General features: G+C 42.8%; 1 protein-coding gene across 2 annotated transcripts; it reads left to right on the top strand.

Annotated features, from left to right (window-relative positions):
- The first annotated feature begins 48,614 nt into the window (after positions 1 to 48,614).
- On the top strand, positions 48,615 to 142,312 carry fut8b (fucosyltransferase 8b (alpha (1,6) fucosyltransferase)). Of its 2 annotated transcripts, XM_084377285.1 has the most exons (11): positions 48,615 to 49,056; positions 96,770 to 97,373; positions 104,243 to 104,329; positions 106,141 to 106,259; positions 107,363 to 107,525; positions 114,779 to 114,893; positions 120,930 to 121,167; positions 128,352 to 128,598; positions 138,562 to 138,738; positions 138,875 to 139,025; positions 140,524 to 142,312. In XM_084377285.1, the coding sequence occupies exons 2-11, from the start codon at positions 97,171 to 97,173 to the stop codon at positions 140,860 to 140,862; spliced, it is 1,839 nt and encodes a 612-aa protein (XP_084233411.1). In that variant the 5' UTR covers positions 48,615 to 49,056; positions 96,770 to 97,170; the 3' UTR covers positions 140,863 to 142,312. The 2 variants fall into 2 exon arrangements, with proteins under 2 accessions (XP_084233411.1, XP_084233412.1); XM_084377286.1 differs by lacking the exon at positions 104,243 to 104,329 and having other exon boundaries at positions 48,617 to 49,056.
- Positions 142,313 to 144,179: the final 1,867 nt, after the last annotated feature.

The raw sequence follows: 144,179 nt of genomic DNA, 5'->3' as shown, positions 1-144,179 counted from the left end.
CTGACTCAAGTGACATCACTTGAGGCAACGGCGGCTGTTCAACAGATCAAACCCCTAAGCCCCTAACCCTAACTTAGGGAAGTGGTAAAATGATAACAGTTTGTCAGATTCCCCACGTTTGTATGACTTGCAGCCTGGAACAAAGCAGCATATATAAGGCACTTCACACTTAGTCTTCACCATTACAACTAGTCCTCCAAAAGAAGAGATTTAGATTGGAATTAGATACGAGTTTGTACAAATTGAAGGACCTTTACTCACCTTAACTAGGCAAACAAATGTTCCTTCAGCCCAAAAAGTACAAATAGAGGCCAAATGGTGTGATACCCTTAACACATTTATCAGACTCCGTGCAGCTTCCTCTGGAGCGACAAAAGGCTTTACAAACTTTTTCACAAATGCAGTATTACTCCCGCAGACCTGTTAAATTGATGAGTAAACTCCCTGTAAGGTCTATCTGTTGCTGGTGCAAGTTGTTTTCATTCTGTTCAAGGTAAACGCCCACCTGTGAGAGTTATCACAACATGACTGTCTGTAGTTTTCAAGGTGTTTCTGAAAGCTTTTAACCAGGATGTACGTCATAGCTGAGCTTTTAGTCATCAGTAACCTTCAGTTAATGGCAAAAACATTAGTTTTCTCGTTCTGTCCAGTGCTGCAGCGCTGTATTCCCCGTCTGTCTGAAACACTCTGTTTTAGCTCCCGTCTCTTAAAGGTCCCCCTCGTGAATACCCAGTCTGCTCTGATTGGTCAGCTCACACACACCCGACCCAGCACTGCTAACACCAACAGAGCAGCTGTGCTAAATTAAGTCTTAAGTGCCAAACTGGCTGCTAGGCATAATGTATGCAAATGTGTGACATGGTGATGTAATGTGATGTCACAAAGTCACGGAATTTAAAGGCAGGGCCACAGACGAGGCGTTTCAGGAGCAGTGTTTTCCTCGGGAGAGAGGAGCTTCTATTAATGTCGCCTTTAAAAGACACAAACTGACAGATTAGTCTGATTATCAGGCTACAAACAAAGGACAGTTGACTACCACAAGTGAAGGGTATGGCTGAACCACAACACTGTGATAGTGCTGTTGTATTGTACTGGAAAGTAAAAACAGTTTTTTGTTTTTCAAGGCTGTCCATCATATTATTATTGACACTCCAAGTGCTACTTGCTGATGCTGCTCAGGAATTATTTTTCTGTCAGCAAAGCACTCTCTTTCTACAGATACCTCACCAACACCGCCTGAAATGTATTTGTTAAATTTTCGAAGCTTGTGGAACTCATTCCCGTAGCTTGTGCATAAATGTAAAGGTTGACTTCAGCTCACCTTCAATAACGTCAATGTGCGGAAACTCTCCAAAATAAGCATGAAAAGAAAAACAGAAAGCTGCTACCTTTTAGAAAGATGTGTGTGTGTGTGTGCAGTCTGAGTACTACTGACTTTGACCACGAACACGCACAAAATACACACTCGTATAAAATCTGCCAGATTAATTCAGCACTGCATCAGCGAGTTGGTGACTTTCAGCTGCATAATCGCGATGGTTTAGCAGCCTGTGAGAGAATGTGATTGAAAGCTTACCTTTGCCCGTGTTTACTTACATTATTGTACACTTCATGTTTTTATCATCACGCTGTGCTCTGGGGCTCTGCTTTTGCTTTTAGCGCTTTGAGTGCACAGAACAATAAGGCTGCTTAGAACTTAATTTATGTGTGTGTTAATGGTGCTGTAACAGGTACTGGGGTTGTGAAATCGCTTTGTACTTCTTCATGTCCTAAAACCATGTTTTTGATGTATTATTCAACAGTGAATTCAAGTAAAGCATTTAAAATCCATGTGGGTGTGTGAAGAATGCTTCTGTGTGTGCATGTCGGGATCTATTATCCAACAATGAGTTCAAATAAAGCCAGTGTTTCCCCGCATGGACGTGTGTGTGAGTCTTACGCTATTTTATATAGAGTCGGCCTTGAGTTCATCAATCGTGGACCGTGGCCACAAGGGCGCCGTTAATAAACCGGGAACTTCGCTGCTATTACTGAAATTAAAAATGCAGCGTGATTTACATGGTAATGGAAGTGTTATCTGGTCTTTGGGACGGCTCCAAAGGGATGGAAAACAAATATCAATTAGCTTCTTTCATCGTTTGATGTGGCTCATTTTCTGATGCAGTCGGGACGGTTGAAGGGGCATGGTCCACTCCAGCCCGGCAAATTGACAGTAAATTGCAATAATAGTGAAGCATTAATGGATAATTGAAGGGCCTTTCATAATAGCTGACAAGTGATGATAGATATACAGTACATACATTTTTATTGATGATACTGTGTTTATGCACTTAAAAGAGTACCAATTATTATGGAAAAGATTTCCAGACTCAGTGTGATGAATCATATCTCTTTAATACATGCAGAATGGAGAGAAGACCCAAGGAGAATGTTCTCTCCTTTCAGATTGTCTTGACTTATATACTGTCAGGTAACAACAGGACATTAGACGTAGACTTGATGACAGTGTGTTAACCAGGCCGTCCCCAGAGCAATGACCCATTGGTGTTTTTCAAGACAATAACTCCCCACACCTCAGGTGAAGAGAATCGCTTGTAACTTTGGTGTTTTAACGTATTAATACATCTTAACTGACTGGACTAGACTGAAGCCCCTGGTCAAGCACCTCAGATGAACCAAGCGAATGCATCCTCTCTTTGCCGGTCAGTGCTGCAGGACGGCCCTAGAGACCCCCGCGGCCCGCTGGTAGCTCTGCACACTGGTTGTTTTTCCTGCCAGTCCCTATCCTGCTTGGTCTGAGTATAATTTCAGAGGGCGTTCAATGTGAGCAAATTTGTATATCTGAGCACACTATCGTAAATTTAAGTAAAATCCATTTTCCTGTCATGCATTCGTCAAGCACCAGGTGTGTAAAGGCCATACCCTTTATTTTGCTGTATGTGTTGAATGTCACAGTAAGAAGAGGACAGACGGAGCTTTTCCCCCCCAAATTTACGAGCCGTCAGATGTTCAGCTGTAGAAACCATCTCACCCTGGGCCCGTGTCCACCTAACTTTCCGTCAGAAAAGCACTGGCAGCGCCCTAGGATTGAGCGCTTGTGTAATCAGAGAGAAAAAACGTCATGTTGGTTTTGATTGACTTAAGCTTACAATGCGAATGATGATAAAAGCACACCGCTCACCAGCTACATGTGTCTGGCCGATCTTATCCAGCAAATGTTGCTACATGTGCTTTTCTGTCTCTGTTATGATCAGTGTTGGGGGTAATGCATCACAAAAGCAACGTGTTACAGTAAATGATTTATTTTAGTGTTAATGGAGTAAAATGTATGTCCAGTACTGCGTTACAATCTGTGTTACCATCTGAAGTGAAGCGGTTACTGTTGCTTTTTTAAGAATCCATCCACACAACCTTCTGTCAGCGAAAAGAAAATCACCTCAATAATTCCCTTTTGGCGAAATTCCCCGTTGGTTGCACACTGGCATGGCTGTAGAGTCCAGCTGTAGAGTTTAGAAAAGAAAAGGACAAGAACATAATAGTCAAGTGTAAACTATGTGAGGGAGGGAAGCCAAAGGGACTCTCTACAGAGAGACATAGCACAGGTAACCTGAGGAAACAACTGGACAGGCTTCACCCAAATACTGAACTAACTGAGAGAGACGACATTAGCGAGCAGCAAAGAAAAGCAGAGGATGAGACCATGAACAAGCTTAACGTTAAGCACCCAAAATTTGATTTCTCTGGATCTGGTCTTTTAGACATCTTGGATGTCCTTAAATGACGTCTAAAAGACATGATCTTGACCATGCTTTGCTCACTGGGAATATATCAGACTTTATCCTGTTCATCCCTGTGTCCATTTGTTTATTTAAAAAGATCTAGGCTATTTATTTCTTCTATAAAGGTTATCTGGGCATTTTGTTGAAAGTAACTAAAAAGTAGTAGAATAAGTAATTTATTACTTTACGCAGACAGTAACATTGTAATGTAATATATTACTTTAAAATGAAGGTAACTAGTAATATGTGATGTATTGCATTTTGAAAGTAACTTGCCCAACACTGGTTATGATAGTCTCTGTCTTACAAAGGTCAGCCAAGACAAGCTTCTCCTCCTTCCTAACCCATTTTCTTGGTTACCAGGGTGACGGATGATGAGTCCCATCCCATCTAATATATGATTGGCTGCCTGAAAAAGATTGACGCCGCCGACAACATTGTCTTTCTGAAAACTTCAGTGATTTTCGACTGGAAGCAGCAGCACAAAAAAGTTGGAGCGCTCTGAAAAAAGACAGCGGGTGCTGAACTTTTATCTCTAGCTGTCCACATTCTGCCGCATACACTCTCCCCTCAGTGGGAACAACTGAAGAAAGACGCTGGCGCTGAGTGAAGAATATTATTTGGACACGGGGCCTTAGACTTCCACAGGCTACTTTGTGTAAATTTCAATTTTAATCCAACTTCGGATTGAATTCTTTCAAACACCACAATGCATCGGGCATAAATATCTCTCTGTCTTTCTCCACCCAATCTGCTGCTCGCTCAGTCTTTACCCGTGTCTGCGGCCGAGATATCAGCGTTCTCCAGGAGCGGAAATCAGATTGCTCTAATCCTCTACCCTGATTGCAGAGACAAGGATTCTTGTTTACATGGTGTCGAAAGAAATCAGCCTACTGGAGGACGCTCCAACCAGTGTAAACATAGTGACTGACGAAACTGCGTGGTTGTTCTTTTAACAGGATACTGACTGAATCAGAATCAGATTATCGCAGGAAGAGGAGGAGGAGGTTTTCAGAACCAGTGTGAGACTCTTAGAAAGCAAAGAATCAAATGGAAAATCCCTTTAGGCTTGAAAATGCCAGCGCAATATGTGGGGGTGTCCGAGTTTCTTTTTAATTTTTGTTTAAGTTTTCTCAAATCTTCCCAAACATGAACCCCCTTAAAGTGATGAAAAAAAACATCTGTGTATGCCCACGTCTTCCTATAAGGGCCTGTGTTCGTGTGTGCTCTGTGGAGGTTAACTCCAGCTTCTTTTCAGCTCGCCCTGCAGTCTTTGACAAACCCTGGCTGAGCTTTGATCCCATTTACTCCCCTCTCCCGGCTCTCCACCACCCTCTCTTTCTTTTCTTTTCCTGATCTCTGTCTCCATCTCCATCCTGCCTTCTTTTCTTTCTCTCCCTCACTCCCTTGAACCCGTTTCACCTTCACTTTTCTCTAAGACGGGGAGAGAGAGAGAGAGAGAGAGAGAGAGAATGAGACATCCGTCTAGAAATCAAAAGTGCGGGGCGGTGCATCTCCACATGAATTCCTACACACCTTGTAATTGCTGTCAGCGAGCCCTCCGACAACTCACTTAATTGCCTGCCATCCAATTTATGGTGAGATTGGGGAGTCGGAGCAAAAGAGAAAAAAAAAAGCAAAGAGAGATGACAAAGGGTGTAAAAAGGGCAGGGGAGGAGGTGGAGAACCAAACCCGAGAAGACGAGGTTGCTAAGCACTGAAAAGATGAACTATGGGTCCATTATGTTCAGTTGCAGATGAAGAGAAAGAGTGAATAATATTTAATAAAAGTGAGGATTTTCATAGCGTGAGGTACGGTTATTGGATTCAGAAAGGAGGATCTCAGAATGGACCTGCAATTAGATCCATTAGTGACTTGAGGTAATGATTCTAGGTGGGAGGATTGCACAGGAGCTGCTGAAGTATAATTGATATAAGTGCTACCATTAACTCTCCATTGAGGTATAGATACTGTTGTTTAATGCAAACGTGGCTTCAGGGACGTATGAAGAAAACTCCAGGTAGTCTGTGCTGGCATTCAGCTGCCGGGTCTGGTATCACGTCTGCAGGCCAGAGAGACGGAGACCTTTGGCAGAGCTCTGCCAGAGAGGAAGGAGAAGTTAAACAGACACCAGCGGTGATCACCAGTGCTCAACTCATAGACCAATCCACCCAGGGCACGTAGCGCCACAGAAACACAAGGAGAGCCGGGGCAGAGAGAAGGAGCTCTTACTCCCAGCCTTTACTGTCGGCTCCCGACCGTCACTTTCCAGATAACTGGTGAAAAATATCAAAACACATTGCTTTGATGTTCCGCCCTTTTATTCCCCGCCTGTCAAAGCCCAGTCGACTTCTTTTATTTTCTTTACAGATTTTGCCTTCCTCTGATGTCAACAGTCTTGAGAACTGAAGACTTTGCAATGCTAACAAGCGCCGAGACAGGCTGCTAGCAACAACGGTTAGAAAACAGCAACAAAAAGCAGATCCAGATGCACCTGTGGGATTACTCCGTCTGTAAAGGAACCTGTTGTAATTATTCTCTTTCGAAAAGACTCCTATTTGCCTCATCGCTTTAGATACAGCCTACACACATACGTCAAGTTGCATATTTTCCACCCACAGAAACTGAAAAAAAGACTTTTTTAACCCCAGCAGAGAGAAACTAGTCTTTATTCAAGTTCTCCGTGGTCTATTATTATTAAGCATGTAATTTTGTTTTGTAAAGTGTCTCTGTTTTCTTATTTTCTATTAGTTCACCATAAACTTCTGCATGTTTGCCTGTTGTCTTGATGTGAATGAGAACAGTTTTACTGCTAAAAAGACGAACTACTAACTGCAGACGATAAAGAGACAATCCGTCAATCCGATGGTGGGGCACAAAGCCCTCATCCTTAAATCACTGGAGATAATCCACAAGTATCATCCTTTGCATATATTTTACATGTATTACTGGAATATAATAGTCTACAGTGTCATATAAAAAAGCCTGTGCTCCGCTCCCTCCAGTGTATTTTTGGTATGAACATCTGACAGAGTGTTCCTCGAGCACCAGCTGTCATTCAGCGCTGTCTGCTGGCTCTACTCTTACAAACTGCCATGGAGTCACATTTTAGGAAAGGTGACAGCAAACCAGCCTGGTAAAAGATGATGCGTATCAGTCAGCTGTTAAAAATAAGCGCCATCTTGAGTTACTACAGCAGTAAAATGATGCTCACACATGAATACATAAGCAATCTGGGAAAACATCGGCTATGTTTCGGGATGTCAGGTGCAGCCAGCAGATATCTGGAGGACACACATCGAGGCCTAGACCTTCTCTTCTTTGCAGCAGGAGACATGTCATTGAGTGTCATTCCCAACATGTCAAATAAAGATGCTTTGGGATTGAAGGACGGGTCGGCCGTCGCACAATCCCAAAGCGTCATCATGAGTTTTTCCTAACCCTAACAAAGTGTTTTTGTGCCTAAACCTAACCAGAGCATAAGCACAGCGTTGAAGCCAAAGAAACATGAAGCTGATACATAAAGAAATGTTTCAGCACATCTGTGGTTTGCAGAAAAATGTACATTGCCAACATTTCTTTGCCAACTCGGTTGGTTTATCTGCCTGCAACCAAAGTCCAGTCAAGCATGATTAGTCAATACTACCTAGAGGGACCAGAATGCGTCTGATCTTGTCTTACAGGTAATAATAATCTGATAACAACATACTGTATATAAAAGTAGTATAACACTCACAGGGGCCATTTTATTTTATGTTGTAGACAAAGTACTTTTACAAAAGTTAAGGATCTGCCTTCTTCTTCTACAAGCTCGGCTTCTGATGCAAGAGTAACTTCCTATTTACATATTATTTGTCACATTTCATCAAAAAAGGAGCCAAACACAGACACAGAGGCAGGCCGGTTGAATAACAAAAAGCGATCTATGAGGATAAGCTGATGTATGCTGAAGTCCAAAACGGGAAACAACAAAAGGCAGGCGAGGAAAAGTCCAGAGAAAAAACTAAAGAGAAAAAATAAACTGAGGACAAACCACATGCCAGAGGGAACAAAGCGGGAACACACATGGAGCGAGGAGGGGGGGGCAGGCACAGGAACAGGAGAGACACAGGAGATGCCAAACAAACGAACAAAGAGTAAAAGAAAAACACAAACTTAAATACTATACATCAGCTGTAATGGTGATTACATGAGTTGGTCTTCTCTGCAGGTGTCCTGCTGTCCCTGAAGTTTGAACATCCTGCAGTGTTGTGTCATGTGATGGCTGACAGAAGTACACAAGGCTGTCAAGGCCAAAGCGGGGGCGCCAATAGAAGCAAATGGCTATTAGGAGAAACTGTGTTTTTTTCGACGCAGTATCTTTACACTGCTGGTCTGTGGACTATGATAGGTGAGGGTGACATACAACCATGACACTGCCATTGTGTTTTGCTTTTTAAGATACAAACCGTTTAACTTGCTAAGTCTCTTATTCGATTCCGTCAGGGACCTTTATTGCATGTCTTTATCCTTTAGCTCCAATCCAATTCCCTCACTGCTGTTAAATGTCAAACAAAGGCAGGATGTCATAAAAGTAATCTCACCTTGTGCAGCTTTAAACATCTGCTTCTAATAACGTACACCAGCATGATATTGATGCCTCTTTCCGTACCTGCTTTTTTCCCTGGACAGGGATTGATGTGTAAGCCCGGGAAGTATTATATTTACTACTGCAAAATCACACACAGCAGCTCTAGCACACATGTTTACATCTTATATCTGTGACCTGTGACCTCTGGGTTTATATGTCTGGCTGATCCATATGTCAACTGTCCCCACGGCACCAGCCTCTTCATCTATCTTTTGTCTCTAGTGTCCCACTCCCCAGAAAGAAAGAAATACAAACACACCCTTCCACAACCTTCCATCCGACTACCTTCGCATCCTGCTGCCATCTGATAAAGTAGCACCCTCCCTGCGACTCCTTGCTGGAGATAACTTTCCCTACCACCCCCTCATACCGGCGATGTACTCATGAATATTCATCAAAGCTGAAGCCTGTGCCCAGAGGGGACACTCATTTTAGGGAACGGCAGAGATTGGCCACTTCATCTCCAGGAACAACACTCGGTTTTATTTAGGTCTTGCTGGGGTTGTTTTCTTCCTCCCTCTACTCTGCCTCAGCCTGAACTTGCATTATGAGAAAGGATCACTGCAGTGTGTAATGTGTGTATTTGTTTTTGTCTCTAATATGTGCGTAGGGACTCTAACTATACATAGTGTCCTGTGTCTGTCCTCGTATATGCCTGTGGTCACACACATCAATGCACCGAACCCCAGCAGGCAGCCATGTTGCGGGCTGACCCATTGGCAAAACTAGAATCAGTAGAGCGCATACCTCTGCCAAGGCCCAACAGTCCTCATTTGCACTCACCAATAGCCACCTGAATATGCCTGATGTTTTTCATCAAAATTTATTTTCTGCGAAATTAACAGAAATATTGAAAAATGTTGAAAGACGACCTTGATCTCACGATGTTAAAGAGAGTCATTAAAATTCCTTTTATCCAGATCTTCACCGAAAGTTAATGGGGTCTATTCTGGGCCAAGACCCATCCTCAATCCAAATTTCATGGAAATCTATTCAGCAGTTTTTATGTAATCCTGCTGACAAACCAACCGACCAACAAACAAACAAACACGAGTGAAAAAATAACCTCCTTGGTTCAGGTAATAAAGTGCGCAACATGTGAAATAAAGCGCACCCCGCAATACTTTATTTTGATCTTATCCCCCATCGTACACTGACCTTCGACCTGTGTACGCCGTAGAGAGAGTACATATGTAAAATGGTGCTTACCAGCTAGCCACAGATGATCAATAACTGTCCAAAACAAAGAACAACATGGCTGAGACAAATACGCAGAAAGTTGACAAGGGAACCCCCAGATCAAATCTAATTAGACTGATCTGTTTTTATCTGGTCCTGTCCCAGTCCAAAGCTCCTGTGCTAGACACCAACACCCCCTAACTCCCTGTAACTGAGCTAACAAGCTAATGTTCGCTACAGTTAGCAGTAACTACGGGTTATCCTGTTGATATCCTTGTTTGTTGTGAGTATGAAGGTGACAGGACACTAGTTCTTACTTATTGCATCTTGATGCTGTGTCTCTTGTGTGTTCCTAGTATTTCGGGAGCGTACCTATGTTCCCCAGGTCCTTTGTTCCCCGATCGGGGAACCCTATCCCTAACCTAACCCTAACCCTAACCCTAACAGCGGGGAACATAGGACCCTTTTTCAAAAAAAAGGTCCTATGTTCCCCGGTCACATACACAGTGGGGAACATAGGCCCTGGGGAACATAGGGATGATCCCCCTGAGGAACAGTTCAGTGACAAGTTGATGAAGGTCCTCAGGTGGGAGGGGAGTTGTAGGCTTTTAACACAGAGTTTAAAAGCCTGCAACTCCCCTCCAGTTAGTTAGAACTGAAGAAGCCCCTTACATGAGAGGTGAATCATCATTATCATTATCATTAGAGGCTTTCAGTAACTCTGTAGCCTAGAGGATGCATGAGAACCCTCCTTCTTTAGCAGGTGTAGAGATGTGGAGACTGCAAGCTGTAGCAGGCTAGGCTGCAGGCTACAGGTTGACAAGAAGCACGTCACAGTCAATGAGGGCCTGTTGGGGATGTGGAGACACCTTACTGCATTCTGGGAGGAACTTGGTGGACTAGATGACATCACCACCAAAAACAAATTATTTTCTAGGTCTACGTGTCAGTGCTACATTACTACTTACAAGAAAAGCTTCAAGACATGTTTTGTTTGTAGTTGTTGTGAAACATAATTTCTAAGACTTAAAGTTGAAATGTAGTATAAAAAACGTATGCTAAGCTAAGATTTATAATTGTATAATGTGCTTTACCTACACTTCAAGTATATTTTTTCTCGTTCCTCCATATATTACTCAACAAGTTTAGCTCAATGTTAATCCAACTTTGTTTTTCTTCTCCAACACTGGGAGGAAGGGAGCAAGAGAGGCGAGGAACGGGATGAATGGAGTCAGCTTGAGGGATAGAAAGAAAAGAAGGTGGGTGGGGAAGAGAAAACGTGGCGGAGGGATCAATGGAGGAGGTAGAGTTTGGAGCGGAAAAGACGCTCAGAATTATGGTGGATCAAAGAATATTGTTCCAGGCAACACAGAGCATCAGACCATTGGGACTGAGACTGAGAAAAATCTAAAAAATCTCAACGTTGGGGAAACAAGCTTCAATGATTTATTCAGCAGAACAGCTATTAAATCACAGCAGAGGAAGGGCATTGTAAAAATATACTTTATTGCTAATAGTTAAAAGTGTGTGTGTATGTTGGCAAGGGAACAGGTGGAATATAACTACGGAGGTTTGAATGCAGATGCTACCAGCTGCAACGCAGGGACAGAGGCCCGTTTCCCCAGAAACCACCGAAGAGAGACTGAGCTTTAATAGGTTGGAGGTAAAAATAGTAATGGCACTGAAACAAAGACTGATCCGCACTGCCAATATCAGCTTGTTGTCCTGCGGAGGGAAACTGAAAACCAAATTGGCATAGCTGCCAATACTGCCTCACGTCCCGTGAGTCTATAGAACCTTTTCAGTTTTACAATCAACATGGAGAGGTTTTTCGATTTGTTTAGTCGATGCTTAAATTAAGTGTATTGTTCAGAAATGTGCCACTGAAGAATCCATCCATCCATCATGGATTTCAATGAAACTTTCTACCAGTCCAACTCATCTTCATACCTTAAGACTGAATAGGTCCATTGGCAGTGAGTCCCAAAACAACATGGCGTTTGCACTCACAGCTTGGTTGGGTTTAGGAACTAAAACTGATTAGTTAGGGTTAGACACTACAACAACTTAGTTAGGCTCAGTCACCAAAAATCACTTTGTTAGTTTTAGGCACTAAAACTACTCAGTTAAGTTTAGGCACAAACAGTACTTGGTTAGGGTTAGGAAAACATTGTTTGTCTTAAAACAAGACATTTCTTAAGTAACTTCAGTTACGAATGTATGTAACATACGTAACCTAGTGACACTGTATGTGATGTAACTTAACCACGTTAGTAACGCAAAGTGAAAAGAACTCACCATTGACTTTCGCTTTCACACTGGGCATGAACAGCGGTCTCCTATATCTAGTCCTATGCTTGTTTGACCTAACTATCTGTCTGTTACCTCCTCCCTTCGTGGACTTTCATGCTCTTTATACTACTTCGCCTGACTTCCTACACCCACTTGAGGTTGCTGCCGAAAAAAAAAAAAATTTAAGTGTGTGTATTATTAAGCTGTTTTCATGAAGACTTTTCCTCAAGTACCATCATGAAGTTGTCATTTTTTTGTGAAATTTAATTTTGTCCAGACGTGCATGTTCCCCAGAAGACAAATCCCGTAAATCTGTTGTGAATTCGTCCCGTGCACGAGTTCAGACATGCAGACTGCCTTTCATTCAGCAGCATCATCAGGTCAAAGCTGTTGTTCATCCAATAATTTTGTTTACAACCATTTAAAATTAATGACAATCCTGTCAACCCCAGCTGTGCTTTAACTGTGCTTTGTATTCATTAGCATTTTTTTTATCATGCTAACATGCCTAACTAAGATTGTGTCAGTGGTGGCAAATCTGATGTCTTAATTACACAGAAATAACAACCAGTAGCACACACATTGTGATTACTTCACTTCAAAAGCACTGTAATTCTGACATCTCTGTTGCTTTTTCTCACATCTGTGCACACCCAGCACCACTGAGATATCATACTGTCCCACGTGACTTAACATGTTGACCCTCCTGCTTACGCCATCTTCACAGAAACTATGTAACACTACCACGCACATATCTTATGTAACGCGGTCTTGTTTGTGTGTGTTTTTTATAATGAGCATTACAGCTTCACAGAGCCAATTGTTTGGCTGTCACTGGTTAATTACAGAGACGGCATGTGTGGATTTGTTACACGTAAACACTTTCACATGTGATAAATGTGTAATTAATTCAAGCCAATATTTCACATATTTTCATGCATTTTTAATAAGGGATGCAGTATCATATTAAATATTAAATAAATCAGGAAATACTTTTTAATTAATTTCGGTTTGTAATTAAACATGCGGCAGAATCTCAAGACAGACGCTCGTTGAAGTGGAAATGTCCGACCTCCAGAGGACCTGTCTGAATAAATAAAGGTTACAGTGTCTGAATAAAAACGAACTCCCACTGCGGATCTTCTTTTTGCTCTTTGTTCTAACCTGATGTCAGCGATGTGAAACATAAAAGGGACCGTCTTGAGCAGATTTTTTTTCTTTCTCATGGTGAGACAGTCGAGATGTCAAGGCGGTACATGCTGGTGCAGCTAACGAAGAAGTATGATCTTGTGCCTGTGGCTGCGAGCGACAGAGCTGAGGTCAGAGTGATATTGTCATAGCTCTGACTTCTTAGTTTGATTACCTCCAGCCTGACTGACTGGAGAGTGTATTGACTGAGAATGTGAATGGGGCTATCTTGGATATTTATGACCACCCTCTGCTCATGCATTCCTGATGCTGTGGGAAAGGCCAGAGACAGATTGAGATTGTTCCGTGAATTGTCTGGACTTTATGTGAATATATTTCTCCTAAATATGTGTAGTACATTTATGGGTGTACAGGCAAGAACGACCTACGGGTGATGTATTTGTTATGGATGAGGGACGGGTCAGGGGTTATTTTGCGAGTATATGTGAGTTTTGGATTTCCATCTGCGACAAAATATGTTTCTATACAACTAACCTGCCAATCAAAATAAGTTTTGGAGGACATATAATTTCTGCCTATAACAAGTGTCCTGGTTGTCTACTTCTCCACACTTGACAGTGTGATATTTTTAAGTGTTTTGGAGGATGTTTGTACGGCTGGAACAAGATGCTTGCCTCCCCAGTCCATAGTATCACGGTACATGGGTGCCATCTCGATATCAAAGCGATTCTTAAGTATTGCCATTGTACAAGTTTATTACAATTTATAACCATGAGAATGCCGTAAATATGAAGGGTTTTTCTGTTTCTACAGTAACTTCTCCAAAACGAAAGATTACCTTCGACAGTTTCAGCAAAGATTTAGTGTCATTGCACTTTCAGAGACTTCAGAGAGGCTCAGTGATGAGTGATGATAAATAACTGCAGGCTGGATAAGAGGGCTATGAAACCTTTTAGCAAAACAGGGCCAACAAAAGGGGAGGGGGTGTTGCCTTGTTTGTGACGTCTGCTCTGAAATGCAAGGTTATTGGTGATCATTAATTGTTAAGCCTGGCAGAATAACTGAGGATAGTGCTACATTGAGTCTGGTGACTTTCTCCACTTTCTTCTTTCTCCAAAGGAGAATTTCACATGATTACCGTCAGTATATTATATTCTTTAATCATTTTTGTTGCAAATGATGAAATCAGTTAAGACAGTGTGTTCAAACAGCTGCTGGGGGTTGAGACGCACTTCAGGAACGGAATCAGACAGGCTGCACTTTAAACGGGATACAGAGACAGCGATGCCACGACAAACTGACACTTTAACAAGGAAAGAAACATCCTAATGTATTGTATTTAACGCCGAATTTACAAGAAGGCACCAAAGTTTAAAAATTTGGCATGGCCTTCTCACAAAGTTTGTTAAGTTTCTCCTCATGATGCAACAACTCTTAAAATCACGCTATTTGTGAGGGAATCTGGGATATTGTCATTACTAGTGACACAGTTTCGCTGGAAAACATGTTTCTTTATTAACTGGCTGCTTCCATGGGATCTACGAGAGCTCAGCTCCCATTGGCTCCCACATAACTTGAACCCTGGATGTAAGTGATCTTTTGCCTGTGTTTACAGTGTTACAAATTAACAACAAGTTAACATTATGAACGAACAGGCAGACTCATAATTTGGTTAGAATAAAATCACCAGAAGGGATTAATTAACTCAAACATGTTGTAAACAAACATCATACTGTGATTCCTACCAAACAAATTAGTTGTAGCTCTACATAATTTTCAGGAGATGGAGCAGTGCTGAGCGTTTTGTGTGTATATTGATTAGTCATGTGTATCTATAGGGGGAAGAATGTTTGTCCCGAGGCGTCGTGCTTGTGTAAATGTGTGTGTGTGTGTGTGTGTGTGTGTGTGTTTGGCCACTATGCTATATTGGATAATATGTGTATGTTTGAACGAGGGACCCCGGTTTGTGCTACACTCCCTTTCCCAGCTGTTGCCATTCATAACTCATTGTCATGTTGCAAATGGCTTCAGAAAACAGAGTAGGGAAACACGCACCCCTGTTATTTTGTCAGTGTCAGTTGTGCGGCGCGGTGACAAGGATAGGTCGGGTGGCTTGAGGAGGAGGAGGCGGGTGGGTGGGTGGGTGGTTGGTTGGACCTTGAATTCATGCAAGCGGGAGACTGGACCCGACCGAGCAATGGGCTGGTAAGGCAGGAGAAAATAAACAGCGGGTCTGAAGAATCAATTCAGCGTGCCTGTCAGAGGACTGTCAAACTCCCCTCCATGATGGACAGTCTGGATGTTCACAGTCTATTTGCCGCCAGGCTGCGGAGCGGTGAGTAAGTGAACCGTGCCGGGCCGAGCACAGACAATATGAAGAGGGAGTGCAGAGCAATATCTGCTGTTGCCATGCTAGATCAGCATAAACGTCAAGGCCGCTCTGGCGTGGCCTGAGGGGTCTTCTGGGGAGTGTGTGTGTGTGTAAGTGTGTGTCGGTGTGTGCTCAGGGTGTCAATGTTTGTGTGTTTGCAGCGTGATACGTATTTATCAAAGTGCGGTTAGAAGTGCAAAGTGTTGACATAAATCAAGCTTGAAATCTTAATTAACTCAATACATTCACCTATAATTTGATGTGTTTTCACGGTATGTATATGTATACCCAAATGAACAGCTGAGATTAATGAAAGATACTGACAAAGTAAGTAATTAACAGCCGGTTTCTGTTCTCGAAATTAGGCAGAACAACCCAGAAAACAAACAGTATCATCTGTAATTATTCGTAATTATCACCCATGTGGTGGCCATGCTGTGCCACCCACATTATAACACGTTTTTTTGTTGTCTGCAGTTTCGTAATGGAGTTCATCCAAGAGCTGGTGCCAGCCACACAATATCATCCCTCAAGTTCTGTTTTCCAGTTTTTTATCCCTTGAGCTTGACTTGTCATCATTGCTCAGCAGTGAGTGGATTTCTGTTTCAACAGAATACTAGTTACCCTGTTAAAGATTCAACATCAGCCTCTCTCTGACGGCTGGACATTTTTTTTTTTTTTTTCTTTGCTTCAAAAATTGAAAGGCTTCATAACTGCTAAATTATGCCAGCATCCTGCCAATATGTCACCTATAATCATTATCAAAAATTACTGCAGGATATGTTTAACAAGACCTGCACTACCTGTTTGTATTTATAATTATGTAGATTGCATACAGTAGTTATTAAAGGATAAGTTCACGCAAAAATGAAAATTTAGTCATTATCTACTCATCCCCATGCTGATGGAAAGTCGGGTGAAGTTTCGTAGTCCACAAAACATTTCTGGAGCTTCAGAGCAAAACAGCAACAGCATTCCCCTAAACACCTGAAGTAGGACAGCTGAAAATGGTGTAGTCCAAACCTCCGGAAGCCCCGAGACCCCAAAATGATTTGAGAAGATGTTTACACACTTTTTTAAGCCGAAATCTTCACTGTAGCTGCTAAGCTAAAAGCGTTAGCATGCCCCCCGTCTCGAGCTAGACCACACTTTGAAGATGTAAATAAGGTATTTGCAAATACATTTGGGATCTCCGGGCTTCAAGAGTCTAAGATTAGATTATTTATGTTTCCTTTCAGTTGTTTTTGTTTTTTTTACCTTCTTAAACAAGTCCCCATCTACTTGAGTTGTTTAGGAGATTGCTGCAACGCTGTTTTGCTGTTAAGCTGTTTTGTGGACTACGAAACTTTAACTGACTTTCCATCAGCATGAGGGTGAAAAGATACTGACTGAATTATCATGTTTGGGTTAACTTATCCTTTAATGCAATTATTCTATTTATTTAAAAGGCGCAATATGTGGTTAGGGAAAATAAATTTAAACCCTGAAAGGCAATGTTAGGATATTTAAAAGGTAATAATACCAACTCAGAAATATTTATTGGATGGATCTTTCCATAACTGTATAAACAAGCTGTCCTCAAAGGAAATAACGTACACAGCTAGACAGGTGGCTTCTACAAATATAAACAACAAAAAAACAGTATGAAATTGTGTTTGTTCAGTTTATTGAGTCATGAAAATCAATCAATAGCGATTTTTTCTTTTCTGATTAAATTTCCTTCCCTAGAACTACATACTGCACCTTTACAAACAGCTGCATGCCTGCCATGACTTATCAATTACAATTTCCTTGCAACCCTGATCTTCGTCACTAAACAGCAGCTTCTCTTACTACTACACACATGGACATGAAAACTGAGTTTTCCTACGTGATAATGAAAACTGGAGTCACACTGACAAACCCTCAGTCCTAAAACATTATGAATCTGTGAATCACTCGCTCCTGCACAGACCTGCAGTTTCTAAGCAATGACATCATTCCTCAGAGGGGGATGTTTGGGAACCAGGATGACACATTTTCTTATGAACACGGAGTTTTATAAGTTAAATCCCAATTTAGAAAATCTTCACGTGCATTCAAAACAAAGCATTGTAGCCATTAATTTGGGTTCAAAATAAAATTCAAACAAACTAAATATTTTGAGCATCAGACTGAACTCTACCTGAGCATTCAATGTGATAGTCTCCGCCCTGATAAACTTCTCACAGCATGCTGTGTATTCCTTCAGCTTAACCTTCTCAAGTCTTTGCCTCGAGGCAACAGATACCCCACTGCCCGACATTCTGATTAATGCTACCAGTGTTCAGCACCCAGATTACTGATCTAATCACACATAATCCATAGCCCACCAGCCCTGCTGCACAACTATATATTTTACTGCCTTTAATACCCTGCTACATCCTGCAAAACACACATTTTTGTTCTTTTATTAAGAAAAGTGTCAGACCTGTGTTCAAAATAATTCTACACGCCTGATACTGGCCAATACTGAGTGGGATGGATAAACAATTTCTGTTTCACTTTCCCTCTGTGTGTATATATGTAGCTCTTTGTGCATGTAAAAGGTCTTAAAAGTTAAAAATCCCAGCCTGCACCAACAGAAGCTCCTCTCTCCCACAGAAAACACTACTCCTGAAATGCTCATCAGTAGTCCCTATAGACTATTCAGGAAGGGGGCCTTAAAGAGAGAGGAGCTAAAACAGAGCGTTTCACACAGAGGGGGAATACAATGCTGCAGCACTGGACAGTATGAGAAAACTGAGCATTAAAGCACGCAAACTTATTCTAGTCGTAAGCCAAAATAAAATTAAAGACTGTGTTAAGAGACAGAAAACAACAATCTTGATCAATTTGACATCCTCAGTTAACATTTTATGAAATGCACTCACAACTGCTTGATGTTGAAGATCCAAAATGGCTCCTCAACAACTTTTATGAAGCAGAAAAATTCAACCAATAGATCTATAAGATCTGCTCTGAGAGGGGACTGCGTCATCCCTTTCACGTCTGGCTCCTTTCAGCCAATCATGCTTTTCCTTTAGAGCTTCTCAACTCTGGAACATTCTGTCAACTGACATAAGAGACGTTATCGCCCGCCACACCTGCACACAGAGTCTCAAAGATGTGGCTTTTGAAAAGTCAGACATGCAAACTTTTCTCTATATAGTTCACTACTGACTGTATTTTATCATTATCGTTGTTGTAACTGGCTAACCTGCTTCTTACTTTCTGTATCCTGGTTACCATTTACCATTTTACTAACCTGTAACTGCATCTCGTATGTAACAGCTTATCGAGATCATCATGATGATTGTTGTTTTTTATTTACGTCTACGTTTATTGCTGCGCTGCACGTGTCAAAAGATGGCTGTGGTCAGTACTGCTCGGCTGCATGTTGTTCCTTCGTGTTGCGTACACGGCTACATGTGCTGAAATGCTGTTTGTTGTTTTTGTTGCTCTGCACGGCTCGTGTGCTGCATAGAGAAGTCTTGTTTTGTTGCTGTCTTTATGTTCTCTTCTCATCTCCGTTGTGTTTACTTTTCGACTTTATAGGTTTCAACAAATCTCGCCAAAGGACTGCAGTTGAAAATTAGCCAGCTGGCTAACACGGGTGCATTTTTAGAAATTTTAATGAATGTGGGTTTTCCCTGTAAATAAATGTATCAAATGAAAGTCTTTGATGGGATCAAAATAGCCAATAAAAGTTGTGATTAAAGGTATCCTGTTGATTTTTCTTGTCAGCAGACCAAGTTCTTTCTTTCATTCAGCAGGATTCAAAAACCAGCTTTTCTGTCTGAACCCGACCGAGTCCCAGAGGGCAGTAACCAACAAAGAGTTGAGGGAGAAACACAGGCTAATATACACAGGAACGATTAACTGATGGGACACAGGTGAGCAGGAAAAAGGGTGGGAAAACAGACAAAGACAGGAAGTAGAAAGTAACATTCGAGACATTAGGATACAATCTACAAAATAAAACAGGAAATGAGCAAACCAAAACCAAAACCAAAACCGTGACACCCCAGCACTTTAGGGGACATTATTTATGTTTACACTATATTTTTACTGAAAGAACTTGAAAGCACCGTGTCGACTGATGTGACTAAACCCAAACCCAGCCAGGAGTCATTCGAGGAACTGCTGTATTTGATACTTTCACAAAGGCCTCAATACAAAGAGAAACACATTGCTCAATAGCGCTACTAGTGGTCAAAAATGCCACAGGGAACCTGTAATTTAAGTAATTTTTACTTTATTAAATAGCCTTAGCTGTGGTGAGGTTGTTAGTAGGCTTGCTGGGTGATGAGATGGTTTGTATTCAGAAGAGTTCATATCCAAAACACCGAGGGAGACAGTGGTTGCAATCTAAAAATGTATTGCTGTACGCAGCATGGCACAACTCCTGCTGTTGGAGTGAAAGAATTACAAAAAAAAAGGATTGTCGATTGTCCTCTCTGTCCTCTGTGGACCCTCCTCCCTGTTTGTATCACAGCAGCTCTCTTTGCCGGGGCGTTCATGCTCCATTGCTCTGGTCTGAGCGCTCGGATTGCCTTGGGGTGTCTGGGTCCTGCAGCTCAAGACAGTAAATCCTCCCGAGTCCTGATGGCTATTGATTAGGTATTCACATCCTGCCTCCTGCCCAGAAGAAAACAGCCCTGGCCTCCACTCTCTCTCTGCCTCATCATCCCCCTCTCCCTATTCACAGTTGCACTTCTACCAGCTCTCATGCAGATGTAACAGCATACAGTATATTATGCAGGATACAGGCACAGCTTCTCGCTTTTTTTCCCCCTTCAGCTCAACAAACATCTCGCCTCCGCCTTTTGTTTATCTGGCGGTATGACTCTCGTCCCTTCTCCCTCTCCTCCTCTCTCTGCGTCCCCTTTCACTTCCTCTCATCTGTCATTTTCTCTCCGTCACTCTGCCTCGTTTCATCCCTCTCTCCCTGGTCTAACCTGTCACTCTTGTCCGGTCTCTCCGGGACGTAACGAGCGCTGTGGCTGTAATTACCACCCGCTGAGGGAGCGTGGAAGGATGCTCCGGCTGCGTGTCATCCCTGATCATGATAATGTATGCAGATGAGCCTGCATATCAAGCGTTTCCCCTCGGCGGAAGGCCTAAACTTAGCTGACCAGGCGTTCACCTTAGCCACTCCGTGACACCGGTTGCAAAGTGCTGAGCGAGCAGCGCCGCCGCCGAGCCCCCCCGACGGCTTAAAAACAAAACAAACAGGCAACCCTCGGCGGAGTCCGAGAGGAGCTGTAGTAACACGGGGAAACAGCGCAGACTTCAAACGCAGACAACAAAGGATGAGCGCGACATGATTAGTGCATTTCTCTGTAATGAAAAAAACTTATTGGCTTTGTGCTCATTCCGCCCAGAAACTCACTTCCTCAAACGCTAAAGCAGTGTCAAAGCGTGGCAGTAAAAAGGTAATTTAGGAGAGAGAAAAAACTGCAGCTTAGCTATTTATAGCCGGGGATGTGAGTAAACAGTACACAGGCGCGCAAGTTACAATCAAAACTTGCATACATCATATTTATTTGCTCGGTATATCTCCATGCTGCGGTTTACTGTGTGTATTTACAACCCCTCCCCGTGTCATATTTCAACGCACAGCTTTTACCTGGAAATACGAGCGTGATATAGTTTCCAGGTGAAGCTTGATTTTTTTTTATCTTTTACTGCGTTGACTCGACGAGGCAGGGTTTTGCGTGTGCGCGGGCGAGTCGGAGGGGAGTTTGTGTGGTGTTTACGATTGCGAGGAGACAAGGTGTGCATTCATGATTTCGTGTGGGTGAGCGTGTGTGTGTGCGTGACAGAGGGGAGGATAAAGAGAGAAAGGTTGTTTATTTATGGTTTTTAGTGGGGTTGCGAGAGCGTGGGTGTCAACGTGTGGGGGGAGAGACGTGCTTTCGAATTTTTTTGTTTTTCGGGGGTTGTCACTGTGGATGTCAGAGTGTGTGTGCGCGAGGGTGACAGAAAAGGCGGGATTACTGTATGTGTGTGTGGGTGTCATTTTTCCACCCTTGTGTGCAAAGGAAAGGTAGGCATTCTAGTTATGCAAGTGGGTGTGTGTTTACTTGAGAGATATGTGAAGAAATATGCGTGTGTGTGTGTGTGTGTGTGTGTGTGTGCGACGGAGGATCCATAAACTGCCGGTCCCTGAGCTAGAGGGCTGCCCAGGAGCCTCTGCTAACCCTCTCTTAGGTGATTTAGGAAGCTATCGATTTCATAGTCCTGCTTTGTTTTTCCGCTTTTTCATAAATAGCAGATCAAACTCGCTATCGCCCCTGTTTGTTTTGTTATCTTTCTCCTGCGGGCTATTTCGCTGACATTTCCACCACTATCCTTGTTACATGGTGCAGGAAAATCATTTCATTTTTCTGCTCCTCTGCAGACTGTCGGAGGCAATACCAATGACGATGAGGGTAATGATCGTGATGAAGGGCCCGAGGACAAAGAAATACAGAGGACGAAAAGTTTTTTACGAGCATGATGAAGCTAATAGAAATAATAACAATCATGCTGACAGCAGTGGGATTTAAGTCCTTGTTTGTCCAGATGTTAAAGCGTTAGTTCAACAGAATTACATGAAAACACATTTTCGCACTGTGGCGTCTAGCTCTGCAGAAGGTTCAGGGATTTGTCTTCCTTTTTCGACGTATCCGTGTCTGAGATTTCTACCTCCGGCTCAATACAATGGGTGTGAATAGGATTTTGTTGTGCTACTTACTGCATCCAGAAATGAAATCTCCAAACTAGTCTCTGCTACTGCTGGCAGATGTCTCCGGTTTCGTATATGACAGGAGTGACGTGAGAGTGATATCCAGAGTGACGCATCGCAGTGGACGGTGACATTGATGGCGATGTTGTTAGGTGGGGGTGTTGATGTGTGTTTCCGAATTTGAGGATTGTGTCCCTTCAGAGTTGCCGTTGTGTCTCGTTAGCACACCACCATAGTCACTGCTGTTCCCTGCTGTCACTCTGAAGGCAACCCAGTGTTATGTTCCTGCAGTAGATTCAGGACAGCTGTTTTGGGACTTTCACGATTTGACCAAAATACAACTTTCTGTCCAAGTACAACCTTTAGTTTTAAAGGTTAACATTACAAAGGTGTAAAAAATGATGATGATAATAGTTAACTATAGATAAGTAACAGTCAATGTGGGAATATAAGACTCTCTTGGTTAGGCTAACCAAACTCGTGCTGCAGTTTCATTAACACTAAACAAAAACTGGCTACATCTACATCGCTCTGTAGTCTCATTTATCCACTTGTCAGCAGGCACGTAAGCGGTTTATGATTAAATTGTGGGACATTTAATGACGTATTTCATGTCGTAGAACAAAACGTGCAGATATCTTAAGCCTGCTTTGACCACAGACCTTTTTCTGGGTGTTTAACCGAAAAACAGTTAAAAATACTCATTGACTTTGAGACGAGGGAACGGGATGTACAAAAAGTTTTAAGGACGACAAACTACACCACTCTATGCCGCCTTGTTGCACCAGCTAACAGTGCTATGGCTAGCTAGCAAACATCAACGTTGAACACTAACTCATGTTAACATTGCTCATGCTAGCTAGCTTACATTAAAGTGTCTAATGCCAGCTAACTTTAACATTGCTAACGCTAGCTAGCTAACGTGAGTGCTGAACCATACGCTGGGAGCATACTGTAGAACTGTTGATCGATGCTATTGGCTAACAAACCTCGCTAGAGGCTGGAAGCAACTGTCACAAAGCAAACAAAACAATCATTTTGGACTCCACAAAATGCACTTTTCTACAAGCTCTGTAGATTTGTCTACATAAAAATGCTATCAGTATGACCTTAAAGTACAGTACTTGAGTAAAGTACTCACATTCCACTGCTCTCATGTGCCTCCATCTCCACAACCTCCTCCTTAGATATTATTGTTGATTAAACTGATATCTAATCTTCATACGTGTGTTTATTAATGAGGCGTTTGCTCTCAACTGAATCCTCGTTGCCACTTGGATTCTTTGAGAGCTCCCTCAGCAAGCCGGGCCTTTTGATGATGAGCAAGAACTCCGCGACAGTGTAATAATACTAATGTTATAGCAGGGGCGATGACACTTATGATGATGATGATGATAATGATGACGGCCGTGATCATTATGAGGGTGATGAAGACGATGATACGCTGTCTGTAATAATGGAGACAAATAAGTTGAAGAAGACGGATGAGGGAGGTAATAAGGTTTTTAATAATAACGTGCCCGTGTGAGAGTTATTTTGAGGAGCCAAATGTTTGTCTGGCTCACGCAGGTCTATTTCTCCCTATTTTAGGGATTTGACACGAGTATGACGGCAGAGGAGGGGTTGTGTTTTCTTCCGTGCTATTTTTAAGGCTTTTAGTCGAAGCTTTATCAGATATATGCCATATGAGACTAAGTAATGTCTGGGACTATTAATATATCGTGGATTAAATTAAATGTCGGTGTTTTTCTGGCACATCACACAGCATGAAACACTTTTCTAACCTTATTAGAGTGCTAAGTGAATTCGACAGCATATATCACTGACTGTTTGACTACAGACTAATCTCCTGGCTGGTGTTTTGTGATGTAAAAACTGATCATGTTTTCAGTGATTACGGGCGGATTGATCACGGTTGGCAATCGCCCCCCCGAAAGATCAAGGCAACCTATTTGGATGTAAAAATATGAGTCTGAGGTATTTATATGAGGCTTTAGGAGGGAAAAATAACGTCAATGAACCACTTACGGCCTGCGATAGGAGGGATTTCAAATTGCTGTGCAGTAATTGAGACCTAGCTGGCATTACATGGAACTCGTACGCTCATGGTTATAAATCGATAAACTTGCAATCAATGGCCTCTTGCACTGTAATCAGATGAATCACCGTAATGAATACACAATTTGATAAACACCAGCTCATGAAATTGAAATTGTGGAGGAGAATTCTCCTCAAATATGATGTGTGTGTGCAGAGCGTGTGGTAATAGATGCAGCCTTAGCAGATTATTAAAAATTAAAATGTCTGGGTTTTTTCCCTTTCCCTTTTTTCTTTGTTACAAAGTTGAAGACATTGTTGAGCAGCAGATAAGAGCACAGCCATGAAACATTTGTTACAGCAGCCTCTCAGTGACAACTTTTCAACACATTCTGGGTTATAAAGGATCTCTTGTTGAAGCACCGAAGCACCATTCGTCTATCGAACCCCATTACTTGTGTCTCAGGATTTCTTTGTGCAAATATCTCCTGAAACAACAGAAGCACGAAGCACACAGGCCCTGAGACAAAGAACGAGTAAGCAGTGACAGACTGCCATTCAGTCGCTAACTGAGTAGCACAAAGCACAATTTCCATTGCCATAAAACAGAGCAGCTGTGGCAGCAACAGACTCCTTCAACGGCTATTGTTAACAGAAAGCGCACACCTACAGCAGTAACGAGTAGGCTAATTGTCCCGCTGGGTAGTCTTTCCAGACTGAGGTATGTTCATGGCGGCACTTTTGCTTGTGTTTATATGCCTTGGCATATTGGCATTTAACAAAGTTGTTTACTTATGTATTTTTAAACAAAAAAAAGCTAAGACAGCTTGTTGAATGTTGCAAACTAGCTGCTAACATTTCTCACAGCTGGCCACTTGTTGTCAGTCTAGTCTGGCAGTTGTCGTGCTTGTGTGTTTTGGTGGAGCGGCTCTGAAAGCTCTGGGGGGGGGGATTTTTCGGTCGGGTACTTTTGAAATGTAGCTTTTTCTTCCTTGCTACAAGCTCATTAACTCTTTATCATCATCGATACAGGACCTTTCAATTTAGCTATTTCCATTAACCGTTTCCAATGCGACACTTATAAATCCAAATATTTTGATGCAAACATTGCTAAAGAAGAGTGAGGATACCACCACTGCTGACATCTAAGTCAGAAGGAATATGTACTACTGGCAGGCTTAAACAAATGGAGGCAATTTTGTGTCTTGCAAGTCAGCAGTAACTCATCTCCATGTCAGGGCAACAGCACTACGAGACTGCTCCCTCGTAGATGAAATGAACAATATGGGAATGCTGTAAGGCAACCATAGCAACCATTTATCTCAGTGTAATATTACTGATGGTGGCATCAGTGCCAAATTAGTTACAAAGCCTCGATTCATACTTGTATTTAGCTAATTTCCCACTGAGTTATCATCCCAATTTATCCTACAAATGGCATTCCAATTTGTCTCTCTTTATAGGGGATTCACTAGGGTTTTGAAGCAGCCCTATTCGTTGCGGATATGCATCTCCAAGAACACAGATGCCACGTTGTTTGCCTCGCCGAGAGGCTCTAACCCCCCACAGATGTGCTCATTTCCCCAGGCAAGGAGAAATGACATGCTGCTGTGCAGAATTTGGACGTGCTCCCCACTAATGATATAGAAATACACAACGAAGCAATTCTGCTGGGGATAGGTCTTCTCTCCTTTGGCAAGAGTTTTGTTTATATGTATACAACTCTGTGACTCAAACTGTGTCCTTATGTCACTTTCAATTTCTGGTGTTAATTGGGCTGGAATCAGAGAAAAACCACGATGTCCATAGAATTAAGTCTCAGGGGTGTTGATGAATGAGAGCACACATGCTCATAAAGCACAGAACTGAGTCAAATTGAAAGAATAACCATGTCTAATGCACCTCGTCTGCCATTGATTGTGGTTTCTCCAATTGTGCGGTGTAATTATTTTGTTGGAGCGGCGCAGAGAGCGGCTGACCACAGCCTTGCCCTGGGACACACTGCCAGCAGAATAATAATAAAGCACAGGAAGAAAATTGAGGCCAGTGTCTCCAGTCTCAGGTCTTTCATTCAACATGAGTCAGACGGCAGAATGTGTTTGTATCATTTTGTGAAACCTAAATTAAATCTAAGTAGATGAGAGCAGGCCCCAGGTACTCAAAGGACTTTGTTTCAGTGCGAAAGAAGGAAGGAGGAGAATTTAATATGGCTGAAACCAGCGTTTGTGTCGGCAGTGTTGATTGTCTGTATGAGAGGGGTTTAGAAGAAGCTAGGCAAAACTGAACCGCAGGAGTGAGCTCTGGGGATAAGATGGAGGATTAAGGGGAAAAGGGGAGCACGGGGAAATGGGGAAGTTTTCGAAAGAGAGAGCGAGTCTACAGTGCACAGAGAAGGAGGCGAGCAAGAAATGAAGATGAAGTGAGGCAGAGAGAAAAAGGGAAACTGTCTTGAACGTGTTGAGACAGAGGATGAATGTTTGAGGCTATAGCTTTTAAAAACTCCAATAAAGCCAGCTGGCTCCCGGCCGCACTGGAAAATGGAAAAAGGAGGCTTTGAGTGGCGAGTCCAGGGGCCAGTGGAGCGAGGCGGGGCCCGGTGAGGCCAGGCAGCAGGGCAGCCTCCCTTTGTGAGCGAGAACTCATTTACAATGGTTAAGGCAGGGTGAGCCGCACTTAGCTGGGCCAAAACGGAACCGCCGCTTTCATCTACAGTGAGCGCCAGGACTCCAATCCATCATGTGTTTGTAATGAAACTCTGAGTGTTCACAACACACAATTATTCATAATATTCCAACAACACTCATATAGGCACGCTGCCTGTTGTGCCTTTCCCTTTCATCAGATCTATGCATGACTTATATACACCACAAAGCAGCGTGAGGTGAAGATGTCGAGAAAATGAGCCTGCTGGGCGGTGGTATGACTAAGATGGTGCTTCACTCACTGTAAACACAAATCCTGTCTGGCCGGGCAGCAGTAATGAATGAAGACTCTGGCTGTGGCTTCCCTGCCTGTTGCTCTCCTCCTTCAATATCAACATCTTTTCTCAAAGTCTGGCAGAGACAGGAAATGCTGGTGGTTGTGCCTTTCTGTTGCTGTTGCCTCAGAAACGAACATGTTGCCCCCTCAGGAAATATGTCACCATTTTTGTGAAATAAGCTTAAATTGCTTCTTTGCAAATTAGGTTTGCCTCTGAATGGCTTGTTTGGATTGTTTTTCCTTGATGAAGCATGACAGCTTCGATGTCTTTGTGGTCATGGTTCTCTATGATAAATGCACGCTTCGCATTTTTTGACAGGAGGAGGTGAGAAAAGCGGTGCAGCTCAACAGATAGGTGCCTTCTTCTCATCAAAGCTCCCTCCCAGGTCAGTAGAAGGTCCACGAGCCACGATGAATTTACTGTATAACACCGCAAATGAGACAACATATAGCTAGCAGCGCTGATAAAGCGGGTTATGATCTGTAGTTTCCCCGGTAAACACACAGAGCTCTTGGCTGTCGGAGCTGCAGTGTCTCTAGGCAGGGTAGAGGGGACAGGCCGGGCTGCTGCTGGCCTGTCCCCAGCAGCCTGCCTGGGGACAGGCAGTGAAGAGCAGCTTCGGAGGATTAGTGCCCCTGAGAGGAGCCGCAGCAAACCAGTAAGGAGGCCAATGGGGTCGGTGTGGTTACCAGGAAAACTACAGCTCAAAAGCGGCTGTATCAGAGGCGCAAGAAAAACAGACAACCAGAGCTACACATAGACGCGACTATGAGGTAACAGGTTGAGTTGACCAATGAATGCACCAGATGGTAACCATTCAAATGATGGCAACCAATCAAAGGCGGAGCAGGGCAAGTTGACTCAATTGCAAGAAGAGCAGTGGGGTCCATTATAATGTGGCGGTAGGGGGGATACACCTAGCGTGGGTCTAAAGGGATTTAAATATTTGTTTTTTTCACCTGCACACAACGGAAATGTACAACTGACAATTTGTGGCTCCAAGCAAGTTACATGCTCAAACAATTTTTTAGCAAACAACACTGAGGTGGATTATATTATTTTTGGTTTTTGGCTGTTTATTAAAGCCTGCTTGTTGTTCCCAGTCCTGCCTGTCTCCTGAGAGTCTGGCATTTGGGTCCTCACCATTTTGCCACACCTGACAGCCTGTCACTGAAAAGGATAACACCTCTAGTCCACCTTTTTTATGTTGTCTTAACTCTGAACAACCACATCAGCCTCATGTAGCCTACGGCATGGCTTCAGGGCCAACGCATGTAGCCGCTGTAGCTACACTGCACCCACTTATCGAAAAACCATCACTCAGAAAAAATTGCAGAAAAAACAGCAGAAATGTTGAACTCATGTCACATACGTCTATAGTTTATAACCACTTTTTTATTTGGATTTTTTTAGAGGTCAGAAGTTATTCAGTATTTTTTGTGTTGCATAAGTCTTGTTCCCATCCTGTTTATCATCATGCTCCATCTCAGATTTATCTTCCAATTCATGTAAACGGTCAGTTTTCAGGTATCTACTCTTAAATTATTTGCCAACAAAACCAATCCCAGGACAAAAAAATGTTTATTTTTGGGGTATAAACACAGCATTATCCAGGCAAAAAGCATCTCCCCGGGATAAGATCAGTGTTGCAAAATATGTATTCTTCCTCTCCTGCTTTTCTGATACCCGTGGAGTGTTAAAAAGTTTGCGAATGAAAACAATAGAGAGTTATTTTTTCTGACAGAGCCAGCCAAATATTTCTTCCACGGTCTTGTCTTCCTGGCAACGCTGCCTCCTCACTGTGATCTGCAAATATAAAGCAGGACAGGCTTCATCAGAGGAGCTGCCATTGGCGGTGCAGAGCGGTGCAGACAGATTGAAAAGGTGCTGTATGTATGACTGCTAACATCCACAGTGAGTCAGTGGATTTGGCCAGAATTAAAAGCCGATGCCCGCTGAGAGATGGGGCTCACCTCGCCGTTACCCATAAATCCCAAATGCTCTCATTATTAAGTGAATTCATTTTGTCAGAGGCCGGGACGTGGCTCAATTTAGGCTCCAGATTGCCATCATGCTTTATTGAGTGGTCTCTCTCCCTCAGTCGGGGGGGGGGGGGGGACGCCCTTGCCAAAGGAGGCTGGCGTGATGACGGCCCGCCATCGACATCTTTACAGCTTCATCCTCCACTGACTTTGCATACGCTTACACCACATACTCTCACTTTGTGCTGAGTCACTGTGATCGGTAACAGGGATTTGTTTTGCTTCGGGACGGAGGTGTTGGTGTAAATGTGTTTTACTTGAAGTGCGGTCATTTATAATGTGAGGTCACGCCTTTGTTTTCGGCGGTGGAATCACAATGAGATGACAGTCGGCCGGGGTGCTCTGATAATTTTAATACCAGACGGTTGTTTACCGTCCCCTGAAAATGCATCAAAAATCAAAGTCCAGACAAACAACACAAACCTCTCCGTCTTTGTTGTTCTGTGGGCGGTTTGTCATTATTCCGCTTTGTGTCCTCTTGAACATAGCTATCAGTGAGAGAGGAGGCCTGTCTCCAATCCTGCTGGTTAGCAGACTGAAGCCAGCATGGCCACCGTCGCCACCGTGCCTGTCACAATGGGTGTGTTATCATTAACGCAGGGCAGATAGCAGGGAGAAACAAGACACGTGGCAGCTCAGCCGTCGATTTAGCAGCTGTGTCTCTGTCTGAAGCTGTTAGGTGTGTTGCTCTGCAACGTCGTTGGGTTCGGCGTGTTTTAAGGTTGCTGACTGGTCTGTGCGATAAGCAAGTGGGTTTGTCCTCGGGACTGTTTTCTCTGCTAGAAGAAAATCAAACGCAGTTTTAGTTAATTTTCTGTTCGCTCGGGCTCAGCTGGCCATTGGCAAACTAGAGAAAATATGATGAGTGGGTTTGGTACAATGAATGCTCCGGCCAGTTTTAAAGGAATGGTTTCCACTCATCTGTGTATAATAGATGCTGAAGAATGAGTAAAAGCATTAGGTTTTGATAGCATTTTCCTCCTGTGGGAGCAGATGGTGCTTTTAAATGAACCCTGTGAAGTTTTCTTGTAAACAAACAGTGAAATGCATTCAGTGTCTCTCGTCAACATGCATTGTTTGGATCTCTGTGGCCTGAACAAGGATTGCGGTCAATGCATTTATTTTCATCATAAGACGTTTGCAAAGCTCATGTTTGTGAGTATTTTTTCAACCTGCACTGTGTATATCCATGTATACACCAAGAAACAAGTCTTTGTTTCTTCATTTGTGTATATTACTGCCTTTCTTCGCACTACAACAACACCAACTACTGAGGAGTGAAATGTGAAATGAAGTGAGATCATTTCATCCACGTTGATTTAAGTTTTAACATTCTGAAACATGATTGTCGAGGACTTTCTCTACACCTAGTGCTCATGTTTTTCAAATTACTACCTCGTTCATCCGTTTGTAAGTGTTACGCTGGAATTGGTTTCTTTTGTGTTTGAGTATGAACATTTGGCAAAAGGCAAATTCGTAATGTTGTTGCCTTTTTACAGCCCTATTTCCATACCAGAACATTTCCAGGGGCCCCACTAGGCTTTTGTTGGATGATAATTTTGCCAGAGAAAGAATTGCGTTCTTTTGTTCATTTGAACCACATAAACAGTACAATGATAATAGCATAAAAACGCATAACCTTCCACGGAGCAATGAACTTTTAATTCTAAGGAAATAAGTACAAACCAGGCACACATGCAGAAACAGGCAGCAAACGCAGACAAACTGACAAAGAGCGAGGGGAGGACGAGGACTTAAATACACAGGGTTGATTAACTGATAGAACACAGGTGAGGAGTGAAAAGGGCGGGAAAACTGTAAAAGGCAGAAAACACAACAGCAAGTCAAAAAACACAACAACAAGCTGGAAACCACGATTGCAAATTCCAAAAACACAACGACATTAAGCAATAATCACATCAAAATTTTGTCAGCCGGAAACGGCGGGACTTGTACTTGTTGAATCTGATTGGGCAGATCAGTGTCAATAACAGTGGGAAATGTGCGGAAGTCCACGCCGACCAGAAATAATACCGAAGAAGAAGCATACCGGAGTCTCGAAGGCGCGCATCCTCACCGGTAAGTGTGTGTTTGTTGCTGCTGTGTGTAAATTTACTTGATGGACAGGCATTGGGTGTAACGATATAGCTTTGTGTGAGAGAAGAATTGTCAAACTGCAGGATTTATTGACTTGATAACGTTGTCTAACTATGATTGACACTCGCTAGCTTGAGGCTAAGGCTAATACAACTACTCCACAGCTAGCGTTATACTTAACATTACTCTGATACTAAGACTGAATACTGACGCAGTTCCAGTGTGGGACTGTATACCAACATTTTCTGAGGGAGGACAAATTGGCAGTTTTTTGCTTTAACTTATCATGAAGTAAATGTTGGTTGCAAAGTGTAACGACCACAGAATAATGACACCATCTGCGTTCAGTTGGTCTGCTTTCACTGTGCTGGTCTGTCTGCCACAGGGGACGAAATCTCTGATCCAGTTAGCTTGGAAGCCTGGCACTATTTCTATCTGCTGTCACATCTCCATTAGGGACTAAATAAATGAGTAAACTCTTTTTGTCCTGTGTAATATTAACAGGGGGTGGGGAAGTTGTCGGTTTCTGCTTAAACTAACAAAGTACACAAGTGCAACAGACCCAGTTTTAACTGCTTTTGACTGTCTGATTGATCAGTGTAAATCCCTGCAGTCACATGCTGCGGGCATGTGTGTTACCATGGTTACCGAATGACTTTTCGATGGATGTACATGAATTGTTTCCACAGATCAGTTGTAAGACAGCAGGTGGCTTTATTAGTTTAGTTTTTTGAAATTATGCTCAAATCAGACGGAGAGCTTCAATTTCACGCCATCTAAAGTCCGACTGATTGCTTGACAGCTGTCACATCAGTCCAGACAAACTGTACTGAGCACTACTGGTTCCTTGGAAATATTTAGAAAAGTGCTCGTTTTAATCACAGCGTTTGTGCTGTCGAAGTGGTGAATACATTTTCTTCATGTGCAAAAATAGGGAGGATTTCGAACAACCAAAGTGGGGTTCTGGGGGGTCCTACCCCTGAAAAACTGTAGTAAAATGTATCAGTTTTCATTATTTTTTTGCCCCTGTCCCTTTTAAAGTCTAATCTGTCTTCTCTCCATTTATCATTTCTTCATGATGAGACTACATGCTGTACATTGCTAGAAACAGATTGTGATAACTAAAAATTGTCATAAATCAGGAGAAAAACGGGAGTCTCCTGGGAAATCGGGAGGATCGGCAAGTATGACTCTGCCACCATATTGGAAGTGGAATGATACTGTAAAGACGATTTAAAAGTCAGAGTTACTCTCCTTAATTCTTCCACACCATCTTTACCAAATACAGAGCTTTTGATGTTGGAAAATAAACACATACCGCACTCACTACTCCCTGTGTGCTTTGGATTTGCTCATACAGTCGACAGCCTCCACAGGCATGCAGCAGACGCCGATACCTGCCACACACACAGTGCACACAATATAAACGATATCTCTCCAAGCATTCACTGCCGCTGCACCTCCCATTTACAGCAAGAGATCTCCCAGATAACCCACTATCTCACAAATTAGAATAGTCACTCAGCCAGCTCCTCTTCAGCACATTCTTTAACAGCTGCAGATGTGTGACAGTCTCAACCACCAGGATTCAATTTAAATCTCCACTTGACATGCTGAGTATGAGATGGTGCTTTAGCGCAATCGTTCTTGCCGAGGTGACAAGGATTCTCCACCGGGGCGAGTCTGGGTGCTGAGTAGAGTACCTGATTTGGAAATGCCCTCATGTGCAGAGCTTGACCTTGTGTGCTTGTTTTACAATGCAGTCAAATTGGTGGCATTTTCAAACTCATTGTAGCCGCTGATGAGTTTCATAGTTGCGCAGCTTTACTCCCTCATTAAGTCTAAATGTCAGGCAGTACCACAGATGGAAAGAGCTGGAGTCATTTAACCTCGCTTGTGACAGTAAACACAGGTACAGCCATCAACCGTGAAGCGATACAGGTACGACGATTTGTGAGCAGATGTCAGCTTCGCTGCCGACGGAGAGCCGCTGGAATCACATATCATAAACCTTGAGATCTTTCAACTCGGCTCAAAATACTGAAGGTTGTTGACCTCGGGGTATTGAGCAGCAGTGTGTGCAGCACAGTCATTCACCGCGTTTACTCTGCCGAGCAAAGACTGCAATGTGACCCAGCAGCTTTTATGAGAAATAAAGGTGTGAATCACGACGGAGATGAAATTGGAAATGCCGGGAAGTGTGCACTGAAATTGAACTAATGCTGGGAACTCGCCACACGTCAGTAAAATTAATGAGGCCTTATGAGTGAGTGGTGAAATGTCTGACAGTCTAGACAGCCACTGTATACAGCTTTACCTAATACGGAGGGGTGAGAGAGTTGTGATTCTTTCCAATTAAAGCCGCAGCAAACATTATCAATGAATGTATTCCATCGATTCTTCTTTTTTGTTGAGTCAGCAAAATGTCAGAAAAATCTTTATAGAGGCCCAACGCAATCACTCTGAGCCAGAGGTGTCTTCTAATTGCTGTTTTCTTCCACCAATAGAAAATGATGAAAATTATAAAATGATACAAAACAGAGCAGAGTTCCTCAGACTTTTCACACCATGCACCACCTCCTGTTACCACCATTATGACTGTTTTCGCGCCATTTGCTGGTATTGCTGTGAACAGGTGAGCAGGTGCTGTGAACGCTTCAGCTGCTCTGCCTAAGTAGCCATTAGCATTCACTGGTGTCGAATTCAGTTTCAACAAGGCCGCTCTAAAATATTCTCCTCCAGCTCCACACTTCTCCTCGCTTGTTGTGTTTTTGAACCTTTCTTTTGACCTCCGTTCAGTATCTTGCCAATCGCGGTTTGAGTTTAGCTCGTAGTTAATCATGGATGACGTATGTGTGCGAGTAGCCTGCATCAATGTGACTTGCAATCTGATAAAACGAAAATTAATTCAAATTACGTTGCAATTTAAGTATTTTATCTTAAAGTTCTGATAGTATTATATGTTTTCAAAAATTAATTTATATAACGAGGGGGATCACGCATACCGCTATAGTCTGAGAATAGTGGAAAAAGAGAAAAGCATCATGTTTGAGACGCTGTAAGCAGCAAATTTAGGCATTTTTGTTTGACTTGTGGGCTTTTCAAACCACTGCGCGGTAACTTGCCACTTGCCAGTCATTTCAATACAGACTTTGAGCAGCGATGGTTGAGGGGCGGAGACAACGTCCAGAAAACATTCCAACAGGTTGCCGTAGCAGTGGAAACAAATACCACTGAGCAACATTTAACTCTTACAGCGGCCACTTCTACAACTACCTTCTAACACTTTTTGACGTACCCCAAACAGCAAACAAGGCATTCTCCCGTAGTAGCATGTTGTGCTACAACATCAGGAAATGTCGTGATAGAATCACACATTCGCAGCATGGAGCTTTATTTTTCTTGAACATCATAGCCGTCCCTTCAAGCGGTGCTGCTTAAAGTCCCTATTTAGTAAAGGGAGAAGGTGTCAACATGGCTGTTGGCTGTTGTGGGTCAGATGCAAACATGGAGGATATGGCTGATAATGTTGGTGTCTGATGTTGGGGTACCAACTGCGGAGCTGTATTTTTCCCATAACTTTATTGTACGAATACATGTTCATATACAGATTTGCAAGCTAGTATGTGTGTTGTGGACTGGTGGGTGGGTTGTACAAATGCTACGACGTCCACCAAAACACCTGCCAGTCATCGCAGCCTCGGACCGCAGCAGCGACAGCCACTTTGGAAAACGCTTTGCTTGCCGCTCAGTGGTGTGGTTCCTCAATTATCAAAATGATTGCCAATTAAGTTTTTGTCCATCAGCTCATCAATTAATGGACGTATTGTTTCAGCCATGCATCCAATGCAGTTTCATCCACTACTGTCAAGTCAATGTCTGCAATGTTCCCGAAACAGGTTTTGTTTATTAGTAACAAGTTATTTTACCTCAGTAACAAACATAACAGTTAGTCCAAGAATCAGAACTACATAGTGCACCTTTAAAATAACCATTTACAACGTATGATGAACATCATTTGCAACTTTACAACAAACAGTTGCTTAATAAGGGGTTTATGACTATTAAACTAAGATAAATTAACTATAATTTCACCATTTATGATGATGGTAATAATGATGGTTATTATAAAGTGTGGCTCTTTTCTAGAAATATCTTTTCTTTTGGGGCTGTTGGCTGGACAAAATAAGCAAATTGAAGCTGTCTCGTGGGATTGTGGGAGAAATGAGCGGTCATCAGTATTTTCTGACATTTAATGGGCAAAAATCTGAAAAAATAAAATGAATTCATCATGAAAATAATGGTTGGTTGCAGCGCAATACCCGTGGTCTGCACTTTACATGGTGTTGCGTGACCATTTTAAATATTGAGTGACATGCTAATAGCCACTCTTGCTATACAGTACAGTATGTCCTTTAACCTCTGTATAGCCATTTCCATATGGTATGCACTGTAAAGTACGCCACCGTAATCAAATCATATTATTCACATGATTAAAAGAAGGATGGTGATAATGGTGATGATTACGATGATGATGGTGTTGGGGGGGGGAGTCGTGAGAGTGGACAGGAGAGAAGGCATGGAGAGACTGCAGTGAGAGCTGTGTCGAGGCTCCAGTGACACCTGCTGGAGGCATGCCGAGCACAAGAGGGAGATTCCTGCAACTGCAACATTCATCTAATTAGAGTGTCTCTTTCTTTCCTCAGTCAGTTTAACCAGTAGCCACATTTCCATATCCCCAGCAGCAGCGGCAGCCCTGTGAGGTGATGCACACTTCATAAAAAAGCGAGGGAAACAGGGATTATAGAGTGCACATAATAAAAAAAGGATTTCAGAGTATAATCCATGCACTCAGTCCAGCACAACACATTTAAATGTACTCACCAGCATGTATGTATGCTGCTGTAGCCTGCTGGATTTACAGTGTTATACAGGATTGTGGGCAGACTGACACTGCGGGCACGATGCAACACCGCCATCTACTGTTTAAAAGCAATAATAAGTTTGAATGTCACTGAATATTTACTTTCCTGAAAGCATTCTGTTGTACATAAAATGCATTTGCTGCAGACCCTGATCCAGATTTTACGTGACAGATGTTCTACAGTTGTAATGAGAATAAATGTGGACCGCGACCTGATGTGATTTGATTGGATATGTGAGGTTGCTGTGTCGACATTTTGTGGGGAAAACTCTGAATGATTCATAGGGACAAGGTCAGGACAGAGAGTCCTGTAATATAAAAGGTAATAGATATTTATTATGCTAAGTTCACGTGTTAAGATGTACTCTCACTGAAACTGAATCCATTTGCTTGCAGGTACAGTGGGGTCCAAATGTCTGAGACCGTATTGAAAATCTTCAATATTTTTGTTTACTTATCAGAGCTTGGTCACTTGCAGCCACCGTTCACCTGTTTTTAATTAGGCTGTGACTCAGCAGAGCATTGCTTACTAAGTAGCATTGGCGCTAGTGGTAATGAGAACTAAGTCGAAGTGTCCAGAAGTCTAATCGTTATTCTCAGCAGAGGGAGTCTTTTTAAGCGTCAAATCCTGGCTCGACTCCAGCTTTCAGCGCATTGCATGGAACTCTAAAACAGCTCACAGAAATAGGAACAGATGGATCCAAAGCAATACATCAAGCTTATATGCCCAAGAGACACAAAAACAACTTCATCACAAGACACTAATCAGCATAAAGTACTGTCAAATACAAGTATGTTGACAGTATGTAATGGTATTAATAGTTATTCAGGATTCAGGACCTGCCTTCATTTTCAGCCCAGTCGCCAGGAGAAAGAAGCCAGGATAAAATGTTGGCAGTTATCGTTTCTGCAAACCACTCTGTTCACATTTGTGCGTCTCATAAGCTATGTACCACATTGACATTTATCATTGTCTTATCACATGTTATATACGTCTCACTCATAACATGTTTGAGACCTAACTTTCATATCCTGAGGTGTGGGGGATGATGATGGAGTAAAACGAGAGGGCTGCCAAGCCGGTCACCGCAGTCCAAGACTGTGTAATTGTAATTTCCGACCATGTTTGTGGCGATCAAAACAGGTTTTTTAAGCCAGGACATGATCTTTTCCTGACCCTAACCGAGTGGCTTTTGTGCCTGAACCTAACAAGACCATAAGCACAGCATTGTTACAACATACAGTTGAACCTAAAGAAACGCAAAGTTGCAACATGTCTATGGTTTGCAGAAACATGATATTTATTCTGGCGATTGGTTTGAATTACTTGCATCCAAAAGATAACAAAATCTACTCACTGCAAGCCTCATGACCTCATGACCTCCTCAGGTTAAGATCCAGAGGACAGCGGACTATTACCTTTCAGAAGGAGAAGACAAATGGTTTGAAAGGACAAGAGGAGGCCATCTGTGTCAATCTAGAACAACTGGCCCTGAACAGAATGACAAACTGTGACACCAGTTATTAGCTACTGGTGACACGATCTTCACGGACGTTTCATACCTCAATTCATTTGACTTCAATGACTCTCAAAGGACCACCCCCAGAGGAGAAAATGCCTGGAGCACCCGTCATGAAATAAAGCTTTTAAAAACGACCTTTTCACCAAACATCTTGTTATGACGTGTTGAATGCATATTGTTTATTTTGCACAGTTCATATTTTGCTTTAATATGAACATTAAACTAAAAAATCCATAAAAGCATGCAACAAAAAATGACACCGTTACATTGGATCATTCATAGTTGCAGTGCTGTCTCTGGTTAAAGGAAGAATTTGGTTCTAATTTTGCAGCACAATGAAAGATTTGATGATATTTGCTCCCAGTATTTCATCATGAAACATGAGACATCACTCGAGTAAACCGGCGAATGAATCAAATTCAAAGATTTCTGGGTAATTTTCAAATGAACATCTTGAAATTGATGTTGTGTTGTTTCTGTTCGCTGATTGTGTTCTTGTGAGTGTTTTGTTTATCTCTGGTCCCGATTGGAAAAGAGATCTTAATCGCAAAGAGACTTCCTGATTAAATAGGCTACGGATTAAATAAATAAGTAGTGTTTTACAGATAAACAGCTTTGTTTTTTATAGAAAACTGTGCATTTAGTGAATGCTCAACCTAGAGCCACAATTCAGCAAACAAGCCGTCCTACAAACTGCGTGTCCCTCAAGGACTCACATTTAAATGCAGCTATAGCATGAAATGTGGCATGAAGCTCTTAACATGCACTAAATGTACCTCTGGGTCTGAAGTGGCATGGAACACACAGAGAAAATAAAATGTCAAGAAGTAATTCAGCATAATTGGGGAATCAGCACCAGAGTTTGGTTGCGATCGTTGGGAAAATGCACGATTGAAACACTTGGAGTCGACTGTGTGTACAATGCTTTTGGTGGCAAAGAAAAACCCAGTGAATGTAGGTTCCTATTTTATAGTGTGTTGAGATGTATTCATTTTTATGCTAAATGAATTGGGAACATTTATGGATCAAATAATAATAGAGCAGGGAATCAAATAACTGACAAGCAGGGGTGTGACTTTGTGTTGAAAAGTGTGGGACAGAAGGGCTCAGACACTTTTTAAACGCTCTTAAACGTGCAGTTTTAGGCAGTGTGGTGAGGGATCATAAGAGGTCAGACTGGATATTTAAGGTGGAAAAAAGTTGCTTAATGGAACATCAATATTCATTTAATCTTGTTTGTTAGTTATTATTTCTTTCACAATGTTTGGATAGATAAAATAAACAGAAGACAGACAGAACCTGTGACGCCAACATCCCCAGTGTAAATGACATCTGTGCTGACAAGTCAACATTGATGTAGTCCTACTAACTACTACTAAGTACATTTACTTCAGTACTGTACTTAATGAATTACAATTTTGAGGTACTTGTACTTTACAGAGTATTTTCATTTTCGGCTACTTTATACTTCCACTCCACTACATTTTGGAGGAATTTAGTAATAGTTAATAATAATAATTATCAATTTACTTTATCGACAATCACATAAAAAAAATTAAAAAAACGTAGATTCTGATGATCAGAAAAACCCTGAATATCAGATCAGATGTTAAGTTATGTATAATTTACTTTTACATGTACTTTAGATACTTAAGTACATTTAATATCAGATACTTTAAGACTTTTACTCAAGAGCTATTTGTATGGGTGACTATTAAAGTATGACGACTGGGTACTTTTACAACACTGTCATTACACCAATGTGGCCAGTACGGCAAAGCTTTGATGATTGACAAATCAAGACTTTTTTCATGGTATATGTCATATTTCTCAAAACAAATGGCAGCTTAATGGCTTTAAATGCTCTTGTCTAAAAAAATGCGTTTAATAGTCCTCAGCATCACACTTCTCTGTATGTATCGCCTCCAAGAGTCTCCATGCACATTATCTGTGGTGTAACAAGTGCAGCTTGACAGGGCATCAGTTATGGTGTTCTCTCCCCTATCATATCTCCACTCCACATACATAACATTTCTTATCACTGCTTGAAATATGGGCACATTTCATGTTGGCCATACACAGAAATATCGTCCTGGCATTACTGGAAGGCACAGAGCTGTCTGTGTACTTCTTTTATTACACCTTCTCCATAGCTAAGAGGTTTACAAATGCAAGCATGACATGGAGAAGTGTATGCCAAATGATGTAGGCTTTATGAAATAATGTAAGGAACAGTGCCCCGCTGACAACAGTTATTTCTCCACACTAGATGGTTGATTGTGCACAGCAAATATTTAGAATTTAACAAGGGAAACAGTAAAGTAGAACCAGCCTCTCTCAGTGCACACCAGTGAATTAATCACCATTCCCCTGTTTATGATCAATCCCAACAAATGCTCTATTATCCATTAGTTTCACGTCTATATAAAACCTAACTGACACTACCTGGCAGCCGCAATTCACACACTTTAACTAAACACAGACTGCCGTTTGCTACCCGATTAGCTAAGCAGTGATGGTACAGAATCACAAACTGTTGCTCTGCTCATTAAACCAGCAGTAAACATTAAACAGGCGATAACAGAGCGAGTCGTCTCACCCTGCAGCAGGTGTTTGTTTTTCGCCTTCCTGCGCAGAAGAAGAGATCAGATTCTGAGGCACTGAGCAGATTTATCTCGGTATGAGTTCACTCTTTAGGCCAGATGTCCCGGCTTGAAAAGCTCTCACAGGGGTGCACCATGTGTAAGCTGGCGGGTTGCATATGGATGCAAATAAGTGGCATTATATTGTGAGCTTGTGTTGACAGCCTACACTTGTATATCACCTTTTGTGTGCATGTGAAAATAAATAAAACATATTCTCACACACTCAAGTTTGTGAGCATTAAAGTTGCAGCAGTAGCATTATTTTGTCCATATGTGAAAAAGTTTTGTGCACAGAGATTGTGAGATGTTACATAGTCTGAGAGACGGACACACACGTTTCTTAACTGTGTGTGCAAAACTTAAGTTACAAGTTATGAGTTACAAGCAAAAAATGCCATGTTTGTAAACATACGCATAAGCTGGCCGGCCAATCTGCATGTTGCGATGTCACCCCCTGATCATCCAATCAGAGGAAGTCAGGGCGAAATATGACAGAAGTTTAGTACACACTCACACATACCTGCATGCATTTTTTTTGCTTCTATAGATGCACAAGTTGGTTCATACTTTCTTTAAGGACTGCTGTCTCTACTAGACCTAGCATTAGCTGACACCAATATCACCCGCAATCACTAGAATAGAATAGAATATGCCTTTATTGTCACTATACACATGTACAATGAAATTGTGAATGGCTTTCCCTTCAGGCCAGTAGAAACAAATAGTGCAAAGTTAGAAAAGGAAACTATACCAAAGAAAATATATAGTAAAAATATATGCATATATACAGTAAAAAGAAAGTAAGAAAAACAGAATAAAAATATATAAATATATACTGTATACAGTAAAGACAGAGGTAGCAGCTTTAACAGTGTAATTGTGCAAAACAGTGGTGGTGCAAGATAGTGCAAGTATCTCAACCGCTGCTGCAGTTTCTGTGGTGGGATTGTTCATTATGGGGGGTCGATGGAGGTCACAGCTCTGGGGTAGAAGCTGTTGGTGGTGGATTTGATTGTCCTGAACTGTCTGCCTGAAGGCAGCGGTTCAGATAGGGAGTGTCCGGGGTGTGTACAGTCCTTACAGATGCTGTTGGCTTTCTTCTTCAGCCTGGCAGCATAAACAGTGTCCAGTGTAGGACGCTCCGTCTGGGCTGCTTTAACCACACGATGCACTATGTAACTTTCTCCCTTATTGGGGCACTATGTGGTTCTGGAGAAGAAGTTCAAACTCAGTAATATTTACAATATAAATGAGGTAATAATACAAACAAATTTTTTTCCATAACTAAATAAATAAGCTGTTCTCAGAGGAAAACAAGGTCCCCAGAACACTGTTTGAAGCTAGAAAGGTGGCAGGGTCTGCCAGATATAAGCAAAGTAAAACAGTATGAAATTGTGTTGTCCTTTAAGGTCAGTTTGTTTATTCAGTTTATTCAGTCATGAAAACAAAGAGAGTTTTTTTTTAATTTAGTTTAAATCCGTCAATGAAGATCTTTCTCTTCTAATTAAAATTTCTTCCCCAAAACTACACAGTGCACCTTTAACATCCATTTTTTCACCATGTTTTTTTCATGTTGCTTTATTTGCTTCCTTTGTCTTACAACAAGCTTTATGCTTATTACTCTCATTACTGTGTAGAGCATGGATACCCAACCCAAATCTGATGGGACTATTGGGACCTGACGGGCTGGCCGGAGTTCGGACATGAATTCAGAAATGATGCCCAGATTTGGATCGTGTTCGTTCACCTCAATTGATATGGTGCTTTTAAATTCTTTTAGTGAAAATGTAGTGTAAAGATTATTGAATAGAGTGTAAATAAATAAATAAATAAATACATTTAGTGTAAAAAATAAATTAAGTGTAACATTAAATAAATGAATATAGTGTAAAATTTGGTAAATAGATATAGTGTAAAAACAGTGCCCCTTGTGGCAGCAAGAGATAATTATAGACAAACATGGACTGTCCTTAGCCGTTAAATTAACTTCAGCCTATTATGCAAGTACATGTATGTTATGATTGACTGACCTGTTTTTTATTTATTTTCAATTCAATTCAATTAAAAAAACTTGATATGTCCCCGAGTGGCACGTAAAGGCACGTGGAGTAGTTTTACACAGACACAAACAAGTCAGCTGACTTGTGACATATAGACTCTATATGCTATACTGTGCACATTCCACACATTGCTTATGCAATGCCTTGTTATTAGCTTCAAGTGCAAGCATACACAAAGTTGCAGGAAGAACAGGTATTAGATTAAACAGGAGAAATGGACTGAGTGCAAACTGTCAAAATAAGCCCTCACCCTCGACTTGACAGCCTGGACAGAGGCTTCACATACCTTATTAGACCTCGCTATTATACCCTGAATGAAATTAACAGCAGATTTGACTTTTTATTATGCACATAATTATAACAAATTACAAATAATGCTTCTGCCGTAAATTAACAACTTGATCTGTGCCACACACTCACACTCGTCTCTTTAGAGGCCGAGGTGGTTTAAATGGCTCTGACCTCATTCCAAAATTCATTACAACTTCTAATTAGCAAATCAGTCCTCGTTATTTTCTCATTTCTTTTCATTTTGACTCACACAGTAAAACACTTCTGAGATGTTTATTCCACTGCAGTCCCAAGATTTCTGAGTTAGTATTATTACCTCATTAATATTGTAAATATTAAAATTCTGAGTTTGAATTTCTTCTCCAAAAGTAGCTAGTGCCCCATTAACCTTATTGTTATCTTCAGAAAATGTCTTTTCTATATTCATATTAAAGTTTTATGATGTAATTTTAGACATCTTTTCAACTTACAGACATCTCAAGAACTAATTGTGGTTCATTTAGAAGTTTCTATGACGGCCAAATTTTACTCCATGTAGCAAAAGTTACAGGACAGATTCAAACCTCTGGCCTCAACCTCAGTGATCTGCATGAGGTCATGCACTTTACCCTGTTGGCTATTAATCATCTTTATGGAGAATCACGTTTTGGTCATACCAACTTGGAATATTAGCCTACCCGATGACGGTTGGGTGACCAAAACATAAAAATGACTGATGCTGATAAATATCTCACCTGGTGAAGTGCATGCATCATGCAGGCTACTGAGGTTGAGGCAAGGGTTGTAATCCTCCCTGGAGCTTTTGCTGCATGACGTAAAATTTGGCCATCACAAAACTTTTTTAATTTTGAACCACATGAAGTTCTTTAGACATCTGTGACTGAAGTTGAAAAGATTTTTTTTGAAAAGATCCTTTTGAATCTTGTTTGGAGGTCTCTTGGTCAACAATGGTGAACATCCAACAAGACATTAAAAAAACTTTCATTCTGGCTCTCCACTGCACGCCAACATTGTCAAGGACGTTGAAAAGACGTATTTTGGCTATGTTTATGCTCAGTGGGATGACTAGATGCAAGTCTAACAATGGTTTATCCATCACTGCTGCAAAAACATCTAAATTAGAAATAGAATCAAATGGAGGACTTGAGGAATCGTGACACCTCTATCCTTTAATATTCCTATCTATTGCCATTCCTCCAATGATTCCCCAACTCATTCATTTTGTGTAGCGAATACAAGCTTTACCAACTATGTCTCTTGAATGCAGATGTTACAATCCCAAAATCACTCTTCAACCACAGAGCTCCCTGGCCCGGATTTAAGTAGGGGACTGTGCAGTTACACGTTATGAATCCTGAAGATCCTGGTCTGCATTTAATACATTTATCCATTAAAATGTATCACACATTTCATGAAATGTATTGTAGCGCAGTCAGAATACATTTTGACAAGTGCCACGATGACTCAGCCCAACATGAATATGGTAATGTTATTCTAATGACACTATAATGATATTTTAATTATTCTGTTCTGTTCCATTTTGTTTGGTTTCATAGCATGAGATGCATTTGTGCCAGCCTGCTTACAGAGCTTTGAATCGCTGCCCACATCTCTGATTTCTTTTTTTTTTTTTTAAACATCCGTTCCGTCGAATTATCAGGCTGCATTTGCATCAGGCACTTTGTGCTTCATATCCTCCATTATGGTTCACTCCACTCCAGCGTACCTTCGGGAGAAAAGAGTTCACATGTTCCCTTTCAGAAACTCTTCCACTGGGTCTCAATCTGAAAAGGTCAGCAGAGACAAAAAGGTCAGGAGTGATCGACTTGCCTCCGCCTGATGATCATATCGCTCTGGACTGACAAAATTTTGTGTGTGTGTGTGTGCGTAGCTGGGAGGGTGGGGGTGGGTGTTGTGAGGCAGGTGTTCATCAGTGCATGTAGAGTTATTTTTTTCCTTCTTTTTGCCTCCTTTGCGCCAGCAACAAATATCGAGGACTCTTTTCACCATGAGTCATTTTGCTGGGTATGAGCTCAGCCTGCTTCATGACACAAAGCTCAAAGGTCCTCTGAATCACATTTTCCTTGAACTGGCATCCGCACCACCAAGAGAATGCCTCACTCTGGTTTAAGCCCGCACTTTTACCTTTGCACCACATGATGGAGCTGCTGCATCAGCTTTAGGAGCCGAGGCAGCTTAGTAAGATGGAAAATATGTGAGTACCAGACGTGGGTGGGGGTTGTTATTGTGATTCAGCTCCTCGCCACCACTGGAGTGAGTCCTCTCAGGGGCACGCTGGTTGTTTTCTTTAGTTTTTTTTTTTTTTTTTTTTAAAGATGGATGGAAAAGCAACAACAAATAAAAAGCCTTTGGGTATTATGAATTTGTATTATGAATTCGATTTAGTGGCTTAATTCTCAAGTGAGAGCGAGAAAAAGGGGGAGGCAGGGAAACATTCAAATACAGCAGTTCAAAGAGAGTGGTACAGTAAATTACATCTTCAAGGCCAACCTGAAAGCCTGTTTACTGTTTCACAGCATTCACACACGCGTACACACACAGCCCTTTGGCATCTCCTTCCTTTACTCTTGCTTGGAAACATGCTCGAACCCAATTGGAGTCAATTTTATGAAAATGAAATGGATGTTTATCCATATTAAATGAATGCTATTGCACTAATGTATATTTAATGTTGTGGCAAGAAAAATATGTCTTTGTTGAGTCAATTAATGAACAAAAAAGTTTCAAATTAATGAAAGAAAAGTTGAAATTATTTTTTGTTGCCATGTTTGAAAAACAACATATAAACCACACATAAATCAACACCCCCGACTGAACTTAAAGGAGACATATGCTCATTTTCAGGTTCTTCATTTTCTGATTGGTGTTGCTGCTAGAAAAGGATTACATGCTTTAATGCTCGAAAAATACATCAGTTTTCTTATTCTGTTCATTGCTGCGTCCCTGTATTCCCTTTCTGTTTTAGCTCCTGTCTCTTTAAGGCCCCCCTTTCTGAAAGTCTCCTCTGATTGGTCAGCTCACACACACCTGAGCCAGCACCGCTAACAACAACAGAGCAGCTGTGTTAAAGTAATTCTTACGTGCATAACTAACTGCTAGGCATTCAATTATGCAAATGTGTGACGTGGTGACGTCACAAGAATCAGATTTAAAGGCAGGACTACTGACGAGACATTTCAGGAGCAGTGTTTTCTGTGGGAGAGAGGAGTGTCTGTTGGGCTTTTTGACTTTGAAGACCTTTCACATGCACAAGAACCAAATGAAACACTGAAGGAAAGGAAAAAACAGAAGTAACACAAAATGCCTCCTTTAAACATACACTCATTTGCAACTGCACACACAAACTCACAGATGCACATTCACATCCAGGAGAATACAAGTAACAGAGAGAAGTTCATCTTAGCCACATGTCAATGACACAAACACTGTTATTCTTAAATGTAACCATCGGGATTTGGTGCAAACAAGGAGAAAATAGGGAAAGAAACTACCTGCTAAATTTAAGAATACAAATGCAGTCAGTCTGAGTCCAAATGCTGCAACAAGGGAGCCCCGGCTTCTTCCCATTTATGTTGACATTTTGAATTATTAAATCGCAGTTTCGCAGTTTTCCAGCCTTTGAAAAAAGTTTTTTTTATTTAATACCAAGCCCACCATTAGAGCTGTTTGAATGTGTGAAGGAAGAATTAAAGTTCAGGAGTTCAAGTTCAAATGAAAATGAATGCTGATGTTGTAAGAACCTGTAAAACCTACTGTGTTTGAAGCTAGAACACATGCCTTAACCCCGAGACTCACCCAAAGCACAAACGAAAGTCTTCAAAACTAGTGCAAACCAACATGGTGATGGTTTGCTCAAGTTTTTTGTCCCTAAGTACCCATAATGTGACTACAATTTTGTGAATATAATTTTTGTCCAGTGTGATTTTATCAAATAAATGTAGTGAGTAAAAAGTACAATATTTGCTTCCAGAAGTAGTACTTCAAAGTACCTCAAAACTGTACTCAAGTAGAGTACTTGAGTTAATGTACTTAGTTACATTCCCTCACTGCACAGAGTAGGTCCTTCTCTGTGTGCCATGTAGATAATGAAACCACTCCTCTCCGACTGATGGAGCTGAGCAACTGAGCAATGACGCAGCCTAAAGTGTATCCAGAGTGTCCTCCACCTGGTGGAAAACTAAAGAAGAGTTTGCTTCCTCTCAGACATATTCCCACCTGCGCTGGGTTTATCAAGCATGATGATAATTGAATATTAAAGCAATTTGGTTTCTCTTATCACTCCAATGAGAAAGAATCGAACTGTGCTGATTATATTGAGGACAGAGAATATGCAGCAGTAATCTCAGAGCTGTGCTCTTGGGGAGCGATAAGTAACACGATCATTGTGGATATGAGTGAGGACTGAAGGCTAAGTGTCCGAGAGACTCTGCCCTGCACCGATAATGTGCCAGTATGAAGGTCAGCCAGAGTGTCACCCCTCGGCAGGGATGTACACAGACATTTTGGGGGGTGGGTGCAGAGAAAAAAAAAGGGGGCACTCACACCGCCCACTAATTCTCTGTTTCCACCCTGATGTTTGAAATATTAATAATGTGTCTGTGATCTGAGATCAAAAGGGCAGGATCTCAAGCCACTTTTAGGGATCTGTCTGTCAGCAGGGTTGCCAGGTCTGCGAATCTCCCTCAGAATTGGGCTACTTTTGAAGTGAATTTTCCGTCTACGGGTCAGATAGACATATTTTTCAATACGTTCAAGCACACACATATTGGATATGCCTATATACCTCGCCTCTCCTTCCCAACTCTGCTGGCCAGTTAGTGGAGCAAGCTTGCTAGCGACCGCTGGAAGAGCTATAGGCTATTGCCTGGAGAGTTTCTCTCTCTCTCCCTAATTTCAGGGCAGTTAACAGATAATAGGAGTAGCCGTTTACAGTAATCATGAGTAATAATTTTACCCCTTGCCACTCCTGCTACATAACTGAAAGAGGAACAACTGAGTGATGCAGCATTATGAGTCTTTTCAATTGTGATAAGGTGTGGCAGTAACTACAGGAACCTTAAATGGTAATTAGATTGTGTTCATGTTTGAAGTGAAGAGAAAGCAAAAGCATAAGCTTAGTTTACGTGTCAGTGTAATGGTCTACATGTTCACAAAGCTATAATTTATTTATGATAATATACTGCATCTTCTTACAGAAGGTCATTATAGGGTCATAGGGAAAACTAGTCCAACAGCAATACAGTTGTTTCAAAAGGGGCCTTTTTAGATTCCTGTATCTGGATGGTGTTACTGACCACGGGACTGGTTTAGCCAGACAGACCAGGCAAACCTGTCTGTCTGTCAGCCCGACTGCAGTACAACGAGTTGACACTGGTGTGCGCACTGTAGCTTCCACTCCATCCTTCTCCATCAGGGTCTGCATCAGCCAGAGTCAAGACATCCAGACAGAGCCAGACACAAACAGGAAATCACACCGCTGTGCCTTCAAAATAAATGACCCAGTGATAACCACTTGACAACAGTGGGTGATTATGTGCTGTCACTGTTTTTAAAATGAGACACACGTTTATTTGTATGGTAAGTCCTTAAGAGGCAAGTATTGCACATGAGGCTCAAGAAACAAAAATGGGTAGTACACATTTGGAGTTCAAACTCAAAGTCAATCATTCAAACTTTATTTGTACTTGTTTACAATGACATTAAGTCAAACAAAATAAAGAAGAGGAAGAACAATAACAAGGGAAAATACTGAAATGTAAAAGCAAAGGAAACATTTTAAAATAATGTAAAGTAACATTCATTTACATAAAATGTAAATGTGAAATTAAATGTTGCAGTTGTGCAAAAATGGAAATTTTTAATAAATGAAATAAACTAGTTGGAAGTAAAATAAAAATACAGTAATACAAAATGGTAAAGATAAAATGATGTGAATGGTAAACACAAAAGCAGTGCTGTTTGTGTTTATCTGCAGTGTTTTAATCATTATAATACCCTGGTAGTCACCTGCAGTAACATTACATTATCTTGGAAGTTACTGCCCTTAGCGACCACGCAGACTTTTAATTTGAAAAGCTGTCACCGGATATTGACTTCCCTCTCTCCCAGGTCTGCGCTGACACCGGCCATCCAGCACAGAGCAGCCTCGACTGCCGTATTCAGAGACCCCCGCTCTCCCAGTTCCTGTTTCCGCCGCAGCCTTTCTACTCAATTTTCTGGAGCAACAAATCTCGGCTGCCGCTGCGACAGACCCAGCCTCCGCAGCCCCGGTCGGATGCCGCTGGAAGCGGGTGTACCACGCCAAGGTAGGTGGCAATAAACCCTGCTGCATGGCGGAAACGTACACAGCTCAGCCCCGTAGATTCCCTCCCGCTACATCCCGGCCTGTTGACTGCGTCGCTGCTGAGATCACGGTGGCCAAATAGCGGTCACGGTAGGCATGAATTCCTGGTACCGTTATATGAACGCAGTCGCTCGGACATTTTGGCTCTGTTGTTCCCGCTCCGTTACATCCTTCCACCGGCCCGCCGCTTGTCTTTGTTGCTTATCGGCGTCTGGAGGAGAAGCAAGTGGGCATGTTCAAAACAATTCACAGCCTGTCCGCGTAAAGCCTAGCCCGAAACATCCTTTCATACAGCAGCAGTACCTGGTGACTGAGCTGTGTGAATTAAAGTGGTTAAATTCGGCTGCCATGTTGACGTTAACGGCTAAATGCATCAACAGAGCTAGAAGAAGCGTGTAGCCGACAAGCTAGCTGTCTGTCTGCGTGCGTTTGTTTTCTGTTTGTCGTGCTCGCCGTCACACGGGAGCGAGATCTAACAGTTGACGTGAAAATGAAGACACATGACCCAGGGATGGTTTGACACCTGCGTCCATCCTTCCGTCACTGTGTGTTATGTGTGTCGGCCAAGACAAAGCAGCAGCCTGTGTTTGAGCCTCAGCGCACCGCTGCCAGTGTCAGGGATTGCTTTGTAATAATCACCGGAGCCAGGCGTGCGTTTGTTTTCAGTATCAGGAGGTGGGGTCTGATATGCGATAATGAAATAAAGCGGCTCAACTCGGGACAATCGGCAGGTTGATTCCGGCCTCACATCCCCTCCTCACAGCATCAACACACACACAAAGTGTATGTGGTCCTGTGCTCAGTGTAGCATGCCTGATGGAGTCTGGCGTCAGTGCTGGTAAAGACTAGAGGTTCAACTCCCTGCAGGGCCACCCATTAGAAGATGCACGCCTTCATAGTGAATGGCTTGTGATGAATGCACAGCTCATTGAGTGAATGGGTGTGATGCTGGAAGTCAAAGCATGTAAGGAACAGTATACTCTGAGGCTCTTTTTAATCTCATTTAATATGGCAGGTTCAATAGCTTATTGCTTTGGCCATGAAATCGATTTGTGATACGGATGACGTATGGCTTTGTTTCCCCTTAACTGAAGTGTTTTATATCACTTAATGTCTGCAGCTGATATTGCAAGACATACTTCACCGTCACCACTGTGAAGCCCACTGTGATTTTTCTCCCTTTGACAGCATATTGTCTGACAATAAATGATTAGCTCATCATGTTGTATAGTGCTGCAATTATCCCCAAGTTTTTGATCCATTTGCAGCCAATATCCATTGTGTTCTCATTTGAATTGGAGCTGCTGACTGGGGAGAAACTCAACACCTATGGACAACTAATGCATCATTAATGTTATCTAATAAAGTGAGCCTTGGTAACGGGAAGCAGATTGATTGAGTTAGTAGCCTTAACCCATTCATGAATAAGTAAACAGCCATAAATATTGCGGGGACAGCAGTCTGTGCAGTGGCAGGGGGAGCTCTGTCTTGGAAACAGATACACGCCTGCTTTAAAGGTGCACTATGAAGGAGAAAATCTCCATTGATTGGTTTTCTTGCTTTAACAAACAAACTGTCTTCGTTTTAACGACTGAATATACTGAACATAACAGCTGACCTTAAAGGGGCACGATGTAGTTTTGGAGGATAAATTCAAACTCAGAACTTTAATATTTACAATATTAATGAGGTAATAACACAAACTGAGAAATATTTATTTTTTCCATAAACTGAATAAACAAGCTGTTCCCAGGGGAAATTAAGGTCCCCAGAACAATATTTGAAGCTTTGAAGGCTACTTTATTCAGTTATGGAAATAATGAATATTTCTGAGTTTGTATTATTGCCTCATCAATGTTGTTAATAGTACCTTTCAGAATTTATTTTCAGAAACTACACAGTACTGCACCTTCCACCTGTCAAGGGCCAGTTTTTTTATTTTAACATACGGCAAAGTGACTCATGCTTTGGCTACATGTTGCTGCGATCTGTGCTTTACCATTTTCAGAATGAAAAGGCAAAGAAATGCATGGACCCATCTATATCAGCCAAGTGCAAATAATTACATTAGAGCAGTCCATTCCAGCCTGTGTAATTTTTGATGAAGCACTTAAATGAAGTAGTAGTGATGACACTCACACTAACCCTTGAAATTTTCTTGGCAGATTTGAAGTGTTTCTTTTGCAGGATGCCTCCAAGCCAAGTTGTGTTGCCTGTGCTTTTTGAGTTGATTGCTTCGGACAAATGTTGCATTCGCTACCATGTAGCTACCGAAACACATGATAGTGTATCTATAATACAGGATGTGCTTTCTAGAGAAGTAACCCACTCCCCACCCTCCCTCACTTTAGCTTGTCTGTTTTCTCTCACCCCCCCCTTCCTTCCCTCTCTCTCTGCCCTTTGTGCTTCCACCTTCCATGCCTCATGCCACTGTCTGTCTTCATTTTTGACTAATGAGTTCATTAAACATATTAGTGTTGCTCTGCCAAAGAGGTTAGATGTGGTGCAGTGAGCAAAAATGGGCGGTGACTCATTTCATAGTTTTATCTGTATTTAACACTGTGCACATTTGTCACGTGGCGAGCTCCATTTCTCTGTTTGGTTTAGTGCAGCAAACCACTGCCAAGCGGAGTTTTATTTAAAATAGCATTTGGATTTGTTTTTCATTTCAATTCCAGTCTGCAATACCAGCCTGTCACCTGCACAGCAAGTGCCTCTGTTTGCATGAAAAGCCATTCTAATTTCAAGCATCACAGTGTTTTGGCGCACTGTACAGTGTGTGTATAATGCTTGATATTGGCTTCAATGTGCTGTTTATACATCCCCTTTTTTTGCACACGCTTGTCCCAGATATATTCTTTTTTTCCCTCCTGAAAACGTCAGACGAATATGAAGAGAAGGCTGAATTAAACTATGGAGGAAGCAAACAGCACATTATTGAAGACATGTTTTCAGTTTGGGGGGGCTTCATGCTACAAACACAAAGAACTGTGAAGTGAAGAGGCTAGGCAAGACACGGCAATGCTTGTAGCGAGCTGCAGTAACAATGCTACCAAAAGAGGAAGGCTCATCTGGAAGCATTGTTTTGTTTGTATTGTTAATCCATGTGCGGGGTATTTCTGCTCCCCGATTCCAGACAATGTACTGTAAATAGAGCAGAAGCTGTTGAAAAGAAGCTTTTGCCTTTGTTGTTCTTGCTTTGAGAAAGGGAAAGACTGACACTATAACATATGGATACATGGACACACACATCTGAGTTCTGAATCTCATTATAAAGACAAAAACAATGAAGACTAGCTGGTTGATGTATAGGGTTCAGTGAGTAATCACTCTATGTCCAGTGTTGGCATTTGGCTGACATTTCCCACGTGAGACTATAATGTTTGATGTCAATTTTCTGTCTTCCCTACCTTTCAGGCTGTTGAAGACACCAGTAAAGAGATTAAATCATAAAGTTGTTAAAGACTTTGTGACAGATAGGTTCAGGTTCAGTTCAGGTGCCGGTTTGGAGCCAGTGCCTACTCTGGAACCGGTTCTTTTTGGTGGTTTAGACAGCCAAATAACTAGTTCTAGAAGGAAAACTGGTTCCAGAACACTTTGAAAGAACCGCTTATGTGGCGGGGTTATCGTGAACCAACTTAAACCACTTATGACAGCCATTTTTAACACCAGTGCTAGTGTAGCGTGTTCTGACTTAACCAAGGGAGAATAAACAAAAGTTTCTCACGACGGATACCAAATTGGAGCATGTTTGGATGTAGGCATGCAAAGTCAGAGGCAACACTTGGAAAGAGTCACTGTAGACAACCATAGTTGTTTAGAAAATTAGAGACGTATACAGTGACTGAATGATGTGACTGTATGGTGTATGTGTGGCTCTCATGCCCGTGGAAAAGCAAAGTTGTTCTTAAAAGGTTCACAGGTTGTACCGACTCCAGACTTGCACTTGAACCAGCCAAGAGCCAGCACTTGTCTGACTTTGGTTGAAAGGGGATGTCTCTTGTGCAATAGAGCATTGGTTCTCAACCTGGTGAGTGGGGACCCCAAAGGCGGTTTCAAGTTAATTTCCAGGGGGTGCCTGATGGTTCTGGAGAAAAAAATGAAGTAACAGTTTTTAGACTTTAAAGAAGTGTTAACATTTCATTGGCTGTATCAGTGATAGAATTTCGCTTAGAAATAGATTTTGAGTGCCTGTGAGAGTCACAGTGGGGGGTCGTGAACATCAACCTGATTTTTCTGGGGGGTCGCGACTCGAAAAAGTTGAGAACCTCTGCATTAGAGTAGGGACTGTAGAGATAACAACTGCATGCCTTGTACAGGAACATATCTGTAGTCTTTAGTTCCTTGTAAGCTCGCTGGATGCAGTCTTTCTAAAGGGCAAAATCTGTAGGAAAAAAGGCCTCTCTACTATCACTCTTCTCCTGCTCTCATTCTACCGGAGGGCCATTATTATCTGTATTGTAAGACAGAGTGTCTGTCTAGTGATCATATGAGCCAATCACAGAGCGAGTGTGGGGCAGGTTTCCATGGAGAAAAGCGGGCTGGGCTGTGAGGCTGCCGAAGCTCAGCTTCAGCAGCCCAGCCTGATCCAGCCTGATAGCATTCTCCAGCAGCAGAAAAAGAAAAAGGCCCCAGCAGGCCTGCCCTCCTGTCTGCCTGTCTGAACGTCTCGATGCTGCTCGTCTACCTGTCTTACTCAGCTGAATATCTAAAGACAGGGTGGAAGAAGGGGAGTTTTGAATAGAAATGCAGTCAGACAGGCACAATAGGAGCTTGGCCCGATAGCCATGTGGCATCAGATTTGATTTGTGTCGGGAGTGGGTCTAGATCACATAATGCCTGTCTTGAGTGTGTTTGGAGTATGTGTGAATGTGTGTTGGCTTTATGTGGGGGGGCAGACCAGTCAGAGATCCTGACCTGGAATGCCCCTCGAAGAGTGTGTCGCTCCAGCTCTGTTTGGCCCTGCAGGGGAGGCTGCCCGGCCTGCAGTGCACTCAAATCAGAAAGGATGTGTATTTGTGTGTGTGTGTGTGCACATTCGCTTATGTGTGCTTGCTTTTGCTGTATCTTGGGGAGTTATTGCTGCTGCAGCCTGAGCTGGGAAGTGGGTCTTACGACATTTCTTCTCGGCTCATTGGAGCCGTCCAGAAATGGGCATGTACTCATCCACATGCAGCGCTTAAGTTCTCTCCTTCCCCTTTTTTCCCTTTTAAGTAGGAAGCTCTTGCACACCTCTTATTGCACAGTGCCTTTAGTGCATTTGCATTCATTTATGGCTATATATATACCTATATATGTATGTACTGTATATCTGCATGGCTGTGTATTAATTCTAGTTTTTGACCATATCTCTGAATGCTTAGCACTATGACAGGAAAGTACAGTGAAGTTTGTGGTGCCTCGTCTGCATGAGGAACTGAATTCACATGGGTATGACACATACTGAGAATTTTTAGCTCATCAGAAGTTGCTGAGGGACTCACTGTGGGACACAAACAGCCTCCCCCCTTCTCCCTGCCAACCACCCGCCCACCTACCCACAAAATCCCCTGATGCTCAGTGCCCATGGCCCATCAAACAGCCTTGTCAGCCCCTCTGAGTCCACAGCTCAGGCCAGGATCAGAGCAGGCATGGAGGGCTGTAGGGATTCAGGGATGCTGCTAAAAATTCTTAGCCGCCTGACAAGATAGTGCACTGTCTGGGTCTTATGCTCCCTGCAGCGTCGAACTTAAAACAGGATCCAAACCTACTTTGGCCGCTGAAGGGCTCTTTCTAGCATGGGAGCCTCCTGAAAGTACAAACACACACTAGTGGCATCTACGGATGGATGGGACAGAGATTTGGAGTGTGGAAGAGGCAGATGGGTACGGAGGGGAAATTAGGAGAAAAGAGAGAGGTAGTAATTGGGACAGCTGCTCAGCTTGAGGCGTAAGCAGTCGGATCACCCACCTCACTCCTACCCCTCCACCCCTCTTCCCTCACCCCCCCCACCCCGGAAAAATAAAAAAGAGTGCCAGAGAGCCAGATGCTGGCCATTAGGATCACAGTGACAATAGCCCAAATTCATTCTGCAGCCAGAATGCACAAGCTCACAAAGGCACACACATAGGAATAGAAAAGAAGAAGACTATGAGCTCATCTGACAGAATGGGTGCATTTCCCACACTTGGGTAGAAAGGTTGTGTGACAGGCCTGCCTCTGCACGGGGGTTTGTGGATATTATTCTGTTTTCAACAGGAAGCCAAAATTCCCAGCAGCCACTCCACCTTTACCCACACACACACGAGGACTATTGAATGGCCCCCATTTAGCCAGTGGTATCTGATCCAGTACTAGCCAGTATTGGGTGGCCCGCTTGTGACCTCAACTCAGGTCCAGAGAGGGTTCAACCCCAGGCCCCTGCGAAGTGGGACCTGGACCATGATGAAAGGCTGGCATTATCTTCCTCAGAGGCGGGGGGGCTATTTATGTCTCTGGTGCCAGTCCTGCTTCATAGAGGGTTTGTTTGCAGCGGTGTGGGGAGTGTTTGTGGATTTTTGCCTTTACACTATTGATCCCCGAGGGGTAAATTCATCTCTGTGACCTCCATTGAGAGGTCACCATGTAATGTCAGCTGCACTGCATAGTCGTCATAGCTGGAAGGGATTTAGTGTTTCGCTTAGCACCAAGCCCCTGAATGTCTGTGCCAAGTTCACATGAGGTGAGGTGGTTAATGTGCATGTGTCCGTCTCCATATCTATCAAAGAGTTCGTTGTAAGTGTGCGTGGCATGTGTGTTGCAGACGGTTTGCGTTGTGGGGCGGCGGCAGAGAGTATTGTGAGGGATCGTAGAGGATTGGCCTGATTGGATTTCCGTTGCAGGAGCCCTGTCACCTGGCCCAGCGTGGTGCTCTGGAAGACAGCGGGGTAGCAATCAGACAGCAGTCACACTGCGAATATACAGCAAAATCTGCATTTACGCACTGCAGACACAAACATCCACCGTGTTAGTACAGGGTATAGAGATGAACTTCCTGACAGTCAGGTAAATTATTAACAACCCAGTATCATAAAAATTGCTTTTATCGTAGGACTCTCGATACATATATGGAGGAAATGACCCAAAAACACAGAAAGAGCAACATAGTAACATTACCCGACTGACAATCGGGATGAAAATTATAGACAAACTGAAAACATATATGAAATGAATCAGGAAGACATTGAGAAACTCCCAGGTGCCGCCAACAGATAGGAATTGATCCTCACAATCTCCTCTTCACCATGGAGACGTGAAAAGAGGGCAGACTACACAAACACACAGAGAGAGAGAGAGAGAGGAGAGGCTGAATCCCCCGCAGGATGAAGATCCAGATCCGAAACATCTGGAATGAGGCGCTGGCAGCCAGGAGAGGGGGAGAGAGAAAGAGAGAGAGAGGTCTCAGGACAGCTGATGGTCCGGGCAGAGACGCCTGAGAGGAAATTGAGGACAAGGAGGAGAAACTAGGGAGAGAGGGACAGATAGGCACACAGATTGGATGCTGATTTGCTTGTAGGACGACAACAAACAGATTACAGAGATGCAGTGGTTTTCAGGTTTACAGTATTCTTGTCAGCAGGACAAACATGGACTGTGAGTACTAGGCTTAATAGATTCAGTGAGCCTGGGAGACACATGCAAGAAGGGTAAGAAGGTATCAGGTATAAAGGCCTGATGTGGTCAAAGAATAAGCAACTAACTGAAAGTTGAGGCAAAACGGGGAGTTTAAAGATGGATTTAAAGACTGTGTCATGTCATGTTTTTGACAGCCTCAACTGCATACGGTTTTCATAAAAACCCCTCACAATTAAAGAAAAAGACTTGACTTTTAACCCTATTAAATGACGAGTGGTGAATACACTGGCAGAAATCCATTGTTAACCAGGCTGTGGTGTTTTTTTTTGCCTCAAGAGGCCAGATTGCAATGCAGCAATGAGACATTTTGTGCTCTGATGCAAGCGCCCAACACTCTCGACTGAAATAAAAAAAGCTCCGATATGCTTACTATCTTTTTCCCCCTACATATACGTCTAAACCCCACAGCTGAATAAAACAGCTTGTTCCAGCTTGTCAGGCCTTTTCTCAGGGGGTTGTTGAAAAGCACTCTGGGAAATATAGGAAATCACTAACTGAAGTCAAATTAGAAGAGGAAGGCTGAAAGAAAGTGGGTACAACAAAAAAGTAATTATAAAAATCACAGAATAACTCCTGGAATGCATTGTTCATCACATATTGATGGCTCTCAACAGCGGAAGAGTATCTGAGGGTTGGGTTATTCTTTTTAGTTCTTTTCTCACAAATCTCCTTTAGGGCTGAGGTGGATTTAATTGAGGAAGTCAGGTTTTTTTTTTTTACAACGAAGGACTAGAATATTAACCAGATAACTGTTAATGTTATGTTAATTTGTTATCATTAACAAGCTGAATTGAATCCCAGAAACCTAACATGTTGGTGTTGTGTTTCTGATTTTAAATGTATTAATTTCATCAGGAATTTAGCATGTTTTATTTATTTTTTTAGTGTCACGACTGTGGAATGAATAACTTTGATAGAAAACCTTGAAAAATATTGACATTTGATACAATTTTTGATACCACAGGCTTACATTGACAGCATTGAGGGCATACAATGTAAGTGTTTAAGGCTAGACAGTATGAGAAAAATAATTGCAGCATGTAAACATTCCTTCCTAGTACACACCCCAAACAAAGTATGAACCTGAAAAGTAGCATGATATGGGACCTTCAAAGAGGTCATATTATTCTACTTTTCAGGTTCATACTTTTATTTTGGGGTCCTAGTAGAATAGGTTTACATACTTTTACTAGTCATTAATTTTCAAAAAAACACATTTGTTTTCTCATATGGTGCATTGCTGCAGCATTCCTTTTTTTACACAAGACTTGACTTCAAACCAGGCGTTTCAGTCAGTGCAGTGGAGAGAGTAACTCCCTTTGGCGTGGACTTTGGGCTTTTTCACTTTGCAGACCTTTTACATTCACAAAAATGCTACATCAATGCAACACAATAAAGGAAAGGCAAAATCCCCAAAAGGCATAATACGACCTCTTAAAGTGATCCTGGGTCGAAGTTGTTGCTATCTCCGTGGCTAAACCCCTTTGTGGGAAGCAAGGTGCAGCTTGGCTTGGGTCCTGAGATGTTTTAGCATTTATTCTCCGACAAACAGCCTGAACTGTACACACACTGCACTGCCACATTCATAGCTTTAACATCACTGTTAACGTCATATATTCACTGTTCCACACGCTTTCTCTTTCTCTCTCTTTCGGACAACCGCACCTGCTTACATTACACTTACAACTCTTGTACTGAGTTATTCCTCTTTAAAGAAATAGCTTAGTATTATTCCTTTAAAGAGTTTGGTACTTTATAGCAGTTTTTTTTTCAAAAACATCTTAATAATTCATTTTAGGGAAATTCCACTATACATAGTCCCTAGAAACCATGAATTGTGTATCAGTTTGCTAGAAAGAGCAAGAAATAACAGCTGGTACCTGTGTATGGATTACTGTAGAAAATGAGTATGGTAACTGTTTAAAAAGTTCAGCAGTGATATGTAATTATTTGATATTTTTTACAACGCTATTGAATACTACCATTGACTTTGGTGAGGATACACCTGCTCATAAAAGGCATACAGCAGTTTTGGACAATTCTGGTCTTTCCTGTTCTGTGGATGATCACCCCTCAAATAGACAGAAAATCTGAATGTTCATTGTACAAACGGAGGGATCACAGAAATGTTAAGGAGCAGATTACAGAGGGATTCTCGCAGTGATTTGACATTAATTCATACCTGTGCAATTTGCTCACCCAAAGGCAGAAGAGAGCCACATAGCTAGATCTGCAGTGTGGACAAAACATCAGCATTAATTTGACATATAGTACAGCTGCATGCATTTGAACAACAGATGTAAGGTTTTATTAACTTAATAGATGTGACTTGAAACATTTCCAGACGCTTCCCCGTTGGATGACTGCGGGAATATCTCCCACCGGACCTCTCGGTGATGTCCAATCTCTTGTTGCTTAATGATATTTCTGGGTATTAAGGAGTTCTGCGTGCCAAAAAAGTCTCATGCCCAATGTTTCAGCTATTGATTCGAGTTATAAAATGAATTTATAATGCTCGTGTTGCAGGCCTTGCATTATAGATAATGCATTCTTCTATACTGAAATGTCAATATGAATTTCCAGGCCCCGTACAGTGTAGATGGCAAGTGTTAGTCGGCTGTAGTTCATATACAGTAAGTAATGTGCATGTCCTGTGGAAAGTAACATGTATTACTCTTGTGACAGCACAGACCTCATTGGCTGCAAGGGGTTTTCCATCAGAAAGGGACAGATTGATTTTTCACTTTCACATCATTTCAAAAACAAATAAATGCAGAGATGAAAACAGCTGTGCATTCTTGTGTAAACCATAACCATTGAGGGCAAATTGAGCTGTATACTTGCTATAAAGCTGTCTGAAAGTTTGCCTCATTAGTTCAACGGTGCAGGACAATTGTTGTTTCACAGATAATATCTAAAAAAACAAAAAAAACAACTTTATCATGTGTTACATTTTGTTTTGACCCTGTCTATTAAAGTATTGCAACTTAAACCATCTGTCTACAGGATGTGATCTTTCTTGGTATCAGCCAGTGACTGATACAGAGGAGGGTTAAGTGTTCTCTGGTCTCTCTAAGGCATCAGCACGACATAGTGTGTCTATAGTTCAGCTGGTTGCATGTGGGGAGAAGTATGATTTTACCAGCATGAGCCTGAGCTTCAAGATTGTGTGAGTTCGAGGGGCAAGAGGATAGTGTGGTCTTTTATCAGTCTGGGATGCTGGAAGCACAGTTGCTGCTTTTCTTTGATGCTTTTTGAGGCTCCATGAAGCCCAGAAAGGGGAAAAGAACAAAAGACCCTCTAAAAGTTGATGTTTCTTTTCCCCTCCCTTCTCGATTGTCTTTGTACCTATTCTGGTCGCTTCTTGCTGTTTCATAATATCAGATTTCTTTTTTAGCTTGTGTTGTAGAGGAGTTCATTGGGCTAAAAACTACCATTTCACACCAAAATGATGGCTTATATGCAAATTTTTAAACACAGATAAACCTGCTAAAAAAAAGGCAGTTGACTCCTTTCTCATTGCAAGCAGACAAGTTTGCCTCTTTGTGTTTTTTTTCTGTCATGTTGGACTGAAAATAGGGAAGAGTAGAAAGCAGCATGAAGGCCACTGACAATTTTACAGTCGTCACTTTTTATCTTTTACTTCAGTTTCTCTTTCAAAATTAACTGATCGCGCTTGAACAAACACGGATAGGGAACCGTTTTCACGCTAACTTCCAGACCTTCAACGTGCATCAAAGCACTGCGCCGCAGAAGGAGCGAAAAACTGTGTCCACCCAGGTGTTGTGTTCCCATCATTGCTGGTCAGAGATGGAACCAATAAATACCCACGACAATGCAGAGTCATTTGACCCAGGAATCAATGCCAATGTCCCCTTTCCCAGTGAAGACAAAAGCCAGATGGTAGTGGGTGATTGTGGCTCTTTTGTCCAGGGTGAAAGGCTTTAAATATTGCGACTGTAATATCTTGCTCTGCTAGTTTGGCATGGTAAGACTGTGAAGCCTTGAGGGCCCTTTGTCCAAACTCAATGCCTGCACTCAGCTCCCAGTCAGATTCAGTATCCTACCTTTACTTTACCAGATCACTATTAGGGTTGGTGTTCTCCAAAAACAATTAGCAAATCTAAATATTTTTTAAATATTCAATTTGCTTTCATTGTTGGCAAGTACCTAAAGTTTTGAATAATTAAAACTCAAACATAGAAACTAGAAATACGTTTTTTAGTGCAACTTGCCAAATTAATCAACTTAACATTCATGAAGTTAAGCTAATTAAATTCACAAGCTGTTGCTACAACTTGAAAATGAGAAGAGATGAGCAAAACATTTGAAAAGCTGATCGTTGATTGATATTGAATGTTTTGACACACTGAAATAACAGATTTAACAATATTTTTCAAAATAAAAGATCTCCCGAATCAGAACTATGATGTATGACTATGACTCTCCTGTTTTTAACATGCCATGTAGAGCAGCAACGACTAATGAATTAGTCAAGAACCAAAAGAGTCGCCACTCAGATTAACTAAAAACTTGCTACGTCGTGACGAGCAGCACTTCTTCTATTTTGCGTCCTACTGCCCCTGCAAGCTTGTTGAGTCGTCCTTCAACATATGTAAGAGTGACAGCAGTGGCATTCACCTATGGCAAAGCCCATAGCAAACCAGCATGAGACCATTTGCATCTGACAAGCCCGTCATGTTGCCCCAGGGATGTTACATCACATGGTGTCACCTCCTACCCTTGCTGTCTTTTCATGTTTTCTTGGTACTACCCTCCACCACAGCTCCACTGCTCCTTATCGCCAGTGCCGTCAATGCAGATGGGGACTTTAAAGGGCTGTCTTGGCAGACCCATTCCTTAGTTTAAGCTGTGGTCTGGGAGAGCAATAACAACATGCCAGTCAGATATAAGAGCCCCTAATAGGACTCAATGAGATGACACAGCAGTCCAAGACCTATTATGCCGTTGGAGCTGTGGGGCAGATGGGGAGAGGAGAGGAGAGGAGAGGAGGGAGAGATCAAGAGCAAGACTGACCACATAACAAAAAGAAAAAAGATTTACGTTTCTCCTAGAAACGGAAGGAATGTGCGACAGAGGACTGTATGGAGGTAGTCTGAAGCGCTAGGATTTATGAACTTTCTGTCAGTGACCCAGAGCTAGTTTTGACGAGGATCGAGGAGACACTCGCACGATGCCAGCAACGCTACCAGCTTTTCAAATATGCGTCTGTAAAATAGCTGTGTGACAAGCCGCTCCAGAAACAGAAAACAGCCTCCCCTGGCCTGGTTTTTACTTCTCTTTGATCTTGTGACAACGGCAAAGAATCGAAGTTGGCACATCAACTCAGTGAGGAGCTTTAAACACTTGGTGAGTGCTTTGCCTCCTCACTTTGATTTGTGGAGTAAATGAAGGATTATTATAGATGAATCCAGTGTTATGGTTGTCCTCCAACTCTTGATGTTTCAACAAAAACTGTAACAGTGCAACCACCTGAACTGCTGTGCTGTCACATTAAAGGATGAATGAGGCAAGCTGCAACCCTGTATGCCATACTCACTCATCATTATTCCGCACGCACAGCATGGAGAACATATTATTGAGAGCCATAATGGTACCCTATAGTCGCTGCAGAATAACGTACCCTGTGCTGCTATGCTAATTACATGTTCACTGCTGAAGTACCTGTACAGTGAGTGGGGAAGTCTTTACAGCACGGAGAGGGTCAAGTCTGGGCGAGGTCAAGCTGTGAGGTTCAAGCTTCTTCTGTTAGTTTACCCCCCTGTTTTAAAGTTGACCCCATCCACTCAGGTGAAATAACGCAACGCCTTTCCGCACTCTCTTTTCGTTCAAAGCAGCATCATCGGCCTCACTCGGTCTTTGCTCTCTTCTGGCAATTGGCGCCCTAATTGAGGCACTCTTGAGCCATGTTTATCACCGTGGCAACGTTGCCCCGCAGATAATCATTGTCTTGTGGATTAGCATAACAACAGAGGAGAGGCTTTGCTTTAATCCCACTAACACTGGACCAAGCTCCTTTGTGTCGGCTCGCTGCCGGGCTTGTCTTAACTGGGATTAGAAGCACGGGCTGCTAGCGCCCACCAGGCCCGCACATTGCGCTCATGCCCCTGCCTTTGCACTTGAGTGAGCCATCTTCGTGCCCTTGGATGTTTCTTGCCGGCAAAGCCAGAAAATCATAATTTTCACCATTATATAATGAGCCTCACCTGAGTGTTAAACTTAAACACTCTGTTTCGAAAGTTTACTTGAAAAGAGAACTTCACCATTTACTACTATGCCCCAAGTGCCTTCTCTCAAGGACTGTAGTTAGGAATGCTATCCTTTTATAACTGAAATAAACGCAAAAACATCTGTCAAGTTTGTCCGAGCACAGAGTACAGCATGCTCTGTACCAAATAGTTTAACTTTGGATTATCTACCTGATTGTTACATTCACCAGAAAGTTATCTCATTCTTGTGTGCGTGAGCCTTGTCACCCTTCTGAAATAAATTCTGTGTGCAAGCACAGGGTTTAGCATTCTTGAAGCAATATAATTCACACACAGTGTCCTCCTAACTTGTCTTATGCCAAAAGTGTGTATAACTCCTCCAAAATGCCACAGTCAAAGGTGGGGTGAAGAGCTTGCTGTCAGAGAGAGGTACGTGGCCCAATGAGTAGTTCAAATAGAGGTAAGCACACACATTCAGTCTCTCTCCAAAGGCATTTATGGCGTCGCACTTGGTTGTATATACAAAATGTGACAGGAGTATGTGTGTGGAGAGCCCAAATCCTGCATGCTTTCTCCACTTTGCACTCCAGACCAATTGCTGCTTGAAGTGGGCGTGTTATTCAGATCGTCAGTTTCCAGAAGTTACAAAACTTGTCGGATGACGCATGATGATCCAACTCGTACTTGTATAAGGAACACTGTCTCTTTAATTTTGGAAATCTTAAACTATTAGACGCTTAACTGCAAGCGAAAAAACTTGAAAAATACTCCAGATTATTAATTAAAATCACGACACATTGGACTGGCATGCAGGACTGCTTGGCTGATTTTCACAGTTGGTAGCAAGTGGGTTTGGTTGGCGGCAAGCGCTGGAAGAGGAGGCAGGCATGTAGCAGTCGTGTCATGCTGTCCCATCCTGATCTGCCTGTGCAATGCAGTAGAGACTCGAATGGGTGTAACCACTTGTCTGTCCCTGCGAGCTGGAGCACACGGAGGCGGAGGAGTGAAGGGGAGAGGAAAGGCGTATGGTAGAGTGGGGGCAGCCGCTGACCCCGAAAAACACACAAAATTAACAGGAATAATAAAAAGGGGTCTTTGCAGTGGCTCACTAATATGCGTGGTAATTTAAAGACGCTCCGAAAAGAAATGTCAGCCATGTGTGGGTGGGCACAGTTAATGTGTGTGTGAGGGAGAAAGTTCCACACATCTCCATGGAGGATTCCTGTGGTAAAGCATTCTCGGCTTCTCGAGCAAACAAGTGGTGAGGCGTGCAAAAGGAATTTCAAGCCCTCTCAAAAAGATGACCATACCACTGTGAGGGAGCTCCTTTGAACGATTAGCAGAGTCTATATGCTCATGTCCACAGGCAAACACGTACACACACTCCTTTGTCTCAGCGTTGATTTATTTTGCGGGATGGTGGTTTCACACTTTTTCTTGTGGCTGACATTATCTAAGTATGTGCTCTTTTGCCAGGCTTCTCTCAGGACTAATTTGCTGTGTTTAAGGCTACCAGCCCACAGCCAGCAGTATTTAATTCAGTTGAACTTGCGGTGTCAGTACTTGGCAAGGCCATAGCAACATGACATAGCCAGTAGCTCTGGATAACATTTCTCTTTTTTTTTATCCAAGCGACTGTCGGGGACACGTGCGATCGCTCTGTGACCCATGCTGGAGTCTAATTTTTTTATTTTTTTAATTATTTACATTTCAAATAAGCAACAACAGTATGAGCTACTTGCATTGGCCTCCAGTGTTGTGCTGTTTACTAGCGGACGAGTGGTGGGGGAGGGCGAGTGGTGTGAGGCAGGCTGCTGGAGCAGGTGACATCTGTGACCCAGCACAACAGCGGTGGATGCCGGACACATGCTCCTTCCTCAAAGGCTACTGGCACCCTTTCTGCCTCATTGGGCTCATGCCCACATGCATGGCCACAAACACACACACATTTGGAATACTTCGTCTGAATGAATCTACTGTACAGAAGGTTATCTTGAAACCACCATGATTCAACATACCTTTAGGACAAAAAGGCTACAAAAATCATTTCCTCCCACATGGACTTTTTTGTCTATTACAGTGACTAGAGCGTTTTTTTTCCTCTTTTTTTTCTTTCATTTTAGACTGTTGACCCACACTCTACAAGCTGCTAACAGCTACTCTGCGAACAGGACAGACTGCCAAACATGAGGATCATCGGCTTACAGAAAATAACCTCCCGATATGTATTGCTAAGAGCTGATAGGAGGTCAGTTTTCAGTTTCATACAAAAATCTAGTGGAAAAACGCTTCTCAGGACTGGCTGCTGCTCTGTGCTCTTCACTCATATAACAGTGCAAACACACACACACACACACACACACACACACACAGTGCATACTGTACGTCCATGTGCATGCCTAAATCGGAACTTTCTTCGGCTTTTCACACAATGACAATCAGATGATTGATCTTGCTTGCTGGGTTATTAACCCATTATATTTACCAAGCCATTAGCTGCCTGATAATTGAACTGTTAATTAAAACAAAGGCCTTCGTTTCCCCCTATTGAGTCCCAGACTCCCCTCGCTGAGCTGAAGACAGTAAAGAGCAGAAATAGACTGTAAAAAGCAGAATATTAACACTCCGTTTTCCTAGGAACATCCATTATACCATATTTTGTGATACCCAAAAGGATCCACACACATTTTTCCACTACATTCTTGCAGTAAGTCAAAATGTATTATTGTGTAATTTTCATTTAATGCAGCTCTACATTATTTAAAATACAGTTTTACATCAGCTTTCCCCCTCCATATTGCCCATCCCTTCTCCTCCCCTCTCCCTGGAGGGAGTGCGTTTCTCCTGCTGGTCTCTCGTTGCATTCTGATAAAGCAGACTCTCCCTCTGATGTCTCTTATCTCCTCTCATCTCCCGCAGTAAAGACGCCCGTCTCTGTTTGTTTTATGCTTCCTGCCAGTTTTTCCTTTTTTTCTCTTCTTTTTCTTACCCCTCTTTGGTGACGCCCAGTGCTTCGTCCCAGCTTTGTGTGCAATGGATCAAAATTTTCAGAATAACTTAATGGTGTGCTGACCTGCCTCCTGACCCCTGCTGTTTATCAAATTCTACCCCACTCCACACCCTCCTATTCTGTGAGAGGTATAGATTTGTTGCTCCATATCTCTGGCAGTGCAGTACTCTGCTTGCTTACTGCCGTTGACAGAGTGTGTGTCCAGTGCAGGCTACGGTTGGATGCATCGGGGTAATGCTGTTGGCTAGCTTAGATCCAGCAAACAAACAACATATATTATATTGGAGGCAAGGAGTGTGGATGTATAGCCATGGGGCCCTCACTCTGTACGTGTTTGTATGCATGTCAGTGTGTTTTTGTACAGGACTGTGTCAGTGTACACACTGACCTACAATGTAGGCAACACTGCAAGAAGCAGTAAACCCAGACCGTGTCGGACCTGCTCCAACCATGCTTAAGGCAGCGGTGTAATAACAGCAAAGTCTAACTTGCCAGAAGTGGAAGCCGTCAGACACAGCAGCATACAGATTTGTGAACACTTACTGCAGCTCTGAATTGTTGGTTTATGTGCACTCCATAACAGTGTGTGCTGCAGGAATACAGACCCATTGAATACGCAACCCACGGAAACAAGGAAATATAGCTGAAATGATTCGACAAGTGACCAGTCAGCAGACAGAAGATGTAATATTTTAAAAGTTTTAAATGTTTAAATGTATTCTTAAAATGAAAACAGACACACTCTGGAGTTTACCCCTCCTAGCGTTTCCCTGTGGTATTACTGCTGCCGTTAGCAACATGGCTACAGCTAATGGCCTGTTTACTGCCCTAAGTAAAAAATACAATAGCAAGAATCCCGATACGATCTAGAATTCCCGATCTCAATGCAATGAAAAGGCAGATTAATACACCTGGTTGGACTGGAAGCTCAGGACCAGGAGAGTGTTGGAACGGGCCAGGGCTAGCTGGTTAGCATGCTAATTTCATCTCTGCAACTCAATACCAAGACATTAAAATGTCAACGCTGCTATTAATTCACATTCTGTTTGTAGTTTTAGTTGTTTTTTGAATGTTTTCCAACTAAAACTTGCAAATATTGCTCCTTTTAATATTTAAAAAATGTTGCAGAGATGAAATAAGCCATTTGAAGATGTTACCTTGGGCTCTAGAAAAAAATCATTTTTCACTATTTTGGAACATTTCATAGAAGAAACAAATTGATTGAATAACTGATCATGATAATAACTGTTGGCAACCATACCAGTAAAAGCTCCAGTTTCTCTCTTTTTCAGCCACATAATTACATAAAAACTTTAAGAAAAAGAGCAGCTGGTGAAATAGCAACAGGGGCATTTGAGGGAATGCCAGCGTGAAGAGATGGTGGGCCATAAAGGTGAAGATATTGTTTTAACAAGCTAAGCAAATAATGCCCCAGAATGATTAATTTTGAAAAAGCTGACTACAGGATGCTGGCAAAGAGAATGGAGAGGAAAAACTACTGAACCTGGACAAAGAAAATGGAAAGTGTCTATGCAAAGCAACAGTCTTTTAATATTTAATAGAGGTGCGTATAAACCATAACAATCTGAATAGTTAATTAAATGGTAAATGAAAAGTGTGCATCAAAGAAATAAATTCACAGAAGTAACTCGACTGTTAACCTCAAGTCTTTTAATTTATATCATTCTCCACATGGAGTATAAAGAATTTTCACTCCAGTCATTTTTCCTTATAAAGATAAAACCGAGGGGAAAGGAGGACATATCATAGAAAGTATCAGTTCTGGTATCTGAAACGGAATAATTAATTTTCAGATGCTGAGTATGAGAATGTCTCTTATCAGCACCAGTACTGATGTTACTGATAATGTCGGTGCACGTCTGATGTTTTAGCCCAGTGTCTCCTATCACTTCCACACAGTGGGGACTGGTTTTTAAAGGATCAGACTGGTCTGGCCAGCTGGCCTGACTGTCCACACTGTGGAGCCAATACAGGGCTTTGTCTTCCTTCACTAACCCCCACTCGGCGTCCGCCTGTCCACAATGAACCACTTAGATAAACTTTTACAGAATGTTTATCTTTTGTGTTAATAGGAGTAAACTCTGTCAGAGAGGCTCTGCATGTTTAGTGCAGAACATTTAATTCTTGGGAATTTTGCTCTTATGTTCTCATCCTGGAATTTTCCTATTCCTGCCACACTGTTGCATCATCTTCATCATTCATTTACTAAGGTTTCTGTGACTCAGGTGATGTGGTTTAATATCAAAGGAGCTGTAGTTCTGCTTGGAGACGCTGCTGTCAATGTGATCTGACACACTTATATGATATCTCATTTCATCATTTCATATCGCTCTCTCCATCTGTCACTGTTCCTTTCTTTATTTCTTAACCCATTTTCCTGTCACTTGGTCTGTTGTGTAAACGCAGGCGGCTGACGGATATGTAGAGTTCTATTAAGTGGCCGTACAAACACAGCATCTTGATTTTCATGATATTCCTTGTACTATATTCCTCTCCGTCAGTCTCTCAATCACTCACTCACACACACACACACACACACACACACACACACACACACACACACACACACACAAAGACACTGGCCTGAGATCAGGTGCATGTATGAGGTGGCAGTCTGCTCTCTCTGTTAGGTCCTCAGCTCCCACCGGCCCTCCAGATGGCCATGGTGTCAGCACCACACCTTCTGCACACATGAAAAACTCTCTACATCCTCCAACCCCCACCCACAGCCCCTGCTCCTTCTAACAAAGTGCGCCATTACAAATAAAGTGAAAGATGTCCTGTACAAAAGTCCTCATTAGCATTAATCTGGCAATAATTACAGTATAGGGATTTCTGGCACAGTTTCACTTATGTCCAAAGTGCCCGTGGAACGGGTCAAAACTCCATCATCACTTGAAAAATAAATAGATAAATACTACCAATGATTAGTTTGCTTTATATTTCAGATAACTGTCAGGGAATGGATACATTATCTTGAATGACAAGGTGTGTGTAAGGTGGGAGATAATGGGGTAGTCTGTAAAAACCTGGTGTATCCGACTCTTTTACTCATTTTGATAGTATAAAGGGGGCATTTCTGTATTCGTGTTTTACCAGAAAATAGGAGGAAACTGTAGAAAAAACTCTTTAACTAGCAAATTAACAATTTGCCAAAATGTCGGAGGCTGGCTGATGAATTTCAACCACATACATTGTTTGCATTTTTATGGCTCTGCTCCCGCAATAGAAGTATCACAATCATCCTTGTGGAAGTAATATCTCAAGAGTGCCTTCAGAGAATTTCTTCAAATTTGGCACAAATGTCCAGGAGGACTCAATGATGACCTGATTTAAATTGTGGTGGTCAAAGGTCAAGCTCACTGTGACCTCACAAAAACATATTTGGCCTTTACTGTACAATACAAATTACAAGATTACATTACAGATACACGTGATTAGCCCCACCTCGGGTGCAACCTAGTGTTTTTTCTGCAGCCAATCACCAGCACGATGAGATCTTGGCACAACTAGCATGCTGTGACTTTATGTGCATGGGTTTTGACACTATTAAATGCAATGATGGAGCTCCATTTTTCTCCATACCTTTTTATTGCTTCAAATACTGATTTTTACCTCGATTACCATGGCAACGGTTGAAGCTTTGAGGCAAAGCATTTTGGTCAGCCCTAGATTTTTTCACCTGAATTAAAAGCGTGGCAGGCCAGCATAAATTTGATCGAAGCAGGTTGTTATTTTCTATATGAATTATAGCCGCACAAAAGAGACAAAAATGGAAAGAATCTCCTGCAGTTTTGTGTACACGATTTTTCTGGTGATGGACCGGTGATTTGTTTTTATAGGGGAAAATGAAAAAGCTTTCACAAACTGCCCATAGATTGAATCGCCGTGGCGTCAGATTAGTCAGCAACAGAAAACAGAAAAACAGCCTTTTATGTCTTAAAACACAGCTCATTAAATTATTCAGTGAAAGTTTGCAGAGGATGTGCGCTCCTCTGTTCTGCAATGCCCTGTTTCACATTCATCCAGCAGCTCAAATTCACTTGGGGAGTTCTGCAGGAGAACCACACGTTTGTTTTCTTCTTGGTGTGCGGAGCAGCTACACTGGAGCAGATTGGACAGTATTCGCTCTGCTTTCGGGGTACATGTGAAGTGTTGAGGGGCGGGGAAAGGGGTGGCATGGTTATTTGTCCTCAACTGGGCTACTCGTGGTCACAATATCAGTTCTTTGACTTTTTTTTTTTCTGTTTCAACTTAGATTCGGTCCACTTGTTTGTCTTTGAATTTGGTTCTCGTCATCTGACTTTCGGTCATTATTGCCGCGAGGTTCATCCATTCAAAGCTATTCCCTTTCACTCTCGATGCTCAGCAGCACCCGTTTTCATTAACGTGCTTCATTCACTCCGTGCTGTTCTCTATTAATGCATTCCTCCTTTCACCTCCCTGGTGAATTCCTCAGTACTGTATATATAAACTCCCCATTTGTTGTCCCTATCATGATCATCTCTCCTCCTATTCCTCTCCCTTTCAGTCTTTCTTCTCTTGTGCCATGTGCTCTCTGTATTCTTCCTCCCCCTTCTCCTCGCATCTCTGTCTCTCCCCGCCTGCCTCCATCCTCACTGCAGGGTTGAATCATCCCCGTTTCTGCTTGCCTTGTCACGTTTGGCCCCCCTGCACGTCTGTCCAGGCCTCATCACACGGCGATGGCGCTAGCCGGGCTGACATCTCGCCACAGCGCTAAGGGCCTCTGATGTCCGTGACGCTTGCACTGACCTGTCCCTCACTCCTCAAAACACTGACATCATCAAAATGGGACACATTTCTGCCCCGAGGGCTTTTAATTGCCAAGTACGGTATAAGCCGCATTTTCCTCCATATGATTTCCAGATTAGAAGGGGAAAGGGAGTGTCACATCTTTGTCTTGTCTTTTTTTCTGATATCAAAGACATACTCTAGCTGGCTGCAGATTTTTAGGCCTTTTTCATGTAGTTTCGTATCCTGCCGTCTCCTCGCATGGTATTATCTGGCTGTTCTCGGAGAGAGGGACCACATCAGCACTATTCTCTTCAGAGCTTTCCCTCACTGGGGAGCGACTGCTTCCTCACATGCTCCGCTTCAAACGACACACCTCAGATCAGCATCGCATATGCTCGCATGCGCACATAGACTTCGAAACAGCAGAGCCGCCGTCCTCGATGCAAAAGTGCACACAAATGAAAGCCCCAGTATCCTCCTTGGTGGAAAATTGAGTCATGGTCCTTCTGCTCGCGTAAACTGACAGACAAGCCAAGCGAAAAATGGAATCAAAATGTCCCTATATTGGGGAGTGTGTGGGCATGAGCAGTGGCACTGTGTGATTCTATAACAAGCACATGCAAATCAAGTCAAACCAACCCCAGGCTCATTAAATAAAACATGGGAGTGAGGACAAAAGCCTGCTTCTACTATAACCTTGCATATTCATAATGAGTGCTCTTTCCTAATGCGGAGTGGAAGGATGTTATGCCGGTTGACATTATGTGTCTGGGGTCCCTCTTGAGTGTGTGCTGTTGATCTGCAGACTCCGAGCTGAGGTTTTGCTGAGTTCGACAATACTGAATCGAGCTTTCTTGACTGTTTCAGTAACTTTGTCTTTTCTGGCTCTGTACTCTAAAACTTGCGGTGTCCCGGAACAAAAATATATTGGTAACCAGGGACGCAAATCTCTTCTTTCTTTAATTGATAGTTGGCTGCCTTAACAAATGAGTATCAGATAACCCTTGGATAAATTAAATATGTTGGACATTTTTTCATTAGAAAACGGGTTTAACCACTGACTTGATCTATTTTTGATGCAAATTCAGAGTAGGCTATATAAGGCATTAAAAGAATAGATAAAATGAATAAGTTATTTGAATCAAACTAATAAATTACTAAAATGTAATAATATCAGTTTCTATAAAATGCCTAAGAAATACCAATGCTAAATTAGCATTTTGACAAATCACTTATATTTTAATTACATACATTTTCTCATACCAGTATCTGTATTTGCAAATAATAAGCTTTCCCCCAAATTTAAATCTGTTGAAGTGATGAACCCAGTGAAGTTCATACCCCATAAACATTTTCAGACTTCAAGTATTTGGTCGGGACAGTTAATGAGATTGTGGCCCTAGAAACAAAACAAGACTGGCAAAGAAACTGTAAATAATGTGAATCAGTCACATCCTATTTGCTCTGATAAGGTCCACAACGCTGCTGATAAAAGTCCAGTATATTGTTTTGGTGCATTCTTCCATTGGTTTCATCAATTTCGCTAAAAGAATAGAAAAGAAAAGAACATTTTTATGACCAGATCAGACATGTTGATATGTTTCCTGCCCCTACATTGACATTTGGTCAAAATCCTGGCTGGCAAATGGTCAAAAAATGCACATTATGTTATATTAGATCATTAAAGTACAAGTATGTGCATGTGGCCAGTGACATTTTCAAAAGTTGAAACTTGACTTAAACCCATACTGTTCTGAGTTGTATCCTCCCCATGAGACTGAGTTCACTTTGGTCCTGATTTTGACTCGAGCACCACAAAGGTAGCTGTAACAAACACTTGATGGAGGTGGGCAGAGAGGCCAGGATTAGATGCCTCCACTGATCTCTGTGATCCCCAGCCAGCAGGGGAGGCGAAAAAAAAGTAAAAGAGAGCCCATTTAGATCAGACCATGCCGATCCATCGCCCAGAGTGATGGGTGAGGGATCTGCAAAGAGGACTGGGACTGTGACAGGCAGTGTTCATTAATGCTCCAGCCTCTGCTGTAGAGTCCAATCAAGGGGCTCCACACACAAGCACCCTCCAACACTAAAGCTCTCTCTCTCACACGCACACACATGACTATCCAAGCAATGAGACAGGCGGGCTAAGCGTGGGCACTGATGGCTTCACTGCCTCAATTGATGGGTGCTTAGAGGGGAGTGAAAAAGGAGAGCTGGAGATACGGGGGCCAGCGAGACTGAGTGTGAGAGAGATGGAGCGGCGGGTCTGCTCCGTCGATGACTGTCTGATAGCCTGAGCTTAGCACCACTTCTGCTCAACATGCAAAGCCATTACATTAACCCACATGCTGCCCAGCTGTTTCCATTAAATGCTTCAGCCCTGAAAATCTCTTTAGCTGTCACCACATACACTACAACCCTAATAATGCTCCCTCACATGCAGGTGCTGAATTATGCTGGTAAAAAAGCAGTGTTATATTTTACAGATATTAGGCGCTTAGCCAACGCTTGCATCCAGAGTGAGTCACAGGGAGGGCAACCATAGAATTAGTTTATAGTCGTAAATTGCCAATATTAGAGGGAACCAATATTGCATAAATATCAGTCTCTACAAGGCGCTGGCATAGCTGCGTCGTGGCAGAATGTGATCATGAATCTACATTTGCTGGCGTGTGACAGACTTGGCGAGACACGGAGCAGTGTCACAGACAGTACTGTGTCTGTTTGTACTGTCATTCAAATGTTTACCTCCCAAACACCCATCTGAAATGTAATCAGCAGTGTGTGCATTGATTGTAAGCCTGTTTGGTGGTGTGATTGACTCAAACGCTGGACAAACAGGCAGAGTGCCTGCGAGCATTTCCCTTAGATAAAAAAGGACGAATGCTGACTGGAGGCGTGTCGCCCCTGATCTGTCCTTGACCCAGCTGGTAGGGAAGACGGTGAGAAAACGAGCAGAGATTGAGTGCAGAGCAGTCTGCTTCATTCAAGTAATAAAAGTAATACGGTTATTCTCTGCATTCTTATACGGTTTTAAGTCGGCGCAAATCATTTTCTTGCGGTTTGTATCGTTGAATGAGATGCCTGCTCCATACTTATGATGTGTAGCATCTAATTCTACATAAATATCACCGAGTCTCTTGATATAGTGTTCCGCTGTGGGTGGCTATTTTCAGCCACAATTATGCAAAAAATCAAGCATTACTCTCGCATTAGTCTCCTTGGCTTGTCTGTTGGCCTAAACAGGACAGCCTCCATAAATAACCACAAGAAGTTCTCTTTAAACCAAAGAAACAGAAAGAGGAAGAAAGAAACTTCCTCCTGTCTCATTGCAGTTGGTGCTTTGTTCTCAAATTTGCTGGCGCTTCTCTCAAAATGTGCAAGTTTACAGCCTGATGCAGTTCTGCAAAATGGATTACTAAAATTGAAAGTCTCAGGAGTTGTTTTCTTTAATGTTTGGGATTATATTGCAGTGAAGAGATGTGGTTAAACTGATTTGAAAGTATCTTTCAGTTTAAAATTAATTTTACATTGACAGGAAATATGAAATATGAGCAAACCTTCATATAATGCTCAAAATGCCCTTTTAGGCAGGAGTGATAGTCCCCATAGAGTGCTTAACTGCCTCAAAAATAGTTCCCATGGCAGTCAAATGGCTGCCTTCCCTCCATTTAATGAAAAATAAAATACTTTCAGTTGTCTAATTTGTGACATTGATATTAACAGCCTTCATCAAGTCCTGTTTTTTAGTTTCAAACTGTCATGCCCTCACAGTCTTTCAAAGGGGAATGTGAAATGTACCAGTTAAGACTGTCCCGCACCCCCTTCCTCTGATTTGTACAGATCACGCTGTTCCTTGAAGAGTCTCTGTGCGATCACATGAGACAGTAGGAAGCAGGGACAAGACGGATCAGTCTCATTAGATGAGCTGATACATGCGTGTCTACTGTATGTATGTGAGAAGTCTCGAGTGGCTGCTGGACATGTCACAACCAACGCGTCTGTTTGATTCAGAGCTCCCCTCAGACTGCGTCCCTTTGAGCAGCTGGGAATGAAAACAGATCAGGTTTTGCTCCATCAGGAGTGCGGCGTCGAGCTGGGTAATGAATTCCAGGAGGCTGAGCATGCTAACAAGTTCATTATTCCAGCCTGGTTCAGGAGTAATTACCATTTTGCATCCAAAGCCATTCAAGACTGGGTTGCACTTGTCACATTAAGCCAAGTGTGAATTCAGATAAATATTTGCATAAGCGTGAATGCACGAGTTGGACCTCTGACAGCCTGAGATTGGTGTGGCCATGTTGGATTTTTGTCCACACCCTCGGTAGTGGCTTGCTGATATGCACGTATATAGTGATGAAGGAGCGGATGGCATGTCTCCGGTGGGCGGATATCTTCCAGGTTCAGGATCGGATGATGAGAACATCACTGAGAGGCGTGATGTGAACTTGTGACACCCTTCCTTTCATGCTTGTCAGCTTTCAAGCCCCAAACCTGCTCTCTCACAGGTCATTTTCATATTTTTGCATGAGATTGATAGGGCATGGTCCTAATAAGCAGCCAAGCATAGAGCCTACATCAGATAAGCAGACTCATTTTGGTCTCAGAAGAATGTCATTAATTATAAAAAAAGAAAACAAAAGGAGCAGGCCCCTGTAGTTGTCTGCTTTGGAACACTTACTCCCTGAGTGCATGGTCACACTGGTGGGACTCTTCTATGCATCATAAATCCCTTTACAGAAAATGTTCAATCAATTTTACTGAAAAGTTGCAAGTAGCGAGAGATGAGTTCTCCAAAATGTCAGTAATTTACCACCTTTCTCTTAAAAAATGTATATAGCTAAAACTGGCACATTTTGGTCTGTTTGCCCTGTCAGGGCTTCAACAGCTGCACATTTTATATCACCATCTTAAAAGACTGTTTCTACTTGTTTTATTACTTTCCTTTACTCACTTAGTCTTTATATCCACATTACTGATGATTATTTGTCAAAAATCTCATTGTGTTAATATCTTGTGAAAGTGCTAACAATCATCCCAACAAAATCGTTGCAATAACGATATCAATGGAGGAACTATTTGGTCAAAAATATTGTGGTATTTGATTTTGTCGCCCAATCCTAACATTTATGAAGTGCTTGTGAGAAGATTTCAAAATATCAAGGTATATATCTTATATCGCGATATGGTCTAAAAATACTGTGATTTTATTTTAAGGCCGTACCGCCTCAGCCTCGTCACCGACATACCATCTTCATTTTACAGAACTCAGCAGGTTTTGCTAAAATTATTTATAGTTAGAAGTTGCATCCCAAAAAGGGCTGCAGGATATTGTAAGAAAAATAATATTGTGATTATTCTAACAGATAATGTATATAATATATCCATTGTGCATCACAGCATTCATTTAAAGAAAAAAAGTTGTGACAATGTGACATTTGTTGGGGTTTGTACTACAAACAGGCTTTCTTACATCTGGGGAACACGATTAGTAGACATGGGCATCTGTGCAGCACTACAGTGCTTCATTGTAATGCTGTTTTGTCACAGATTTTGATATTTCAAATTATTTCGAGTTATTGTGCAACCCTATTCTAAATTTACAATTCATAACCTCAGATCAAAGGTGCACTATGTAGTTTTGGGGAAGACATTTTTAATCAGAAGAGAAATTGGCTGATTGTTTTTTATTTGTTATGCCTCAACAAACTAAATAAACCTTTCTTTGTTTTCATGACTGAATAAACTGAATAAACAAACTGACCTCAAAGGACAACACGATTTCATACCGTTTTACTGTTTGTATTTGGCGGACCCTGCCACCTTTCTTTCCTGTGTATAAACCAGTAATTAAGGTCCTCAAATCTGTGTTTCCTTATATTTGTACCTTTTTAAACGTGTATTATTTCAAGAAAATCTTTCATCACAGGAAGCTAAAATACATGAGAACTATGATTATGCTTCATTATCTCTGACAGTACATTATGTGTACAATAGTTTGTAACCACTTTGTGCGAAGCCGTATTACTGTTGTGCCCATGACTAAAGTAAATACTGCCCCTCCAGTGGTTATTAACGGATACACATTGTAGCCACGAAGAAACATGCTGTTCTGAAGAGTAAAAAATGAGCCGTCAAATTATTGTTATTTTTCTAAAAAAAAACACTATGCGTCACTCTATGAGTTAACTATCAGCATTCACAACAAATTCTCACTATTGAATTGGTAGTGCAGCTGTCTCTGGCGTGAGGCTCATCTCATCCTGCAGTGGTCAGACACACATTCAAAGTACACTACCACAATGTTGACTGTGTGCATTGCAAGTCCCCACCCTATGGTGTTTATCACAGAAGGCTTTTGTTGTCTTGAATAAATAGACATATTACTGAGAGTCCAGAGTTCAGCCCACACTGCCGGCTAGCCACAGGCACACGCTCAGTCTTCAAGGGAACAATACTATATATTCACTGCTTGAGCGCTTGTACAGAAACATACAACTCTCACCTGGAAATGACCTTGATTGGAGCTACTGTAAAAACCTGTGCAGTGTTTGAAAATATTAATGAAAACATGCCTGGATGCATTCTGGCTTGTGCATCTCAAAAGTCCCTAAAAACATCCTGCAAGTTCAAATCCTCTTTTGAATTCACATGCACAGCAGATCATCTGTAACGTGTTGTTTACACCCAGTACGTTTGGTTGGTTTCCGTAGTTATTAAATCTGTTCATACATCTGCCCCGAAATACCCGTAGTGTCTCTGTCCCGGTTTCCCTCTGTAGACGTGACGGAGGGTTGTGCATTTCATTTGAAAAGCATACCACTGCTTGTGCACCACTGGGATTTGTAAACTTGAAATCACAAAGATATCTTTTTTTTTTTCCTCTCTCTCAGATATGTGAAACTTGGAAAGAAATAATAATCTAGCGGATTTCTTCAGGGTGAATATTTAGTTGCTAGGCAACAGTTGTTGGCATTCGACAGGAAAACCTCAAGTAAAGGAAATGGTGAAAAAAGGCGACTGGGTTGGGGTGCGTTTGTGGCAAAACGGAAAAACATGAGTGGCTCGAAATAGGTTGTATGAACAAAATGGCAATTTCCCCAGGCCTGAAGTGGATATGTTGTTTTGACAAATTGGCCCACATGCAGGACAGTTGTTTACCAAACCAAGGCCATTTGAACAGCATGGCCCAACATTATTGCAGCCATTTTAGAGAGCACTTATTTGAAGCTCTAAACTTTAAAACCTTTTCTTTTTCTTCGACTTCTAACAGTGCTAACAGTGAGCTGTTGAAGTAATGCAAAGCTGTTCTACATTGAGCTATTTTGATAATCTATTGTGTGTCTGCTCAACAGAAAGCTGTAACTTTTCGTATTCATATCAGGGGTCTTTAACGCGGCTTCCTCACAGCCACTGTAGCTGTCCGTGTAAACCCAACACTGTTTTTCTTTGCTCCTTCATCTTTGTAGTAGCCATTACCCTCCTAACTCTGCCCTCTGGCAACCAGTGAAGAAGTCTGTGACATTGATGCAGGATTTTCGTAACACGGTTCCCCCTCGAAGCCCGTTTTCTTCGTCAGATTGGAAGTTTGGATATTTATAATCTTGGGGCACCAGCTAATGGTATTTGCAGAGCAAAATCAGTTTAGCGCGTGTTTTCTGTAATGGCCTTGACTGCGTGGCATTGCCGGCGGCCCTGTCTTGAATGGTGGAAGGATGGCTCTAATTTGGGCTAATGGGTGACTCAGCCGTCATCATCATGTGTCCCTCAGTGGGCTGCAGATGGCTGGTGAGCCATGGGTGCAGCGGAGAGCCACCGTTATACACACACATAGCACAACACAATGCATCAAGTCAGTGACACATGCAGCCAACACTGACATTTGTAGAGCCACATCCACTGAGGGAGGATGGGGAGGGGTGTGTGTGTGTGTGTGTGTGTGTGTGTGTGGCTATGAAATGAGACTTGCTCAGCTATATGCGCACAAAACGCAGAGGAAGAGGTTAATCAGTGGCCAAGCTAATCGAATCATTTGTCATCAGATTAGATTAAAGCACTGAACCTTCCCTTGGGCAATCATCTAGGGAGATGGCTGTGGCTGTGCGCGGCGCAGGTATCAAATAGCTGTGAAACGATAATGCATGGTAAGAGACTGCTTGCTTTTGTTCAAACTCTACTTATCTGCACATGCTTGAAAATAGAGACAAGGCGGGCAAATCACTGTGGCAACTGGAACGCAAGGTGGATGCTAGGCAGGCAGTTTTTTATACAGGGATAGCAATGCGTGTGCTGAGGGGGGAAAGGTGGGGGGGGATTCGAACGGCACGCCGGATCCCTGTTGGGGCAGCGTCTGACGGAGGCCGGGCAGGAGTGCTGCAGTGGCTAGTTTACATTCCACAGAGTCGGCTAAGCTTCACCAACCTCTGCTCTGCTTAGACACACACACAGACACACACACCCACCCACACACATATATATGCGGATATATATGCGGATGTATTTGCAATTTCTCAGAAACATACATAATAGCTCTTCCTGTTTGCCCCCATCAGTCCAAAATTCCTATACCTCCATCAGCCCATCTCTACCTATTCCACCAGGACACAATCATATTTCGTCTCACATCAGCCATGTAGGCAGATAACAAACCACCTCATCTGTACCTCCTCACCCCGCCCCCGCCCTTCCCCAAGTAACCTTGGCAACAGCGTCACTTTGCTTCATTGCAGTGGAGGGTGAAGGAGGGAGAGAAGGTGATGAGAGGTTGCAACGTGGGGGAGTCGGTCCCAGGGGAGGAGTGAGCCGGTTTACAACTGTACAGAGCAGAATAGGTTTGGCTCCCCCCACGCACCCCAGAGACCCATTACTAGGGGTCAGAGCTCTGGTCTCGGAGCGTCTCTGCGCAGACCTCTGTGTGCAACCTGTCAAAGATCAGCCGCGTGACCTGGGTACATATGGGATGCATGCCTGGATTGGGAGGAGGTAACTGGTGTCTACTGTGTGTCACTGGTTTATGAGCTACTGAAGGAATGAAGAGTGTAACAACAGCTGTTTGGCAGCTTGTCCGGGTAAATTATGGTTTTATATTTAAAGGGACACTATGTAGTTTTGGAGAATAAAGTAAAACCCAGAATTCTAGTGTTGTAAATCTTTTTTTCCATAACTGACAAAATAAGCTGTTCTCAGAGGAAAATAAGATCCCCCAGAACACAACTGAAAGGTGGCAGGGTCCGCCAAATATAAACAAAGTTAACAGTATGAAATTGTGTTGTCCTTTAAGGTCAGTTTGTTTATTCAGTTTATTCAGTCATGAAAACAAAGACTTTGTTTATTTAGTTTGTTTAGGCATATAAAAATCAGTCAGTGAAGATGTTTCTCTTCTGATTAAAATGTATCCCCCAAAACTACATAGTGTTCCTTTAATAGTGGGTACTTTGCGAACAGTTATTTCATGCTATATTTGGCAACTTTGTACATTGATGGCTCCGTGGCAGAGAAAACACTGAACGTTGCAAATTTATAATGAACACAAGGAAGATACTTCTCAGCCTTTGTCTTGTTGGTTAGTGTAGGCAGAAGTGCTGCGGTGGTTTAAAAACAGTTTTGACCTGCCACTGTGTAACAGTATGATTTGTATATTTGTACATTTTCAATCATCACTTCTTTTTCCGCAAAACATCAAAATCTAATGCATTTCACGTAGAGCCGAACTACAGTAATCACAATACATTGCACTTATGATGCAAGATGCAGGGGGTGGACACACTTACAGTACTTTAACATTTGTAAACTGTAATGCAATTCAACGCAACAGCCTTGCAATTAATGCTACTGTACCTTTTTGTTGTGAGGCTTACAGTGTTTAGCGATTATTTTTCAGTCTATGTCAGAGAGACGTTGATCCAACTCTGCAGTCGGTTTTGAGGTCAGAGGGTGTTTTACTGTGTGGTACTTCTGTTATTTTGTCCAATGGAATAAAATAACACCTAACAGGGTGTTTCAATACAATACTAAGGTTCTGTTATATCGAAAAATAATGAAAACACTGACAACGTAGTGTAATGCAGTACAACACCTCCACAAAATACAGCTTAAAAAATACTATTGAGTTGAGTCAGAACGTCTCTGACACACTGTCAGCAGAAACATGTAATTGTAACCTGCACAAAAGAAGATACATTGCAGGGCTATTGCAGTGGGTTGCAGGTTTTGCCCACCTACTGTAAGGAGACAGCTGCCAGTGGGCCATATATGAACGAGATGCTATTGAGATACTTGACTGAATATTTGTTTCACAAAACTGGTGATGAATGGTTGAGAGTATAATCCAGTAAATAAACATAAGCAAGTTAGGTAACGCTAGTGTCATTAGTTTATAATGGACTGAGAGTCTTTCGTGCCTGAGCATAGATGAGATATTGAGCTGTCTAAATGAAATGTCAACAAAAATACTGCCAAAAAACAGCCCACTTCAATATGGACACCGAACTGAAAATTGATGAAAACAACTGTTAAACAAGTGGTGGGCCGAGGATTTAAGAGTCTTTTACGAGTCATTAATAAACATAACCCTCGCTTCCATCCCCCCCATCACCGATATTGACTTCCAGCTATTGGGAAACGCTGCACATCCCCACAAGTGGTTTTTAAAGATAGCAGAGTGTGCCTCTGTGTGTGTCTGTCTTTGGGATGATATATATTTTTGTGAGCATGTGCGCCTGTGCTTTGATTTGTACGATGTACGCTTGAGTATGCATGTGGTCTGTGAGTCCTGCCCTCCCCCCTGTGTCGCCCTAGGCTCTGATGGAGCCACCGGAATCAAATCAAATCAAGTCAAATTCATTTCATAACCCCCCCACCCCCCACACCACACACACCCCCCCTCCAAGGAATTCCTCTGATGTCCCTGGCACCAACAAAAATAAAAGATGACATTAAGGAAGTGTGTAAACATCCAGCTGGCCGCACGTGAAGGCGATACACAACACATGCGTGCATGCACACAAAAGCACCACGACATAAAGATAATTCAAAGCGATTGCATGTGACAGGTCGTGCACATAATGTTCCTTCCTCTCTAGCCCTGTAGTCCCACAATGCGTAGTTGAAAGGACCTGTAGCCCAGCATGTACATCTTTTTTTCCCCCAGGAGACAGCATATAATGAGAAAGCACCATTATGGGTCCAGCAGGAGCCTGCGCCTCGGTGCTGCTGCTGCTGCTGCTACCACAGTTACCCGTGAGGTCTTTCTCTTTGTTAGTTAAGGGGAAGAGCAGCCGCAGACGTCCCTCGCTCTCTGCTTGTTAGCCAGCAGTAATGACTAGGCTGTGGGGAGCCAGGCTACCAGGCCAAGGCGCTGGAAGCCTGTTTCCCTCTGCTGGCCCTCAGCTCACCGACAGGAAGGGGAACAGAAGCAGACACCACTGAGGACACATTGGGAGGATCAGATCCGACAGACTGAGGAGGCAAGAAGGGAGCGTGGGGGGGGAGGAAATTTCTACCTCCGGACAAACCGAGACCAAACTAGATCATTACCGACTCACACACAGAAGCACATGGGATCCAGCTAGCACACTGCTTGTTCACAGACCTGGCATTAGATCAATGCTAGCTGAGCAGCGCTAAGATCAATGCGTACTTTGTACAAAATGTGCCTCGTAGGTTTATTTGGTTCTCCAGGATCATGTATTCACAAGGATGAGATTAGAATTTCTAAACCAAACGGCTGTTTGAATTGGAGAACCATGTAAAAGGCAACGTCTTAGCTCAGGATCCTCCAACACAATCAAATAAACTCTTTTATCTCCAGATATAAAGTAAAAGAAACAAAAAAAAACCTTGCCTGTGGTGTTTTAATACATCAAAAAAAAAACAACCTGCAGATGCATTTCACAGTTGAATTGTTTCTATGATCTTGTATGTTTATTTTTTTCCAGATGGTCTATGTTTATCTATGATTAGTCATCTACACACACACACACTCATATGTGTGCTGTGACAGAGCGGTATTATCATGTCAGTTTATTGTGTTTACGTTACACACGAGTGGATCAATAATTCAGAGGGAGACACACGAGCCATCTGTATTACTAAGGCAATATAGCAGCAATAACTTGGAATGGCCTGTTTGTCACCATGCCCGTTGCATGGTCACCAAGAACAGCAATGGGAATAACTCTTATGCACACCGCATAGTAATAAATGTGTGGATATGGATGTTGTATGGACAGTAATATACATTCTCCAAGGGCTCATAAACAATGATCAATGGGACGGTTGAATCCAGAGGACACAAATGCAGTTGACTGCAGTTTTACCTTCTAGTGTTTTGGTTTTGAGAGTTGAAGATGAACCATCAATGCTGCCCGAGGGCTGGATTAGCCGTTGAGGAAGCATTTCGTTGCTCGGCCTGGCTAGTATTGATAGGTTCTAGCAGTGAAGCTGCTGTGAGCAAAGGCAAGAGGGCTGGGAGAAGAGAACAAGAAAGACTTATTGAAGTAGTTTACGTCAAATTAAATGTATCAAATGAAGCATGTTTTTCACTGTGAGTTTACCAGAGACGATGGTAGCGTTTTTGTCTTTATTATCATCATTTTAAAATGTAGTGCTTCAGCCCAGGGCCATAGTCCTCATCCCTTTTGGTGGATTGCGGATGGAGTGCAACGTTGTGTGAAGACTCACAAACAACATCTGCAGCAGTAGCAACCAGGCACTCCCTCTGTGCCTCGTTCTCCTTCCAAGTCCGCCCACGTTCCCTCTCATCTGCTCAGGCCATCATCCCTTCTTTCCCTTCCTCGCTGTTTCAACTGTGGTTGCCTTCCAGATGACCCGTCTTTCATCTGGACTCGTTGACTAAGCACAGGCCGGGCTGGTTCGGAACTGTGCATTCACTTCAATGGAACTGAGCCGTGCTGACTTTAGTGCCGAAAGACGATAGGCAGTGCATTATTGATTATGTTTGTGATCCAACCTTGGAGCTCAGGAGTATCCCATCTCCTCCTCCCTGCTTCCCTGTGCACATGCATAATTTCTGCACCAAAAGGATGATTTTTTTTCCACCTTTATAACGGAAAGTTTGGTGAACTGTGAGAGATTTCCAATAACTCTGGATTTGGCATTCAAGTTCTGCTCCCTCTGTTTACCCAGTGGTGAATTCTAGTCCTGGGCCTGTCAAAGGTCGGCATGGTAGACTGAGACAAATAGAGAGAAAGTACAAGAGCGAAAAGAGAGAGCTCTATTATAAATAGATGCCATCAATCAGGGGAATGTCCTTCATTTGGCATGCGTCAGTCCTGGAGGGAGAAATGCATATTCAATCTTGAACAATGAGTGTCAGTCACACCGCTTTCACCAGACACATGACAGCTGTGCGCAGTGGCTGGTTACACACTCGGAGAATAGGAGCTGCAAGCAAGTGAGGGGGTGAAAGCCCAATCATTGCACAAGGGAACTGCATAAGCAACAAACCAGTTCCCTAGAGGAAGATTGATGGACTTCCCTGTGCTGTCAAGACTAGCGCCATGACCAATGTTCAAGACAACTAACAAGACGCGCATTTACCAGAACATATATGTGACATTGCTATCATGTCTGATGTGCAAACGCGTAGTGTCCTAGAGCGTGGTGAAGGAGAGCGGCGGAGTCTTCCCCGCGGCTCTTCCGACTGATCCTCGCATTTAGAAGGGGGGCAGCCTGTTGTTGATGTGTTATTGAAACAAGGATGCAGCTGCTCCCAGTTGGATCACAATGTTCCGCCAGCACTTGAAGTTTCTCTTTCTTCACTTTCAGCTTTAACAAAGTCATATTGTATAAACTCCTGCCCTGGCTTTACCAAGTATTAATAAGGCCTCAGCGGTGCCTGCACTGGATAGACGAAAGGACTAGAAAGAAAAATTCTTTTTTTGCGACGACACGATTTTATTTCTTTATCCTCCTCGGTGAGAGACGGAGTAGTAAAAGGTGGGATTGTTTGTAGGTGTGATTGCATCAGCTCAGTTTTAGCACAGCCTGGCACGTTGTGTATTGAATTGAGTTTTTTCATCTGCGGTTAGTTAATGTGATTTGAGCAACAGGTTCTGCTTAGTGGCAGGTTGTGTGGAGAGGAGAGATGTAGTGGCTGTTTTCTCAGGCTCTGTTAATAGGGGTCAGGGAAGACAGTCTGCCAGTATTTCTCTTTAATCGCATTTAGGAAACTTCTTCCCGTAGAGGTGAGGCAGGGTTTTTTTGTTTTTTCAATGAGTCTTGTATCTTTTTTATTGTCCTCCGGAGGAATGCAGAGTTGAGCCATTTAGGGCCAAACCCAAATGACTTCACTAAAAAAGCCTGTGGTTATGAGCAGCCACAGAGGGGGATGTTTGCACTGTAGCCCGTAATTGTCAGTTTCATTACACTAACAACCAATGGTATTCGAGTCAAGCAAGTCAACGCTGAATGTAGTGGATGTGATTAGTGTCTCCGGCAAAGCAGAAAGCCTTCAGCCTGATGACAGGATTGTTTTCCTACAACACTGGCATAAACTCTTGTTGAACCGGTCAAATGAAATCATGGCAACCATTGCCGCTACATGCCAGACACAAAAACAAAACCCTCCTTCCACATGAGGCTTTACACATGGAACACAATCTATACATTAAGTACAAAAGACTTACAAACAGGTCACATCGAGTGGAAGGAGCATCCGAGCGGAAGCTGATGGGCTGAGCAGACACACAGTGCCAGACGTAGAGCCGGAGTGGAAGAGACGGAGGAGAAGTCAGGCAAACGAACGAGTATGTACCCGAAGCAGAAAACTCAACCTGACGGGGACGAGGAGTTCTGTCAATATGGCTTGTGTTGTGACGCATGCAGGCTGTGGTGGAGGGACAGGGGAAGAGGCACTGCGGTTAAAAAAAAAAAAAGGGACAGAAATGGGCGGTAAATGTAGGTTATGAGGTGCAAAAATAGGATCTTATCTTGGAAATTGTGTCAAAGCTGTTCCAAACGTATATCCAAGTACCTTGAATCCCAACTTGGTGAAGTAATTTCCCTTTATTAAGGGGAAGAGTGTTTACATTTTCAAACAATCCTGAGCCAAAGTGAAGCAATTAAAAGGAAAATTCGGTGGAAGCATACCCAAGTCTAGGCTGGTCCCAGTGGGTTTGGGTCTTAATGTCAAGCCTTGGCAAAAATCTGTAAAGATGAAGAAGAGCGGATTGGAGTTAAGGGGAAGTCAGGGACCTGGATAAAGCAATAGCGAGTGGAGCAGAGAGTTGAGAGTAGGACAGCAGTCAGGCTGGAGCGCGGCACAAAAAACACCCATCTCAACTTGTCAATTATTAATTTCCTAGTCGGCTTTAACATTTATTCATGCCAGTCGCCAGTCCGTCACAGGGCCAATACAGACAGACCAATGCATGCAGCTGTGGGCAATTTCCAGTTTTCATTTCATCTCGCATGCACGTCTTTGGAGTGTAGGAGGAAACTGGAGCACCTGGAAGAAAGTGAAAGGGAAGAGCAAACGTGGAGGGAGAAGTCAGGGCAGAAAATACCAGAGCAGGGAGTGAGACACTTTTTACATCCTGCCATTTTCACAATCTGCCAAACTGTCTTAATAAGCATTAAGGCAAGGACAAAGAGTCATTTTGAACAGCTTTAATGCATTTTAGGCAAGAGTTTCTTTAAAATGCGTGACATTTCAAAATATATGGAACGACGCTTTATTTCAGGGGGAAGACGTTCGCTTAAATGTCTGGGAAGTTACCGTGTAATCAACCGTCTCCTGCAGATGCCAGCTATTTTTTCTCTCTTGTCTCGGAAAAAGCAAGGTTTAAAGGCTGAACAGAGGATGAATAAATATGTCACTTTTTAGCGCTGACGTGTTTTCGCAGTGTGGGGATTTAAGGTCACAGAGCAAAGACGCTGAGGGTTGAAGACAAGAGAATGGAGGTAATGTAGCAGAGAGCGATGAATCGGTGGGAGATGTGTGTGACTGCTGTTTATAGAACTCCTTCTCTGTATTAGTCAGGACTTGGGCCCCTCGGGGAACACTCTTCATCTCCCCCCTCTGTCTGTGTCTACAGCCGCCATCTTTCTTCCGCTTACCACCTCCCTGGCTCCCACTTTTCCTACCACAATGCTTTTTTTTAGATTATTTTCCCCCTCTGTCTTTGTCTGTGACTGTTTTCGTTTCTTGGTGTTCTTGGTGTTCTTGCTGTCTGGGCATTCGTGTCCTGTTTACTCTCCCCTCTTCCTTGTTCTTCCTCCTCTACTGCTGCAGCCAAAGTCTCTTATGCCACAGCTCTCCTCTCCATTTTTTCTGTCCTCCCAGTTGTCGCTTTATCATTCAGGCCTCGGAGAGGGCACTTTGACTTGTGGCGGTGGGGGGGGGGGGACTTTTGCCCTGAGCCAGGGTATAATGGGAGTTAACCACTGACCGTAAACTCTGTCGTGGAAGATGAGTGAAGTAGGGAGTGTTCGCGGGTGGGGTGCCGCGCTTATTGTGTTGGAAAACGTAACTTATTGCACAAGAGACCGTCGAGCCCCCTGTTCTCGTCAATCTTACCTTTTATTGGGAGATTGCGATAGGAGATCCGGACAATTTTTCTCACTGTCCGCCTCTGTTGCTTGTGTCCCCTAACCGCTGGCTTCAGAAACATTTCTTCTCTGTCTGTTCTTACTGTGATGCCATTGTACTGTCAAGTGAACTGTGGTTACACTTTAGTCTATCACAGCGCGATTTTAGATACCTGATCACAAAGTGTTTTATTGGTTCACGTGGTTGTGCATCCACTCTTGACTTGGCACTGCCTATTTTATCTCCTGTGGGTGTGTTAACAGAAATACTTGATATTTATGCCACATTTTTGTTCATCTTTTTTTTGTAGATCATTGTGGATTGCTGCCAAATTACAAAGAATTGCAATCACAATGTGAGCCTGACCACTTCCAAGACTACTTTCAGAGGTCTGATTGTAATCTGAGCCAAATCCATATTCAGTGGATCCAGGCGTATCGCATTATGCGTCACCGCATATTCAGATGATAAAAATCACACAATTTAGCACAGTGTAACAGTAGCTGTTCTCTCTCCCTGTCCTCATCTCCCTCCCTCTCTGGCCACTGATTTCACCTATTATCCCTTCTTCTTGCTCTTTTTTCCTCTTGTTTTCAGCCAGTCATTAGGCCTCTTTATAGTGACTGAATGATGGTTGGCACCCTCTGTATGGGGTCACCACAGGCCCCCCCACCCTCCCTCACTTGCCTCACCTCTCAAGCTCATCCCCGGGCCGTGAAAGGTCAGCCGTCATTGGGACTCATTACGAGGAACTGAAACTGGAACAGACAGGAAGTGTGTGTGTGTCTGTGTGTGTTGATCCAAGCAGCAATACAGCTCAAGGAAAATGGATAGTACAGCGTTTGGAGCTTCCTCTGTTCTGTTTCTAACAAATAATAACGGTCAAGGTTGTTTTTTAAGCGCTCTCTGGCTTTCACAGAGGAATCTATTTCTCAACACACTGCTGAGCATAAAGTAAATGATCAATTTGAAATGATGCTTAGATCCACAATTTCTCTGCAACCTTCCCATCACCGGATAAACACTCATACTCTCACACACACTCTGACACTTAATGTCCTCTCTGCTCTAGGCATGATACATGCAGCTGCTTGAGTGGCATTGACTCTTGCTCTTTTCCCTTCTCTCTCAAACGCACACATGCACACACCGTTGCAGAGCCAGTTCATCACCCTCACTGACACGGTGAATTTACAATGCTGTCCTTGACCACGTCTGAGCCCTGAGATCCACCTTCGCTCGTCAGGAGACAGATTGGGTTGGCAGGTGGGGCCCCCGCCCAGGTCCACGTTTTTATTTGGACATAAAAAGCAATAAAGCAGAGGAATGATTGGTTCTTTTTACTGCTAATCATATGTCCCACCGTCCCAATTAAAAACTTGTTTGCATAAATCGCCAGCACAAACATGCCCCCCCCCCCCCCACTGGGCCAATGACGTGTGTGTACTGCTGTGTTTGTATGTGTGTGTGTGTGTGTATGTGTGTGTGTGGGGGGGGGGGGGTTACCTATCTTTGTGTCACCGTGTGAGTGCACGTGCGCGTGGAAATGCGTGTGCGTGTGTATCCTGCTGTCAGCGAATTCTCCACAGAGATAACCTTGAAGGAGAGGCGGTGTGCTTAGCTCTGATACTGAATGCCAAGCTGCAGCGGGCTCAGCGGTTGCATGGCTAGAACTTCTCTAAGACCTTTGGCCACTTCCGCGAGACTTAATCCCAAAGTTGGGATGAGGTGGGCTGCCTTCAGTGCTCGAGTGGCGTCCCTGCAGATAGTTGGTGAAAGCCATGGTAACAGTGCGAATACACAACCCTCTTTTAAAAAAAGAGCTGACAAATATTAGATTTTTTAAAACTCTCTGATAATGCTGTCCAAATTGAACCATTAGAGTACATAGACGTTGCATTTGCAGGCTGACGTCATCACACCTTATTTGTAAGGCTGAATTAACCTGTTTAGAGGCTCCCGAAGCATAAATTTGCAATTGGGCCTTGGGCTGACCAAAATGCTTCGAGGCTAAAAAGCTTCTTCCATTGCCATGATAATCAACGTTCAATCAGTATTTAAAGTTAAGTTTATTCATCATGAGGAGTAATACTCAGCTGGGGAACATAGTTCTATAACATCCTCTGTGGTTCTGGAAGACCTTTGTAAAGTCTAGGGAGAATTACCCTGATGATGTCAGAGTGATGTCATCAAGGTTATTTGCGTTAAGGCTTGGAGACTGCATTTTTTTTTTAAACTAGACAGCCAGTGTCAGAAACTGAATGTGTGGAGATTGAAAGACGCAGGCATTTAGTTTTGCAGTGATGGCCTGACAAAAGAGAATATGAGTTGCTTATGGGAAATGTAGGATCCAATGGTTTTGACCCAAACTCTTCTGCACTGTTGATTTTGGCCACTCCTACTTTAAATCTTTGTTTTCTAAGTCCTCCAATTTGATAAAATGACAATCTTTCGATCACTGAGGTTCACTGAAAGCATGGAGATTGTATTGGCTGCATGGAAAAAGAGGTAAAAGGTAAAGAGAGCACGAAATCAGCTCCTCTACTGTGCAGTCCCACGTGCAAAGGGCTGTGACGAGCAAGAGCTCGACCTCGCTCGCAACTGCTCAACACTCGCTCACCCCCTAAATTGATTTTTGAGGCTTTGGAGGCGGGGACAGCGGCTGATGTCTCTCATTAGACTCAGAATTGGTTCTGCAGTAATTAGCTGAAAACATTTTTAAGAAGAGTATGCCACCCAAAGCCCCTACGACATAGGGTCCCTCTGCAGGACTTGGTATCAAGATAATAATAGGTTAGTTGACATTGTTTTTTATTGGTGCAAATGTAATTGCTGGAATTTTCTGATTAATCTATTGACCAACTGACAGTCAGTGGACCTGCCGCTATTGGGAGCCTTTGTTCTTGAGGGCAATTGGCTGGTTTGCCCAGTTTGAAATCCAGCCTTGATGATCTGGACTGGACAGTTATGTTGGCAGACACAATAACAAATTGCAGAGCAGTAAACAACCGCAATAAATGTTTAATTGGCCCATTTTTATCTACACTTGACATTTCTCAATTAAAGTTTGATATGGTTTCAAAGATGATGTTGCTATTGCGACATTGCACCGGCAAGCCCCATTGTGCCCGTGTTGAAAATCACACGTGCTAGATCAAACTGCTCATACGCTAGAATGATGGCTTTGATATACTGTTTGCTGTCTGAATTGACTAATATTCATGCAGACTATTTTTCATGCCAATAAGTTATAGATGCACATCGAGTAACAGCTACAGGTACTCCTCTTTTATGTTTTTCTTCTTCAGATTTGGTATATGCCACGTTGTAGTCTGGATTTTTAGAATGTGGAGGTAGTGATTGAAATACTGAGATCATGACACCAAATCCCCACCGTTTGATCCCACCGCTCCGAGAAGTCTTTGCTAATGTACTGAAAAAGTTTTTCTTTTCACATTCAATTATATTTTTTTTGTTTTTTTTGTTCTGTTTTCTGTAAATATTGTCCTCCTACATCCCTCTTCTCTCAGCCAGGAGTGTAATTCTGGTGGGAAACACTAAATTACAGTTGAACTGAATTGTTTTGCGTAAATACGGCCACATTTAAAGATATTTACAGAAAATATCAGAATCAGCCTAAACAAGTGTGGCGTTAAAACCCCCATCTTCCCACAAACAATTCTGAGGACATGACCTCGGTGTGCTCCTCTGTTAGCTACAGGCCTTTTCATGCGCATGTGTTAAAATCCAGTGCGGTTACTTCGGGCGTCCTGCCCTTTTATTCTCCCAGGTCGCCATCTATCTGTTTTCTTCTCTTTCCCCACGCTTGTCCCCGTGCCAGGCTTTCTCTCTGCCATTTAGCCTAAGTTAATGGACTCTTCCACATTCAGCTTAGACATGTTGTGAAGTAAACAGCAGCTCATGAAATATTTACCACTCTCCTGTGTGTGTGTGTTTGTATGTTTGTGAGTGTGTGTGTGTGTGCGCGCAGTCAGGTGACTCCAGCACACCCACCCATGGGCACACACATGCATATGAAATGCCGGGTGCGCCCCAAAAAGCTATGGGTGTCTCCGCATCTCGGCTCTTTGCCAACCGAGAAGCAGAAAGGAGCTCTGGGAGTGGGAGCACTCTGCTGCTGAATGACTCACACAGTTGCTGATATTCATATTGATGAAGAAAAAAAAAAAAATCACAGTCACACTTAAAATTTAATCGGAATGTTTTTGTTGCAAATGGCAGGGACCAAGGGAGCAAACATTTCAGGTTACAATCCCTCCTGAAACATTTGTTTTCTCCTGTTGCTGTCGCTTTTGGGAATGAATACATTATGATTTCTTTGTGATCCACTAATATGTTGTGTCTGGTTCTGGTAGTTACATTTGAAATGTGTCAACCCTGTGTTCCTGATACGAGTCTGATCCATTCCTCGGGAACTGGGGTAGAGGCTGTAAGGTCACTGGATTGAACCTCAGGACCAGCTGAGAAAATAGCCAGAAAAGCTGCTCACTGGCCATTTGTAAGAAACTGTGGCTGCACCATGCAGCTATCAGGTGGAAATCAGTGTAACTTTATGACTATAAAGAAGGCTGTTTCTCAAGAACAGCTTGCTCAGCAAACCATCCCTGGATAAATAATGGTTAAAAATTGCTGCCAGGGTTGAACTTGATGTTTCTCTTGCTGCATTTCTGTATCCAAGCACCTGCAAACTGCCCCCTCCCTTGTCCTCATAAATTGATATTGAGAAGCAGCCATCTCAAATCGAACTGGTCGATGGTGGGATGGAAAATCCCCAGAAATATATTTCATTTCAACATTTTTGACAGCATCGGTTACAAAACTACAGCTCCTGTCCAATCGTAGGCCACATTCTGAGGAGTTGTGAGTGTGTAGAGTGTGTAGACGGCTTTTTCACTTCATTTTTTCCCACTTGCATCCTTTCTTCCTTCTTCCTGATCCCCTCCTACATGTCTGTTCTTCACACACAACCATAGCATCTCTGCCACCATGCTACATGCCAAAACATGTACCACGTCTTGCTGCGTCCCCTTAGGGTTGCCCCTAGCATCACGCACTAATACACTCTCCTGCGCCAACATAGATGAGAAGTCACACACACACACACACACACACATACATATATACACACACACACACACACACACACACACACACACACGCATATATATTTATATACATATATATATATATATATATATATATATATACACACACATATATATATACACACATATATATACATACATATACAGTATATAAAGTATAGATGACGCTCCCTTCCTGTTGTCCCCAAGCTCGAGTGGCCGCGTTGGTGTAATAGAAGCCGTCCTCAGCCGAGCTTCCATGCATAATTCAGTGGCGGACCTCATCGCAGTGCTCATTGCCTGGAGACCGGAGCGAGCTGATAGATGACCTCTGCTGCAGCTTGAGTCACGTTGAAGATTAACCAGCAGGACTGAAAACGGGTCATCTCTGCTGACCCCTCAGGCTCCTGCATGTTGCTGCAGCACCGGGGTGACAGTCCACCCAACAGTACCATGTGCACCATACCCTCCCTCCCTCCCTCCCTGCCTCCCTCCCTCCCTCCTTCCCTCTCGGTAGCCGTGACAGCAAGGTGAAGGGCATTGTTGGAGAATGATGACGTTTGAAACGCAAGGTCAAGAGGAAGATTTGGGGAGCAAATGTGCAGGTGGAGCTGACAAGAACAGTATAGACCTCCTTTCCCTTCCACTTATACAATTCAAGGACTGGACATTCAAAAGAAATGGTGATGTATTTCATTTTGTCCAGAATAACTGTGACCTCGCAATCATGTTGCCACTTTACTTGGAGGATGAGGGTGGTGGAAAGCGGAATAAAAGAAAATACTGGCACTAAATGGCCAACTTCTGTAAAAACCCCTCTGTCAGCGTATCTGTCTCAGAGTCCAACTTAGAAATGATTGTGCCACAGCAGGGAGCCTTTTTTTATTTATTTAACTGACATTATTATAATTTCCATTATTTATGTAGTTCCCTGTTCATGGCGACTCGAGGGCAGATGTGAGAGGTTTCAGAAAATGCAAAAGTCTTTAGGTCTCCGTCTCACGCTCGGGCTATATCTCTGGTTTAAATATTACTCTGCCAGATCCTCATCTGGGGAATAGATTATAGTAGAGTGTCATTTCCCCTTTAATCAGGCCACATTCTGCTGACACAGGACTCAATAGATGTCTCCTCTTTCTTTCAGTTATAAAACACAGCGATCTGAAACTGTTGAAAGAGGGACCATGAATGTGTTTCTTCACTTATTTGCCACTTAATCACAACCAAGGCTAAGATGAAAAGCATGTTAAAAAGAAGCTGTAAAACCGTCTTCACTCAATTATAGTTAATTAAAACCGATTTAGCCAATAATCCACACAAATTTGATATAAAACACCTCCTTAATAGTGATTATTATGTGCTGCTGGGTCTTTAATTGCACTGTTGATCTCAGGTTCTGTTAACTAACCTCTTCAAACACTGTGTGCATCCAGTAATTTAACTAGATTAGCTTGCACTGTATCACATCTAGCCTCAAACATTAAAGCGTTTTTGCTTTTGCTTTAAATGGCACTAGATTGTAACAATTCCACCAAAAGTGTGAGGTCAGCAGACTGATGCAACAGTCAAACACCCACACAGCTTAGAGTGATTGATCTGTTTTTCAATGTGCTTGGTCTTCTGTATCTGAATATGTTGATCATTTTTCTTTTGAACTTGTAAAATGATATTAGCTTTGTATTTTTAAGCTGTAAATGGAATCCCGCAATTTAGTGTTTCAGGGTGGTAACCTGAGGCGCCAGATGGTTTGTTTCACTGAAACATCTGGGAAGTCGTTCATAGAAACTGTTTGGAATAGGACAGGCATGTTAAAATAATACTATACGGGTGATTGGATGAATCATCAGTCCGTCATCGTTGATGATGGGCTAACTTGACCTAATCAGATCAACAGTAGAAGAGTACTACCACAGGTAGCCAGTTGGTAAATCAAAGTTGTGCAAAAGCCAGTTGAGAGAAAAGTGAAAACATCTCAAAACCTTCAGTGCTTTAGCTGCATCTATGCTAACCTCTTTAGGAGCCACCATTGTTGTTTTCAAACGAGCAGTCGCTGCTCTTGCTGGTTGTCACATCTAAACCACGCCTGGAGCTCCCAGAAGTTCCTCATAGGATGCTGCTTGGTCCGAAGCACTGTGGTTCAGCCATAAGCACATAGCCGGAAGCCCGGCAAGATGGATTCTCAAGATCACATCATGATGAGATGTCACAAATCCACTGCCTTTCCCATTAAGAAGAACATGAGATATCCTGACTTTTAGTTAGTAGTATGAGAGAAGCTTCACAAAAGCTGTATCCTACAATTCCCAAGATGCAAATCAAAAGTGCTTTTTATTTGAAGTTCCCTGGCTGTTAAATGCCCCCATCTTTTAAAATTTGTGCCTCAAGTTTGTAAGCCAGATTTTCTTGAAGTCTCATTTTGTCAGATGTAAGAACGTTTCTTCTAAAGCCACAGAAGAAAATATAAAATTGATGGAGTGTGCCTTTTAAATTGAACTTGTTTTTACTGCATGTATTATAGTTGGGTGAATAGAAAATGTTAGCATTTCCTGGACCTTTTTACCTCTCTGTTATCTAGACTGAAATCACTGACTTGCCAGTGTCCAAGGTTGGCCCTTTAACTGCAAGGAGTTAATTTCCCAAGAGTTCTATTAATATACCAGTAATATATGACTAGCTTAGCTTGACTTTCAAGTGTAAGCAGAACTACTAGCTCAAAGCATTTTCTCCAAAAAGTTCCCATATCCTACTTGGCAGCAGTTGCCCGCCTCATCCTACAGTTTTATATTTATCAGTTTTAGTCTACTGAACACAAACCTCATTACGGCTCCTCAAACACAGTGACAAGGGTTTTTGCAGCCTGCCTTTTAGTAAAGTCCCAGTCGTGCATTAGCTGGTGGAGTGCTACCCCCTCGCAGCTCTTATTTTCCATAATAAAACACAGCTCAGCACATCCTTGTGCTGCATGCATAAAGAGGAGCCACCCTTGTGTCAGCCTAGGTTAGTCACAACAGGAGCACAGGCAAAGAAGGGAGTGTCTGCACAGATTTCAATAATCCCGCATCATTCAATAAGAAATGAAGGAGAATGGTTTGCCTCTCATTGTTTCAGTGATCTCAGCTGCTGTATTCTGGGCAGTTTGCGCCAGCGAAGCATGAACAGTCTCTGTGGTATTACAGCATGGCACCATTTATGTCCTACATATGAACCATGCCGCCATGGTAAACATGATGAGCTACTGTTAACCTACTTCTGTGCTGCCAGGCGAACCCCAGCAGGAACACTTTTCCTCTGTCTTGAACGCTCACAGGCAGAAGCACCAGAGACACTGCGATGTGTCAATCAAGCCCACCCCACCACCATCACCACTCGCATAAAGTCTAAGATGTTTGGCATTATTCCAGCGCGCTGTGGTACACACTCAGAAATGAAAGCACACATACACATACACGCACCTGCCAGTCTTCATCCCATCACACGACTAGTCTCAGTTGCGTGGCAGGGCTTTGTTGGGGAGTTGACAGCGAAGGTTGCTTCATAAACCCGGCACGCGTCCATCTCCATCTCCCCCGCCGCTTTGGGATGAAGGGAAGTGATGATCCAGGGATTTTTTTCGTTCCCTCTGCTCCATTGAGCTCTGCGTATCACCTTGACAATGTTGAATTCTGTCATGGAGGCTAAAGGGATGGCAGTAGGCACTTGGGTAGAGCGAAAAAGCTCGGGGAGAAGTTTGTGGGATTTAACTGCCTCCAAACAAATCCATTAACTATCTGTATGAGGCGTGCTTTAACTAAGAGCGACGGAGAAAGTGTTGGAAGTGGGTTGTGGTCGGCTGTGGCTGAGGTACTAAGTGTTGAGGAATTAAATATGTATTCTTGGTTATGTGATGGCTTCTGTATGTGTATGAGTGAGAGCGTTTGAGAGACTAGAGTGTGTATGAGTACAAGTGTGTGTCATGTGCAAGCAGGCAGGACGTGGAAAGTAGAACATCCCTGTCCTGCCTCGACAGCAATGCAGCATAGCTCAGGGACTGCACATCACTATGTAAATGCAAATTGCAGTGTCATGCTGATCAATCCTGTAGGCTGCTGAGACAGGGTTATGTCGGGACCAGTCTGCAGCATCATGGCGGCATCTGGCGATCTGTCTGCCCTGTTCTGAGTTATGTGTTTATGGCGCTATATGAGTCATGTCTCTTGCTTTGCTCTCCCCAATAGGAGTACTTGTCTGTTAGGCTGGCTTGCTGGCCTAGCTTTTCAGTGATTTGAATTTGCTTGTGTTTGATACATTTGCGAGACAAAACGTTGCGCAAGAAGCTCAGCTAACAACCATTTCTTTCTTTGTTTCTGCAGGACCCAATTCGAGTAAAAGAATCCCGTTGGACAGGAAGGAAACAGCAAGACAGTCTGGGACACAGGTCAACCTGGAGCTGGGTGGAGGGGAGAAGACACCAATCGGGCTGTTAAAACACATGCTAGCCATGCTTTAGCACACACAGGAGAGGCTGCTTGATCGCTGGAGAAACATCCACAGCCTTTTCTCACCCACTCCTGAGACACAAACACCCGCATCTCCCTCCCATCCGTCATTCAGTGAAATCCATCCCTGCAAAGATGCCGATGCCAAGGTTGGCGCTGTGGCACTTGTGGTGACGGGGCACAGAGTGTGTGTGCGCACATCCGGCAGGCAGGCCGGTGGGTCGGTGGGTGTACGGGCACACCAAGAGGCATTTTTGGGTGGGTGAGGTTGAACCATGCGGCCCTGGGCGGGTTCATGGCGTTGGATTACCCTGGTGCTGTTGGCCTGGGGCACGCTCCTCTTCTACATTGGCGGCCACTTAGTGAGGGATAGCGAACACCCGGAGCGGTCCAGCCGGGAGCTCTCCAAGATCCTGGCCAAGCTAGAGCGGCTTAAGCAACAGAATGAAGACCTGCGGCGCATGGCCGAATCGCTCAGGTAAGCTTGATGCTTTTATAAGTGACTTGCTTGACTGTAATGACATCAAACATTATTTTTCTTAAAATTATTGTGTACATGTACATTAGTATACTAGTTAGTTTATGTGGTTGAACACTGAATATGCTAGTTGTGCTTTGATTGAACCAATACAGCACGTGACCACCTTATCTGGATTTCCGATCATGTGCGTCCTCAACTTGAGTTTTGTAAACGGCAGATTCCATTTGCTTGGATTTATGTCGCTCTTTTCTGGTCTACCAACCACTCACCCATTCCCATGCACATCCATGCACTGATTGAAAAGGCAGTCATGCAAAGTGTTTCCTAAACAAAGCACCCAACAATGGAACAGCCATTCGGAGCAGTTTGGGACTCACTATCTCGCCCAAGGACATGTCGACATGCAGCTGGAGCCAGGGATCGAGCAACCAACCTTCTGATTAGTAGACAACCTGCTCTATCTCCTGAGCCACTGCAGCACTAATAGTAGTAATAGTGAGGTGATGATAAACAATGTAGTAATTCTGTTAAAATCATTTGTAGAAGATAGAAATTCTCAGTTTCCCTTTAATGTATAAATCACTTATCCCAAATGTGATCAAAACTGAGCTAAGAATAAAAACATTTGGATATTAGCACTCAAGTAAATGTGCTAAATGAAAGGTTAGCAGGGTTTCTCACTGACAATAACAACTGAATCATCACAATCTGTGTTTTCCATTAAAATCTACAACTCAACATGTCCTAACCCTACCTTTTTTTGAACATCTGCACACGCGGCAAAGTAAAATAGTGTTACAGCTTATATCAGATTTGCAGGTCAGTGCCATTTGATGTTGCACCAGATTCTGCGTGCTTTCCTAAAATGCATCAGTTTCCAGAGTTTTGTCACCACTGTGTTGACGTTTTTGTGCACTGTTGGCCAAACAAATGTGATGCCCCCCTTTTGCTCGCCTGGTTAGTATACTTTACTTTTTAAAAAAAAAAAAAAACTATGGTGCAATGCATCATTCTCTCAACAAGTCTCTACAAAGTCCAGCATTTAAGTATAGCCTCCAGCTCTATGGTAGTCCAATCAGAGTAATTTTACAAAGGCCAGGATGTGGCAATGAGATTGTTGTTTTTTTTATTTGTTTTTTTTTTTTTTGCTTTTGTGAAAATTTAATCAGCATCTGATTAAATCAGCATCTTGTGCTGCGCACAGTTGAACAAACGTTGCAGCAGCGTTTCATCAAAAGCCGATCAGTGGGGCTGGAGATGCTGTGTGTGACAGACAGATGGATGGACTGTCACACACCTCACCAGATTTCATTGTGTTATTTTGGCAGACAATAGCACATTGTACGAGCCCATTAACCACACAGCATCGTTCACACACTATGCTATGTTTAATAGAGGGACAGATGGTTCTGCTCTTATCTCTGCATGCTGACAGTGTTTCTCTTTGCACATAAACACTGGGTCTGCGCATGGATGTGTACGTCTGTGAGTGTGCATGCATGTGCAATGGACGCAGTTAGTGTGTCCTGCTGCGCGCCATATTAACAGGGAACCCGAGCTTCAGATGTTGCCCATTGCTGCTCCTCTGTGATATTCTGATTCACTTTGATGCAGGGCCCTCATCAGCGCAGAGTAACATAAAAACACACGCGTACACGTCGCTTCAGACAGCTGGTCCCTGATTAAATCCCTTGCTTTTGTAATTATTCAAAATTGGCTCAAAAACAAAGGTGGAATTCATGGCATAAAAAACAAGTGCAGCTTTCAGTCGACCAGTGTCCAGATGGGTCCCCGACACACTGCACGCTTGTTGCTTGTTATTGAGTTGGGTTGTTGATCTGGGACCGAGGCCTCCACAGTTGTTTACTGGGGCAGCGCTACAGTGCCTTCTCAAGTCCCCCTAAGCTTCAGCTAAGTATCCAGCACAGCAAGCCAAAAGCAGGCAACTGGCTTGCGGAGGTAAAGCTTTATGAGCTATCGACGGAGACAGGGGTCTGTTTGCCCTCTGTTTCATTTTGTGTCTTTGTGCATGTGTGTGTGCAGTGGTCAGATACAGGCCCGGGTGAGAACAGCACCACCGCCTCATCCTGTACTGTCTCTTATCCTTATATTAGAGCCCTAATAGAGGCAAAGAGGCTGTTAGTGAGCTGCCCATCAGTCGTGGCACAGCCCCTCCCTTCTCTCCACCACCTCCTCCTGTTCCTCGTTTCACTCCTTCCTCACCTCCCTCCTCCTCTGCCTCATCCAACCACCAAAGTGCTGACAGAGGCATGGCACAGAGCCAGACTCCAGGCGGCAGGTTGTCACTGACTGACTGACTATGTAACAACTCACTAGCTCGCTGATTGACTAGCTCAACGCATGCCTAACCCAATCCACCGACTTAAACGCTCTGCATATTTGTTTTGAGAACATGAATCTGAGTTTTGTATTAGAGGCAGAACCGGTCCTTCACAGGCGTCCCGCTGACATTAGGTAATAAAGCAGGTTTCATTCGAAGCACCTAACCTTCGCATTAGTGCATTCATTTTTTATGAGCGGCCTCAGAGAGATTTAAACCTATAAAACTGTCATTATTACACCTTTGTGTTGAGTCGTTGCGCAGTAGAAAACCCACTGCATTGCGATTGATTTATGGCTCAGAGTGGGATTTAACTTGGTTAGCGCCATCACACCACAGCAGCACTAGATGGATGTGTAGTGCATTGTTGGGCAGTGTTGTGCATTCATTACGTACCTGAAGGGATCTTGTTTACATTGTTCATTTGCTTTATGATAGAGAGTGATAGTCAGGCTGAAGCAGTTTGCATGAGATATTGATTTTCTTGGTCACAAATTGCAAATTTGAGTAGCATCAAAGCAGATGAAGATACTTAGTTATTCAGCCTGCTCATCTGAGGCTGTGCACAATTTTCTTCTGAGCTCTCCATTATTTTTAGAACGGAATAGTCATATGAAATTAATTAATCTATCAATCAACTCTCAGATTCAAATTAGTATCACCTGGCTGGCCTACAGATTCAGTCCAACGCTTCAGTTAGTCAGGCCATTCCTGAGTGATCTGAGTGACAGGCAACGTGCCAACCCACCAATCACCCAGCAGCATTAATAAGAGGTGAGCACGAGGTCGAGTCACTCAGTCGGTCTGGCTCCGCCCTCTCTGCAGCTGTCAGTCACCTCGGGCGCGAAGCCACGGCCCCTGCAGAGACAATGACATGCGCCAGCCTGATGGTGTGACATCGGAGGGAGCGAGGGGTGAGAGTGACAGCTGGGCTGAGCGATGAGGACCTGATCGATCCCCTAGGCATGCCAACAGAGGGATGGAGGCAGGGAGGGGGCGATGCAGAGGAGGCAAAGAGGAAGGGAGCGTGATGGATGGTACGAGGACTGCGCTAAGTAAAGAGCGGCTAGGAGGAAATGGAAAATGAGGACTGAGAGGATGAGATGAGTTGCGAGGACCACAGTCGTTGCAGTAAAATCTTGTCCACACATGGTACTGTTTGCATGTCCGCCTCATTTAGGTCACTATCTGTCAAGTAAACTAAAAATGTAAACAGACGTGTTTGGTACGGCGAGGCCTCTGTTCACCCACGTATAAAGGAGACAGTGAGGAGACTCATTTATCCTGTAAGGGGTTTTAACCCAGTGCAGCCCCACCAAACAGATGCAGACCTAAACACCCATCGACCCAGCCGTCGCTCAGGCCCGGCGAGGGACGGCCCGCTACCACACACACTAGCACCATTGTGGGAGCTGTCTGTGGTCAGGACATCTCTGTCAAGTAGGGCATGTAGCGGAGCTGGCCCCGCTCCGGCTGTACTGAGGCGTTGAAGCAATGCAAGGCAAGAATGCAGCATTCAGAATCAGTTTACAAGGATTATACTGTGTGAGTCAGCAGACATAACATGAGATGAAGAGACAAGATCAACGGATTTGACACAATGCAGAACTAGAATGGTAATCAGAGTGCATCCCTCGCCGAGGCCCAACAGTCCCCTTTAATTCAATCAAGCCTAATCCAGTATCAAACTCGATAGCCCTGTGTCACTCTAAATTTGAAACACCCTAACTGATTAACCTTAAGTTAAGCTCACCAGATCTCGGATCTGCATCAAATTGCACTCACCCATAGATACCAGCCACCTAAATAGTCCATGCATTATTCCCTGAGAAATTATCAAAAATGTGTCTACCTTGTAATGTTAAAGGAAGTGAGGAAAAATTCCTGTATCCGTCCCTTTATCCGGATCTGCACAAAAAGTTAGTGGGGACTATTCTGAGCCGAGAACCATCCTCCAAGTTTTGTGGAAATCCGTGAAGAAGTTGTTTTGTAATCCTGCTGACAAACCAGCCAAGTACATATAACATACAGTTAAATATAGTCAGAAGATATATGTGGGGATAGCATTGTTCCTATCTTTTCCAACACGTCTTCCAAAGCGATTATGAGCAGTGGTTGCGGGTTTTCATGGTGGTAGCAGACTGTTCCACCCATTTGCAGTGTTTACTTGCAACACACTGAGACATTCCTGTGGTTTATTAGCTTGACTTATTGGAGTCAAGTGGTTTGGTTTAACACAGCAAGTTCCCAGGAAAGGCTGGGACAACATCAGTCCAGTGTTTGAAGCGTCTTGGTGTAGTGATGCACATGTAAACATGTAGACGTTACAGGAACAGTGAAACAGAGTTCCTTCTTAATGTAAAGGTAAATTGACTCCATGTAGCCCGCTTTCATCTCCACCTCCCAGAACACTTTACATCTCCATCCATATGCATGCCTTCCCAGGTCGGCACATGGGTTTTCTTTTGAAGTCAAACACAGTATTAAATCTTACCACGGTAATATATATGCGCCGCAGTGCCATCCGTGGCCCCCACCGTTCACACAGCTCCGCCCGGCCCTGATCACCCTATGAACTCCGTGGTTTCCGGGTGCAGGGGCAGGAGCCGACGGAGCGACAGCTGGGGCAGCATTTCAGAGGAAACTGGGAAAGATGCACGAACTTCACCTGCTTTCCGGCTCAGTGCTTAGTGCCGGCTGGGCTCATCGCACCCTGCTTTCATAGCTTGTCTTTCACTCCGCAGTACCCCCACCTTTCCGCCCCGCCTCCCCCGGAGTCAGAGTTTTTCTCATCTGTTACCTCTCCTGTACCGTTTGATTAAGACGCTGTTGAATCCAGCTGCCGCGTCTCGTCTCTGCTTCAGGTCCTCTAGAGATACCGTCAGGGATCATTTGTGTATTTGTGTACGGTGTTTGCCTCCTTCCTGTGTGTGTGTGTGTGTCTGTGGGTTTTGATACCGCCGAGTGTTTGGATAAATTTTATATCTGCATATCTTGGTCGGGGATGCTTGTGTTTTGCCTGCACCAGCAATGTGTCTCAGCAGTTTACATCTCTTTGGAGGATGTTAGCTAACCTCTGTACCACGTCTCTACTCATTAGCCTGTGCTGGTGTGGCCTATTTCTTCTGCCTTGTTCAAGGAGATATCATGTTGCTCTGTGTTACAGTTTTAGCAGCACTTAAAACCCCTGGGAAATGATGTCACCGAGGAAATAGTCCTACTTCCTCTACAGTGGTGTAACTAGCAGGTTAGGGTGTGGCCTTTGGGAAATCCTGTTGAATATTGTTTGAACAGTCTTAGCTCGGAGAATAGATAGTCGAGTTGATACTTGGAAAGGAGATACACCTGGGTCTTATTTCAAAATATCTGTGTCAGGCAGCTGAAAATGCGCACACAACAGAAAAAGGAACTGAATTTAAGACGTGCATATGAATGCCTGTGATGCCACAACAGAATGGAAAGGTTTCTCCTTGTCCATCACACAGTTACATAATGCGAGTTACCATATCCTCCCTTTTCTCCTCAGTTATTGTCACGGCTTTGAAGCACAATGCTCAGTTAGTGCTCAGTGAAGTGGGAGGCCAGGGTTTCTCAGGGGCCGAGGCTTGAACAGCGGAGGGGGGGGGGGGGGCGGCAAGAAGGGCTGTTGCAACTTTTAAAGTCTCATCTTTATGCCTGCCAGCGACTGATGTTCCTCACTCAGCGAGCAAATTGAGTTTGCATGCCTTGATGACTCATTAACATGGCCTTTGCAGCACTTCACCAATGCCCCTGTGCATTCGAACATATTCCATTTTTAATAGTTTTATGTAGAGGAATTGATTCGGTGTAATGTCAGTGGCGGTGCTTTTTTCTCCTTGGCTGATTTTGAACTCTGTTCTGAGCATGTCTGAGTGCTCATTTGTGTTTTCAGTACATGCATGCAGCAGTTAGTCATAGTTCATCGACGCAGAGCCGTGAACATGCTTTATTTATATTTAAATTTATCATCAAAACACTGCAATCGTACAGATCAGTTTACATATACAGTATTTACTTGAGAAAAGCTCATTACATTGATGTGGAATGAATTAAATGGACTGAAAGGCTGCACAAACATCATTTCAACTTTAATGAGCAATTAGGCTTTGCAAAATTATCAGCCCGTAAATTTTTGGAGCCTTTTAAGTTTTATTCTTTTGAGTGCAGATCTCCGTCATGCATGCTCATTTTGTCAAGACGACAGAAACCATTACACAGTAGAGTCAAAAAGTCTGAGACCACGGTTCAGAATAGTTTTATTTTGAATTTGCTTCAAATCTAATACTATTTTTTCATTACAAATTATAATACCAGTTTAACAATTCAAGTGAAAAGTTGGCCTTTTGAATAAGGGTGCATACATTTCAGAGTAGCTGGCATGGACTCCACAAGTTTGTCAAATTGTGCTAGGATAACATGAGTCATCAAGTTTTGTATAAACATGTGAGGAAAATCTCGATAATATCTTAGTATTTGGTATTTCCCCCTTTTGCTTTAATGACAGCATACTCCCGAGCTGGCGTGGACTCCATCAGCAAAACCTGATGCAGGATGATGACCCCAAACACACCTCAAAGCATGCTGGGACAACGTGAGTCATCAGGCTTTGCACAAACTTGTGGAATCCTTACCAGCTCGAGTGCATGCTGCCAGTAAAGCAAAAAGGGGACAAATACTAAGATGATCTGAAATTTATGGACATTTTTTCAAAGATTCAACTATTTACTCAAACTGTTAGAAGTAAGAAAGAAATAGAAGTATTTTAACTGTTTGACTTTTCGACCTTTTATTCTTGAATGGTAAAACAGTGTAAGGGAATGAGTAGTTGTTTGCGGACAGTGTGCATGTTTTGTTCGACAATAGAGCCTTTTATTCCTACGTCATACATTAAAGAAAGAACAGGCCAGCGTGACCGCTGCAGCACCAATCATCGTAAAGTAATAATGAACGGGGATTTCCAGTGCGGATAGAGACGAATGGTCAAATTCGGGAACAAATTACAGGAACAAATTATATTCAATCTGTTTATTGCAGTTGAATTGCTTTGATGTTGGTGCAGTTTCTTTTATTGGAAAGTATGTTTTTACTTATGAATATCCCTTCATTTAATTAGATTTGCATTGAAAGTAGAGTTAAGTGTTGGCTCATTACAATACAACAGGCAGGCAGTCTTGGAGCCTTCAAACAGTCAAGGGAGAAAAGTAATTTCTTCCATTTCATGAAGTTTTAAAATTAAAGTCACAAAGAAATTAACTGCCACTTGTCTCTATGATTAGACACTCACTAACTACATAGACTACTCAGTGGATATTTAAAATGTCTGGATGTATTGTTAAGACCTCACAAATAAGTGAAAATGATCCAGTACTTTGAGTTCTTTTTGAGCGTAAAATAAATAACTGGGACGAGACTCGGAGAGGCTCCACTGTTGTGTCAGCGTATGAAATGGAATTTTCATTGTTGAGCACTAAAAGACGCCAGCCATCACGGCTCACTTTTCACTGCTGCTTTTAAGTCTTAAAACACCCAAAATGATAACCGAGTCCCCCCAGTAGGATACAGTACGCATCACACTTAAGCAGCGAGTGTCGGGATGATAAACCTTCCCGCCTCTGTCGGCAGATTTATTCAGATTTTGGTTGATGGCGTGAGAGGAATTTCACAATATTTACACCGTGTTTTTTGCAAATTGAAAATCATCAGAACAGATTAATTACAGCCAAGTGAGTGAGTGGTGTGTGCATCCAGTCAGGTGTAGAAACGGTTGCTGTTGAAGGAGAAAACTGTCAATCAGCTTACTTTAAATGGTGTCTGTCTCAAGCTAATTCGTTCAAGGTGCTGCCGGAGCTACATGAGTCAAAATCAGTCTGAACTCTATTTCTGTTGCATCGGAAAGATCATGTCAAGTGTTAATTTTGTAACTTCTAATCATGTTTTTTTAATTAAATTAGTAATTTTACTACTGAACCAGTTACGTGGTCAGTGATTGACAGCAATTGAAATACTTGTTTCATCATTTTAAGGAATTCAGCAAGTAAAAAATGGCAAACAGCTGCTCAGATTTTCTGTTTTTCCGTTTTACTCCGTTTTATACCTTTGTAAATTTGATGTCAATGTTGTATTTGTTATTCAGACTAAATAAGCTACTTGAAGATGTCAAGATGTTTTTTACTTTATTGAGTAATCCAAAAAATAATTGATAGCTTCTTTAATAGTGAAAGTAATCGCTACACTTTTTACTAAATTATCTTTCACAGTCGATTTTTTGTGTTTACTGGAATACAGTTTTACAATTTCAGCAGAGTATTTCTGCAGAGTAGGGCATTTTTCTTCCTCCTGTCAATGTGCACATGCTCCCATGCTCACCCATCACATCCTCTCCTTGTCTCTTTCTCCCCCCAGGATACCAGAGGGTCAGGCAGAAGCCGGGTCCCTGGCTGCAGGGAGACTGCGCTCCCTGGAGGACCAGTTAACCATAGCCAAACAGAAGATCCACAGCTTCCAGAAACTCACTGGAGATGGTAAGCAGGTCAGGGCCATCTGAAAGGTTGCAGGGGAAGGATTTGGCACAGAGCTAGGAAATATGAAAGGATTGATTTTGGAGGTGTGTGGGTTGACTATATATGGTACAAAACAAAGTCAAAGGCTCTTGTGAGCTTCCGCCTGCAGCGAGAGTCTCAGTCTAGACCAGCATTAAACCTGCTGCAGCTTAACAGCGATGATGGCAGAGCAGCGGTGTCGGATGGGCAGGGTTATGTGTGTATTTGCCACTCTAAGCAGTGGTCGGGGGGCAGGGAAGCTGTCAAGTGAGTGGGGAAATGTGTGAATGAAGTGGAAACGGTGTGAATGCCCCGATGGCAGAATGGGAGAGAGAGAGAGAGAGGAGAGAAAAGAGACAGACAGAGAGAGAATAAAGAAGGACATGTGAGCGTGGAGGGCAGCATAGGGTCAGCCTTTCCATCTTGCCGCAGGGGAAGAAAAAGCTAAAAATACCCTCCAGCTTTTTTCCACCAAGGGAGGGAGTGAGAAGAGAGGAGAGAGTGTGAGATCGGAAAGAAAAAAAAAAGATTTTTTTCCCTCTCCACCTCTACCTCCACCTCCTTCTCCTGCTCGAGGCTGTCCTTCCCTTTCCACATTTTTTTTTTTTTTTTTTGTTTCTCTCGGCAGAAACCAGAGCAGGCAGCTGTGTTATCCATGTGGGTTACTCCACATTGTTTAGCTCGGGTGGGGTATAGAGTTCCTTCCTGTTGTTAGAACTGTGTGAGAAAAAAAAAACACAGAGAGGAGCCATGAGGCACAAAAACAGTGATCAAGTGCTCCTTAATGAGGTCAAAGCAACACCCAGGGACACGGTATGAAAGAGGAAAATTTTATGTTCCGAAACCTTGCTTTGTGCCGTTAGCCTATTTAGGCTCACATAATCCAACACTGAAACATTCCCAAAGACCTCTTGGCATCTTTTCCGACTGCGTCTCTCCCTGCTGTATTCCCATGGAGGCGCTTTGAAGTTAACGTCATCCATTCATTGTTTTAGATCATACCTGCGTCTCAAATGTCATGCCAGCTGAGTGTCGTTGTTGTGTTTTGTTGTGAGCTCTTGTCCTTTAACCCCCTCTCCCTGCAGGCCCTGGGCCCAATCAGGAGGAGCTGCGGAGGAGGGTGGAGAACGGCGTTAAGGAGTTCTGGTATTTTGTTCGCAGCGAGGTGAAGAAATTGGCCACCGTGGAGCCCAGCGAGAGGCAGAAGTACGCCGACACGCTCCTGCAGGACCTGGGACACCAGGAGAGGTGGGCATGTAGTTGCTTGAACACGTGGGAAATAACCACAAGTGGAAATGTCAGAATGGTTTGAAAGAAGCCATTAAATCCATGGGAAAAACCCAAATAGCCTTGTTATTTTCTCAGGCTATAACACTGTCACCTCCACAAACAAGGTGGAAAAAGACCTGACTGTGGAGTTTGCTGCAGTCTGCCAGTGTTTCCTCCGCTCAATCAAAAGTCATATATGTTAGATGATCAGTTTGGACTAAAATGACCTTAGATGCAAGTGTGTTTTTTAACTTGACATTCAGAACAAAATTAGGGGCAACTCTTGAAATGAAGATCAGTTGTGGAAAATATTAAACATCACTGCAATAATAATACCTCAACAAGTATTGAAACAATTCCTATTAGGTCATACAAACCCTTCTTGTATAGTGGTCTTTGCCTATTTGCTGTCTTTTGTGAAGTAACAAAAGTGTTACTATTTCTCCAAATAACTTATTACCTCCTCCTCCAAGGGAGGTTATGTTTTCACCCGTGTACGTTTGTTGGTTGGTTTGTCAGCAGGATTACACAACAACTACTAAACAGATTTCCACAAAACTCGGATGGAGGACTAGTCTTGGCCAAGAATAGACCCCATTTTGACATTTCAGATAATTTCCTAGGGAATAATGCATAGATCTTGATGAAAAAAAACTGACCTATTGAGATGGCTGATACACTAAAGGGACTGTTAAGCCTTGGCGGAGGTATGTCCTTTACTGAGTGCCTTTCTAGCTAGTATTGAATCTATGGGTTGTTTTTTTTTTTGATAAACACCTTTCCCTCCTTTTGATAATGATTTTAAACATGCAATTTGTAGGAAATGGCTAGAATTGTAAGGTAGATACAAAACTATAGGGGGCAGCGTAACCACTTACTGCTGCTCACTACACTACAGTTAGCTGTAGCTGTTTTTGGCTGTGGCAACTTGATGTCGTTAGCAGGTAGCTCAATTAGCCGGCGAGCTAAGAGGCCCTATTAGCTGATGCAAGTCTGCCTGGACTGCAACCTCAGTTAACGGGGGGAGTCATTGTGGGCAAAGGGGTCAGCTCAACCAGACTCAGCAGCCTGACAATGAACAGAGCTCAACACCTGACTGGGACTGAGCACAGCTTCCAGGGCTGACAGAGAGGTCACTTTGAAGACAGGGGATACAGTCTGGAGGTGATTTGCAGCGGCTCTGACCACGACTATGACTTCAGGGATGAGAAGATGAGGCAGGCAGGGACAAGAGAGGCATGAAGCGACAGACAAGAGAGAGAGAGTTGGGCATCCGCAGCTGGCGGAAACGGTGTTGTAGAGCTGGATTATTTTCAAATCTCACTCTGTGAATTAAGGATTTATTTCTACCAAGCCAGAGGGGATTGTGGAAGGACAAACCAAGACTGTCTTGGTGAGTTTTGTCTCTGTCAAGTTTGAATGACGTGTGTTTTACGATGAGTTAATGAGACAATTAAGCCCTCAGTGAAACCTGGACCGTTGTATTTTTCTGTTCAGTGAGGAAAATAGGTGAATAATATTTCATTTCTTGACATTTAGTGAGTTTATTTTGAGTCCTTGTTAGGCTAAGTGCTACGCTTGATTCAGTAGAAATGTCTGCAACACATCACGTAGATGTTTATTTCATCTTGTAATGAAATTCTTCATGGGTGAAATACAGTCTCCAGTCTCAAGACTATAATTCACCCATTGAGCCCTTCACAAGATGGAATGTGCAGAGTGCACTTGCAGTTTCCAAAGAGCACCTGTATGTGATCACCATGAAGACCCAGCAGCTCTTCCACTCAGCTGTCTTCACAATACGTTGATGTCTGTGATGCACTGTCAACACTGTTGTGTCTTCACATTCTGGAGATCTTGGAAACAGCACTTGCAGTTGTTCCAAGAACAGGGAAACAAAGGTCAAGGGTCATACCCTCGCTGTCATCTGGATGGTTGGCTTCCACACAGTGAATGAAGAAAGGCCCGGTGTCACTTAGCCAAGTGGTTCGTTGTAATCCTGCTGAAGTGGCTTACAGGGCCCATTGTCTTAGTCATTGCTGCCTAAGCAGCTTTCCAACGACTGATTCCTCACCCCGTACACACAGACACACTCATACAGTCACAGACTTTCACATGCATTCACTTTCCTCCTAAACCCCCTAGCTCTTTGTATGTGCTGCAGGCAAAGGCTGAGAGAGCCAGTACAGATAGGGGCAGAGGTGGAAGGAGCAACGAAATGTTTGACTCGAATAAATGCGCTGCCGCCTCATTTAAATTCTGCTCGGGGAGCAGGTAAGGTCCTTGTCTTGAAAAAAAACCTAAGTAAAATAATAATGTGCATTAGCGCATTAAAAAAGTATGCAATTGCTTACCTGCTCTCTCACTGAAAACGATCACTGCATGATGGAGAGCTTTGAGTTTCGCAAAGTTTCATAGACGTAAAATGAAAAGGCGTGAAAGCTCATGGAGATCTGCCGGGAAGCACCGCGGTTCAAAGTTCAAATGTCTGCAACAGGAAATGAAGGCAATTAACACTTCCGTATCTGTGAATGAGTGTCGAGATACTGGTGCCAGTGTATTTTTAACATGTACAGCAGCAAAACAGCACACTGTTTCAGTTATATCAAGTCTCAGTGAAAACAGTTAAATTGAACTAAAATAGCCAAGTTGAGGTTCAAAGTTAAAAGACACTGAGGAACATGGACATTTTCATGACAAGAGGGCAAACTCCATCTGCTGGTGAAGATTATGTGACATGATTTTACCCCATAGGAGAGCTAATAAATGAACCTTGAGCTGAAATTATTTTTAACTGGAGTAATCTAATGATCTTGATCTATTTAAGAAGCAGATTATTAGCTTTTTCAATTAATCATTTAGTCTATAAAATGTCAGCCAAGTTCCCAGAACTCATGGTGACTTTTTTTTAAACATCTTATCTAACCAACTGTTTTCAGATGTTCAGTTTACTGTCACTGAAGAAAAACAGAAAATGTTCACATACACATTGCATACACAGTGTATGTTGTGTAATCCAGAACTGAAAGGTGGAGTCAAAACTCTGCAGACCACTGATTGGTCAGTCAGAACAACCAGAGTCATTGCGTCGTCTGTGCCTTCATTTAAGACTACTGTCCACCGTGGAAATGCAAAACAGATCTTGTGTTTAGGTAAAGCTATCACGGGTGACGTAGGGGTTAAAAGGGTACTAAACCGACAGCACTTTGTTGACAACACAGTGTATAAATCTCCAGACTAGTACCTTTTGTCTTTCCTCCCTTTAGCCCATCTTCCGTCTTACTTGGCCTGGTGATGTGCAGGCTCTAATGTAACTCTGAAACCTTGTAATTGCTCTCCCATTGATGCTGCACCAGTACTCAGAAAAGCTGTGCTCTGCTGCCAAGCCCAGCGGCTGCAGCCTCAGCGTCTGCCGCTTGAGCCAATCAGCAGCACCAGGGAAGCCCGGAAGCTTCACATATGCCCAATACCACACACAATTACATCCACAAAAGAGCACCCCCTCAGTACATAAGGACTTCAGGACTGCACGACTTCGTGGCTGTGTGGAGTTCCCCCGACTTGCTACCAAATCCCCCAGGGCTTGTCTGCTGATTCCTTCTTGTTAAGTTGTACGTCCAGCAAGGTTCGCTTCTCCTTCCCGTAGAGGGTCGGTGATGGCTCCCCGGAGCTCTCCTGGAAGAGAGTTTGACATCCATTCACCGATTGTGGTTCCAGCTTCAAAATGGGACAATGAGTAATGATGCTATTTCGTCATAGAGAAAGACACCATTCACCCTGTCGTGCTGTTGAAATGGGACAGGGTACATAGATCTGTGTTGTGTATGAGTGTCTCTGTGCATGCACTGCTGAATGTGTGCATAAGAACTCTCAGTCACACAGGATGTGACTGATTTGGGTCAAAGAAATGAGTAATAAATTAAGCTTGTATAAGTGTGTGTGTGTTTGTGTGAGAGTGAGAGTGAGATGTGTTTGCATCTGCCCTCAGCCTCATACATCAGAGCTCTTGGGCATGTTTTAAGTGGATGGTCACATAATTTGGCAGTATGTGACACGGACACATATTCTCTGTTGGAGGCACGCAGATGGCAAATTAAATCCAAAAAAAGCTAAACAACCAGAAATATGCTGTTGTCATTACAGCATGACAGAAACAACACATTTTATAATATCGTGAGCGCATGCTGAACCATGATAATGTTTAACACACAGTATACTGTCAACATATGCTGTCCGGTAAATGACTTTACCCGAGGCGCCACATAATGCTGTCGGAGTTTTCTGCAGAAGAGGGGGTTGCCTTCAAAATCTGCCTGCTGGCGTACACAAATCACATGATTCATATGAGTTTTGTTGAGGAAAATATCCATGCAGAGTTTATTCAAAGTTCATTTATTTGATGTGAGGATATGAAGAGGAGTGAGACAGGCATCCTATCTGGGAAAAATAAGGTCACAGACGAGATATGCAAGCATGTCAAGTCAATTTTATTTTTGTATCGCAGAATCACAGCAAAAGTTATCTGATGACACTTTCCAATTAGAGCAGGTCTAGACCATACTCTTTAATTAACAGAGACCCAACATTCCCTCATGAGCAAGCATTTGTGGCGACAGTGGCGACAGTGGTGAGGAGAAACAGCCTTATAACAGGCAAGAATGGTACAGTTATAGATATACAGTAGGGTCAAATAGTCTTGGACCACCAATCAAAATAATTCTTTTTTGCATTTGTTTCGCATGTAAATAAATCAAATTATACAAGTTTAATCTTTAAAAATTTCCATGAATTTCAGAATATACAGCACTCAAGCTGGACTCCACAAGTTTGTGCAAACCCTGATGCCTTGACTTTATAATACTGCAGGATATTGACCGCAAGTAGTTTGAGTAAATTGTAGAATATCTTAGTATTTGCATGTCCCCCTTTTGATTTAATGGCAGCATGCACTTGAGCTGGTATGGGCTCCACAAGTTTGTGCAGAACCTGATCATTCACGTTATCCCAGCATGATTTGACAGTGTTCCACAAAGCTTTCTCAGTTTTTAAATACCCTCATAAATGTTCAGTGGGGATGAGGTCAGGTGACTGTGGAGGAAAGTCCATGTCAGCCAGGACTCATTGGTCTTCTTTGGTCTTCAAGACATTCTTTAAAGCTTTGAGGTCTATTTGGAGCCATTGTCCTGCTGCAGTATAGAATCAAGTCATTAGGTTTTGCACAAACTTGTGGAGTCCATGCCAGCTCGAGTGCATTAAAGTAAATGGGGGGCATATTGAAAACTCAGATATTCTGAAAATGATTACTTTATATACCTTTTTGCTTTAATGGCAGCATCCACTCAAGCCTGTATGGACTCCACAAGTTTGTGCCAAACCTGATGACTCCCACATGGCGTGCCAAACTTGAGTCAATGTCAGCTCAAGTGCATGCTATCATTAAAGCAAAAGGGCGTACTAATGCAACACAGAAGTATCTTGACTAGTGGTGTCAGACTGTTTGACCTTACTGTACAAAATATTCACTTCGTCAAGATTATGTTGACCTAACTCGTCTGCATTTTTAAGTAGGAGTGGCAATATTGATTTAAATTGTATATGTACTTTAAAATTTCTGGTATTGGTGCTGTACATTTTCTTTTGGCAGTTAAAAAGGTTAAAAGCTGAGGCAAAAAAAGAGGTAGGAGTGTTTCTGGTGAATTAGAAAATGGAAAAAAATCTGTTACAGTCCTGTGTCAGGTTAATGCAAAACTTCTGTAAAATCAATATTGCCATAAAGCAGCCCTGCTTATTGATTTACAACAGCCTCAATGGTCTAGTACAACCACAGATGAAAGAACGTTGGATCCAATCTTAAATGTACCCCTGGAAAACCAACCTGAACCCAACATGTATAAATGAGTTCTCCGATGCGATCCCATCCGAAGGCCTGAGGATAAGCAGGTTCGATCCAAAATCCAGTTGACCGGAACAGACCCAGACAAACACCAATGCTGGCAGCAGTAACGCGCTTTATGTGTTTACAAGCAGCTGTGGTCAAAAATTCCAGTGACAAGTCCTTTTTCTCTGCTTTTCACATTTACGCACTCCATCTCAAATCAAAAAACACATTTTTCTTGCGCCATGCTTACGACGCGCCACATGATTAGAGCCGAGTTCACTCTGATCCACACGATTTATTGTCACAGAGACCTGCGGCAATACAAGTTCTAATTGACTTTACTGAATCCAAACGCAGTATTTGAAATCTGTATGTATACATTTTCCGTTTGTGATCGTGTGGCTGTAAACCTGTCGATATGTTCTTTGTTTTCTGATCTGGCGGACACACAAATTGACAGCTAAGATCAATGTAGTAAATACAGTGTGACGTTTCTCTGGTTTCCCAACAAGTTGCCCTTTTAATTGCATCATGACCACGAATGTGTTACTGAGTCCTTGCCACACACTGAATGACACCATTGGGAATAAAATGCAAGACATGATAGAGTTGTTGATGTCTTAGTTGAGGACATGAGGTCACATGTTTCGTCATCTACTCGGGCAGTCCCTTATATGTTTATACTCTTTAAAACCTTGCAGCTTAATGACTGTCCTACATATTATCATTGTTAATGAAAGAAAAAGAGAAGTGTCTGTCCTGAAAATGGGGTGTTATGTTTGATTGCAATGTATGAGAGGTTATTAAAGGAATCACCCTAATGCCGATGGAAAGTCAGGTGAAGTTTTATAGTTCACAAAACTTTTATGGAGCTTCACAGCAAAACGGCATTGCAGCATTGCCTTAAACAGGTGAAGTAGACGGGGACGTTGGCTTTAAAAAAGAGTGTAAATATTGTCTTTTTAAATCAATTTAAGATCCCAGGGCTTTCGCCAGAGGAGCTGTATGGAGCTGTTTAATGCTTTTTTTGTTTTGTTTGTTTTGCTGTGAAGCACCAGAAATGTTTTGTGGACTATAAACCTTCACCCAACTTTCAGTTGGCCTGAGGGTGAGTACACAATGACTGAATTTCCATTTTTGGTTGAAATAATCTTGCAAATCTGAACCTATGAAAGATGTAGTTTGGGTATTTGATAATGTGACATGGCTCACTCAACATCTTGAGATTACGCTGCCAGTTGTACACTGTATTGCAAACCTTAAAAAAGCACAAACTGCCCAAAAGAGGTGGTAGCAATCAGTGTCTCTGTTCAGCTTTAATAATTAAAGTGTTGTAATGTGTCTGTGCCTGCAGGTCCATCATGACAAACTTGTACTACCTCAGCCAGGCGGACGGAGTGGGCGAGTGGAGAATGAAGGAAGCTAAAGACCTGTCGGATCTGGTCCAGAACAGAATCACCTACCTACAGGTATCTACAGACACACCTGCTGCTTCGCCAACTGGCCATCTACTGCCTCTCTCATTCATACACTCACAAATAGACTCATACACACACCCACAAAGACGTAGTAAACATTTTTGCGGATGTTTCCATCACGCGTGCAAAAGCGCATATGCGTTTTTCACGACATCTTTCACACTTGCTTGTCTCATTTGCACCATCCATAACTGTCAGAATCAGTTTCCACGAGGAGCAGGTGAGGAATGTGATAGCAGGCTGTTTCAGCAGTTGGATCTGTCGGGCAGGATTCTTGTTGCTTGTCACCATTTTAGTGACACACATGCATGCGCCACAGACGAACATGCTGACTTGCAGAATGACAGATCGGCACACATGCGGTATTGCAAAAAGCGTCTACGCGGGATAAGGACAGACAGAAACACGAATGTACTCGGGCTTAGATAGATTCACATATGCTTACAGTTCAACACACACACACACACACACAACCTGAGAGCAATGACACATCCGCTCACCCGCAGCCGCCCCGCTCTCCTTCCCCAGCTCTGGTGCTGCCGGGTTCTGGGTGGGGCGGTGCGCCACGGCACCGGGCCCTGCAGCATTAATGAGCCGGTGTGTTTGATGAAGAGGACCCAGTCAGTCTGGCTGGGCGGAGACAGCACCACTAACAGCTGCTGTCACCACCGCTGAGGGATCACACCGCTCCACCAGCTGCCATCACTAATTCATCACACACACACAGAGTCGTGCACAGATGGATTCACCCACACCTACGCAAGCAATTGGCGCATACACGCTCAGCCACAAGATGGATGCAAAGAGATGCCCTGTGTGTGTGTGTGTGTGTGTGTGTGTGTGTGTGTGTGTGTGTGTGTGTGTGTGTGTGTGTGTGTGTGTGTGTGTGTGTGTGTGTGTGTGTGTGTGTGTGTGTGTGTTGCTATCTCCCTCACTCATATTCACACGTCTATATGTACACACACAGACCGACGTCTCCCTCCTATCCTGCTGTCTGTGTGCCACCCGCACCAGCCTCTCCCTTCATTCCTGGTTTAACTAACTCCATCTCCGCGTCTGCTCCATCTGTCCACTCACAACATTGAGTGAACATGGCCGCCTTCTACAGATGGATTTCTGTTGGACATGCTTTCATCTATTTCTGCACCGTGAGCCTTTATATAGTGGTGTTAATTGGCAACGAGCGAGATGATGGTTTTGACGTTTTTGGCATTTTTGCAGCGCATCTCAGGGGATCATTGTCACTCAACAGGTGTGTCCAGTCTGTTAGTTACATAGCTTCAAGTAGCTATAGTCAGTGGTTTTATATTAACAAGAGAGCACATGACTGCGTGTATGTGAAGGACGTTGCTTATAGTCGTGAACAGTGTTGTGCAGGTTCACACTTTACGAGAGTAAGTTCAAAGTTCGGTTCACAGAGATTACAGTGAACTCATTCAAGTTAATATTTTATCATTTTTATCACAGACATTTCCGAAAAACATAATTCCACAAATTTGTTACAAATGTTCGCTTAGGCTCAAAAATGAACTGATTACATCTTGGTGGCAAAAGGTCAGAGATCAAGGTCACTGTGACCCCACAAAACATACTTTTGGCCATAACTCAAGAATTCATCCCGAATAAATTTGACACACAAATGTCTGATTGGATAAAATTATGACATTTTATATCCAAAAGGTCAAAGGTAAAATGCACTGTGACATCATAATGTTATGAAAAAAATGTTCTAGTCATTACTCAACGCCGCCGCTCAGGAGCAGCAACTTGACTGATATACAACTGTGATTTTAGTTAATTTTGAAGCTCACAGCCACAAAAAATTTACTAATTCCCGTTCATCTCGTCTATATTCTTCTGTATTATTTCTTGCAGTGTACTGTAGCACTACCACCCAACCTGGCCATCTGGGATCCACAATGTAATATACTATAGCAAAATATGTTGTGTACAACAAAGAAAATATCCCTTGAAAGCTGCATGTTAATGACTTAACATTATTTTTGGCTGGAAGGATACCATCGTGCTAATGAGGGCTCTGGCGCGATCGTATCCCTACGAGCAGCTTTGTAATCCAGCCTCAACTGCAGTATCTTTTTGGAGACGCTGTAAAATAAATCCATAATGATAAATCCAACACCGAATTCTTTGCTTCTAGTTGCAAACAGATATGTTCAGTTCACCGTTCACCAAAAATATGAGCACATTCATGCACGACACTGGTCATGAACCGATAGCGATTTATCAAATGACTCCATTCTAGGGAGCTTTAAACATCTTTCAGCTTGTTGGTTTTCCGGCTTCAACTTTACTGGTTCCGTGTCACCGCTCTCATTGCTCTCAAAAGCTTAAAAGCTGGCTCGTCACTACCTGCAAATCACCGAACAGCAGACAAATTGAAAAGTTAGGAAATAGTGGCGCATTTAGCGCTTAATGAGCCAGATATTTCCCCAGAAGTTGGGGACCAAAAAGAGCTAAGAGGAGACTGAGTATTGGTTTGAAATGTGACAGGTGGACAGAAACACAACTCTGTATTACTACTAATGTTGCTCCGTATCTGCTGGATGCATAGAAAAGAAAACTGCCGTATCGCTTGACAGCAGAGCCAGAGAAATATGAAGTAAGTGAACTCATCACATCGCATTGTTTTAATATTGAAGACTAAAGAAGACAGGCACCCTTGTGGTCTTAAGCAGTCATATTGAACCTGTGATCAAGTGCATTGCACTGGCTTTTGTTTACCACAGCTCGTCTACTGAGTAAATGCCTTCTTTTCTATGAATCTCTTGTGTGTGGGTTCACAACTTGAATCCTGTGGCAGGAAAGGCAAACTCAGCAAGTGACAATGAAATAGAGGCGTTTACAGAATGCAACCATTAAATAGGATATTGCTGAGAAACATTGCCCACAGTAAACAGTATAAAATGGGGTTTGATGTAATAAAACTCACAATGAAATGATCAAATCTTTAACTTCCTCTTGCTCGGATTCTCTCTTGAGGTAGAGCTCGTTGACACTTCAGTTAGTGTAGATGTTAATCTTCACGCTAACTACTCTCTTTAATTGACGCACTGTTGCATAAAAGGTGTCACGACCTGTCCATGAGGAAAAACTACAAAGACCTTGATGGAGCGGGATATACTGTAAATCTGCTGGCACCAGAGATAAGCAAAACAGACATTTACCTCCACAACACCTCTCTTTAGATTTCCTAAAGTGTTCACAGCTTCCTTTCATCTTCCTCTACAGTTTTTGAATGTGGGCACCACAGTGGATAATTACCTGAGCCTTACTTTCGATTCCTCATATCCAGTTGATGTCTGCCATATTCTCTACATAAACAATATCACAGTGGTCTCTCTGAACTGAATCACTCTGCAACTGCCTGTCTATGTTGCACACTCCAAAAGAACACCATTTAAACAGGCACTTAACCTACAGTACAGAGCGGTACTCAGAGGCTGCCTTTGTGCACGCATCTGCCGTCATTATCCTTGAACCGAGTCTCTCAGCGCTTCGGAGTCATTCCAGCCTCGTCATTATCAAGCCGGCATCCAATGGTGGCCTGCCCGCCACATGGCTAACGCCGCTCATTGATCTCATGCAGACATTGTGTGCTGACACGCCAAGCTCTGTCGAAAGGCTTCACGCGTGTTCTTTCGTCAGGACGCCGCTGTAGATTGTTAGTACAGTGAGTTTGCTCACAGCAATCGGGCTAGTAATGAACCGGCAGCCTGTAACTTAGAGGAAATACCTCCGTGGCTTGTCCTGTCAGCTCGATGGCTGCTGTCTTCACGCTATTGAACAGTTGTGGTGGTAATCAGTTTTCAGCACCTAAAAGGCGCCCGTCCTCTCCTCTCTCCTTTCATTTTTTTCGTTATTTCCTCTCCTTGCCCCTCTTTTCTATTGCCTCCTGTCTTCTTTCTCATTTCATCTCCACTCGTGTTTTCTTATCCTCTCATCTCTTTTCCCCTTCGCTTCCCTCTCCTCCTCCTCCTCCCCTCTCTTCCTCTTCCTCTCCTGCTAGTGTGTGATAGGCAGCGTTAGCCGGTGGGTGCCGTGCGGCCTGATTACTGTGAACCATCCACAGCTGCAGCAGCCTAATGAGGAAAACACTCCCATCAGCCGGTAATTGCTGTTTAGGAAGCTGGTTGGCACGAGCGTTGCGGAGTCGCTCAAACCGGCTGCCGAGCGAATCACAAACCGCCCGGCGACTCATCGACAACACAGCATGTGTCACTCTGTTGGTTTCCACTTTTTTTTCCTTTCTTTTATGCTGAAAAGAGAAATCCTTGTTTCTTCTCCAGTGCCTCTCATTTGGTATTCTAACCCTCAGACTTGATATTGAAGCTAATTTATGAGAGGAGGGAGGGGGATCAGAGAGAAAGGGGTACGAGGAAGAAAGAGTGAAAGAAAATAGGAGGGGGAGAGATTGAGGGGAAAGGGTGAAAACGACAGGGAAAAGGACAAAAAGCAAAAAAAGAAATGTGGCAGTGACAAGTGAGGGAATAAGAGAATGCAAGAACAAGAGAGATTAAGGAGGACGAGATGTTACAGGATAAGGCTGGTTATATTCTACAATTTCCTTATTGTCAACAAATCCCAGGGAAACACCAGACCCACTAGTTTGTCCATCTTTGAATACTTTGTCTTCCGCCTCGCATTGGCACTCCACACTGGTTCTGGGCTGGTGCTAGTGCTGTTTCCGAGTTGATTCGATCTTTTAAGAACCAGTTTGCTTTTCCACAGGCATGAGAGCCACCGTCAGAGTCACATCATTCAGTCACTGCATACGTCTCCAATTTCCCAGCATTGCTTGGAACAAATACGGCAGATTACGTCAACCCTTAATAAGCGTTGCTCCTGGCTTTGCATGCCTACATTGGCATCCAAACATGAAAGGGGTAACTGAGGACTTGATTCTTTACAAATCTGGTCACAATTACATCATTTCTTCATATTTAGAAAAAAGAAAAAAACAGCTAAAGTAGTTTATTTGCTGGGTACTGTATTCAGACACATTAATATGTGCTAGTGCAGTGTTTCCCATTAATTACCTTGACTGTAGTGGCCAGACACAGTCTTATTTGTCCCACCACAGTTTTAAAGATTCTCATACCATGAAAGATCTCTAACAGTTTGCGCCGTTGCTTTAGCAAACTATCTTTCAGGAGTCAAACAAGTCAGTCAAGCACCAGGGCAGTGCTGTCGATTTTTCTCAAGTCTGTCATTGCTAACCTAGCTGGTGAAGTTCCTCGGTTTGTGTTTTATTTGCAAGCCACTTCCAGCAGTGTTCTGTGACTTTGTGCCAGACAAACTTGAGACTGAAGTACAGCGTGCGTTATTTATTACATTTGATAAATGCAACTGGGTTTATGAACTGCAGCAGCAGAGATAAAGCTTGAGACATTCAACTTGAAAATGTGCAAAAAAAAAAAAAATTCCATGGGCCCCTAGAGGGTCTGAGGTCCACCCTCCATAGCCTCAGGAAATCCTGTGGGAAACACTGCTAGTAAATATTTACAACGTATTTGTTTTTCACTCAAAATGAACTACAGTGCCCATATTCAAAGTATTGAAGAGACGTGTCAGCCAGTTCAACAATGTGACTACTTGTGTTTTCAATAGTGGTGAAAAGGTGCTGTATTAGGCTTTGACTCCACAGAGAATACGTGCGACTATAAAGTATGATATAACCATTTTTGTTATTTGAACAATAAGAGAGTAAGAAGTAGAAGATAAAAAGAGATGGAAAAGATAGTGAAAGAGGAATTTGCAAGGTTATCACAGAGAACAAGAGTAAGAGAAAAAGAAAGTGGCAGGAGAAGAGAAAAAGCCGAAGCGAGAAACAGACTGAACAGGTGTAAAATTAGACTGAAGTGGAGTATGAGACAGACAGGCGAAGGGAACAAAGAAAACAATATGAGCCATGTGTTATTACAAGTCAGAGAGCGGGGCTTTGAGAGATACAAGACGAAGGTCAAGCAATAAAAAATGTTGAAACATTCCTTCCTCTCCTCTTCCTAGAACCCCCCAGACTGCAGTAAGGCGAGAAAGCTGGTGTGTAACATCAATAAGGGCTGTGGTTATGGCTGCCAGCTCCACCATGTCGTCTACTGCTTCATGATTGCTTATGGCACCCAGCGCACGCTCATCCTGGAGTCTCACAACTGGCGTTACGCCCCCGGCGGCTGGGAGACAGTCTTCCTGCCCGTCAGTAACACCTGCACCGACCGCTCTGGAGCCACCACTGGACACTGGTCAGGTAGGTACACAAATACAAACACCTGCATCATGAGCTACACACAGTTGTAGTTGGTTGCTTAAAAATTCAAATAACCCTCGCTTTTTTTATTTTGACTATCCCAGCTAAAAGATAGGGTCTGCCAGACCTCTCATTTGTGCTGCTGCAGCGAAAACGAAGTGCAAACTCCCTGGCTAAGCAGGACTATGCAATCCCTGTTAAAGCACTTTGGCAGCCAATATCGCAGCAGCAGGTTATTGTTCAAAGGTTTTATTGCCAAGAAATCCTGCGACTTGATTTCAGTAAACAACCGGCTCCTCTGACCTACAGTAAGATTCTGCTTGTAATGTCCGATGTGGACCGAGATTGCAGAAGTGTTGTTTATTATTTCTTGACTCAAGCTCCTCGCGCAGTTTTTATTCGTCAGTTCGTGTACACTGAGAATCTCTTTCATCGTAGTCTATCCTTGACCACAGACTTGAATTCCAGCAATTATAGCAAATGCATCTTAACTGAGGAAAGCAGCTTATGTTTATCTGTTGCAGCCGCTGGTTGTTTCACAGACTGACTGAGGGCCTTACATTTTCACATTGAAAGCTTGTCTCATGCAATGTAAACATTTCCCTGATGCAAACCCACTTTGACATCAATATTTAATCTAGCGTTGATGTGAAAATTGTACTTTTCTAACCACATGTTAGTCAAAGTCTACTCAATCTGACAACCCCATCAGCATAGGTCCACTTTTCTACTCTTGAAGCAAGTGCTGTATATGAATCAAATATTTAATTTTTATTTTCCATAAGAATTTTAAATATCAGTGGAGACCCCAAAGGAGTGTAAACATGCAGGGTCTTGGCTTTTAATTGGCTTTCAAACTGAACTTCCTTGTACATATTTCATGGACTTAGCAGTACCTACAGCCTTGTGTTTGCCGGAGGGCTATTGTTGGTCTGTTAGTTAGGCCGTTTTCCATTCTTAAGCCAGCAAAGCAGTTTAGCCCTGAGCCATTTTTCAAGCAATGCCGTTTAGCTCCGCCCTGTTAGTCAAGCATTGTAGTTTAGCTTCTAACCAATAGACAAACAATACAGTTCATCTCCCACTCGTTTGTCAAGCAGTGCAGTTCAGCTCCGAACCGTGAGTCGAGCAATAATTTATCCCGCAGCTTACACTATGTTCTGCCTTATATTTTAAAATCCTTCCCAGGACTTGTTTCAACTTTTATCTCCTCATTCATACTTTAAGACAGAAACAGAATTTTAGTTTAGTGTCAGCTTTTCATCATTCAGCAAATGTTATCAGGACAACTTGCTAAACTAAGTGGCAGTGTACGTAGGGAAACATCGTACCTGCAAAACATCAGCATGTTAACATTTTCATTTTGAGCGTTGTAGCATGCTTATGCTAGCATTAAAGCACAGCTGTGCCTGGCTGTGGGTTATTTTTCTCTTTATTTATGGCTGTTATTAGAATTCTGTGCCAGTCGTGGACTGTCTATAATGAAAACCATACTAGGGCATACGGTGGTTCATAATGTATACCTGGTACCAGAATACCTTGGAGTGAAGATCGATGTGCTTGTTTGGGGGAAATGGATCTCCCTACGACTGCAAAGGTGGCAGATTCATTATGAATGAGATTGTGTAGAGGCTCGAATCGAAGTTTAGATTTTTAATATGATTAATGGATATTCCTTCAGTATAAGTGTGTTTGCCTGTGCTAAGCTGACAAAACCAAAGCATTTGTAAATGAAGACCATTGATGATTGAGGTTTTACTGTGAGACTGTGCCTGCCTCTCCCTCTCCCTCGCTATCAATTTCTTTCTCATTGCTTTCTTGTTCTCGTCGCTGCATCCTTTCAGCTCTTCATTTTTCTCCTATCGCTTCATTTGACTCGTGCTCTCCTGGGCTCTCCCTCCTTATCTTCTGCTCTCCCAGTGCCTTTCTTCTCTTATTCTCCTGCCTTTCATGTGTCCTTTTCCACTATCTAATGTCTGTCTCTGGTGTCTGTCTTCGAAACCGCCTCCTATAGATCCATATATATGCCGTCTGCCTGCTCACAGCCTACAGCCAACTCGCTGCAAACGCCACCCCCCTCCTCAGGCCAGTTTAGCAGTCTGAATTCTCTTCCTTATAAAGTTTTGCCATTTGCAGCAGCAGTATGTTCTGTTGACCAAGCCAGCTAACTAGCTTGGCATAGCTAATGTAAGCCTGTTGGGTACTTGGTTATGCCTGTGTTCATGCCTGTTGTGTTAACAGTGCAGGAAAGAACATTCCTTGGGGCACTGGACCACAACGGGCTGCTAAATCCTTGAATTAATAACTAGATATACATTGAATATCTCATTAATTAGGTGGACTGTTTGCCCATGCCAGTACAATTACAATGTTTATATGTAGTGAATACTGATTTCCAGAATACTTGAAATGGTGCCAGTGCACCTACATTTACAAATATGATGTTCTAGCAAAACATGGCCTCTTCTTTTATGGTTCACGACTGTTTGTTTCCTACCATGTCAGCTACTTCACATGATAAGGTTTTTATCTTTTTGTGTTTATGTGGAAAATTGGCTTTGTTATTTTATTTAGCAGCCCTACTGGATTCCACCTTTCCTCATTTATCTTTACATGGTTATCCCACTTTCTGTTAAGTGCTTCCCCTAGGATATGAGACATTTATAGACAAGAGAGAGGATGCTTGGTATATCCATCTGTGACAGGGAAGTTCTATCAGGAAAACATATAGCTTGGGGGAGGGAAATCAAAGATAGCGATGAAGTCATTATGGGATCTGCTGAGTTTCTTCCCGCAAATGGGAAATGGGGAGAACAAAACAAGGGAAGCTTTGTGTCGGAAAATAGAATTGGGAGGATAAAATTAGTTGTGTGGGGATTTTTACAGGAAGTTAAAGTAAAGAAAGTAAGTAAAAAAAATGCATATATTATATTAAATTATCCCCCGATGGCCTGTGTGAGAGTGGCCCTCTTTTCATACTGGCTTTTGAAGTTTTCAATACTGGTGCTGAGACAATACCCAAATTTCAGTTCTGATGCCAAAACAATGGGTTTTTTTATGGCTTAGCTTGAAAATATAAAAATGCTTTTCTGCCAGACATTTTTTCGAATTTGAATGTGCTATATTTAAGAATTTTGGTCGAACAGCCAACTAAATATGGCACAATTTTTATCAAGATTATGGATTATTCCCTGAAAAATTAAGGAAAATGTCGAAAAATGTCCTATCTCGTGATGTCAAAGAAAGTGAGAAAAAATTCCTGGCTCCGTCCCTTTATCCAGATCTGCACCAAAAGTTAACACGGTCTATCCTCCATCCTCTATCCAAATTTAATGGAAATCTGTTCAGTAGTTTTTGTGTAATCCTGCTGACAAACCAACCAACCAATTAAAGGACACTGGCGAAAACAAAACGTCCTTGGTGGTGGTAGTAAAATGCAAACTAAAGTTGGCAAAATATTGGTTTTATTTAGGGATCTAATAATATTTTTGTATTGACCCACCTGTCTCTCAGGATTGGATCCTGGATATGAATGCAGATGCCCCTGATCCCTTCATTGAGAAATACTGTACAAACGTGTTTTTCTACAAACCAAAATTCTTCAATATTCTCTGAACACGAGCAGTTGTACAAAAACTTTTAATTACACTCAACCACTATAAATCTGGACGGACATTCAGCGCCAGCTTTTAGTTCGAGATGATTTTAGCTTCTTGGCGCTTCAGCCGCACTTCTGTCAGTTCTTAAAGAAAGTAATGAGTTTTAAATAACCGACCCTCCCGTCTGTTTAACCCACTGGTGCATGTTGCTGTTTTACTACAACTTTTATGTTCAATGGACAGCATGCGAGAGCTTAGCGCCATCTCACAGGCCGGGTATAACAGACTAAATTCTGAACACACAAAGGGGAAACCAGTCTTCTTGTGGAACAATGGTTCGTTGATCAAAGAGCTAATTTGCCAAAGAGAGTGTATTCCTTTGAGGTTTTCTGTAGAGATATTACTGCCTTATGAGAGAGTCTGAGAGCAGCAGGAGAAACATAATGTTCCCTGCCATGTAAAGGCTGGAACAAGAGTTCTCCAAGTTCATAAACTGAGTCTCAAATGTATTATGAATGGAGAGGCTCCGTATTTTCTGTCTGGTTGGTGTCACTCTTGCTTCTCCGGTTTCATAGCTGTGTTAATCTTATGAAATATTTATTAGGCTCGGTATACATCATAGGTTTAAAATACAGTGTAGGAATTCTGCGTCAGTGGCAGTGCAGGCCTGTGTGATTCAAGTCATGATGCATACAGAAAATCTATGCAGAGGCTTTGGAGTTGTGATGAAATTTAGAAGAGCTTTGTGATCTAATTAAGTAGCTGTGGGAGGAAGACATACTGCATATCTGTACATTTCGTGCCAAGAAGTGCAGGCCTCAAAATATGCCCATTCCCCCTTATGTGAATCATGCCAATGCTGTTATATAAGCAAAGACAGGCCTGGGAATATTTTTTCTGTTCAATATTTAATGCTTATACCAATTTATATTCAGTTCATGCCCAGGCAAACACGCACACAAATTGAAGCCTCTGTTTCTGTCCTTGTTTTTAACGTGTTTTTTTTATGTACCCTTTCTGTGAAAGGCCATTTTTAATGAGTCATTATGCCATTTATTTGGAAGTGTGTCGTGGATGTGTTTGCAGCCGTATTAGGGCCTGTCTCTGGCAGTTAGAGAAGCCACTTTAGCCTGACAGAGCACAGGCCTCCAACTTGTTTTTACGTAAATCAGGGGTTTACACACGCACACACACGGACAAAAAAAAACTCTCCTCGGGTTTTAAGACTGAAAGAGAGTGAAGGTTTTGTCTGCCAGGCATATCCCTTCTGGTGAGATGAGATTAACTGGGGCTGTGTGTGTGTGTGGGTGTGTGTGTGTGCTTGTGTGTGCATTCTTTTCATTGCTGTTTTATTTGAACCCCCGTTAGTTCTCACCGTTAGATTGATCACCCAGCTGTTCACAAGACCTGTGCATGTTCATCCGTTTTCTCTGGGTTGGTACACGCGTGTTTGCCGGCTTGTATGCTTTCCACCTTTGTTGACACGTGCAGGTGTGCATCATACACATGAGTGTGTCTTTGTGTACGGACAGTTGGCCTTGATGTTTAGTGGTGGGCTGGCAGTGCACGGGGGGCTTTCTGCTGCCCAGAGAGGTGACCTTCGTAATCAGCCATGCTCAACCTTCTGCCCAGGGCCTCTGCCAAGCAGGACTCAGCCTGAAGGGGCCAGTGCCAGACTGACCAGCAGCCACCCCACCCCCCACCCCCACCCCCAGTCCCTCCAATCCAGGTCCTTGCATCAGCCCCTGGCCCAACACAGCCTTGATAGAAAGGAGCTTACCTTGGCCTTTAAGCAAGGACATGCAAAGAGCAGCTGTCAATCACAAAAGCTGGACTCACCGAGGTTGGAGCGGTTTGGATTCACGCTGGAAACAGAACAGGAATGGATATAATGGGGCTGAGCAATAATGCTGAAATATCTCACAACGTAATATTTTTTTATTTCTCACAGAGTATCGCGCACAGACAGCCTACAGATGATTATCAGTTTTGTCAGTTGTATGACAGAACCGACAGATTTTACTGAAGGCTACGCTAAAACTTGCTGATGTCTTCAAACTCCTTTTACTTAACAAAAGAGGAAAGAATAAAAGCTGTAATGTGTCTTTCCTGAACAGGTGCATCTGATTTCCTTCAGAACTCAAATGAGGCACTGGCTTTCTAAATCCTACAGACAGTTTACTCACATGAGGTTTGAACCAGTCGAGTCAGTTTACTGTGTACATCGCCAAATATCACAAATTTACTTCAGAGAGCTAATTTATTTATTTGTTTGTTTGTGTGGACAGTGCACAGCTTTTCCGTGTGCCAGAGTTAGCTTTATGCTAATTTACATCTGTAGTCTCCAGACAGGAGGCAGAGATAGCGTCTCTGTGAAGAAAATAAACACAGTAGTATAAAAACACTGGAACAAGACAAAGAACTTTTGTTGGACACAACATTGGGAATATGAAAAGTGTATTTCTCCTGTTTACCTCGCAATGGTCATAACAAGCGCTGAACAATATATTGGGGAAAAAACTGACATTAATTTAGATTTTCTGTGATAACTTGAATAGCTCAATAGAGGCTATGCACACAGTGTGACAGTAGGCAGACGTCGCCATGGTTCCAATGACTTTGTGGCAGAAAGACTACCCAGTGGCAACTTTGTTAATATTTATCAAGTGCTGCAATCTGAACATTTAGCTTGAATGCTGCGAAAACGCAAAAAAAACCCACATGTAAATGTGAAAGAGCTGAGTTGAGTTAATCTGCACACATTGTGATGTCGATTCACAACGAAGGATTCATTAATTATTAAAGATTAACCATTTTCCACAGTTGACAGTCCTGTCTCAGGGTGTTATAAACCACTGTGCAGTGTTTTGGTGTCTTAAAAATCAAAGATATACTACTCAAACTGTCCTTCCTGGATCACATTTCATGTCTCACCATTACCTGAGTGGGTGTAGCTAAAGGATGCATATGTGAGCATTTGCTGCTTTTCACTCTGCTTTGCAATATAATTTGGTTTTGGACTGTTGGACAGTCAAAACGGGCAATGTGAAGTCAGTACTTTGGGTTCCGGGAAACTATGATGACTATTTTGTACTTGTGTCTGATATCTGAAAGACAAAACGACTGGTTAAAGGGGCTCTATGTAATAATTTGTATTAATCCATTTCCTTTGGCTATATATGAGCAGATTTCAACATGACGTGAAAAAATGAGACCTCCTCCATGTCTCTTGGTTGTCCTACAGGCCTGTGAATGATTAGTTTAACTTGTTTGATGTTGCTGGACTGTGGATATCTGTGTGAAGGACTCTGATAGTCCAAAGGATGTGACTTCTTCTCAGTGCCTCTCTCCGCTCATCTAACAGAGAGCAACAGTGGCTAACATTAGTTAGTTTAGAAATGGAGTCTGCTAACATAAACTAACAACCAGCACAACACAGAGATAGAGCCCCTTTAGTAGAAAAAAAATTGTTTGCTGTAGTTATAAAAAACAAAATCATTAATTACAACCTTGACCTGAGCTGTCAAAAATCTTGAATAAGTTTTGAATCTTGGGCGTACTCATCATGCCCCTCTTTGCACCACCCAGGAGAGGCCCACGATAAAGACGTCCAAGTTGTGGAGTTGCCAATCGTGGACAGTCTGCACCCTCGGCCACCCTACCTCCCCTTGGCGATCCCAGAGGACCTGGCCCCGCGCCTGCATCGTCTTCACGGCGACCCCTCCGTCTGGTGGGTGTCCCAGTTCGTCAAGTACCTGGTGCGCCCACAGGCCTGGCTGGAGAAGGAGATCCAGCAGACCACCGCCAAGCTGGGCTTCAAACACCCCATCATCGGGTAAGGACACTGAGATATCACTTCTCACTGTGTGTGGCTTTGTCTTTTTCTTTTTTCTCTAGTTATAAACACTCCGATAATAATTAGTTTGTTTCTATAGCATATCTCTGCAATTACTGTACATTACAAAGTGCTTCAGAATCAAAGCAAACAGAAGGCATAGGAAGAAGAAAACAAAGACATGGCCCTGAGGGCTGTGGTGGAATACAAATGTGCTTTGTGAGGTTAATACGGGGTTAATACAATAGTATTAAAAGTAACTTAATTTGATGGTCGTGTTTTGTTTGAATAATTTTCTACCTTTTTAAATTTTCCTTAGAAAGCGTCTGCCTGTTCATTACTTCCCTGCTCTACACTCACAGGGCTCATATTCATGCAAATCAACTTGTTTAAAGACATTTCATCATTCTGTACTCATCACTCTGTGGTGGTATGATACGTCTGCTTCTGTCTTGTTTCATGTATTAATGTCCCCATGAGGTTTTCTAGACTCCAGTTCAATCCAAGTCATTTAATACTGAGGATCTGCTGATGCCAAATCCTGATGTGATATTTTTGTTCAAGCAGTTAAAAAGCAGAATACTGAATAAATAGCTGCTTTTAAAATCAGTGAAACTAAACAAAACAAGGAAAGAGAAGCTTATGGCACAGTTAATGCATGCACGGGAAAGACTGATACCTTATATACTCCTATATTCAGTAGCCTCTGTTTATCAAAGGATAAGACTGGAGATATTCTATACCTCAATGTCTCCTGTCAACAAATCTCATGAAAACACCAAAAATAGTCTCATTATATCCTTCAAGATTATTGTCTGTGTGATCAAAGGCTGATATACTGTAAACTCTCTGTGTCATAGAGCTCCATTATTGTCAAAAAGATTGTAAGACCATCAACTGTATGAAATAATTTACAAAATGAGCATCGTGCTGTATTGACGAAGACTTGAAAAAAGCCACTTGACCCAAAAGCTACATCCACTATTTAACTGTAGTCCATGTTAAAAAAACAAACAAAAAACACATAAATGAGCCACGCTGTTGCACTGGAAGAAATGTTCCTTTATTACAAGGGACAGTTTAGTAGTTTTTATCTTAAGTTAACCCCTCATACGTGCCATCAATAATCAGTAGTATTAATTCACTGCTAAAATAGTCCCAACTGATCCGTGTTCACTACTGACTCACTAAAAACTCTTCATCTTTGTTGACACTGACGACAGCCATGCCAGAGACTCCACGAGGGCTTTCAGCAAAATAATAATGATGATTAAAAATATCAAAGTTCCTTCATATCGCACCTTTTAAGAACAGACATCAGAAAGTGCTTCACCAAAAATGAAAGAAAACAAAAAAGAGACAGTGGAACAGACATTAGAAACAGACAAGCGGCTCAAAGAAGATTCAAAAATAAAAATAAACAAAACAAATTCAGCAAAAGCACATTAAAAAACTGGGTCTTGGGCTGCTTTTTATCAGTTACAATAGTGTCTGCAGAAGTCCAATCGTAGAGAGTCCAAAGTGTAAAAATAAAGGCTATGAGCTGAAAAGCACAGGCTCCTTTTGTTTAATGTTGCCTTGTTTGCAATCTAAGTTTAGCGTGTTAGCATGCTTCAGCTGTATAAGTACAGCTTAAGCCGATGGGAATGCTGTTTGCTTTGGTCATTAAACATTAAAAGCAATGTTGTTAAATGAACGGTTAAGGTTATTTTAAATCAATTAGTAGGACATGAAGTTCTTTAACAATAGTTCAATCAGGAGAAACAAGTGGATGAAGTCCTGGGCGATAGCCTCTACACAGAGATTTTGTTATCGAGGGGCCTTCAGCGTCAGCAAGAAAAACCGCCCAGTGGAGTCCCGACATTGGTGGTGGTGGTGATGGTGATTGTTGGTGATGGTGATGGTGATGGTGATTGTGTTGGTGATGGTGATTGTTGGTGATGGTGATTGTGTTGGTGATTGTGTTGGTGATGGTGATGGTGATGGTGATTGTGTTGGTGATGGTGATGGTGATTGTGTTGGTGATGGTGATGGTTGATGACTATGAGACTGATGAAATGATGAAGCTGGTGACAATGCAAAGAGTTGGGGGTTAAGGGAGGTGGAGGAGGGCGCGCAAAACAGCTGCAGGAATGAACTTGAAATGCAGGGAGAGAATCATTTTAAAAGATAGAAACAAGATGATAGGCTGAACATGTAGGTGTGTCGCTGTGCTGTTGGATAGAGGTGCCCGGCTAATGTGAACAGCTGATCTCAATTGACAGCAGGAAATCATAAGTGAGCATGCTCGACAGGATGGAAAGACGGGATGGAATGGCATGCAGAAGAATATTCTCCTTCTTTTTTGCTTCATTTGTTGAGACATTTCACTCAAAACCACATTTTAACCTGCTGGTAGTGCCAGATAAAAAGTCCAGTCCAGTCCAAGTATAAAATACTAGTAAACTAGATCATAGTTAATGAGATATATCAGTCTGGACAAAAATGGAGGATTGGCCAACATGTCTGAAAACCAGAATAATGCCGTCCTTATCCTCATGGAGCTGCACTTCCGCATTGCAGGCAGGATGATCTCTACATTCAGTACAAAGCACCTCAGTGTCCTATTATCAGAGCTCACCACCTAGATATTATTTTCATGAAACTTGGCATAAATGCCTGGTGCAGATGAGATGATAGTGCCCGTTCCAAATATGCCATTATTAGGTCTGATTTCAGTCTTTGATACCGTCTCGGCTTTGATTGTGATGACTCAGCATTGTGCCGTCCCCAGAGATTCTGCTTCTCGCGGCTTGAAACTGACTTGGGACTTCTTTTAGTCCAGTCTAGAATAATTGGAAAAAGTTTTCATCAGTGTGACGTGCACAATTCCCACGAGGGCCACCACCCCTTGCGGGAATGTATGCAGTCACAGTAGCGTAAGCCACTTTAGACAGCTGCTTCTAAGAAATGGGTCGGCCACGTTTAGCTTTTTATTTACTCGCTTATTTTCCTCTGTATCCCTGTCGGGCGCTCAGTCAACATTCATGCGCTGTCTGCCAGCCTCTCGTGACTCATAAATAATTCCAGCTGTCTTCAAACGGGGATAAATAATACCTTGCGTATAATTCTCTTCAGTTGTTTTAACCGCGTCAGTCTAGGAGATGGGAGGGGATTTACCATATCAGGACGATGCACATGATGACTGGTGAGACGTCAGTCATTGGAAAGTATATGAAATGACTTTCAGGTACTTTGCTGACATCGTGTAAAGTTTCGGCACCGTCCCATGAGGCTGACTCCACCCGCCCGGTGGAGGAAGTGCTTTAAAACGAATGCAAAGAGTTATATTCTCGTATTTTTTGTGAATCAGCCCGGCTTAGTTCTGTCACGCCCTTCATATCTCTCACATCCATATGTTCACAGTCTCGGTGCCAGCTTCTCGCCCTTCATAGCTCCTCTTTTCCTCACCTTCTTCTTAACATTTTGCTGCGAGCGATCGTCGCCGTTCTCGCTCACTTTTTTCTGTCCTGCTCTGCTTAGTTCTCCCTCTTGTTACAATCTCTCCCCGTCTGTTCTCAGATGCTCCTTTTCTTTGGTTTCTACCTCTTTTCCTTTCATCACTCCAGCAGCTGCCGCCGCTTCCTCCCAGCCCTCTTTGACTCTCCTCCCCCTTTTTTATTTTCTGTGACTCATCCCAACTTTTTTTTTTTCAATCTCCCCCGTCCTCTCACATCCCCTCATTTGTGATCGTTCCTCCGTCTTCATTTGTTCATCCTGCTTCAACATCTTTCACATTTTTACATTTCACACTCACCTCTCCCTTGCGTTCCCCGGGCGCACATCCGAACCCACAATTCTCTTGCTCTGACAGTGTTACACACATCTCTATCACTGTTCTTTGTGTTCCCCCCCCTCTATACACTCATATATCCCATCCCTTTTCTCCCTCCATATCACTAGGGAAAGGGTTATTGAAATGTAGTGCTGGGTAGAACAAAGTTTTTATCCCATTTTTTTTCCCCTTCCCTCCTCATCCACTCCACTCTGCACTGATGTTGCAACAAAGCGGCTGTGTGCTTCTATCAGCGCTGTGGGGGGAAGGCGATATGCGTGTGCATGAAACAGCAATGGGGGGGAGTGAATGTGGGATGTAAAAGTGGGTTTGAAAGAGATCCATAGTGTCGAGGCGAGAGGGCGGCAGCGGTGGGAAACACAGGGGTTGATGGAGAAAGTACCATGAGGGATAGGAAGGCAGCTTGTCCCCAGAGCACCCAGCAACCCCAAGCCGACCCCTACAAGCCTCAGTCACCACCACCACTCTCTCCCCGCTGCTCCCTCAGGAGGAGAGCTGCAGGAAGGCTGGAAGCCAGCGACTAAAAGCAGCTATCACCACAGCGCCATCCTGCCTCTATTTAATACTTCCTAATGGTAGTAAGGATGGAGAGAGAGTGGGGTTAGTGCTTCGGTTGCAGATACCAGAGCAGCGTTATCGCCATGGCGAGAGGTGGATTTACTGTGTAAATCTTTTATGATACCTTGTGTCAGGTCTATTCTGTATTGATAAATAATACAATATATTGTGTATATGTTTTTTAATCAGATAAACTTTTAAAGAATCAATGATACAGAAATACATATAATTTTGCAATTTGCAGTAGAAACTTTGTAGTTTGGGTTTTCTTTATTTATTTCCCCCTAACTTTGAGTGTGCTCAATCAAACTAATATGTATTTTCGCTATTTTTAACTCATATTTAAAGATTTTCTGTTCCGTAGCTCGTTGCAAGAGAGCCCAATTTACAACAAACGGCAGTAGTTGACGTCGTCTTGCAGCAGGGAACAGAACAAATCACTAAATGAAATAATTTGGTCTCCGCCGACTCCTGAGGGAAATATCTGGCTGTTAGCTGCTAAATGGCTCCTTTATGATCACCAGCTAGTTACTTACTTTGTCCGGGGTCAGCAATTTGGCACAGAGCTCGTAAAAAACATTATTTTTGTTTAAAAGAAAAACAAAACAAAAAAAAAACCAACTGCCTGGTGAGAAGTGAGAGCGAACCAAAAAAGTTTCAGGCTTTAAAATCAAAACGAGCTGAAAGATGGAGGGGAACTGCAGAGTCAATGAGGATCCTTCATCACTACAGGCAGTCAATTGATTTCATTCTTCATATTAAATATTGATTAGTACGGCATTAACTCGTAAAATTATAATCAAATCTCTACTTCCACTAATTTAGTTCTTCTCCACATGTATCACACAAGTGCAGAAGTCTAAGTTTGTTTTGCATAACTCAAACATATGGTTTTATATCTATACAACGTTTCCATACAAGACATAAGGGCTCACTGTTTGAGCTCGATGTATGATGTGATATGAACATCAGACAAAAAGTACTCAGAAGTCATACTTGAGTAAAAGTAAAGATAGCATGTTAGAATATTACAAATAGTACTTGAGTAAAGGTCTTTAAGTATCTGATTTTAAACGTACTGAAGTATCAAAAGTACAAATAAATAATATTAAAAGAAATATGTATAAATAAAAAATAAAATTATGCGTATAATTACATATATCTATATACTGTACACTATGAGTCGACTGATTATCTGATCTGATATTTAATACTTTATAAAATAAATACATTTGAAAATGTGATTATTTGTCTCTGATGCAGTGAAGTAACTAGTAACTAAAGTTATCAAATAAATAAAGTGAGTAAATGTACACTATTTGGCCCCCAACATGTAGTGGAGAGGAAGTATAAAGTAGCGGAAGATGAAGGTACTGGAGGAAAATACAAGTCCCTCAAAGTTGTACTCAAGAACAGTACTTGTGTAAATGTACTTTACATTACACCACTGTCACAGGCCAGTGTTTCCCACACATAGATACTACAAGGGCGGCCCGCCAAGGTATATTTATTAGAGACACTTTTGTTTATATCAGTCCAAGACACCAGCAGCATCTGAATCAGTGAAGTAGTGGACAGTCTGCACTCGCTCTGCACCTCCCGTCCACTGACATTCACACATGCTCTGCAGAGAAACAGAGACAGAGAGATGTTTTCTGGTGTTATATCCCTCCTGTAAACACACACTGATTGTGATGCAACCTCTCCTATTTAATATAAGCCCACTTATGTCATGAAAGCTTGTAATTGCACCTGATTGTTTGTGTCTTCTTTCTCAGCTGTATTGTTAGAGCAGGTGTAGAGTGACAGGAAGCAGGGAAAAGGGGGGGTGATGTGTATCAAAGGGCCACAGGTTGGATTCTAACCCTGAGCGGAGAGGACAAAGCCTCCGTATCTACCAACTGAGCCATTAGGGCGCCCTGGTCGTTGCGATGTCATTTGGTGCCTCATTGGATAGTTTCAACAGGCTACATAATTAACCAAAAAGCTTCCTCCACAAGCGGCTCACCTGCTGTTCGTGAAAATGGAATCGGTGGTGAAAAAAATCTAAGAGGTGTATTTTTTTGGGTGACTTTTATAAAACATACTGCTGACAAAGAAAGTCAACAGAGCAGACGCATGCTGGGAGAGAGAAAAGAAAGGCTAGGCAAGCCAGCGCGAGTGCATTAAGGTGGACAATTAAAGCAACGCTATGAAGATGAACTTTTAAAGTGATTCTGAAAAATATCATTGATTTTTTTCAGTATCAGTTTCAGGTCAGCAAATACCCACGTTTTTGCGCCACCACAGCTGCGCAGTGGTCCCGCGGTAAGCACTGCGCAGTGTTCGTACCCTGATGGAAGAGGCTGCCATGCAAGGTGCTGACGTGCTCATCAGGAGCGATGCAGCGTTTCCGAGCTAAAGCGCCTCAGGACATTTCTATGCTTAGCCAGTCACAGCGGAGGAGCTATTTGTGGTTCAGTATCTTGCTGAGGGCACTTTGACCTGCAGCTGAAGCCGGGGAACAACCCAACGGCCATTCTACTGTTGATTGACCCGCTCAACCTCCTGAGCCACAGCTGCCCAGAAGAGATGGCGCTCACCACCACCATCATCAAAAATCCAGGAGGGAATTTCCGTAAGAAAAGCGGTTCATCTCTCCGATTCCACAGGCGATCTCTGCTAAAAGAACTGAAGTTGTTCCAGAAGCTATCGGTGACCCATCACCTTCTTAAGACTTGTCTTCTTGGCCTCTGACTCCCATCTGTACTTCTGAGCCGTGAAGTGAACTTTGACACGTTTTGATGTCAAAGTACACGTTGCAGAAGCAGCGATTCTACTGCAAGTATATGTAAATGTGATGGTATGAGATGTCTCCTACAGATTCAAATGCTAATGGATGCAGCGGTTCGAAAGCCAGGTAGCCCAGAGTTGCTGTATTCCTCATCATAGGCAGCTGAGAATCAGCACTTGCTGTGTCTAGTGTGGGTGTGTTTGATGTCTTTAATGTATGCTTTTACGCCTACCATGAGGATCGCCCTGCCTTGCCAGTGCTGTATGAATAGAGAGAAATGAATTGAATTATTGTGGCGCTTGTGTGGGAGAGTGCTAGGAGGGTGCCGAAGGAGGGAGGAGACGGTTAAGAGCTAAGCAATGCCTCAGCGCGGCCTCTGCTGCTCTGACAGAGAGAGAAAAGGGCAAGAGAAAAAAGGGTTCACAGGAACAAAAAACAGTAGACATGAAAGAAGCGAGGGAGCAGAAGAGAGGGACGTGGACAAAAGATGGAAAAGCCTGGAGTCGAGACCTCTGTCTGATCAGAGAGACGCAGCCGAATGAAAGACTGCGACACCCCCCTACCACCCACTTGCTCTCACTTCATTCTTTGGGATCTATTTGTTGCGTAAATAAAGGGTCTATTTCACCGGCGAGCATCCCCAATAGTCTCTGATTGATCACTGGCAAGTGGTAGAAATTAGGTGCAGCCTGTTTATTCTCCTCTGCTGAACCTCTGACTCTCTTTTTTTTTTTTTTACCTTTCCCACCGCTTCCTCATTCTCACAAGAGTTGGAGGCAGCCTTGAGGTTAGGGAAGCTGTTTGAAGCCCTGAATCAACTGGGAAACCCCCGATTTGGGGAAGTAAAAGACTAATACTCTACTTATAAAAGGTTCCTGACCGTAGATGTTCCAGTGGAGCTGCTCCTTGGTCATAAGCCGACTGATGGTTGTACTCCCAGATGGAACTATGTGGAGAAAGCAGACACGTAATACTCAATTTTCCCTTAACAAGTGAAGCCTAAAATAAAATGTGTTTTTTTCCTTTTAGATTCAGGAATTTCATTTACCCCTGAAGGCCAGGAGTCAGTGTGCAGATGTGGCTCAATAGTTTTGTAATTGAATAGTAGCAGCAGTGAATGGGATTAAATTGTGTTTGGGCCTCCGTCAGATTGAGGGATGTCTCCGAAATATTTCCGTTCACGTCCATCCTTTGTCGTCCTTTTCTCTCATGTACAGTCGGTGACGACACTCTTTACCGTTGCTTACTGAAAGCGATGACAAGGACACTGAAAAAACATACAGGAATGTTATTTCTTTGTCCGTCTTTCTTTAGCTTCTTCTCTCTGTCACAGTTTGCCTTTTATCCTTGTCTTTTGTCCCATCACTCTTTTGTTTGCATTTATACAACAATGGGAAGATTCCCAAAATATGGCATTCAAGTTGAAGTGTAAAAAGAGAAAAGGACCACTGTTGTGAACAAGCATCTGAAAATGTGACCACACATGAATACACAATGATGGGGAAAAGAAACAGACTGTAGAGCGACAACAAGGTTTTCTCAACAAGAATGAAAAACTTTCTAAATAAAAAACACACATGAGTAATATGGAACCACTTGCCACACAAAGCCTGTTCGGTACAGTCGGGTGGCTGAGAGGAGAGCTCTTTCATGCTCTTTTCTATGGAAGACTGAAAGTGCGAAAATCAAAAATAAATAAATGACTCAATAAATAAGTAAATGTGCCAATGTATGCACCAAGTAAATAAACAGTTAGAGTTAATACAAAGGTTAAGAAGTATGGAAGCAAATCAAAATAGTTTATCAATTTATGTCACGTTTTAAAATTAAGGCTTCTGTATTTTTTTTGTGTGTTGTTGTGGGTGTTTTTACATATTTATTTACTTTTTGAAAAAAATAAGTAAAGCAGTTAAATAAGAATATAAGAAATCAGCTATGCATCAAAATGAGTGCAGATTTAACTGGTTCCTGTTTCAGTGTCAAGTGCACAGTAACGCCTATAACAAGCTGGAATGAACAGATTTCAAATGTAATGTGGTGTTTCTATCTAGGTCAAAATAGCCATTAACATTTCTGTAGCTGGTGATTCTAAGCCTTTGAACAGGAGTGTACATCAGCAGTACTCAGTGTTATCGATTTTCCTTCACCTCTTTCCTTAATTATGATTCATTTTCAGGTCATCCACTCCTAAGACAGTGTTGTAGGACAGCGTATAAAAGTTGCTCTCTTGTTTCACATGTGACAAAACGGTGCGAGCACGTGCAAATCCTTTTGTATCCGAGAAAGTTTGTTTTTTTCTCTAAGCCGCCTTTCCTGAATGCGTCTAAAAACACAGAAATTTGTTCGGAGAAAGCAGACGAGATGCCATTTATTTCACTTGATATCTCGCAGCGTAATTCAGGCTTAGGATGGGTGCGTTTCTGCGGGGGGGAGAAAAAAAAGAAGAAAAAGTGCACGGATCAGCGTTAAAGCAGCTTACAGTGGTGGTTCTAAAGCTGTTTTTGCTTTACAGCACAAACAAACGTTCGGTGGTGTGAAAAAGGAAGTTCTCGCAGCCCAAGTAGAAGAGAGTTTGTGGAATGAGTGCAAGGTCTCTGTCAGTAGCAATTAATAAATATTAAAGGAAAAAAAACTGCCTGAATGTTTGCATTTTAGTCCAAAACTCGACACCAACGTCATCAAAAATGATATAAAAGTAAGCTGAAAATAAAATCAGTGAAATGGAACGAACAGCTTCTCATTCATTGTATTTGTAAAGTCTGTGACCCTGTCTGTGTCCCTGTCTGTCTGTCTGCAGAGTCCACGTGAGGAGGACAGATAAAGTGGGGACGGAGGCAGCCTTCCACCCCATCGAGGAGTACATGCTGCATGTGGAGGAGCAGTTCCAACATCTGGCCAGACGTGTGCACGTGGACAAGAAACGAGTTTACCTGGCCACTGACGATCCGTCCCTGCTGCAGGAAGCCAAGACCAAGTCAGTGTCCAGGAGTGCGTGTGTGCATGTGTGTGTGTGTGTTAATGTCCATTGTGAGTGTGTCCGGTGGATGTGAGAGAGTGTGAGTCTTGTTTTTCGTCTCTCTTTACTTGAACTGACTTAATGTCCCTTCCAGGTATCCAGACTACGAGTTCATCAGTGATAACTCCATCTCGTGGTCGGCGGGCCTTCACAACCGCTACACCGAGAACTCGCTGAGAGGGGTCATCCTGGACATCCACTTCCTGTCTCAGACCGACTTCCTGGTCTGCACCTTCTCCTCACAGGTCAGTCCGCCCTCCTCAGTTCACGAACAATACTTTACATAGTACTGAACACACACTGACTGTAGTTAACTAAATTCAAACTAACACATGCACACAAATGCTTCCAGCAGTCACATGGCCTTCATCAGTTTCTTGGAGATGGTTCACTTGTGATTTCATGACCTAAATGCGATCACCTGTTGTCACATGAGCAAATGTGCATGCCTCGGTCACGTGATAACACCTGAACAATTACCATGACAAAAGGCGATTATTGAAACGGTTAATGTTTAACAGAAACCAAACAGCTGAATGTCTTGACACCTGGGCTCCCTCTTCATGTAAATCCATGTTGTACATCAATACCTCTAAATCTCTGTTACTGCACAATTAAATTAAATTTAAAAAATTCAAATTAAAAATGTATTTTTATAAAGTCCGATTTTTTTTTCTCCGAAACTAGATAAACTACATAAATAATGGACTTTCAAGCTCAGATTAATTATTTTTTTGTTGCTAAATTAACAATGTGGTTCAGACAGGTGGTGCAACCTTTATTGAATTCATATTGTATTTGTAGTTCATTTTTTATTTTGTTTTATTTATTTTCAGATTTAGTTTCTTACTCTTTTGTAAATAAACCACATTTATTTCAGATTGATTTTGTATTTTATTTTGTTTTATTTGTATTGTTTATTGTTATATTTTGTCTGAAACACGCCTTAAACGCAGAGTTTGCATGCAGTATATGTTTATTTATTTACTACCTGCCTTCCTTCTTGTCAACTTTTTTCTTCCACTTTTGTTTGTGATTACTTTGTTTTTTCAATACACACTTTTCACCTGCTGTTGTACCTATCTATTACATTATTTGCTATTGCTTTAGGTTTCTTTATACATTTTTGTGAAGCAAACAATAAAAAGCATGATAAATAAACAAGACAACGAATCCGATAAAAACAAAAAGATATTGATCATAGTGTGAATTGTGAGCAGGGCTTTGGAAAACAAACTCCGGTCAACCGTGACGAAGGCTTTTGTTCTCAATGACTTGACAGTTATCACCTGATGTCACAAGACAAACCAGAACCCCTCTGATCATCACGATCACGTGATTGTCAACAACCTCATTGTCTCATTTTCACTCACGTTTTCAAAGCATGGAAGCGATTAGCCCTTTTATTACGGCTCTGACATTACAGTGGCAGTTGTCATCCATTATTCTCATCATTTTTAACACGTGAGTCGGGCTTCCTGCCAGCCCTAAAAATAAAGTGTGAGCCTCATAATTCCTATTCACACTCCGGGCTTATTAGTCCACTTGAAAGATCTGACGGGAATGAGTCGCTTAGCACATTTTATCCCTCTTTTACCAGGATATGTCTTATAGTAAGAGGTCCTTTTGTCCCTCATCCTGCGTGTTCTCTTGTCTCGGCAGCTTTATTACCCATACAGAAACGTTTATGTACATTTAAAGATCCAAGTATGAAAATAATCCCTGGTTCTGTCTCCGTCTCAGGTCTGCCGCGTGGCCTATGAGATCATGCAGATGCTGCATCCAGACGCCTCGTCTTTCTTCTACTCCCTGGATGACATCTACTACTTCGGAGGTCAAAACGCCCACAACCAGATCGCCATATACCCCCACCAGCCGCGCAACAGCGAGGACATTCCCCTGGAGCCTGGCGACGTGATCGGCGTAGCCGGCAACCACTGGGACGGATACTCCAAAGGCATCAACCGCAAACTGGGCCGCACGGGCCTCTACCCTTCCTACAAGGTCAAAGAGAAAATCGAGACGGTGAAGTACCCGACGTACCCCGAGGCAGACAAACTGCTCAACTCTCAAAAGAAGTAATAAGAAGAAATGAAAAAAATAAAAGAGGAGGAGTGAGGAGAAACACGCAGACTCCGATTCCAGGGAAGGAGGCTGCTTTTTTGTACAGAAGAGAGAGGCGTACTTAGTGCGCTAAGCTGAGAAGAAAAGAAAAAGCCTGCACCCAGGGGTGATAGGAATGAGAATGCACTCTGTGTGTTTATGTGAGAGCGCGTGTGTGTATGTGTGTGTGCGCGAAGGAGCGCGAATGTGTGTGTGCGTGTGTGTGTGCACTTGTGTAAATGCCTGTGCATATGTCAGGTCATGGAAGACTTGCACCCTACCACTACTCCCCCGCCCGACTCTCTGACGTCTGTCGGGTCTGTAGAGATTTTAGACGTTGAACATTGATTTTAAAATAAAGCAAGAAAACAATTAAAATCCACACAACTGACCAAGCTCGCTCTCCAGAGACACGACTGGGGGACTACTGTAAGACTGGCACACCCCAGGGTTAGCTTCGAATCAATGACTGGGGGAGAAAAAAAATGACGAACTGGAAAAAAAAGTGTTTTGATTTTTATTTAATTCTTTTCAGTGGTTTTGATTCTAATCTTGCCTTTTCTTTTTTCCTCCTGGGTTTTCTTTTTTGTTTACTGAATGTACTGTATCCTCTTCTTACCATGCTCACCGCTGCCCCTCCCCCACCTCCTCCTCCTCCTCCTCCGCCTCCTACCTGCTCCACTCACTGTGCTTCCTCCATCTCGTCTCTACATGTGCAATTATTTTTAAAATACCATATTGTGCTTTTATCGAGTGTTTTTAACGGTCTTAATTTTGTGTGTGTGTGTGTGTGCGTGTGTGTGGGGCTTGTGCATTGTATACTGTACAGTGAGTGTGTGTGCGCGCGCGTGTGCGGACGAATGCGTGTGCGCGTGCGACCAAGTGAGCCTGTGCGTGCTGTTTTAAGTCTAAGGGGGCCATGTCACGACCTGGTGCCTGGTTATTGGTGAGCAGTGTGTGTTTTTATTTTCCTCCCTGCTGAATAGTGTTTGTGTGGCCAGCGGGAGACTGGCGGCGACGGCGGGGGACTGTCCTCAGCCCCTCAGCACTTGGATCAAACTCCAGTCACTCCGCTGGTGACCTCTAGTGAACAATGGTAAGATTATGTGGAGTTTGGTGAACTCATGGTGCACGCACACGCCCACAGACATAGCAGCCGTCCCGACTTGAGGCTCACCAAAAGAAGCACTCCACCGAGAAAAATGTCCTTTTTCAGCATCTCTGCTGTCTCTTCTGTCCATCTATTTGTTTGTTTGTTTTTTTACTTTTAACATTGCTGTTTTAAAATAAATGAGGAAAAATATGTTTAAAAATGATAATGCTATGTCATATCAAACTCAGAGTCCCCATCATGAAGGCTTTTTTTCATAACTTATGTTCTTGGGCATTGTCTTTGATAACCACAAATCGAATAAACTTGAGAAACCAACACGGCATTTATTTTATTTTTTCCCCTCCTTTTCGGTCTTGATTCTGTTCGCCATCTGCTCCTCGATCTCTTAACGGGCGACACCTGCTCGTTCAATCAGCCTGCACATGCTTCAGCTACATCACACACATTCGTAACTGAAAAATCAAGGCTTTTTTATATTTGAAGTGTTCATTTCCTGAAGGGTATCCATCTATTTTTGAAGAGTAAAAGTCATTACCTTAAGTTCATCTTTTGATATTTCCATAAAAAAGGAGGGCCCTGCTTCTAAAATTGATATCATTTTGGCGTCCCGGGATTAAAGCCACCTCCTACCTTCGAGTGGTACCAGTAGTTTGTTTTATAAATCATTCAGCGCGAGTGCGAATCCAGTTTTTTTTTCCCGCGCCGTTTCAGAGCGAAAACTCTTAAATCCGGCTTTGATTTACATTTCAAACTGAAGAGCGAGATCAGTACCTTCGACAGAGACATCACCATCCTTCATTTAAATATTCCTCGTGACAGCTACATGACATCTCTGCCCCAAATACCAAACATCTCTCCCGCTGGAGCCGCGGCGCAGGTACGTCATTAAAGCACCAGAAGACTTCCTGCTCCCGTCTAGCGTCCTACTTCCTACTTCCTGCATGTCTGAATCGTTCATAATCTTGTTCCCTGTGTCTTATTTATGGGCTGTCTTGTTACTTTCCTACTGAGGGGGCTCTGGGAGTTTCATTACAGATCCCTCTTTAATTTCGACGCGGATCTGCATGCTTCATTGGACGCCCATAAGGAACGAGGCGGCGCTGGTGGTGGAGATGAGCTTTTTGGTGTTCGCGAGGGAGAGTAATAGTTTTATTGCCTTTTTTTCTTTTTTTTTCCCTGACAACAATCCGCAACCAATTTAGCCCGCGTTGATAAAGCGTTCACAATGCACATGCAGCGTTCCAGCAGTTCATTGAACATCTCTTTTCGCTGGGAAAGAGTCCCTCGTGGGCTTTATAAATGCACACGCTAACTGGAGGGCACTTTAATTAAAATACACTCGTTGCTGTCACAGTGGCCTGTAACAGTCGTTTAAGAGAGACGTTAGTTCAGTTAATTATTCTGTTAATTGGACTCCGCTCCTGATAGAGAGCAGTCAGGGTTTCGGCAGGCGCCTCTCTCTCGCTGCATCTGTGGTCTAATTGTCGCCGAGCACGTCGAGAGCACAGCGAGGCCATTTTCGAGCCTCCCACGTAAACTTGTGCCTTGAAAGGAAGCGGAGGGCCTCTTCCATCTCTACAAGCTCGTGTCAACAGGTTAGACCTTTTCCACAGCCTCGCTTTAAAGGACGAGTTCACCTCATTTCAAGCCTCTGTCGGCCCGGGAACCAGACGAATACGCAGGCTCATTTGCTCTGGCAGATTTGTCGGCCACTCTCCCATTCAGACAGATTTCGCTGTGTCCTTTGTGACCGGCCAATCACGACTGTTTATCTTAAATGGGGCAGGCTAGATATGATAACTGACAGAGTACAATCACCGGTCCTAATTTGAGCAGCCACGCAAGCTTTTTGGTCCGTACCCGTCGATAACGCTGCTCCGAAATTGAAAATTAACTGAGAGGCGCCGAACTAAAGACCTTTACACACCAGGGACGAATAAAAAAACACAAATATGCGTAATACTCCTCTGTGAATATGCCTCATCAAAACTATTCATACTGGCAGCAACACGAACTTGCCGACCGGGTATATTATCACATTAAGATGCTACTTAATGCAGACCAAGCACGGCTGGCTCCGAGAGGGCCTTGAGGGTCTGGTCAGGTCTGTTAAGATGCATTAACACTTTTAAACACCAAAGTTACCGATCAGTGCAGCGGTAGACCAACAACTCACGACTGT

Source organism: Pagrus pagrus (genome assembly GCF_965226575.1).
Source record: "Pagrus pagrus genome assembly, chromosome: 16".
Lineage (NCBI taxonomy): Eukaryota > Metazoa > Chordata > Actinopteri > Spariformes > Sparidae > Pagrus > Pagrus pagrus.
Note: the sequence above shows the minus strand (reverse complement) of the source record. Positions and strands in the feature narration are given on the sequence as shown.

Bases quoted from the DNA above. Each gene is read 5' to 3' on its own strand.
- fut8b (XM_084377285.1), top strand. From the start codon at position 97,171: ATGCGGCCCTGGGCGGGTTCATGGCGTTGGATTACCCTGGTGCTGTTG. The intron at 97,374-104,242 runs GTAAGCTTGATG...CTTTAATGACAG, and splicing joins CGCATGGCCGAATCGCTCAG to CATACTCCCGAGCTGGCGTG. The intron at 139,026-140,523 runs GTCAGTCCGCCC...TCTCCGTCTCAG, and splicing joins TCTGCACCTTCTCCTCACAG to GTCTGCCGCGTGGCCTATGA.